This window comes from Trachurus trachurus, assembly GCF_905171665.1.
Source record: "Trachurus trachurus genome assembly, chromosome: 21".
NCBI classification, from domain to species: Eukaryota; Metazoa; Chordata; class Actinopteri; order Carangiformes; family Carangidae; genus Trachurus; species Trachurus trachurus.
Window position 1 is genome coordinate 12,638,180 of NC_139899.1, and position 136,351 is coordinate 12,774,530.

Genomic DNA, 136,351 nt, shown 5'->3' on the forward strand with positions numbered 1-136,351 from the left:
TGTATTATCTCTGTGCAGAGATCTGAGTGAGATATGACTCTGAGGAAGAGAACAATTTTTGACTCTATTTCACTCATCTCTCACTCTGAGCCTCCCCTTAAACTTCATCACACCTGCCTGGGGATGCATTCCTCTCAGTTTGACAGCCCATGCACTAAACTAAGATTAATCTGCTGGCTTCACCTTGATCTTATTCCCAACAAGAAAGAGAATCATTTCCCAAAATGTTGAACAATTCCTCTTTGCACATATCTTTGTGAAGACTTGAAGTGCTTCTGCAGTACTTTTATTTTTAATAAAGGATTTTAAAGTCATGATATTGCTCTTTTTCTGTGTCTGTGTGTTTTTGCAGTGTATTTGCCAGCATCTTGCAGTGCCTCAGTGGCCCAGAACACAGCACAGCCAGGGTCTCCACTGAGCCACTGAAAATAAAACTCACACCAACACCTAGATTGTAAGTAAAAAGGGGGAGAAAAAAAAGGGGAGACCTCAGGAGTGGCAGTCGCCTCCAGGGATGGCCGGATTTGCACTAGGAGCCGTGGGTGGGAAAAGGCAGCGAACTGTACATGGACAGATTTAGTAATTGTTGTGTCGCCTCAGCTGCAGCCGCCACAGGCCTTCCATGGGGACAGAAGCCAAAGGCCAGCTTGTAAACATGAAAGTGAAACCTGAGATTTTTGAATGTGTTTGCAGTAGGCGACTGCACACACCATATAACAACATCCTAGATTAACATCTGGTCAGGGACTTTTGTCCATCTTTTTGACTCACAAGTATTTGTGACAAAAAAGACTCAAAAAGACTCAAAAAAGACAAATTACCCAAATAATAATAATCCCACTTTTATTTTTGAAACTATGTAAAAAAAAAAAAAATTGATAATTGAGTGATCAGAAATATATTAGAATAATATAGTAATTTTCTAATAATATATTGTTGTATACAGTATCAGATCTAACATAATTATGAAGGATCTCATCGCTCATGTAATAGAGCAGGGTTAACTAACTCTGAGTTAAAACCTGAACTCTGGATTGACTAACCCTGAGCTGTCCAACTGTCTTTTCGGTTTCAGGACAGGTGATAACAGTTAGTTCAATCAACTCTGAGTTAATTTGACCCTGAGCTAAGCTCACGCACGAGGAGATGAAAAGCCCTCATTAATGGAACAAAGATAATTTGATTCACCATGACAACAAGGGGGAAAAAAAGTCTCACCCCTCCAAAACTTCTCACCAGTGGAGTTGTAGGAGGGGCGAGGCTTTACTGTGGGCTTCAAACAAAAAAATCAATATTAAGCTCTGTACACCTGTTTGAACAGACCATTCCTTGAACTGTAATTGGTCTATTTTTGAGTCAGAATGGGGAAAAACATGACAGTACCTGCATAAATTTCAACTCTCTCCAAAACTTTCCAACAAAATAAATTCCATTTGAAGCAACAACTAAATCACACAGGTCGAGAATTATGGTTTATGCATAGCACCTTTCAGATGAGCTTATATTGTTGAGTTAATGAAATGCATATGTACTGTATGCATTTACTGTATGTGTGAGAGATATGTCTGTATGTAACAGCTGCTGGAAATGTTTTTAATTATGCTTGTTGCTCTTTTTATGAGGATGTAGCCTACACCATGCATGTGTAGGGATGTTGTTATGCAAGTTGTGAGTATCATGTATTCATCTTTTGCAGAGATAAAAGTCCGGGTGTGTGCGTGTGTGCGTGTGTGCGTGTGCACTTGTGTTCATGCTTATGTTCATCCCTACATCGTTTCTCCAAGCTGTCTTCAGGGAGTGGTTGCTTTTCCATTAGTAGATGTAGAAAGAGGAGCAGTGGGAGGGATATTTGCTTGCACCAATTAAGACTGTCATTAACTCGGTGCAACACACACACCGGTACACACTCACAAAGAAAGAAACATACACACACACACAGTATTTAACACTTTTAATTTAACAGTCTGTGAGTCTGCGTGTCTGAAACCTGTTGTTCTCTGAGACAGCACTGTGAGGAGACACTTTCATCTTTCACTCGTTTTCTGTCTCTTACTCCAGGGCTCCAGTGTGTGTGTGTGTGTTTTACTTCCATGGACCTTCACCCACCCCTCTCCTTAACCCTGTAACACTGATTCCTCAGCGCTCACATTCACACTCCCACCTCAAGCTGCACTCAATGAAGGCTGGACCACATGGGTCCCGTTTTCATATAAAATTCTGGCTTTTAGAATTGGATATGAAAATGGGACTGTTTTCAAACCTACTCAGCCCAGGACATTAAATTTTCCCTGTGAGTTTCATTCTGGTCAAGATGAGACAGCATCTGAATCAACAACAAACACCACAGCACATCAGAAGTCAAATCTCCGTTCAAACCCAGGTTAATGAGGGAGGAAAACTGGCATCAAGATTTTCCCATAGGATTCCCATGCAAATGATAAATAATAAGACCCATCTGCTGTATGGGAAGTGTGGGACACAGTAAGAGTAAGTAAACAAGGGCCAAATCTGATGCTTAATAAAGACAATACAGACTTAATGTAGTATTAGTGATCTAGATCCCAGCCCTGAGTTGCTCAAGTTTACCAATATTGATTGAACTGCCCACCTGGCCACAGGGATGGCGGATGTGATTCATGTCTAACGCAGTATTTCCGTCCAAGTCTGCGCTGAAATGCTAATAATGTGTGTTGTTTTGGCTTGAGGGAGTCTGTTACGCTGACTGTATCACATCCTTGTCCATTGGGGAACACACACTTGGGAACGCAGCCTCAGAAAGGAAGGAAGAGGGAGAGAGGCTGCACGCATTCTAAAGTGTGTGTACGTATGAGTGTGTATTGAAGCTCGGACACAGCAGACACGTGTCACCTCAGTTCCAGTGCTGTCAAGCTAAACTGACATAAACAGCCCCAGGCGGCCCTATCAGAGATGGACTTTACATAACGGCTGAGTCACTGACAATCTATTTTTATGGCTTTGAGGTGTGCGTGTGTGTGTGTGTGTGTGTGTGTGTGTGTGTGTGTGTGTGCGTGCGTGTGTGTGTGTGTGTGCGTGCGTGCGTGCGTGCGCGCGCGCTTGTGTGTGTGTCCAGGGCTTCCTTCTCTCCGAGAACCAATTTGAGTTTTAGACTTTCAGAATGAGGACATATTTGTGATGTCAGGTCATCCTGACCAGGCCTCGCTGCTTTAAGGCGCTGTGTGAGGCCCTAGGACTTGGTTTTCAGGTGTAGGTCTGAAATGGGATCAAATTGGAGGGGACTATGTGTATTTTTTTTTCCCGTTTACAATATATTGCTTTTATGAGAGAGTAGTGGCTGTAAAGACCTGATGGGAAGGGAGAGCAGAAGGAAAAGAGGGATGCTGTGCAACAGGGTCTCCCGGGTGGTACAGATGGTACTGTGTGTGTGTGTGTGTGTGTGTGTGTGTGTGTGTGTGTGTGTGTGTGTGTGTGTGTGTGTGTGTGTGTGTGTGTGTGTGTGTGTGTGTGTGTGTGTGTGTGTGTGTACTAAACAGGACATGTTACAAATGAAAAAAAAAAAACATTATATATATTTACATTATTATATTTACATATTTTATATACTGTATGTATATATATCTTAAGCATCTGTACTGACATGTTTCTGATTCTAAATGCAGAAACACTGATTTAGAATCTTAAACTGCACCAGAATGTGCAATATAATGTGTTTTTTTTCTGTTCAGGGTAGTGCAGTAAATTGTGTTTAAATGTAAAATACCAAAATCATGACCTCAAGGTAGTGATCTTACTGAGCAGAGATTAAAACGTGAAACTTTTAATTAGAATCAATTCACTTCATTGGTGATCACAGAGCTATAGGCTTAGGTAAAGGTCTCCAGAAATGAATGCGGTAAACACATAAAAACATAACTTAATATGACGAAATTATAAATGGACCTTCAAATTTGAAATCATTTGCTTAATCAAAACCAAGATATAACTTTTCTTTTTTTAAACACCTCAGTCTAAAATTCATATTGTTGATTGCATCACAGCTAAGATCACATGTTCAGTAGTGAAAACATGCACAGCTTCCTCAGGATTGGAAGTGGATGTGAACCGCAGAGATATGAAATGATAGTAGGCTACCACTCTCCGATAAGGTGAAGTTACAAACTATTTTTAAGGATTCACTGAATTCATTTGATCATTCAAGCAGCTTACAAACTTATATTTATCCATGTGTCCCAGAACTTGTTCTTGAAATTGCCTTATAATAATATGACTATAGCACTTTCCTTCGCCATCAACAAATCTGTTACGAATCATTTATAAACCTTTTAAGTAAGGGATAATAACTGTTCAACATTGTTAAGTTTAAATTTGTTTGTGACTCTAAAGACCTAATTTACACCTTACATAAGTGGAGGAGGGAGGCGGGTCACTGGATGTAGAACAATTTAAAACTGAACAGTGTAATTTCCTCTATGCTTTTAATATGTTCCATCGAGCCACTGGAAGTCTTTATACATTATTCAACTTTTATTATTACTTAATAATTTATTAACTAACTTTGAGTAGTAAACATTAATTAGAGCATTACGGCATAAAGGGGCGGTCCTCTATGTGTGTGCAGCCAAGGGATGTGCGTGAATGTGGTGACGTAGGGACGAGGGCGGGGACTGTTAACTCCATCGGCTGACAGGAAGTTGGCCAAAACGACCGGATTGCTTACTTCTGCTTTAACTGCTTACTAATAGGCTACATTAATTAATGTGTTTCCTAATCCTAAGTAATACATAATAATGATTTTTGATATATCTGTAAACAGTTAATTAATGCTTAAAGCAGAAGTAAGTGATATATTTGTGTTAATATAAGTCTTAAATAGTTATATCTTCGGACAGCAATCACTTACATAGAGTGTTTGGTCTGAAACACGGGTCTGTCAGTCACTCTGCTCTGCTCTGAGCCGAGGAGAAAACTTTTCTCGTATCCTACAGTTTTTATCCAATGAGGAGAGAGAACGGCATGCAGGGCTGTGTGTGCAGCCAAGGGACGCCGTGAATGTGGTGACGAGGACTGTTATGGTGCGTTCAAGGCAAATTTTTTGTCAATAGGAAAAAAACAAAAAAACAATACAATTAGCAGCTATTCTTAGTGTTGCTAGTTTTAATTTAATTACATGAATTTGAAGTAAAGTCATTAATTGTTATAGGTATGTTTGAGTGTTTATTGTAAATGTAAGTGGGGTGTATTATGGTGTGTGTGTTCATCAGACATGGATTATTAACTGATTCCATTGCTAGGAGATGTAGATCGTCATTACGTGCATCAGCTGTATCTGCATTAATTAACAGTATGTGATTTAGTATTAACAGCTGTTCAACATTTAAAGGACAAATGTGAACATTTTTTTTTTAAATGTATTAAATATCCACAGTGTTTATGATACAATATGAATTGTTTCATTCTATCAGTTCTTGATGCTGCCTCTCTGGATCTGCTCTGTGACCTTAAACGCCACATCCCAGCAGCCCCAACAGAAATCCTGACCTTTACTGTCGCATTCAAGGCTTGATGATGGGAAATATCTCTGATAACTTCTGTATTTATGAAGGCACCATATAGAACGGCATGCAGCATTCATCAGCAACGGTGGTTTATGGTTTGGTTTGCCTATCTACTACAATTTATTTGTGAATATGAGTAGCAACACACACACACGCACACACGCACACACACACACACACACACACACACACATTATACTGTAGTTGCACCTTCTGGGGCCAGAATAGGTTAATAAAGCCCCTCTTAACTTCCGCCAGCTTCAATAATTTACTTTTATTCCTACATATTTTATGATTTCAATCTCAATTCAACATGGATTTATAAAGATGTATTAACATTCAAGCGTTCTGAAAGAAAAGACAACCTTCTGTCAATGTCCGCCCGCCTCCCACAGCATCACATGTACAGCAGTTCAACTCTTGTAAATTACTGGGGAAAATTAACTTCATCAAACATGTAAGTTATGAACATAAAGAAACCTCTGGGAAATATCTGAGTTGTGGAAATTAAGGTAAAAATCTATTTGGTGTGAAATATGGGAATTTTTGGAATTGTTAAGCTTTTTAGGTCACACACCATTATAAGTTGTTACTTCTGCCATTGCACAGTTGGTACATTGCAATCTTACAGTCAACTCATGTATGTAAGGAGAAAATATTTTAAATAAACTTCAGTGAATTTTAGTCACAGTCATGTATACATGCCGGTATGTTAACGCACAAGCATACGCATACACACACACACACACCTGTCTGTCATGCTGTGTCCCACTGAGCCTTCCCTGCTCCAATTTTTTTTTTTTTCCTTTTTTTTTATCATCTGTCATTCTGGAGCATGTCAGTGTTTAACCCCCTCCCACGCTGCCTCTCTCCCTCTCGCTGTCTCACACACACACACACAACAAACCGCACAAACGTACACAATTGCACAAACACTGCTTTTTTCCTTCATTCCACCTTTACACACACTCACACTGACAATCCAGGGCACTGGTTTAAACAGACAGACACAAACAGGAGCAGTTCTCACATACCTTTTTGCTCGCTTGCTCGCTCCCTTTTTTACATCATTACATGAGCCCAGAGAGTTGGAACTGTCATTTACAGCCGTGTGCGTGGGTATTTGTGTTTCTGAGTGTTCAGTAGTGACAGAGGCTAGATGCAAATCTAGTTATTTCTGACAGGAATCATTTTGTAGTCCGGTCAAAGAGGGCATCTGCCACCCCACCAGGCTCTCCTTTTCTCTGCAGGGCAGCACACACAACAGTTTTAGAGGCTGCAGGGTTTCTTCCTCGTGGCTGCATCTATTTGGGCTGCTTATGGACTTTTAAATACTAGACTTGCAGCTCAAAATAAGAAGGTTTAAAATTTTTAAGCTTAAATTTGCACTTTCTAGGTGAATTAGGGAAACGACTGGGTTGTCTAAATCCTCTGGGGTGTTTAGGAGGAAAACAGTGATGTGGTGTTTGGTGAAAATATGATACAGTAATAATACAGTTATTATCATTCAGCCCTCACTAATTGGATGAATTTTATAAAGGACTTTTATTTTTTTACAATCACAGAAGCCCATCCTCTGGTTATGTGAAGATGTTTGGTTTTAAAGATTCATAGAACTCTTAAGAAGATATTCTGAAATTAAAAAAGACAAACAGGGGTGTGATATGCACATCCCCTCAATGCATTCTTCTTAAATGTCCTGAAAACCCTTAAAAAGAAACATGTCCTTGTTGTGTCCTTCACATTCTCCACTTTAGAGTGTGCACAGTTTATTTCATTTTCCTGGTTTGGTGTTGCTGGAGATGAAAACAAATTGCTCTGGACCCGTGAAAAATGACAATCATATCTCATATGCTTAATAGCTTTATGGACCATGTGACAACATGTAGGCACCAGCGCCAACGTGCCTGCAATATTGAAAAGTCCTTCATTAAGTGGGGCTAGTGGTGGTCGTATGCTCTCTCTCTCCGTGTGTGTGTGTGTGTGTGTGTGTGTGTGTGTGTGTGTGTGTGTGTGTGTGTGTGTGTGTGTGCGTGCGTGCGTGCGTGCGTGCGTGCGTGCGTGCGTGCGTGCGTGCGTGCGTGCTTGGATGCGCGAAAGTAAATAAAAAAAACATTCGCCTAAACTAAGACTGGACCGAACATGTTGCAACAAGCTCTCAGAATGTCAAGGGGAATATAAATGCGCTATGCGTAAAAGCATTAGCGCGGTGTTCATGATAAGGACTCAAAAAACATGGCACAAAACAGATTAAGAATAAGACGCACAGGAGGCAATGGAGATAATCCTGTTATCTTGTTGGATGTTAAATGCCAATGTGGGAGCATCCTCAGAGACCACGATGAACTGAGCATGAACTAATGCTGCAGATATACGGAAGGAGGAGGAGGAAGAGGAGGATGAAGGGGGGCAAAACAATATTGGCAACCTCGAGTAAACACTGTTGTTCTTGACCTTATGGGACACCCTCGCCGTTTACCGCAATGTGGCCGCCTGTCTATTAATTGAGAGCCCTCACACACGCGCTCTTGCGTCGTCTTCCGTTTGACACCAGTTCGATATCCTTCTGATGACATTGTATCACCTTTGAGAATTCGCTGTCACTAATAACACCGGGTGTGTGTGATGGGCTGCGCGAGCCGGCGCTGACAGATGACCGCTGTTAAGTTACAGAGGAGAATTTGGGGCACTGCTCATTTAGGGGTTTCGGACACCGGTGGAGACGCACGCCGGTCATCACCTTCTAACCGGAGCGCATTTAACATTACGCACAACGGGACTGTGCGCGTGTACACACACACAAACACATGAGAGAGAGAGGAAGAGAGAGGGAGAGACGCACACAGCCACAGATAACCCAGAAACACGCACACACAACAAGAAAGACTAGACAAAAGGAAGACAGGCAGACTTACGGGATGACCCTGGGCTCTGCGGGCTTCTCCGTGCGCCCCATTGTGAAATTCCCGTTATTCCCGTTTTAACGGAGTCCTCAAATGCCGTGGTCGCAGTCCACGTCTCTGCAAATGTACCAGAGGATCACATAGAGAATGAGGAGTATGGCGAAGATGAAAAGCGCTACTAGGATGGCCTTTGTCACCGGAGAGATGAGCGACTGCATGTCAGGAGCAGAGCCGGGCAGAGCGGCGTGGGGCTCCGCGTCCGTCCGTCCTCAGTCTGCTGTCTCTCTCGCTCTGCTCCTCTCCTCTCCTCCGCTCCGGTGGCAACTGTTGAGGACGAAGCCCGGGGCTTTGACGTGCGCGAACTCACACATTTAGAGCCTGACGCACATGCACACGCACTCCGCGCCGCGAATATATGCCGGCGACCCAGGCGCGCCGCGCAACGCGTGGGGGTCTTCCCTTGCTTATAGAAGCGGACGCAAGAGTGGGCTGTCAGTTCCCCGTGTCCACTCTTCCTGACTGTCTGTCGCACATCAGAAGAGACAGAGACGGAGAAGACACGAGCGATGACCACTCACTCTTTCCCTCAAACAAGACTGCTCTACAAAAACAAATTCAGCAGGTGGAGGTTTAGGTGAATTCATACAGAGACGTTTCTAGACACAGAATTGCGCGCCGAGCTGCTGCACTTGTCGGCAAACAGGTTGATTAGTATTCCCCACGCCGGAGAGTGTGCGTGTAGCCTGCGTGTGTGTGTGTGTGTGTGTGTGTGTGTGTGTGTGTGTGTGTGTGTGTGTGTGTGTGTGTGTGTGTGTGTGTGTGTGTGTGTGTGTGTGTGTGTGTGTGTGTGTGTGTGTGTGTGTGTGACAGGCTATCATCTTATCACGACCCTCAGCATCCCTTCTGTGGTAAACCTGTCAGATGAATGGATTAATGGGATAGATAAATCCAGATGGTTATTTCTTTAAACCCGTTTCTACTTGATGCTCCATTTATTGCTGTTTTACATTACTATTAGCCTACAAGGTGCGCATCCTGTGAAGCTTAAAGTCGCCCTAACGTATCTTTAGAAATATTTAATCCTATGGTAGCCTAATCCAATAATAAAGGATGGTCAAAATGACATGGAAAACAGTTAAATCGCGCAGTAGGATATTGACCGTCCTAGACAGCAGACTAGGCTGCTGTAGGCAATATGACAAGGTCATAAATGAAAGAGTTTGAGTCGTCCCTTTTTTGTTATTTGTTTGTCTGGTCTTTATTGGATTAGGAAACTAAAAAATTACCTTTGTTTTTGTAGTTTCACCTTGGCAAGAAAACCCATAAGAAGCTGCAGCCGGAAATACAAACACCCCAGAGCATGACACTATGAAACAGATTTGTCATGGAACCTTTAACACACACACACACACACACACACACACACACACACACACACACACACACACACACACACACACACACACAGGCTTTTAATTTCCGATTGGATTCTATCAGATTATCACAAATCATTGTCTATTTAGGCTAACCACTGTGCTTGCTATTAATAGACATAAACAACGCACTGCCCGGTGAAATCACGGGTGAAATACTTATTTTTAAGTGTCTGTATCAAAAAGGCTAAAATATTATGACAATTTGCCTAATGATGAAAATGTCTTAACACAATCGCTGGGACACTATTGTGCAAGAACATTTATAGAGTGAACATGAGCAGCAACAGGAATCGGGAGCGCACTGTTCACCTCAACAACCATAGGCTACTCCACCACTAGATGGCGACAAATAGAAATCTTCACCCCCTTCACGAAATGTGATGGTGTATTTGATTATTCCGCGCACCATCATTACACTGTAGTCTTGTATAACAATCATGACAGCTAAACTGGCGTAAGACGCGCAGCAGGTAAGAATAAAACGACGCAGCTGTTACAGTTGGCACATCAGTTGCGCGACACCGAGGCGCGCGTTTATTGTTTGACATAGCAGCGAGCTGGCTTGGCTAGTTAGCGGACGTTAGCTCTACTAGCAGGCAGTTGCAGTGTGGGCCTATGGAGCTGTGGCTGAGGAAGCTGGAGGCGCTAGCAATGAAGCGCACCACTAACGCCGCTGACAAGTTTGGTCAAATGTGCAAAATAAAGTTCTGTATTATGTCATGTCTGTCGTTTAACGAGAGTTAGAATTGATTGTCGAATGGTGCATGTGAGTGGACACGTCTGTCGCTGTGAATATGCGGTGTCAACTGATTATTATTACAGCCAAAGACACTGATCAATGTTGGCAGCCACTTGCTAATAGCTCGCTAACTAGCCTCCAATAGGCCGCCGATGTTTGTCAAGCGAGTGCAAGAGAGCAGAACTTCCTGTCGCGGCTTTCAAAGTAAAGTTTTCTGTGGTGTACTAGTGTCAGTTCTTCGGCTCTGTCGTTAGTGTAGTTCTACTGAAATATGAAATTATGTATTAAATGTATTTCTCTTACCATTGTGAGCAATAAGTGCGTAGTATCACACATTTGTGTTTGGACGAGCTTTTACTTTGAAGGCAGACTGCTGTCTCTTCCTACGTCCCTGCAGCAGTTTCGTTTCAAACGTGATGTAGTTCAACGTTAGCAGCTTTGACAACCGCGGCTAGCTAGCTGCTTAGCAGGAGATTTAACCCACTTAACCTAAGTGACACAGTGAGTGTGTTTACATATGGGGCTTAGTGGTTGTTGGTGTGTGTGTTTTAACTGTGACAGATACGTAACCTGCTCTGCTACCTCTCGGGTCACTGTAGTAAGCTACAATACAAACCTGTTCCCAAACGGTCCACAAGTGCTAGGTTAGCTTGCGTTATCGCATAAGATCGAGTGATTGCTAGTTAACTAATTAGGTGTTGCTCAAGTGTAACGCTAAGTAAACGCAGCGCCGTTGTAGTGTTGCAGTATAAAACGCACAGCTGGCTAACTGTTCTTTCGGTTCCTGAAATATGCCGCTGTGTATGTAGACTGACATTTAGCCTTGTTTGTAAGAATATTAAATAATATAAACGGCCTGGCTCATAACAACGTTAACTTGTGCAAATGACTTTAAATATTGTACAACACGGGGCTGTGAAATCAGCACATCGCTTCTGTAAATTGTCAACCCACCGAGTTGCCTCACAGCTGCTTGCTATCACTTGACACACTGTACAGTACATTTTGTAAGGTAAGATCACAGCTGACCCAGTTTAAGTTGACACTGTATCACTGAGAGGAGACATTGTTTGGGAAGCAAACTTGGGACTGAGAGGTAGTAACTACAGGTTTAAGCTACTTCTTCTTCTAATCAAGGAAGTCATATTCTTAATGGCTAATCCTATATGTACAATCAGTCAATAAACCGACGAGACTCAGTGGAAGTGGAAATATGCACCATATTTAAAACAGCAGAGTATATCTTCCAGATTAGGGTCAAACTTGTGCATCCCTGAGCAACACTGGGCATCACACTGTAAGAATAGGCTAGGTGCTACTTGGAATGATTGAGTAATGTCTACAAATCTGAAAAGGAGGGTGAATTGTGGTCTGTGTGGAAATATAAATATTAGCTTAGCCATCCTAGTTACAATTCTGTGTGCAATCTTGGTGAATTTATGGACAAATATATGGGTTAGGTATTGGTTGTAGTAACATAATGTTGTCCACAGTGACTTGTAGTTCACTTCTTTGCCTTTTTTACATCAAGGACTACAATTTAAATATGGTCTTCATTTTGTTTTCATATTTGTTATGCAAGATATTTTTGCAGCTCCCTGTGCATCAATGTCTTCACTCTTAATATCAATTACTGTAAAGCAATATGTATGACATTTAGCCTGCCAACATTGCCTCTGTGTCTCTCTCTTTCTTCTACAGTCTCAAGAACAACTCTATGTAAGATGAACGCTGAGGACAAGCTGGAGGGTATGCTGCTGAAGTGCAGCAGTGGAGGAATAGATGGAGGAGGAAGAGTGCTGCCCGGTGGAGGTGGACTGGTGGTGATGACCCTAGGGGATCGATCATTGGTGAACCACCCCCTCTTGGCTGAGGATGACGACGACGAAGACGACGACGAGGATTTGACTGGGAGCTCGCTGGTTACTCATGACCTGGTCCCTCCGGAGCAGCTGATGATGCAGGAGGAGATGACAAAGAACGGTGGAGGAGGTGAAGAGGAGGGAGGAGGCGAGGTGGGAGTGCATTTCCCCCTAAAACTCACCAACAGGTTGCCCTGCTTGCTTCAAATGCCAGTGAGTTCATGCTGTTTATTGAAGTAGTGGACGTATTGATAAGACTGTTTGTGCTATGGACAGTTTCTATATGTAGGGATTGTCATGCCCCATCTCTGGGCTTTCAAATGTGAACTTCAGAATATGTCTTTCACTGAAAGTGTAAACATTGAGGATAATCTAAGTCAATGAATATTATCAGATTTTAAGCAATATCCAGCAGGATATTTACTTAAAGGTGTTCAGAAATGGCCGTTTGCCCTGTTTGTCGCGCCTCCGTCTACGAGTTTCCACAAGTTGCCGCACGAGTTTAAGGAAAACGAATTTGATTGGTCGTTATCGAGCGGGCAGGATATTCAATGTTTGGGACGAGACCGAGCTCGGTGTGTTTGTGTGTCTCAGACATTTGAGGATGACGGATGACGGATCCAATATCAGTGGCTGATGAATCGTGAGCAAAGTGACACATAATTCGTGCACCTGCATTATCCAATGCGAAAAAAACGTCCCCACTTTCATCCCGGATTTACACGAAAATATAATTTTGCACAAAATTTGGGCTACATCGTCTGATAGATGAGTTATTACACTAATGTTAAGACCCACCCCCATGGCTCAAATTCAATTTTCTTTTCTGAACACCTTTAAATCTTGGACAGTGGCAACATTTTTTAAACGGGGGGAGTCTGCAGTTACTCTCAGACGGACTGCCAGATGTAATCTCTTAGCATGTCCTTGGTCTTTTAGGGCCAGAGGTTTCCCTCTATTCTGCTGTGCCTTCCACAGGAGGGTCATCCTTAGATTTTTAAATTGTGGAGGAGCAGCTGGTAAATGGTTGGCTCACATGGGTTGATTATCATCTGCTTGCCCTATTGCACCTCCCTGTCCTGGATAAACTGTTGGATAAGTGGACAGGCTTTAAACTAGGTCATGTCATGTTAAATATCTTGCTTATCTATGGTCCTGCTTTCACAGTTGAGCATCAAGCAGGAACTGAAGCTGTCTGATCCAGCAGTCCAGATAAAGAAGGACAAGAAAGCAGTGAAGGACCTGATGGTGTGTCCCAAGAAGAAGAAAAGGAAACAGCGCTCACCAGCAAAGGTGCAAGTCAGGACACTTTTGAAAGAAATTTAATGTGGATTACCTGTCACCTTTATCAAAGCAAAGATTTGTGTGTGTGATTGAGAATGCTGAGGATTTCATTACAAGTCTGATACATTTCAATTGAGACAACTGGTAGAGTGAAATGAATACTAATATCTGTCTTTATTCCTGTTGTAGATTCTCAGCATCAATGACGACGGATCACTGGGCATGCAAAATCCTAAGTGTCACGTCTGTGTCCACTGTAATGCAGCATTCAGAACCAACTACCATTTGCAGAGGCATGTCTTCATTCACACAGGTATGGATCACTCACTCAGTCATGTTGTCATTTGGCTGTAGATTGGTTATTTTACAAGGTGAGAAGTCCAGCTGAAAAACTGCAATGATAAATCTTATCTGAGATACAGTATCTTTACATATACTATGTGTATATTTTTCAAACTTCAGGTGAGAAGCCGTTTCAGTGCAGCCAGTGCGACATGCGCTTCATCCAGAAATATCTTCTACAAAGACACGAGAAGATCCATACTGGTGAGTAACGAATGCAATCAGGATTTGGCATGACTTTATGAATTATATTAGTCACAATAGAATCATCCTTGGCTCTTCCTTTTTTTTTTTTGTCTCTGTTCAGGTGAAAAGCCTTTTCGCTGTGATGAGTGTGGAATGAGGTTCATTCAGAAGTATCACATGGAGAGACACAAGAGAACTCACAGTGGAGAGAAGCCCTACCAATGTGACTTCTGTCACCAGGTATGTTGAGTAATGTTGATAAATCAGGTCTTATGAACAGCATAAGATATAAGGTGGTCATATTAGTGGTTCTTTGTATTAGTCAAAATGAATAACAAAATATAGACCCATCAGTACTCTCAGGAAGATAAAGTTTTATCAGATAATAGTTAAAAGATTTTCTGTGATGACAATGATTGAATTGAAAGTGCGTGAGTGTTTTCTTAATTTGTTTTAATTGCCTGAGCAAATATTTATTCCTACAATATTTAAAAGATGTGTTGTCTCTTTGATCCGCAGTACTTCTCCAGAACAGACCGGGTTTTAAAGCACAGACGAATGTGTCACGAGAACAGGGAAAGAAAGACCAATAAGGCTGCTGGTAAAGTTGGACCTTTGCGTGAAGCAGATTCCTTAGGCCTCCCCTTTCTTGCCAAAGAGTGTTCACTGCCTAAGAAAAAGCGCCAGAAGTGTGCAGACAAGAGTTCGGGCGCTGCCACTGCCCCCCAAAAAGAAGGGCACATTGTCACTGTCGCTGTCGAGAACGAGATGGACGAGAAGGGGGAGCAGAGACGGAATAAAATTGAAAGTCTACCTCTCTACGCTGTGTCCTCCAAAGTCAAACACGAGTACATCATCACGGACTACTCTGTGGAACTTCCTGAAGAAACACCCAGCCAACACCAAGAAGCAGAAGTGTCGTCGGAAGAGACGACCCCTCCTAAGCTGCTCCTGAAGAAGGTCACCAAACGCGGTGTTAAACAATCCAATGAACAAACCCCTCCCTGCCTGTCCACTTTGTCTTCCTTCGAGGAAAACAGTAAGGTTGCACAATATGCCTTTGAAATCGTGGACAAGCAAAGCCTGTTGGAAGTAGAAAGCAACACCGAACTCGAGTCAGTTGAAACTCTTCAAGGAGGACCAACGAAGCCGGCGGCCAGCAGCACGAACTACGACGACGCCATGCAGTTCCTCAAGAAGAAGCGTTACCTTCAGGCTGCTATGGCCAACAACAGTCGGGACTACGGCCTGAACACAAGCAGCATCTCCTCTCAGCCGTCTGTTACGCAAACTGTGGTGGGAACCGTCATCGACGAAACGGTCCCAGCCACCATCCTGGAGCCCCAGCCAATCAACACGGAGATTAAGTCGACTCACGACAAGAATGTGCTGCCAGATGAGGTTCTCCAGACTCTCTTAGATCATTACTCCAACAAAGCTAACGGGCAATCAGACATTTCTTTCAGCGTGGCCGACACAGAGGTGACATCGAGCATATCCATCAATTCTTCTGACGTTTCGGACAGCAGCCCCGTGGAGAGTCTCGGAGCCTCGAGCGCTCAGGGTCAGCCAGCTACTGAGAAAGTGAGCCTCTTACAAGAATACTCCAAGTTTCTCCAGCAAGCACTGGAGAGGACCAGCCAGAACGACAGCTACCTGACCAGCCAGAGCCTCAGCTTGGTCTCTGAAAACCCCACGTTAGCTGGACAGCCTCTGTTCTCCACAGAAAAACAGTTTCCTTCCCCCAGCAGGTTCAAATCAGGAATGAGCTCTCCGCTAAGGTCCACTTTAGAGAAACCTCACTTTGGATTGCTGGTTGGGGACTCTCAGCACTCGTTTTCATTTTCAGGTGATGACACCACCCCTCCCTCCGCGGTGTCTCCAGCTGAGGAAGACTTTCTGGAGCAGGTCTCGCCCTCCAAAAAGACAGACTCTTCACAGGGAATACTGCAGACTTTTCAGATAAGCTCCTTCGATCAGAACTTCAAATCTCATTTCCAGACATCGAGATCTGGGTCGTCGTCACAGTTTACCGTTGCCAACGGACAAGTAAGTCTCCGAGGACACAGCACAGACTTCTCAGAGTTCCCTTTAGTCAGAGTCACTGAGACCAGGTCTCAACTGAACTCCTCCCCTGATGTTTCATCCAGTGAAACATTTGGCTGAAGGGAAGGGGGTCAGAATTCATTTCTGTTAATAATTTCAGCTGCACTTTATCAACTGTTTCCTGTTTTGCCAAAACAAGTTTCATTGCAAGTATGTGCTTTTTCTCAAAGCGTTTTCTTCGACAACATATTCATGTCCTGTTTTTTGTTAAGTCTATAGCTTCACAGAAAGAAAATACTGAATATTGATACAACATAATTAGCATTTCCCCTTTAAAAAATGTAATTTTACAAGGGAATATTTCTTGCTCCAGAATGTACATTAAGAGATTAATGAAATATTCTCATACCATTGAAATGGAGTTTATTTGAATGTTCTTGTCAATCAGTTTGCCTTGCTAAGAAGATGATCAAATCACTCTTGCTGCTTCATGCAATATTTCCACTTATTCAAATGGAGGCCCTATTTATGTATGCCTTTTGCTCTTTCTGTGGCTGCCTCCCCTTGCTGTTTATCTGATAAAAAGTAAGTTTAATCCAGTGCCACTCTATCCCAGCCCTGCAACATACCTATCCCATGGCTAGCGCATTATAGATTCTTCACTATGTGTTGAAGTCACTTTAATCTCACCTAAAATAGGTGTTTCCTAATGAATGCTACAGAAAAGATTTCTCAGATGTCTGATCTGGAATCTAGGTTGTCTGGCTGGGCCTGATTTGCTTGCCAAAAAAGAAATTATAGTCCTTATTCATTAGCTGTTTAGCATTGTGTAGGGTAATGTATTCCCTCCGTGGCTGGATATCTTGGCACTGATTCTACAAATGTGACCCTAGTACAGAATAGTACAGGCTGTGTAACATTAAAAGCTGGGCTGTATTAGATTTAAAAGATTTTCTACCCCCAGAAGAGTTGGGTACCAACCTAACAGCTGCACACATGTAATGTAATGCACACACATGTAATGAGTGCAGGATAATCCCAATTTTCTAAGCAAAAGTGAGTTGTAGTAAAATTACTTAAAAGGATTGTGCTTTTATATTTGCACAACTTGCACATTCTTCACTACAAAGAATGTAGCACTTAATTTCACAGTGGAGGAGTTGCATTATACCTTCACCTAAAAGGCAACTTTTTGTTAAATGCGGTTTTTGACACTGACCACTTTAGATATACGGTAATCATTATGTCCGATTTGCTTACATATGAAATATTATTAAATATTATATTCAGTCACCTCTAGTGATGTAGTTCTATAGCTGCAGTTTGATTGCTGTTCCTCATGGAGGATGCACAGGTTTTTGGGGAACAAAAACAAAACCATGTGATCAGAACTCTTTGTCTTCATTGAAGATTTATCAAGGCTTTATTGTGAAATCAAAAGTACACAATGAAATCTATGCCCATGTTGTTTTAATTCCAGCCATTCCTCTTCTCATTCCTTGTATGTATTTCTTTTTACTCAGCCAATGCTCTAAGGCTACTTATTCAACTTGCACAATAACAGCAAACACATAAGCTATGAAACCTATTCAGTCTGTGATAGGTTGACATCTGGGAGTTTCATCTAATTTTCATATTTTCCCATCATATTATATTATTTTAGATTTAAAGCAAGAAATAGCACCATGTTTAATTCTCAACCTGCTATCTATGATTGGAAGGAGGTTGTGTTTTCATGTACTGTGCTACACAATGTCAGGACACAAACCGATGTTTTAGATACCTGTAGTTTTGATCATGATCACTTGTTTGCTAGAGTTTAGTCATAAGCCACATCTGTCCAGGTCAGTTAAATCAATGTGGATTTCAATGGTTGAGTGAGGTGTCCTCTGTACTTTATCACACTGTTGACTATTTTAGTATGCGTGTTGTCCTAGGTGCTATTGTGTTGAACACTGCGCTACCATTAAATTTCAGTTTGCTCCTCCCAAGCTCCCTCTTGTTACATTTCTACTGACAATCAGGGACAAACAGCACCCACAGTGATCATCAAAAACCTTATTTTTCCTCATTGAACATTCCCTCTAGAATGTATAGACAATATCCTGCTGTAAATACATTGTATATTTTTATGTTCTGAGAAGTACTGTTAGATCTTTGTGTCATTAGAAAGACAAGGCTTGTGCAAGAGACACTTTTTGTCAGTGGAAGGCACATTTATTAGTTTTCCAGCATTTATTAGATTGAACGATGAATCCTTTTCACATGCTGAAAAGATGTGGGTTTCTGAGGTTTGCATAGTATATTGCCACTGTTATCAGAAAAATTTACACTTCTTTTTTTTTTTTTTTTTTACAGTTTTATTGCTGATTGGTTAAAAAATATTTTTTTGTAACTTAATGCAGTTGATTGTGCATTGTGATGGGTTTACTGTAAACACCTGTAATGAAAAGCCTCCGGAAAAAGTTCACCTGAGTTTAATACTGCACCTGAAATCAGTCTTTTTGTTTATTTGTTTTTTCCCCCTTCCTTTCTTGTATCCAGTATTTTACTGTAACAGCTGTAAGCAGCTTGGATCCATGTCAGTTCAAACAGATTTTTGGTGGAATATTACATAAAGATACCGGCTCTGTGGTTGAAATGATCCTCTGTCAATCTGTTTCAATATAAGTGATTCTCAAAAGCACAGTGCAGATGAGTAAGTCTGCTTTGGTAAATTATATGCCATAAACCATTCATGGAGAGTTTTGAATTCAGTTGCGCATTTAAATGCAAAACTGATGGAGATTCATGAATTTTGTGGGCAGTACTTTTTCCTTTGAATTAACTATTGTCAGTAACCTGGCCATAAGTGTCCTTGTATAAGCTAGAGGAAAAAAAGTTTGTTTTGTGTAATAAAAAAAAAAGAAAAGAATAATAAAAAAAAAAAACAGAATTCTGAACTTTTTGATAAAAACTATTTTTGAAACATGTCATTTAAGGCACTGATATGTACAGTATATCATATGCAGTCACTATTGCTACCCTCATTTATCTCTGTGCAAGTCGTTTGTGTCAATATGTTTCAAATATGGATGAGAGGCCTCTTCTCGAGTGTGAACTCTAACTAGCATTTTCATACTTTTAAAGAACTTGATGAAGAAGCCTCACTGCCTCACTGTGGGGGTTGATCTTAAGTTAGACTGTAAGGTTTATTTGCATGGTCTCTAACTTGTTGGGTCGAGTGAACTTGTTTTATGAATTATGTGCAGCTTTAATTGTGATCAATTAATTTCAGTCAAGTAACCCATATGATTAGATTTTTTTGCAATATAATATGATTTGTAAACAATCAGATTAAATTGTTGTTTTGATTGTTGTGTCATGTCCTTATAAATAAAATAATTCACAGTACAGTATGTAACCGTGAATTGTTCTTGACATGTACCGCCATTCAGCTGTTTTTTGCCAGGTATGTGTCTTATCCTTGTATATTGATTTAGTTTTATTTTATTTTTTTATATTGTTGTCTGAGACTTGGTTGAGAAGGATTTGTTTAGAAAAAAAGGGCAAGCTCTGCCTCTTAGACTACACAGTGACATGTGTTTGACAGAACATCATATTTTGTGTGACAGTTGTAAATCCTATATTTATTTTTAGCAGGATGTTAAACAAAAAAAATGCAGCAAAAAGTACTTCTTTATATATATATACACACTAAGTATCTCACAGAAGTGAGTACACCCCTCACATTTTTGCATTTTTGTAAATATTTTATTATATCTTTTCATGGGACAACACTGAAGATATGACACTTTGATTAATTTGCTGTTCCATCAAAATATACAACTTCTCCAGTTCTCCACTACTACTACTACACTACCATTCAATGTTTGTACGTATATAAAAATAAAATCTGTTGAATCCACAAATATACTCAGGATTTGTCAGCAAGTCACTTTCTCTAGCACTGTAGTAGAGTATGGTTGGCTGACAGAAAAAAATGGCCTATAAATATCCTCATGGTTCAACACATCTCCTTTTCCCATAGAAAGTTCAAGGAAAGAATTTCACAATTAAAAAGATAAGGTTGTTGAGTCGTGCATGCATTTTTCAGCTTTAATCATTAGTCAACCTAGAGGGCTTGCCAAGACTAACACAGGATCCTTGTGCAAAGCAGCAACACACCCTGGAAGGTAACCAAACACATTTATGCACGGCTGCCTGCTGACGTTTCACCAAACACGGTGTTAACAGCAGAAGGAGCTGGGAGCTCTGTCTCTCTGTCCATACTGACTGGATTTATCACAATACCAAAGCACAATGGAATAATGAACTGATGTATCATTGGTTTCTAGAGGTGAACTCTGGTGTTTGTGTTTCATCATGGAGTGACATGGTTCTCTGTGCAAGGTAAGGCTGAGGTGAAAAGTTTGGACCGTGTTGTAGCGAGTCCTGCATACATTGTGTCATACAAGCTGTCGTAAAAACAGAGCTAGGCTACCGGTACTTATCAAATTATTTTCACATGGCTGATTAAATCTTGAACCCACTTAACCAGACACTTATTTTGACCTAATCAAGTAACCGAGGTGTGTGCAGTGGAATTAAAACGTGACTCTAAAAAGATTGGAGCAGAAAGGGCAGAACAATTTACTTTTCTACTGTAGGATACTTTAAATTGAATTGTTAGTCAATGAGGTTTTGTTCCGAGTCCGACGGTGTCTGAAGCTGTGTGACCCCCGGTGGGGACACGGGTTGAGATAACACAGCCTATCAGTACGGCGGCTAACTTTTACAAGCACACGGTTAAAAAGAAAGAAGATAAAGCTGTTATTTTATAGCTAAAAGGTGAGATAAAACCTACAATGTGTCAGTATTTAAAGCTAATAATAACCATATTTTGTCATATTATAGGACTGAGGTATTATTTGAACTGTCCTTGAAGTATCCGTCACTCCTCGTTGACGTGTGGGTCAGGAGCACACCCAGCTGTATCCGGGTGTCCTCACCAGGATAGACAGACTAATATTTACCGTCAGTCAGGACCAACTCGGCTGACTTCCTATATACAGTAGCCTATATATAGAACTTCGCCAACAGGGTGAACTAATGTTGCCATTTATTTATATTAATGAATTTAACAGTTGATTATTTTGTTGTTGTTTGTATTAACATATGAACAAGCAGGGCCACCTGAGAGGGGACACCTGCTTTACACCTGGAGGTGACAATATGGACACCCTGCCATTCAGCTGGACTGTGCACACAGGTGACCAGGAGAGAGATGCAGAAGGACTGGTGAAGGAGGACGTCTCCAATGCAGACACACATGTCCATGACCTGTTTCATGAGGATGCGCAGGTGAGGTGATGATGGAAGTTATATGTCGCCTATAAGAATGACTTGTTGCTGGTAAAATGCTCCATTATTAAAAAAACAAAAACAAAACTCCATTGCTGTAACAGTGGTGTTTCCTGTGTCTACAGGGCTTCCAGCAGTCAAGCCAACCGTGGTGGAGGATCAAAGTGTTTGTGTGGGAGCCGGTCTTGTTTGGCACCTGGGATGGAGTTTTCACCACCTGCATGATTAACATTTTTGGAGTGGTTTTATTCTTGCGTACTGGCTACCTGGTGGTGAGTTCATGCTTTTTCTTACTGTATGTGCATGGACATCTCTACTGCCATACCTGGCCAGTCAGAACAAAGTGCACACCTTCTCCATGTTAGTAAAAGTAAGACCAAAACAAAACAATAAATTATCCAGCATCTCCTTGGTTGGATCTTTTTTTCTTGTCTTGGACACCTGACGATTAAGATTCAACATCTTCACCCAATAACTAAAATAAATAACTAATAAAAAAGATAAATAATTTAATAAACATATGAAGTCAACTTCAGTACTCCAAAACACATTATTTGGTAGATGTCCCGTTATATTTCATAGACTGAGTGGTGCATTCAAGCACTGTTGGAAAGGCTACTTAATTGTTGTAATTCTTCCATCATTGTAAACAGTACAGAGTCTCCATGTTCCACATAAAAACAAGAACTCAGTCCAACTTATTGATGATATTGGCTCCAGTGAGGGGGCACTACTGTAGACTGATCCATCCATTCATTGCTGATGAAAGGAGTGGGCCAAGGGAGGAAACAGACAGGACTGGATGTTTTGCACTTTTTTTTTTACTTACATTACATTACTTACATTTTTATAATATCTGGTAACAGTGTGTGCTTTTTCACATCTGTGCTCATCTCTGCTGAAGCTTTAGATTTTTATTTTTAGCTGCAGCCATCATTAAGCATGTGTCACCGTGTCACTCGACCCCGAACACTGTAATGTGCATGTGTCATCACAGGAAAACAGCTACAAAGACTCTCTACTCTTAATTGCTGCATCCGTTTTGAGTAAGTTTGATGGATAAAATATAGTCTTCCATGTGAGAGATAGAGTTTCTTATCCAGATGCTTCTTATCATGACCTACTTGCTTACGAGGAGAGGGAAAGATTGTTGCTCAGCAAAGATGTTTTGCCTGTGCTGATGACCCAGACTTCAGCAGATGCAAATGATAATGTCCTGTCCCTAATTTTTCTTGCTTGTTTATTTATTTATTTACTTTTTGGCACTTCATTCGTTTTGTATAGAGGTATAGAACAAGAACTGAGGAAAGGCGAGACAAAGGTGCATGGGGACACTGTGTACAGTACAGGGGACAATTTACTCCATTAACCTCAGGTTTTACCAAGGCTCAGATGAAGGTATGAGGAAGTGAAAATTAAAGTTGAGCAGTTCCCCTTTGGCAGCTTGGAGTGGTATGAAACCAAACACTATTTTGCTAAAGAACATTGTAGGTTTTAAACACTGAAACGGATTCCATTTTTTTTTAAAGATAAGAATTAAAATATCACTGTTATGTGTGTGTATACTAACATAAGTAGAACATAAAATGAACGAACAATCAGCAGAAATGAAAAAGCCTTAAAGTTAACTAAGATGTAGCAGATTTACATAAAAGCATGTGCATGTGCATGAGTGACAGTATGTGGTGGTTTTGTCTCCTGACGTCATCCAGGGAAACACAGGGGTGCTGCTCGGGATGTTCCTGGTCTCCTTGGTCGTGCTGGTTGCTTTGGTGACAGTGATGTCGGGAATCGGAATTTGTGAGCACTGTGGTGTTGGGAGTGGAGGGATCTACTCCATGATCTCCACCGTCCTTGGTGGCAGGGTTGGGGGCACAATGGGCCTCCTTTATGTTTTTGGGCAGGTGAGTATTTTTGTCCTTGTAATATACTTTAGTACTGTAACTAGTGTTTTATCTCCTTATTTATGCTGCCTCTGACCCTGCAGTGCGTGGCTGGAGCCATGTATATCACAGGCTTCTCTGAGTCGGTGGCCGAGCTACTGGGTCTACAGACACAGTGGGCGGTGCGCGGCATGTCGGTGGCGATACTTCTGGCCCTGCTTGGAATCAACCTGGCTGGTGTCAAGTGGATCGTCAGACTTCAGCTGCTGCTGCTGGCTGTCCTGGCTGTCTCTACACTGGACTTTGTCATCGGCACTTTCACTCACCTTGACCCAGGTAGGGCTTGGGATCATGAATATTGACACTCAGTATTGCTATAATCAGCCAGAATTTAATGTTTACAAATAGTTTTTATGGATATTTTTTTTAGCCAAAACAATCCTCACATTATTCACTGGTAGAATTATATAAATATATAGCCTGAATGTAAAAAAAAATCCATACACCAGATACTCTATCAGGGAAAGGAAAGAAACACAGTTTGAGTCCTACTGCTTGGCCAACATTGTCCTGTCTAAATGTGTAGTAATGATCCAAATATACTGGTTTAAAATGTGCCTGAAGATGATTAGCTATTATCCATCTTTAGCAAATATACTACCCTATAGCTTTTAGCACAGGTGAGACTACTACACAATTATGATTTGGCACATGGTGATCAAACTTAAATTTGAATATAAAAAATTCATGATTGTGTGTCTGTGTGAAAGAGAGAGTTCTTGGGAAGAAGTGGAGGTAGAAAAGATGAGGCTGTGAAGGTTACATCATTCTACTGTACCATGGCGTAGTGCTCAGGATGAAGAAGGGAGAGTTTTTGGGGGTCGCTGATGTAACTGGGATGAAAAACAGTGGAAAAAGTTGAACAGAGCTTTGTGACAACCTGGCTACATTTGGACTTGTCAGACACAGGTGGAACTAATGAGTTGACTTCTGCGCAGCACTGCAGCTGCTGGAATGCAGCGCTCGTTAATGTCATTAGTACCACCTGTGCCTTTTCTGCTCCGACAGCCCGATAACTGGAAGACATGGAAGCACAAGAGCACTGAGATGCTAGCAGGGATATGAACAGGTTGGAAGGATTTGTTCCGAAAATAGAAATGGATAGCACAAGATGGAATCAGGTTTGGGATGAATGGAAAGAAAAACACTAAACATCAGATGCGTTACAGTAAAAATACAAACTAGGAAAACAGTTGTTGCTTTTGAGCTACAGTGTGTTACCAGCTGATTAAATTGTGATAAAAGGGTCAATCTTGGAGGGGGTCTAACAACTCTTGTAGCTTCCAAAGGGCAGCATGGTAGAAGGAGTAGAACTAGACTGTTGAACAGATCTGTGAATGGCTGTGACCAGTGGAGACCAGTAGGTGTAGCTGTGGTACCACTTATTGTAGTCAATCTCAGTCTTGTATTCTATCAAATCAAAATAGTGCTCCTTTTTTTTATGCGACTGTGTACAACAACCTTTTGCTTCATATTTAACCCATTTCTCCCCTGTGTGTTCGTGTTCACCCCCAGTGAGAACTCTTTCCCTCAATGACTAGAAAACTTGGGTGATGTGTTTTTTGTTGTTGTTGTTGTTGTTGTTGTTTTCTGCTGCTGTGGCTTAATCCAAGGTGTGTTTATGGAGATTTTTTTTTCTTTATTTCTTTCGTCTCTTTTTCCATTTTTGTTGCTCTTTCTTTTCATTTCATGAGGAAATGAAGCCTTTTTTGAGTAGCTTGTATTCTTTTGCTGGCTTTCAGGAAGTCCTTCCCACATTTCCTGTTCTCACTGATTATCAACGTCCTGTCCAAGTGTTCCAGAAGTGAAGCCAGTCTTTTTGTGAATAACACATTTCAGACACAAGGACACTCATTGTACTTTAAAATTACTAATAACAGATAAAATCACATGAAATGCAGTGTTCACACAGTAAAAACCATGCATATGGCTCTCAGGCTACCTGTCCTTTGCTGGGCAGTAGTTAATTTTTGCAAGATTTAGTTTTACTACTCTAGGAACTTACTACGTGCTACTTAAACCAGGCTCTCATCCCATTACCCTAACCTGGACTGCTCCACCCCTCCCAGCCTCCAGCCTTCCTCACAGAACTGTGGGAGAACCCAACGTAATGGCTTCTCCAGGTTTTTCCAATTAAGAACTGCTGTGTGTTTTGTGGTGACCTCATGGCTGGCACAGGACCAGCAGCTCCCCTAGCTAGTTGAAACAGCTCAGATTAGCCTCCACTTTTGCTGCAGATCCACATCCTAAAGGAAAAAGAGCCACTGCCAAAATGATGTGGTCATAATTTGATAACATGTCCCCTGCTTACAAAGATCAAGATGTTTTGAACAGTGCAACATTGCCATAACTAAGGCATGTCTTGTGTGTCAAGAGAGGAAATGGCATTTCTGGCTTTTCAGTAGGCTATACTGAATATTGGCATTTTAAAACAAAATTGATGCTTGTCACTTCCTACTGCAAGGATCAGATTTGGAGCTGAACTTTGAGCCAGTCAGCTGGGAATTCATTTAAAAGTAACTGGCAAGCATTTGTTATATTATTGCTTTGAGTATTTTCAAGCATATTTAGTTTTTATAGTTTTCCACCTTGTCAAGTGTTTTGTTTTTTTCTATTTTATGACCAGTAATTGTAACCGAATATCTCTGGGTGTTGGTCTTGTTTTGTTGTTTTATGAATGTGAAACAAATGATCAAGAAAATAATCGGATGAATCACTAATTCTCATTAGTTGTATCCTTTTCTAAAATATTTGAATGCATCATGCACATATTTTTTATTTGATAATTCTAATGTGTTACCATCCTGGGTTTCAGTGATTAAGTGCAGCTTTTATCCTAACAAAAATATTTAAGGGAAAAAGACTAAATCAGTGTGGTTATTGGTGAATTCTATACAGTGAAGATTATTTTTAAATTATCATAAGGTTCAATCCAAAACTTTTAGTTTTGTATTAGTTTCATTTTTCATTTTTCTTCATCATAATTGAAAATGTCTTCTATCTTTAATGTCTACCCCTGATGGGATGCTATTAATCAAAACAAGGATCCACTGGCAAAACAGGAGTAATATCATAAGCAAAAGATTTAGGGATATTATGTTTGTAGGTAGATGAACCCTCGCTTGTGGGTTGACCTGGCTTCCTCATTTCCCCAACCATGAGGATCTGTTAAGTGACTTATCATAACAAGTCCTTCCTGGAGAACTGTGACAGGTGGAGTTTGAATTGAAAAACGACATGGCTGCAACCTGTTAAACATCTCAGAACAGCGCTTTATAATTCCTAGTGGGGATCAGGAGGAGCTTTAATGTCCCATTTAAACTATTGTAAATAGTTACATTTATTTAGTCTGCTCAGTAACACTGCCAGCCTATTGTCAGTGCAACCAAACAATTCAACATAGTGGTGCGCAGATGAATTTCAATCTGACACGCATTACGCTGTCCCCCTTAGTTGAAGCCTTTTCCCCACAGAACAGGAAGCCATAATGTGCTCCTTGGGTTCAGGGTTAAGGGTGTTAACCAGACTCACCCACATTTTTGGAAAATGACAAAGGGAGAAAGCCGGAACTGAGATCTGAGGCCTGCTGCTACTCCAGAGACTGCCACATTTCACCCTGCGATCCTACCATAATATATAATTCTGCGTCATCCCAGTGCGACGTGCCCCACCTCTGTAACATGACAGCGCCTGCCCCGTCCTCCATGCGCAGCGCTTTATACTGGTCAGTGTGGGAGATTTAGAGGTCAGTCAGATGGAGGGGAGCCTCAGACACTCATGTAATCTGACTACACATTCCAGTGTGTATTGGAGGAATGCTCAGCTCAGAAGGGAGCCTATACATTTGACCCTCAGTACACATACTGAAATGTGGACACCATCACCACAGACTGGTCTCAAAACTTTAACTAGGCCCAAAAAGCAAAGTCACGTTCATACAGTAGAGTAGCTTAAGATCATCCTGCAACGCATTACACTGTTTGTGAAAATGAAAGATAAATGTGAGCTGAATCTAGCAAGATACCACCATAATGTCATGAGATGGCTTGCTTTTTGCATAATGGTAATTTTTTTACTGACTAGGACTACATCTTGATGTTGAGGAGCTAAACACCGACTTCAACATCCACAATGCTAGCATGTCAACATTCAGCAGCTGTAATGTTTACCGTATTCACCATCTTGGTTCAGCATGTTGGCACACTTACATTAGCTAATTAGCTGTAAACACAAAGCAGCTGAAGCTCATGGCAATGCCAAACTGAAAGTATGGAGTGATGAAGTTGGGGGGGGCTGAGGAATTACAACTAATCCAGAGTCTTATCCAATTCATCCTATGTTCCTTTGGTCTTTTTGCAAATAATGAACCTGCTATGAAGTCCACTGTATGTAATATACTTGGAGGTAAGAGCTCACATCGTCAATCATGCACATGTGAGAGCTAGCTGTTGGAGGTGTGAGTTTGCAGAGAAAATGGAGAAGATATACAAAATTTTCTCAAAGACATATTTGTTTGTAGTTTTATCCCCGGTACTAGAGCTCACTGAGAGTAAACACACTGAGTTTGTGTTTATAGAGACAGTTTTCCTTATAAATATGTGAACGCCCTCAATTGAATACTCAGAGAATTAGGCATGGTTGGATGTTGGAGTATGATGTTGTAATATGGGTGGGGAGCCCATGGTGCAGACATGGACACTGACTGTCCTGGATTTGTTAGATTCTGGTTGTTTGGACAGAGGGCGGTCTTTCCAGGTCACACAGTGAACAAGAGTTTGGGTTCTTTGTCCCGTTTGATGTCAGGTTTTACAGCCTCCTTAAATCCCTATCCTGCTGAATATGTGCACTTGGAATAGTCGTATATCCAGCCTTTTTTTGGTTTTGGCTTTTGTCTAAAAACAAAAAAAGAGCATGTTCCTTCTCTCTTTTCTCTCACTCTCTGTCTCCCTCTCTCGCTCACTCTCATTCTTTCTCTCAAACTTGGAAGCTGCTGAGCTTCTGAAAGGGGTGGTGACTTCCTTTTGGATAAACATGTCATTAATCTGACAGAACACATTCTTTCCCATCGCAAGATAACCAAGGGGGAAATGTCCGGTGTTGTAACATAGGCGGGCTGTCCAGACTGTACGGTTTAAATGGCCACCATCAATACAGAACAATCTCCCCGCGCACATTCAACAAACTGACCTAGACTCAACAAACCTGTCTTCAGACTATGTTTTTAAAGTGCACTGATGCTTACTATTGTCATGTATTTAGTCGGAATATACAATCTCAAATTATCAACATGAGATTCCCCTGGAATGTTAGTGTGTGTGTGTCTTGTAACTTGTTTGTAATTGAGTAGTGTTTTTATATCGTTGACAATGGACAATGGGCAATGGAATGAAAAATTGAGAACATAATTTCAGGAACCAGCATCCAACCAGTGATTTACTGAAAGTCTTGTCACAGGAGGAAAAGTTGCCTCTATGCAGATATGATGCGACCTACTGTATAGTGCATGCATTATTTTAAACTGGTGTCTGATGCTATAGGTCTTTGGAAAATCTCCTGCTGCATACATGATGTGTTTACATTTCTTGATGCCTCTTAACTTCTCTCGGACATGCAGTGCACAATCTGACCACCAGTAATAAGCATCTAGGACTAAAGCTGATAATGAAATGCAAAGAAAATGACACCACAACACAACACACCAAAAGCACTTGAAGCTGATTGCATTACGTCACACTCTAGCTGCAGGAAGCAATGGAGTAACCAGGTTATAGTCCATCACTTCTATACAATGTATGAGGTTCAGATCTCAATATATTTTAAAAACTTAAGAAAAGAGCTGCTTGTTTTGGTTTAAAGAGCACTCAAAGAGAATGTGAGAGAGCTGTAGCTTATTTTATTTCATAGTTTCAGCACATGTGACACTGTTGTCACTGAATTGTTGACGTCGCAAGTTATTTAACATACTGTTATGCAAAACAGAGTGCTTTTTTCACTACATTCGTGTTGTCATTTAACAGTTTTGTGTTCAACTTGAGGTAATCCCAATATGAAGTTCGATGCTTTTTCTTTGTCTGTTTCAGAGCATGGTTTCATTGGTTATTCAGCTGATCTGCTCAGCAGTAACACAAAGCCAGATTATACCCCAGGAGAAACCTTCTTCACAGTATTTGGGGTCTTCTTCCCTGCTGCTACAGGTAAGTTTGTCCTTTTTGTTGTTGTACTGCATAAAAAATGTATAACTTAAAATTCTCAGAATAGCACATGTGCTCTGAATGCTCAAGCTCTGCTCTGCTTGCAGCTACATATGGAGGTTAAAAATACATTATGCATTGTATTGTATGTTGTGTACATTTTTGTGGTTTGTCTGTGTGCATGTGTGTAGGGGTAATGGCAGGCTTCAACATGAGCTCAGATCTTCAGCGGCCTGAACACAACATCCCTGTGGGAACTCTGGCGGCTGTCTTCACCTCGTATGACAACAGCCCAAGCGCACACATTCGCACTAATATTGAACAACACAAAAACACCACAACACTACTCAATGAAATACACATGACAACAACCACAGTGAAGGTGCACAGACTGACCTAGATAGAGTAAAAGTAGTTGCGCAATAAGAAAGGTATGATTCATCCGAAAGGGAATTTTTCAGATGTTTAGATTTCACTCTTGTCATGCTCTCGGATCTCTTAGTGGAAGCTTATTGTTAAAATGGAAACCATTTCCAATCCCATTAGGGAGAACAAGCAAACCCAAATTTCCAGCATGACTCTATTACTCTCTTGTTGAGTGGTGATGACACCATTTTCCTATTAATAGTGAGAAAGGAGCATTTGTTAATAACTGTGCACTATGTACTGTTGGTGACCCACAGGTGGTTCCTGTATCTGGTCTTTGTCTTCCTCCTGGGGGCCATCTGCACCAGAGAAGCTCTGCGCTATGACTTCTTGATAGCAGAAAAGGTAAACTGCTCTCTCTGTTTCCATTCCACCCTGTCAGGGAGAGAAGGGTTGAGGTGAGGGGATTGCCCACGACTCCTCACTCTGTTGATGTGGTGTGGTTAGACCAGGCACTGACTGTATGTACTTTTTAAATGGTTTACATGTAAAACCCTCAGCTTTTTATTCTGTTTTTTCAAATTACATTATATGGAAAAAAATGTCTCACATGTATTTGTAAGTGACTGTCATGAACTGGCTCAAAGGGTCACAACAAAAAGGGAGACAACACCATGTAAATGTTCAAACAAATGCCTTATTAAACCAAATTAAGCCATCCAAGAAAATGTTTACATTGTGGAGTGTGGAGGATCAGTGGAATCAGTGGTGTAAGGTGTGCATGAGTGAAGAGTGCATGTATGCAGGTGTTGATCATGTGAAACAGGAGCAAAAAGGAGAACTTAAGGCAGTATAACCAAACCAAACCAACACATGGTGTGCCTGTGGAGGGAAGCAGAGAGAGAGAGAGGAGGGGGAGGCAGCAAGAGAGAAAGCAACTGAGAGTGAGTGTAGTAAAGTAATTAATAGAGTAATTAATTGAGTAAAACAGAAAAAAACACTTGAACTATGTACTGACTAAAGTAATTTAAGCATTAATAGACAGTGTCAGCCTGATACTGTACCGCAGCAGCCTGTATATTGTATTCAGATTTGTCACTTATGAATTTGATGACTTTCACTGATTTCTGTCCTCTTGAATTATAACTCATCAGCTAGTTTGTTGCAGTGCTCATGAAGGGCTTTCAGAAATGTATTAACATGCAAAGAGTGGGAGTAAGACTTCACAAGCACCATATGCTCAAAAGACTAGCCTCAATGTATCATTTATATTCTGTTACATTTTTTTTTTTAATATGACCTGTGAAGTTTAAAGCAGATATCAGTGGAATGTTTTTGTTAATATAAGTCCTAAATAGTCCTATTTTCCGTCAGCAATCACTTATATGAAGTATTTCAGCCTAAACACGAGTCTCTCCGTCACTCTGCTCTGCTGTAACCCGAGGAGAAAATTTTCCTTGTGGGATACAAGTGTTATCCAATGAGGAGAGAGAACGGCATGAAGGGCTGTGTGTGCAGCCAAGGGATGCGCGTGAATGTGGTGACGTAGCACGAGGACCAATTGATGCCTGACAAGGGCGGGGGCTGCTAACTCATGGTGCGTTCAAAGAAACTCGTACTTTGTGTTTTTCCTTCCTGTGAAGTCATACCAGTTCGATCTGGTACGAGTTCACGGGTCGGAAGTTACGAGTGGCCGTTATAGGGAACTTTCACAGACAACAGGATGGTAAAAACACGAGCTACGGGTTACCTGGAACGCTACCAAGTCGTAGTTGTGACTTGAAGCTGTAACTTACGGTTTCAAAAGCCTGCCTTGAACGCAGCATTAGCCGAAACGGCCGTGAAGCTGATATCTGCTTTAATACCTGAGTCTCAAAGCATCGTACAGAAAAGAAAGACATTAATGCTATTCAGATACAGTCTGTGTGTGGAATGGAGGTTTCATGTGTGACCCATGAATTCTCAACAACGTCTGAGCATGTGTCAGGCTCCCTATGGACAGCTGATGTGAGGAGGGCCTGGTGTGACCGGCTAAATTTACAAAGAGTTGGGCTAAAGTTAGGAATATGAATATACAAAGTATTTATAAAGTACTAATCTGGTTGTAGCTTTTTTTTTCCATAAAAAGTAATTGTGATTGAAAGGTGGTGAACAGCTTTTTAATGAGACGTCGTAGGCTACTCTGCAGTTGCCACTTACTTTAAAAAGATTAGATTCCACTTCAAACAGTCATTGAGTCACTTAAAAGTCTTTGACTTCTCCATCAGTGGTTAGTCCTCATTGTTTTCAAAAGGAGCTGGCTGCAGCGGAACTGAACTGGGTGTTGCTGTTGTGAGCGCTGAACCCCACCCTATCCTCTTCCACCCTCTGTTTGTTTTCCTTCTTCCTCCAGGTCTCCTTGGTGGGTTTCCTCTTTCTGCTGGGCCTCTACATCTCCTCTCTGGCTTCCTGCATGGGCGGCCTGTATGGAGCACCCAGGATCCTTCAGTGCATCGCCCAGGAGAGGGTCTTACCTGCTCTGGCCTTTTTGGGAAGAGGGGTGGGTGTACACATTTTTTGGACAGATCCATGAAGGGGGGGGGGGGATTTCTTTCATTACACTGACATCATGATGAAAAGAATACCTAGAATCACCATAACATTAATGGGTGTCTTCACAGTAACATGCACAGGAGTTACTCTTCAATGCATACATTTTTGGACCTTTTTTCCACAATAGATGCAAAAAAATTGTTTCTCCTCTGTGCAGGGCTCTGAATATCCTGCAGTGGCAGGCATTGTCTAGTTATTCAGATAATTATTATAGTTGGGGATAAAGTTACAATTATAAAGTCAAGTTAAAGTTACCTACTTTGCAAGTACTTTATGGATGCCTGTTTAATGTGTGTCTGAGAACTTAACCTACTGAGATTACCCCAATTTAGCTCAATTTAGTTGAGATTTGTCTTTGGTCTAAAGTTCAAGCAAAATTACTGCCCTACGTAGTATTTGCAATTCTTTTGCATTTACACAATAAGGTTAAAAATGTCATCAAAATTAAATGTATTGATTTGTTTTTCATACAGCAACCCCAACTCAAGTTCCACTCAGTGGCAACTTTCGAAGCTTTCAACAGTATTGCATCAGGCTTTGATAATTCATTTTTATGGATGAGAAGTCTAAAAAGTGCTATGAATGAAATCCTGCCAGCTGCTTAGCTTGCATGTCAGCAGATCTCCATGACAACTGATCAAACGCCATCCATTCAGGAGCTTGTGAAATCATTGGAGGCCATGAACATATAAATGAAATATTATTTCAAAAACTTAGCTTGTTTACACGTGGAGACATAACAGACAAAACATTTATTTTTTAATAAATAAAAAAACAGCATAAAAACACACAGTTAAAAGCAAGAGCAAAGAAGAATGTAACAGAAAATAGAAAAAGTTTAAACTTCTTAAAAAGAGCTCAGCTATAAGCACATGAAAAGAGAAATGTTTTGAACCTGGATTTAAAAGTGCTCACAGGTGGGGCAGATTTCAGTTCTGCTGGTAGTTTGTTCCAGCTAAATGCTGCTTCACCGTGTCTGGTTTGAGCTCTGTGCTCCACTATCTGACCTGAGTCAGTAGATCTCAGACCTCTACTGGGTTTATACTCTACTAACATGTCATGTATTCTGGACCTAAACCATTCAGTGATTTGAAAACCAGTAGCAGAACTTTATTTGGGAGCCAATGTAAAGACTTAAGAACTGGTGTGATCTGATCTGATCTCTTTGTTCTGGTTAGTAGTAGTAGTAGTAGTAGTAGTCGTCAGAAAAGAAGCAGAAATAACTATAACTAACTTCTTAAGAAATTAACAAATTTTCTACCGAGTGTGTTATAATGTAAATTATATAGCTAGACTCATAAAGTTTGTAATAGCAATATTGTCTCTGATTAGCAGCAGTGTGGTGTAAAGTAATAAATGTGCCAAGGCTGAATGCATAGGGGTTGTGGCTGGACTCAATAGGAAGCAGTGACAAGACTGGCTAAATATAGTGTGTTCCATAGAAGTGAGAGGACTGACTGGTAATCACAAAGAGTTACAACTCACTGCTGCCACACACACACACACACACACGCACACTGTCACGTTGACGTCCTGACCCTGTCCACCCCGGTTTTCCTCAGACTTCCCTGGATGGCAGCAGTGTCTGACCTCTCTCAGCGGGCTGGAATGAGGCCCTAGACATCTTGGCCCAAATCAAAGCATCAGAACAAACGCAGGAAGGGCGACGGGCTGGGCCCTGCTTCGCTGTGTGCTCTGGAGGGCCGCCAGGCACACAGCAGTGCTCCTTAAACTGTGTGATAGGACCTGGGAAGTGAAAGCCAACTGGTTACCAAACCACATGTTAAAACGATGTTTCCCTTTTAAGAAAGGGATTATTGTTGAGCCATTGTTTTTGTTCTCCTGTTTAGAACTGGTGTTCCATCCAAATATAAAGACTTCAGATCATTAGAGTCTTTGTCTACCTGACACGTACATAACACATTAACAAAGCTTTTAACTCTTTGTTGTGATGTAGAACCAAAGAAAATAACATGAAATAAATACTATGAAGGCAGAGACTTCTGAGGGAGAAAATAGCATCGATATGAAAATGGGGCCTTCTAAAGATGAAGTGAGGCATGGTGTGGTTAAAACGTGAGATGTTTTTATCATTAACAAGACCACAAGACAGCCAAAGTTAGGTTACTAGCATACCATAGTGTGAGTAGTTGCATATTGCGACATCACTGAAAGGAAGCAAACAATCTTTAGATGCAGACTCAACTTTTGCTGGGTTCATTTGATCAAAATGTAACTTTAGGTGCAGGTTCATGAAAACATTTCACAAAGCTGGGTGTTTTCAGTCAGTTTTCTTTGGGAACGACATTAAAAAATCTTCTTTATCTCTCACAGACAGGCCCCAACAGGACCCCAGTGGCTGCAATCTGTCTGACCAGCCTGCTGACCATGGCCTTTGTATTCATCGGCCAGGTCAATGTCCTGGCTCCTATTGTCACCATCAACTTCATGCTCACCTACAGCTTCATTGACTACTCCTACTTCAGCGTGGCCATGACCTACCAGCTTCAGAGTAATGACAAGAGGGACACAGTCATGTTGGCCAGAAGAAGCCAGCGCCGGTCTATCAGGCAGAGCTCCACACCTCTTATTGAAGCACCTCTCCCCAACTATGGGACTGGAGGAGAGAGTCCACAGAGTAAAGGCACTTTACTGGAGTTCGCCAAGGACATGGATCAGATCTTTCCACCCGTCTCAAGTGTTGATGCCAGGGTTGAGAAGACTTCCTCGGTGGTAGAGCTGAGGAGCCGAGGCAAGAGCAGAAAGGCCACTGCTAAGCAGAAGCTGATGGACAGCTTTGGTTTGGACTTAAACAGCAACGTGTCTTCAGACGAGAGGGGTGAGGACATAAGTTCAGCTCCACCATACGAGGAAACTGAGGTGCAGTGTGGCAGTGAGGAGCTCAGAGCTGGAGAAGAGCCTGAAGTTCAATGCTGTCCAAAAATAAGTCATGTTGAACAGGATTCATCAGCTGACCCTCCCAGTCACAGCACAGGTGATGAGCTTTGCACATCAAACATTAGATCAAAGTGGATAGAAATGAGATCATAGACGTTTTAGTGGCCTGAGATTTTATTACATTTTTCAGGTGCTGAAGAGAAAGCAGATCACCAGAGCTTTGAAATCAAATCCATGCAGGATTCATGCTACGCAAAGTTCTGTAACCACTGGGTCGCTCTGATCGGGGTAGGTTACACAACTCATGCACATCTTTTCTTTTTGTTCTATGTCTCTATTCAGCTTGTATGAAGAGAACTTCATGAGTAATGTGAACTTTTTTTTTTCAGGCGTTGAGCTCCATACTGATCATGTTTGTTATCCAGTGGGTTTATGCCTTAGCAAACATAGTCATGGCCTTACTGCTCTTCTTCTACATTGGGAGAACAAGTCCTGGACTACCTATAGGTCAGTGATGTCCTAACTGCTGGTTTTTCCTCTTTGATGTTGTTGATGGGTTGTTTTCAGTGTCAATAGAATTTTATTTCCAGAGTATGATCTTAGATATTGGCCGCTTTACAGATATTAACAAATTGTACTGTAAGAACAGTTCGGCTCACACCTTGACTGCAAAGAGGACTCGTCTGTAGTTGCAAGGGGCTTAGTAAGGTGATATATTTGGTATTATTTTCTGTTCAGTTGTCCCCAAATACACTTTCAGATTTCATTGTACATATTTTGTTTTTTTATATTTTCTTCATCTGTTCATTCTCTGGGGTGTTATTTTTGTTGCATGTTCACAAGGTGATTATGTAAATGTGTATATCTTTGGCTGTTAATAGCCGGTAAAATACATTGAATAACCTGAAACTAGTTTTTGCGTTTCATTGTTAAATAACTAACTATACTAACTATTCCAGTATGTTTGGGAAAAAAATACATTTACGTGATTTTTTTTTTTTTTTTTTTTAAGCCTACATTTGGCTCATGAATAGTGTGAAGATGAGCTGGCAACATCCTCAGACATGTTGCTGGGAGTTTCACTTGCAGCCGCTTTGCCTGGCAGCTGTTGGGGCTTAGGATTTCTAGAATAGCTGGATGGGACACCCTACATCTGCATTAATCTCACCACATTACAACGTGCCTGAACAGCCTGACTCATGAAATGTCTGAGCATAAGAGCTGCAAGTGTTAAACACCTGTTCCACAGGTGGCCAACAAGATGCTGTGTGTGTTCACTTACTTTATATCCTACATTAGCAATATTTACACAACAAAGATTTTCATAGAAAATTTGAACTTATTACCATCACTGTGACCGTGAATTATTAAGTTTTTCTGCAGCTAGTATTTAGACTTGGACTTTATAATTGTCATTACACAAGTACAAAGTACAGCGAAATTGTAAACACATACAGTAGCCTATACAACATGCATAAATGATGTAACTTACTGAGTGACTGATTTTTTCACAGGCATTGCAGCTCGATTCAGCTTTTTCACGTGGCTCAAATCGACAGCGAAAAACATTTGCAGGTATTGTATGGTTATATTACAAAATGGGCAGTCAGGATTCAATTCATAAGTGATAAATAAATGAAAGATTTATATAGACATATCAGTCTACTCTAAATGATTGTTAATTTACAGAGTGGGAATAAAGTAACTGTCATTATCTGTTGCTTAGTAATTGTTGTATAGTAATTTCCTTTGTCACACCTGTTTCTCCAGCGGGAAAGGATCTCCCCAAGATCAGATTGTAGTGACACCCTCTCTGTCTGGGGTGGGGCTGAAGACCAGGCAGCTGACAGAGGAAAACGCTGACTTTGCCTCTCGTCACCGCTATCACCAGTCCTCATTCATCAGAGCTGACAAGATGGTACAGCCACCACTCCACTGATTTAAACACCAGCACAATTACACGTTGTACCTGACAGCATTTTGTGCCTCAAGCTGTCACATCTCACTCCGTGGTCCACATTCTGCACACATGTTCGTTTCAACAGAGACATTCATCAACTCATCATGGTGCTTGGACGAAATCCGAACATTTTTTAGAGTTGCACAAAGTGTGTGATTGTGTGAGAGAATGAGAGAGATGTCTGTGGACTGATTGGAATCGGAGTTGGTCATTTTCCTTACTGTCCTCCATAAAGTAAACTTGATAAAAGTAAAAAAATATATAATTTATTTTGACTTATTTTAATTTCAGGCTTTAACTTTGACTGAACTTTCAGAATCTGTGAGACTCCACTTCTCACATACTCTACAGCTGGGTCACTTCCCAGTGGTCCAGTCAGTGTGGTGCTCATTAGTACCCTGTTTACATGTGACACAAAGTTTCATTAAAATACATATACTCACTTCTATATGTCTGCAGTTTATTAATGGTTGAACAATTTTGTTCAGGTTGTTATTTTTCAGAGGTGAGTCTTCGTACAAACTCAGAATAATTCAGAAATAACTAACAATGTCCAAACTATCATTGCCATTTGTTATTCAAAAACTATTTTCAAAATAAAATGTAGGTGGAAGAGCATTCTCTTGAAAGACACCTTTAGCAAAAATCAGAAAAGATGTCCTACTTCAAAGTGTTTAATGATAACTAAAATGTTCTGAGAACAAACTTTTCTCAGAACAGGCTCTGGGTTTCTTCTACTTAGAAAAAAAGTGATACACCAAGCTTATTGCAACGTTGTTAGGATGAACTCTGTTTTACTGTTCATGCCGGTTAAGGCTGTGAAAACCACTTCCTCTTTGCATTTTGTTCTGTCAGAAGTAACCTAACAACAGACACAACAATTTTAAGACATTGGTACCTTTTCATTTTCCTCCTCGGCTGGTCTCTAGATCTCAGTCTAGCATGAGAAATTGGTATTCTCATTTCTGCAGCATTTCACACATTCCATGGAGAAAACAACTTTATAAAACCTATAAAACTTCACTTCAGGTGTGATTGCTTGAAGTGCACAAGTGCATGCCCACATCTTCCTGGCTGCAGCTAAATTATTAGTTTATTCTGTTTTCAAATCTCCTCCCAATGCAGATCCATGCCCACCAGAAAAATTAAGATTTTTAATTTTGCCAACATAAGGATTTAAACTTTAATATACAGGACCTCTTCTCACCTGTAATAACTTTGAGAGAAAATACAGAACATGAAAAAGTTAAGGATTGTGGAACTGGACCTCACTTTGCTTGAATTAACCTGGAATTTGGGGATCCATGACTAATTTTAAAAGAAGTAGCCTAAGTCTATATTATGGCTGCTTCATTTCCCTCAGATGTTTTACTAATAATGGTACCACCATATGATCCAGAGTTCAGGGAGTGAGCCCTGAAAGGAAGGCTATTGTTTAATTGGTCTGTCAGCTCCTGGTCTCCAGAGCCATCAGCTTCTCACGGGGGAATGTTCCCACTTTTTAACGACAACACCTGAAGGCAGCAAAGGAAGCTACTGAGTTGAATAACTGCGCGCGCGCGTGTGTGTGTGCGCGTGTGTTTACGCGCGCGCAGGAGGACGGGGGGGGAGGAGCTGCTGCTCCTCCGCCGTGATAACAGGCTGCTCCCTCTCCTCTGTTATCTTCCGTTCCCCGCCGTCCGAGCAGCGGTTCTCCTCCGGACCTCTACCAGGATTTATTTATTTCTTATCAAACTCCACTAAAAGCTGCAGCGCTACTCCCATGGTGTCCCCGGGAGACCTCCCCGGCATTCACTCGACTTTACGGAAACTATCGGCGACCGTTTTGGGGTCTTGAGAATCATGGAAACGTGGTTTTTGAATCATGCCCTCGGGCTGTCTCTGTCGGTCCTCCTGTTGGGTCTGCCGGGGGGCCTCGGGGCAGGGACCCCCAGTAACACCAGCTCAGACCCCAGCACGGCAGGATTTCATTATTCAACCGCCTCAGATGAACTCAGCAGTGTGGAAAACAATGCAACTGCAACTTCATACTCCAGCGAGAGTTTATCACCATCACAGAGGAACCTCCTGCTCACACACTCTGCTGAGACGCACACTACTGCTGCTGCTGCTGCTGCTGCTGCTGCTGCTGCTTCTCCTTCTCCTTCTGCCGGGAACTTCGGTAAGATCACTGTCACTGAGCCTGCGGGGCAAGTGTAACCTACAGACAATATGGATTTACTGTGTGAGATTGCATTTCCAATTTAAACAATTGGAAATTGGAAATAAGGTACTAGAGCTGCACGCACGTGAACCTGTTGAAAGAGTTGGAACCTGGTAATACACCATAATATAACAGTAGAGCTCATTAATGATCATTTGTTATTCATTTGATATTATGTCTTAACTTTTAGTGTGCGATAAGCATCAGCTCTTAGTTACAGGTTAACAACACATCCTGTTGTGGACTGCACGTCAAAATGAATTCAGATCATGTGCATCCATAGACAGGGTGTCATGAAACAAGTGCATTTGTCTCTTTTAAATACTGTCATGATTTTCTAAATCACTTTGCTTGATACATTGTGGGTAAGAGGAGAAAATGCACATATTATATTATATTATATTATACTGTATTCAGATGGTTTCGTTTCAACCTTCAAACCTGAAAAAGAGAACTCAGGAAGGAGCAGAAAAATTTGTGTCTGACAAATTTTCCAACAAGAAAGGACTTTCAGGTTGATCATGTGTGTTGAGATATAGGGGAAAAAACCTGCCTAAGGAGAGTTTACTTAGATTTTCCCACCATTTCAAACTGATGAAAGACAATACCATTTTAACATGGTGCTCATCAGTTCTTCAGCTTAGAACCATTCACGTAGTTTGATGAAATGAATAATCACTCAGAGACCCACCCATGACTGTAACCCTAAATATCAAATCTCACCTCTCTTTAGTTGTTTCCTGCTCAAACGAGATAACCACTGTTCTCACAGATAGTTGTGATGTTTGTTTAGCAGCTTGTGCAGGTGTTGAAAAAAGTTTGCGGAGCCCCAGCAGTGTTACTACATGTGCAGCACATGGGACAGTAGAGTGAACTCTAATAATCTCTAATATAATAATATAAAAAAAAAAAAATAATAACATAATAAATAACTCATGGCAGTGTAAAAACATGAAGCATCCACAATAAAATAATTAACAATAAAAAGTGACTGTAGTGTTCATCATAGAGTGCTGTTAGGACCCCGGCCCGGGAGGTCTTTTTTACAGGTGGGGGGGCAGTTTCACACACCTGAGCACCTGTGGATAATGATTTTTGCCTGGTTAAATAAAGGTTAAATAATAAAAAAAAGAAAAAGAAACTGTTCCTGCCATGATGCTTTTTTTGATAATGATACCAGTCATAAACATGAAGTTGTGCATGAAGAGAAGCAGACATGTCAGAGACACTCGAGTTAATAGATGCTGCTACACACACACACACACACAAACCTGCAGCTGAACTATTTTAGTGCATTTAGTGCACAGGAACGAGGGAAACCACATCTGAACCTCACACACATTTTCCCCTCACGGCTCCTTGGCTTTAGATTGAAGAGTTTTTAAGGCCCAGCTCCCTGTGCACAATGTCCAATATCAACCATCAAACTGCAGCTGGCAAGCTTTTCACTTGTTTAAAGTCAAAGCCATATTCACAGATACCGCCTCACAGTGGTTTCAGGCAAACGTCTCTCATTATGTCCCAACACCACAGCGGTATGAGTTTTAACCAATTAAAAGAAAGCCTTAGAGGAATAGAAGGATTTAACTGATGTACCTTTTAGGAGAGTTATTGAGATCATGCACTCAGTGACTCTGTCTCGATATTTTAGAACTTTTGAGTTTTTCAAGACAGTTTTATGACTCTTGTTAATGTACCATCACTGTTATTACTATTCACAAGCTACTGTTCAACTAATGGTCAGCATGATACCATTGACTTGCAATAAATACTACAAAAATGGTGTGAAAAAGTTACTAAATATGGAGAATTTAAAATGTCCCCGACTTAGCAACACTAATTCATTAAAGTGATCATGTAAATTACACTTCCTGGTCTTGTTTGGCCTCTCTTTCGTAAAAGCACACCTTACCCTTGAACTACAGTCTAATTATAGAAGTCAAACAGGAGTGTAAATGAGCACTTTTATTCTTTTGGGCAGGTTTCTGGGCATTGGGCTTGACTAGTTTTCTGTCATTTCCTTCAACACCCTGTTTAATTCATACAGTTAACGCACAGTCACTCTGGGAGCTGCCCAACCACAAGTCCACTGAAACAATGTGAGGCCCCAGCGTTCTGCTTAAAGGCATAGATGCTGCTGCAGAGGAGCGATATAGGAAAATGATTCACTTTCCTCACCCTGATATCACAGTGATTCAGCTTTCCTGTCCCCATCCAGCTATTCAGGTCGCAGTCTGGTGAAAGACCAACAAACCGAACAGCGGATCTCAATCCCAGTATAGCATTTGGTAGCCGACTATGATAAAAGTCCTTTAGGAACAAATGACCTATTTGGCCTGTCAACTGTAAAATATCAACCCCATCTATTCACAACACTGCTGCGTCATGCCGTTGCTCATTATTATGCTGAGCATGCTGCATAGACCCAAATCAATATGCAAGCCACAGTGTTTCTCACGTACAACAGATGTGGAGACCCGCAGTGACAACTGTGTTAACAGTTGAGAGCAGAGCGATAAACAGCACAGAATCTGGGAGTGTCCTTCAACTTGTTGCCAACACCACGTTCCAGTCTGAGTTTTTTGCTGCCCGGACTGGATCCAGAGAGAGAAAATGAAATAATGAGAGAGACACATGCAGAGGAAGTGAGAGAGAAAAATCTTTGTCTGGTGGCCCAGTTCTCCCCATAGACTCCCCAGTGGATGTGCTGTTATGCACTTGAACTCTTCCCTCTATTGGGTTTTTTTGGACGGTGGCCGCTGGTCGCTGTGTGTTGGCCGTCAGGATGCTGTCCAGTGCCGACGCTCGTCCACAGAGTGGTGTTGTTGTTCTAGTCCTCTCCTGCTGGACACTGGCCAGTTAGCAGGCTGTCAGACAGGGAAAAAAAACCTTTAGGTTGGAAAAAGAATATAATAACTCACACAAGCAGACTTGACTTGACAGACCAGACTGTTGTACTTACTTAATCTTAATGTCAGCTATGTATTTGACTTCAAATGAAATGCTTGTAGTGAGGAATCTGCCGATACTGTAACTGTCATCAAACTAATAATTCTTTATTCTGCAGCTCCCTCAGCTCCAAAGAGTTTCAGCTCATTGTTTTGGTTTTTACAGCCACACCTTTGCTACTGCTGCTACACAGTCCAACATGTAGCAACAAAAAAGTCTGATATTTTACTAAAGATTTGGTGGAGACCAATACAGAGACATAAAAAAAAAGTGTGAATGCTGGACCTAAATTGGCTAATGCTACATATTCTGGAAGTGTATACAGGCAACAATCCTCAAAGACATTTAACATAATCAATTACAACAGTTATTTAATATCAGTGTTGCCTTTACAATATGTTCCTCTCCTCCTAAGTGAGCAAAAAAGAACCAATGCAGTTCAACATAATGTGTTAAAAATAATTAAACCCAAGGCTAAAGATTTAGGTTAATGAGCAACGACAAAGACAAAGTACCCCTAACATTTTTAAAGCAACAGTCTTCTGTCGTCATTAGTTAACTTAATATGACAACGATTTTGAGCCAGACTAAAAAAAAACTCTACAAACAATGAACGTGAATACACGCCTAGATCCATGGTGACAGTTTTCTGCCAGTGCCTTGTGCTCACTCAGCTTTAGGAAGGAAATGGGCTGATTCCCAGCGGAGGCCGTCACCACCATATTTAGGACTTCAAGCCTTTGTTAGAGTAGACCGGCGGCCCGGCTGCCAGTTGTTCTCCACCCAAAATTATTGCCCCTGCTGCAAGCTGCTGCACTTCTTCCAGCATCTTCACAGTTTTCTGCAGGCTGAACAACAGGCCGCTCAGTCTGGTGTCAGCCCCCTCTGGTGGCCACAGCATGGTGGAGCTGAAGTACAATTAATGTTGTACAGTTTTGTGATTTGGAACAAGCATGCCTTTAAGCAGCATGATTCATTCAACCATCAAACCATCACCACCATTTGAGAATCTGAGGCCAAATATACCAATATACAGTCTTTAAATGATGGTGTGTCAACAAATTGTCTCATTTCTGGCCTCACAGTTGTTCGAGCTTTTAGTAACTAATCATATTATTTGTTATCTTCTTTTTCCACAGACACTGAGCAGACACAAACCTCCACACAAACGAGCAGTGGATCACTAGAGACCAGCAGTCTGTCAACTGAGCCGCTCATCTCCACACTTGTTGTAGCCACCACTGAGGCCAGTACCAGTACCACTACCAGTACCAGCAGTAGTACTGATAGCAGTACTAGTGCCGGTATTGGCAGCAGCAGCAGTAGCAGTAGCGGCAGTACTAATAGTAGTATTACAAGAAGTAGTACTAATGCCAGTACAAGCAGCAGCAGCAGCAGCAGCAGCAGCAGTAGTAGTAGTAGTAGTAGCAGCAGGAGTAGTAGTAGTACCGATAGTAGAACTAGTGCCAGTACTAGCAGCAGCAGCAGTAGCGGCAGTAGTAATAGTAGTAGTAGTAGTAGTTCTGATAGCAGTACTAGTGCCAGTAATGGCGGCAGCAGCAGCAGCAGTACTAATAGTAATAGTACCAGAAGCAGTACTAATGCCAGTACAAGCAGCAGCAGCAGCAGTAGTAGTAGTACTGATAGCAGTACTAGTGCCAGTACTGGCAGCAGCAGCAGCAGTATCGGCAGTAGTACCAGTGCCAGTACTAGTAGCAGTACTAGTAGCAGTACCAGTAGCAGCAGCAGGAAGTGGGAGGGGTCTGGCAGCACAGATCAGGCGCCAGACATGTCCCAGTCCGTCTCCTGGGAGACCAGGTCGTGGACGTTGACGGAGGACGGCCGGATGCCCCAGGACAGCCCAGACACCACTCTGTGGCAGGGAGACACCACAGCCTTGGCGTCGCAGACAGACGTTCACACCGACAGCACCTACACCTCCACCACCATCAGCCGAGCGGGGGAGAGGACCCTGCTGTCCGTCACCTCCTCCTCCTCCTCCTCCTCCTCCTCCTCCTCCTCCTCCTCCTCCAGCAACAGCACCTCCTCCGCCTTCACAGAGGAGTCCAACTCCCACCAGCCTCCCTCTACCCGGGGCGTCCCCGCTAGCGCTCCAGGGACCGAGGACTACACCCACACCGCTCCATCCACAAGGACCGACAGCAGGGAGACGACAGACCAGCACATGACCCACTCCTTTAAAGGGATGTTTCCAGAGACTGGGAGTCCAGGGGAAAAGTCCAGAGAAACCCAGAGTTCAACCGGACCACCGAACGGCACCCAGCATCAACATACCTCAGAGTCCGAGGAGACGTCCGACTCCACGCCGCCTCTCAGAGTGACGGAACTCAGCACCGACCGATCCGAAGCGACGGTTTCTTCAACGCCTCCTGTCACTTCGGCCGCAGGAGGTCCTACCGACGTCTCAGGCACAGATGTGGAGACGGATTCTAGTGTGGGAACCTCCACCGAGGCCTCCTCTGCAGGCCACAGCTCCAGCACTCAGAACCAGAAGGGCACAGAGGGATTGTCGACCCAGACCGGAGGACAGAGCACAGGGTTCGGTCTGACTGCAGCGCCCCCTACGGTCAGCAGCAATACATCTGAAATGGACGAGCCTCTGACGGACACTCCTTTGCTGGTTACTGAGCTGTTCCTCACCACCACCCCTGTTCCTGCAACAGACAGGTATGTTGGATTTTTTTTTTGCACATACATATCATTTAAAACAGCATGGACAATCATCATGAGCAAAGAGGTATGAAACCCAAAAGGGCTTACATAAAAACATCACCCACATATTCAAAAGGTTAAAAACAAGAACATAGGAAATAATTAAACAATGATGAAAAATAAGTAGAAAACTAAGTGATTAAACAGTAAATATAAAGAAGGAAAATACATACTACATGAATGAATAATACAAAACAATAATAATGAATGAGATGATGAGAAAAAGATTATTATTTAAACTCTGCATTTGATTAATTATTAAATTGATGGTTCAGTGTAAGATTGAGAGATGGATTTGTCGATACCGTAGAAAATGTCCTTTTGACAAAGAAGCTCAGCTCTATGAAAGCTTTAAGAAATGCACGTCTATAAGCTTCCATCAGTGCTATCAGTGAGCTGGGTGATCAATAAAGTTGTCATATCAGTCCTGAGATGAACTGATCAGTGTTGTAGAGATGAAGACTAGGGGTGTGCCAAAAATCGATTCACATAAGAATCGCAATTCTCATTTAATACAATTCAGAATCGATATAAAATAAAAATGAAACAAATCTGCTGGCTGTCGGCCTCCATTTCCTTAGAATTTAAAAGGCAGCATGTTTAACTGCACTATTCTTTTTAATAAAGAGGCACTTTTAATTTTGTTACTTAAGCAATATGTGATATTGCCTTTATGCAACAGTTTCAACAATTCCATCTAAGCATGGATAAATGTTTAAAACTCAATAAATGTGAAAAAGACCCTTCAGTCATTCTGTCTTGCCAAGCAGACTGGAGTAGATCATGAGGACCCTTTGCACACCGATAGACTGAAGCAGAAATCATTATGAATCAAATTGTTTTGAATCGAAAATCGATTTTGAATCGAATCGTAGCCCCAAAAATCAGAATCGAATCGAATCAAATCGAATCGTGAGATAGTCAAAGAGTCCCACCCCTTAATTAATGAAGACCCTTCTTACATACTCCTCTCAGTTCTTCAAAGGCTTGACTGATTTACTTCCTCTTCAGCAGATCACAGATGACAGAGGAAGACACTTTCAAATCCTCCACCTCCACCACCACAACAACCCCTCCTCCTCCACCTGTAACCTCAGCCCCTCGCTTCAGCAGCACCACCAGCAGCTTCACTTCAGAGTTACACACCGAGCCCACCGTCCCCTACACTGCACCTCCCACCACCACGGCCTCCACTCCGGCCCTGCAGACGTCCGCGGCGCGCCCGACCCACCGTGCAGCATCAGACCGAACCCAGGGGTCCTCGACTCATATCGCAACCCCCACAAAGGTCACCACCATGCAGATAGAAACAACAGGCACTCTGGGGGCGGACAGCCATGACGTCACCACCACCTACACCCCCAGCACCCCGACCAGGAGTACAGAGATTCTCCACACGACTGGGAAACAGACAGAAAGGGGAACTACAGAGCTGGTGGTGACAACATCACCCACTGACATCCAGCCCACTATGGCTCCGACACCGCTACCACGTGAGTTTTCACTTTTGTTTCAATGCACATTAAACTTTCCGACGTGTGAATTTCAAAACAAGAATGTGTCTCGTACCTTCCTTTATCTGTTAGAGGTAAATGTAGTTTAATATGTTCATGTGCTGTGACTTTATAGAATTTATTTTACTGACAGAGACCGACAGTACAAGACAGAGGGTGTTTACTAGAGCAAAACTAAAGAGTTGTCATTTCTATACACATCCAAAATCATAAAAAAAAAATTCTCCACAATTTTTATTGAGAATTTTTCCTTTACACAGATGTAACAACTCAATTAATAATAATAATAATAATAATAATAATAATAATAATAATAATAATAATAATAATAATAATAATAATAATAATAATATTTCATTTTCTTTTACTCAATCAAGTTTTTTGTTTTGTCGCTGTTCAGTCAAAACCATACAACATTTTAATGATGTGTGTGAAATTTTGTCATAACTGCAATGTGTTTTGACTAATGGCTAAAAAGTGTTTTCTGAGCTCACTTTGACTTTGACCACTGACAACCAAAGTTTAATCAGTTCATCCTGAAGTCCAAGTTAATTGTTGTGCTAAAGTTGAAGGAATTTCCTTGAGGAGTTTTGGAGATAGGGCGTTCACAAGACCTAAATTATGTTGAATTATGTTTTAAACCATGAGGTCGCCATGGCCTTGACCTTTAAATTTAACCAGTTGGGTTCAGATGAACATTTGACCTTGACCTTTGACCTCCAAATGTAATCAGTCCTTTTAGTTCTGTATTTGTAGAAATTCCTTCAAGGTTTTACTGCGATATCGTGCTCACGAGAACGGGGACATACCAGAAATCAATATGACAGAAATTAAAACACTAAAATTTGATCAGATTTGCATATTGACCTAATGAAACTTTACATCAGGAGATTGAGAAGATATGATGAATGCTAGTGAGAAACCACTTACCTTTATTCAAGGTTTTATGGTAAAATGCATGCTCTGTCCTGTCTCAGCTCCAGGAAACCCCTGTGTGTCCAACCCTTGTATGAACGGTGGGATGTGTAACAGCTCTGAGGGGCCTGAGTACGACTGTCACTGTCAGCAGGCATGGACAGGGCCCAACTGCAACCAGGGTGAGATTGTGTTTGATAACAGCACTGTCAACATGCTCCTCAGCCTCAAGTCTTTCAATGGATGAAAGCATCAACATTTCCAAAAAAAATACATCTTATTTAATTGAGGGATTTTGTAATAACTTTATTTACTGTGTGTCCAGATCTGGATGAGTGTGAGAGGGACCCCTGCCCACAAGGCTCCAGGTGCGTCAACACCCATGGCTCCTTCAGCTGTGAATGTCCACTGGGCTTCGACCTTGAGGACGGACGCACCTGCACAAGAGGTTAGATTCCTGTACATGTATACAGTATATATGCAGTGCCGTGAAAACGTATTTGTCCCCTTCCTGATTTCTTACTTTTTTGCATATGTGTCACACTTAAATGCTCTCACTGTGGTTTGCTGGAGTCCCAAAGCTTTAGAAATGGCTTTGTAACACTTTCCAGACTGATAGATGTCAGTGATTTTGTTTTTTCATCTTTTCTTGAATTTCTTGAGATCACAGCGTGATGTGTTGTTTTTTGAGGTCTCTCAGCCTACTTCACTTTGTCAGACAGCTGCTATTGAAGTGGTTTCTTGTTTGGCCAGGTCTGGCAGTGTTCACGCCTGGGTGTGGATGCTGAATTGAACTCAGCTTTCCAAAGAATTTGGTTTATCACAGTTAGTTCATGATTTAACAATCATTATTACTTTTTCCACACAGGGCCAGCTAGGTTTGGACAGCTTTTTTCTCCTTAATAAACAAAATCATCATTTAAAAACTGCATTTTATATTTACTTTGTGTAATTATAAAATTTGTTTGATGATCTTAAACATTAAAGCAGTACTAAAGAACTTTCAGTTTTGGTTGAGTTTGGCGGCGCCTGTGGACCAAAGCGGTAGTGTTTTGCCTGAAGGAAGACTCCATTTCCCATGAACACTAGCGTGAAATATCCTGCATTAAAATTAACAAAAGACATCAAAACTAAGTTTCTGTTTCCAGTGGATCATTTCAAAGTGAAAACACAAACATAATCCATTGCTAAAGTGCTGTTTTGCCTGTTCCCTCCTTGTTGTGACTCGCAAAAGTGAAAGTGAAGGAAGACTCCATTTCCCATGAACACTAGCGTGAGAGCAGGGTTCCTACCATGCTCCTCAAAGCTGCTTAGTGCCAGAGAAAGAGATACAGACCCCCTCAGGCCATGACAGAGGTGTCATTCAACTTGTTGTAAGTCGATGTATCATCACAAAAGTTATGAAAATATTTTATGAAGGTTGAAAAGTTCCTTAGTGTTGGTTTAAAGTGTGACAAATATGCAAAAAAAAGTAAGTAATCAGGAAGGGGGCACACACTTTTTCACGGCACTGTATATGTATATAGGGATATGTGTTAATTCTCTTTCGTCTTTGTGAAGTCTTTGTCCTTTAAGGTTTTACTGAGATATCGTGCTCACGAGAATTAAAACTAATTCTCAACTAATAACTAACAACTAATTCTCTAGTTGAGTTTTCCCATTGGCCTCATTTTGATTTTTTTTTCCTCCACAGCAAAGACGTTTCTGGGAACGTTCAGTGTGAAAAGGCCGCCGAATGACTCTGTTATCTTCAAGAGTGCCATCATGCATGAGATCCAGAGAGAGATCATTCAGCTGGTGAGTGTGTGAGGCCCACATCACACCGTCTACTCTGCCCACGTCTGAGGAAATATTTCGTGAGCTTACAGTATACACATAATATCTGATCCACACTCTCTTCCTGTCTTCTCTGCAGCTCAACGCCTCCTTGTCTGTCTATCAAGGTTACAGCCACTCTACTCTGAGTAAGAAGTACGTTCTTGCAATCACTAAACTATTCCAGTTTCTGTACTCTCCCACGATTTAGTTGAGGCATTTTCAAAATCACAAAAGCAAAACATGGTTATATGAAAAAAATATGGATCGGGATGGTGATATGTTTAAGATTAAGTTTTGCAACATGGATCTACTGACAGCGTACTGACACTCTGAACTCCTCCCCCACAGAGAGGAGAACGGGTTTCATATCTTAGCCATCAGCATGTTTTCTATCTCCACCGATGTGACGAGTGCAGAAGTCAACAACAGCATCCAGATGTTCCTCAGGAACTGCAGCTCCCACTGCCGAATGGCCCTGCGCTATCAGCTCACTTATCACGGTAAATACATTTGCCTTAGCTGCAAAGTAATCAACATACTGGTGCTCATTTCTTTTTCTACATGTTTACAGCCACTTGAAGGCAGGTTTTAGATACATGATACATTTGTCAAAGTATTATAAAAATCATTACGAATGAAACATTAAAAATATTACACTGCTTAAGCTGCAAAACTTCAAAACGCTTCAAAGGACAACTGCAACACCATGAAATACTACAATAAGCAATATTCAGAATCAGAAATAGTTTTTTAATCCCCCATTCGAAATGATATAGCAGTACTCGAATTACTCGAATATAAAAATACTAATAACCCCCATACAGTATTGAAGGAAACAAGACCCCTTCAATAATAAACAATATAGTTAATATTTACATGTTTACAGTAGATTGATTGATTGTGCTTTTTGTGATTAGATCTAATGTTGAATTAACTAATGTTTAGTATTTCCATTTTTTCTAAGCACTTAATTTATTTATAGCCTTTTTCAGGTTACAGAACAATGAACATATGTACTCGTACTATATTACTATGCATACTCGTAGCAATATGTGGATGCACTCATATACTCATATGCACATACGATTTCCTTGTCACTTGTCAGTGTTGTTCACTTGTCAGTGTTAGGCTCAGTTTCCCTTCATTGTGCTTAACTGTGTCCACACACTGTGTTCCAGTGGAGAGTCTGTGTGTGGCTCAGAAGACTCAGTGTGATACGGAGCGCTCCACCTGCACAGACACCAACGGCACAGCTTACTGCCAGTGTCTTCAAGGATACTACAAACACAATCCTGATGATTTGTCCTGCCTAGGTAAGCTCTGTCTTTGCTTCTGCTGAGACACTTAGGTATCAAACAATCCAACTGCAGAAATAATTCAAAGGGAACAATATAATAAAACAGATGTATTTGACGGAATAAATAACGAAAAAAAAGCGCCTAAAGTTTTCTAACTACTTTCTTTCTATTGTTTCAGAATGTGGGGATGGCTACAAGCTGGAAAATGGCACCTGTGTCCCGTAAGTTCATCATCATTCTGTTGTTGTTTTTTTAATCAGTTACCACTGAAAGACTTGAGTTCCCAGTCTCATTGCAGGTTCTTTTTCTTCTTTTCAGGTGCATGTTTGGATTTGGTGGATTCAACTGTGGAAATTGTAAGTGACTGGAAAAATCATAATCAGTCATTATTAAGGAGTATTAATTATCTTTCATGTTCTTCAGATGTGTTTTCTAAATCAAATTCTTATATGTTTTGATGTTGTAGTTTACAAGCTGATTGCAGTGGTGGTGTCACCTGCAGGGGGCGCCCTGCTCCTCATCCTCATCATTGCTCTCATCGTCACCTGCTGCAAGTAAGACAGCTGATACTCTGAGTGTAAACAGTATTACTAACAGCCATTTAAGTGCTATCACACTATAAAACAATAATTTTCTAATAATGCGTGGTTTAATGAAGTACGTTTTTTTGGTTAACCGTGGCAAAATGTTAACTTTGTTTAAATTCTTGCTCTCTCAGGAAAGATAAGAATGACATCAACAAGATAATCTTCAAAAGTGGAGACCTGCAGATGTCCCCTTATGCAGACTTCCCCAAAAACAACCGCATATCCATGGAGTGGGGCAGAGAGACCATAGAGATGCAAGAGAACGGCAGCACCAAGAACCTGCTGCAGATGACTGATATTTACTACTCTGTAAGGAGACATACAGTAGAATGCACCTCTCATATAACTGTCACGCCCAAGTCTGGGTTTAGTTTTTGTGTGGTTAAACACAACTGATAAATCACTACATGATAAAATGTATTCATTTAACATGAATTATTTTTCTCTTTCTCTGCCTTCTCCCTCAGCCTGCTTTGCGTAACTCCGACCTGGAGAGAAACGGCCTGTACCCGTTCACAGGTCTGCCGGGCTCTCGTCACTCGTGCATCTACCCTGCCCAGTGGAATCCCTCTTTCACAAGTGATGATTCACGAAGAAGAGACTACTTCTAACTGCCCACCTCGAACACATACAGAGTATGTTGGCGTGCACACCATAATCCGAGTGAAGGTCCATATCCTGGTTCAGGTGATATTCTGAACAAGGTGTTTATATGCACAGCAGCTGCAGGAATATTCCTGTTTACAAGTTCAATCAGCATATTCTGAAAAAGCATAGCAATACCACTAGAAGTGGTTGAAGCAACGCAACATCCGACATTATGACGCAGACGCATTTGTTGTCCCTACTGCAGTGTATCTGCCCATTCAATCACTTGATAATATAAATTTTTCGAAAACATTAAGCATAGCTAATGTTTCTCCCTAAAAAATGACACCTCTTCTTTGAGAATGACATGTTTCTATTAGTTTGCACCCACTAGTAAACCAGAGCATGCTTCATCAAGATGTTGGCATCTGCCAAAAAATGCTGTGAAAGTTCCAGAAGGAACATTTAGTACAATTGAGGTGTATACATGTCTCAGTAATGCGACAAAAATTGGAATACACCACAGTACGCTTATTGCTTACTCCAAATCTGACCTTATTCCAACAACAAAGTGTGAAGTGATCAGAAACTGCTATTTCCATGGCAATGTCTTATTCAAAGACTGATCTTGTTCTGCTCCAGAGTATTGCTGTGCATGTAAATGTAGTCACACATACACGCACATATACAAACTTTCCATCTTATGCTGACAATTGGGATGTGTCATGATGGTCACAGTGTTAATGCTGATGGCCCATTTGACCGTCTGCATTCAGGGCTTCACATTAATGCACATGTAAATGTTAGTGTGTTCCTGTGTGCGTGTGTCTGTGTGGGCTGGCACATTTCGGAAGTACGCATTTTTGCAAGTAAAATGTGTTTCTTTTGTGGCTGTTTCAGTACTTTTGCATGATATACTCAATTTACAACAACAACTCGCATGTACTTTACATTGCCAGTGTGGTGTTGCGTGTTTCTCTCTCCTTCCAGGCAGCCGCTGATTCTCATTAGCTCCACTGTTGCTGATTAACAACCATTTGCAGGCACTTGAACCTTATGCTTAAGGTTGATCATTCATTATAGTAAACAGCATGCCTGATGCATTGCAGATTAGCTTGAAAAACAAACTGCAGTGCATTAAGGGACAACGATAGATGAGAGCAGAAAAGATCCAGTTCACCCTCGGTATTTGCAGACATGAAATGATATACCAGCTGCCTTGAATGTGGAGAAACATTTAAATACAAAGAAAACAACAGTAATGTAAACTGCATGTGAGGTGTGACTATGCAAAAACCTTGATACTGTATGGTCCGTGAAGTGCTGGAACCTGGATATGTGCGTGCCACTGCTGTGATTTGGAAATTTGACCATAACAAACCACTGAAGGTTGCACAAAGGTCAATTTTAAACCGGCAGAAACAGAGGGACAACTTTGTAATCTCACACCAATGTTTATTTATTCCCTGTATGTCTAAATCTTTGACATGTAGCATCATGAATATCTCACTCATACACACTGACAGACTTTAGAGGGATAAACCTGTGGCTTTAAGTGGGTATGTGCGTGAGCCTGCGTGTGTGTGTGTGTGTGTGTGTGTGTGTGTGTGTGTGTGTGTGTGTGTGTGTGTGTGTGTGTGTGTGTGTGTGTGTGTGTGTGTGTGTGTGTGTGTGTGTGTGTGTGTGTGTGTGTGTGTGTGTGTGTGTGTGTGTGTGTGTGTAAGCGAGAGAGTGAGTGAGCAGGTGTGTGTATGTTGAGTACTGGTGTTTGTGAGGTGTGAGGAATAATTATCTACACCAGATTGATGTTTGAATGTAAAGATGTACCATAATTAGCTATTTCTGACACGGAGTATTATTTTTATGAGTATTTTCTATGTGTTTATATGAACTGTTGATTCTGGCGTTTTAGTCAGATGTGCTTATTTAAATAAAAAAAATATTGCACAGCTTTTTGTTGTGGACCCTTTTTTTCTTCTTCTTTTTACATTTTTTTTAATCTGTTGTCAACACTGTATTGTTAGACTGTGAAATATCCAATCAATACTGTGTAGAAAAAGTGTTACAGTACATGTTGCAGAAATTGCATTTCCCATGATAATGTTTTTTTGGTAAAGTAGTTTTTACAATTTACGATTAACACAAATTTATAGACACAACAGAGGGATTATTATTTTAATGTACATTCTTGACCAACAACACAGTAGTTTCACAAAGAGCATGAATAAATCCCCAAGGAGACTTTACTCTGTTGTCATAGAGATAATTCAGTCTTATAAAATGATGGTATGTGAAGTTATCATTTAAGATATCCTATTTGTTAGGATTTACTGAAGAAGCTTATTTGTTGCTCTTGAGTCAAGATACAATTGTGTCAAACTGTATTTTGAAATGACATGAAGCTGGACTGAATTTATGAACATGGTAGGACAGATTCATCTTCAGTAGGTATTGTTCACATTTTATTTTAACGTATCTTTTTACTATTAAATCCAAAATAACAGCCAATACATACTGTAGAGCTTGACATTATGGTACTGGAGGATGTGTTGAATAATTCTTAGGTTGCTATTACCTCACGACTCTAGTTGTTACAGTGTGGTTTTAAGAGGATTTGCTTAAAATATTAATTCATCCAGTCTTTTGTGTCTCTTCTGCAGCGCTCAGGTGTTTTCTGGCTGTTTACCAAATACAAGAAATGAAGAGAAGGCATGTGTGCAAAAACAAAACATGTTCTCTGAGCAAGTTTCCTCCTTTGTGGATGAAGTTTTTTTACATGAACTGTAGACCACTGAAGTTGGTTTCCTGTAGGCTGATGTATAACCATTGCATAAGTAACACTTGGCTCACCACTGCATTTGAATACTTTGGATACTATGGAAAAGCTGACAGAGAGAAAACGTAAACACATGTCTATACTACCCTACCTATCTGATGCCTCTTAAACATTACTGACAGTATGGCTATATTGATGTTTATTTATGATTTTTAGTGCCGTGTGTAGTGATCAAAAAGAAGATAGAGTAAATAGCACAAGAGGAATCAAATTTGTAAAACATGAAATACAGTCACAAGAAGCTAAGCTGATGTTTAAATGAGAGAAGTTGATTTTATAGTTGTACAGTATCAACAGACACCTTTACACACAGCTGGAGAGTGTTCAAGAGAAAAACACTAATCCATTCTCCATCTTCAAATTTGACACAGATGTTCACCGGGACCCAAAATAGATAGGATTTAAGTGGGCAAAGGGAAAGGGTCAAAGTCGCAGTGACCTCACAAAAGACATTTGTAGCAGTAACCAGCATACAGACCTCACACAACTATCAGCCAACAGCATTAAACTACATTACATATGACATGCAGGCTGTGTTACCATCTCGTGTTCTGTATGTAGCTAGCTGTTACCATGCCAGAACTGTGAGGCATAACCTTTTTTTTTTTATTATTTTTGACCAATTATTTCATCATCAGAGTAGGCAAATTTTGGGACTGACAGTTCTTTATGAAAATACATGTGGTTTTAGTTCAGAAACAATTACAAATATATATATTTTTACAGACATGACACAGGTATGTTTCAGTAAAGTAAGTACCAGCATAGTGTTGAACAACAACACAGTAGGGATATGGATTAAACTAAGAAGATACAACGTGCTGTGAGCTTTAAAGAGACCGGTGGACAGAGAGGTTATGTTGGCAGGTAGATCAAACAAATTTTAGTGTGTCTCTTTTTTTACTCGTGAGGATGTGTTCTTTACATGCTTCAGTGATTCTTTCCTTTGTGGGTACAGTTGTTTACATAATGTATATACAACAGTTCTGGTCCATTTACCCTGGTTTCCTGTATATATATTATAAGACTCATGTGAAGAAGAGACAAAGAGGCATAACGACACAGATTTTTTTTTCTATTATATCTTTTTTAAATTGTAAACCACCAATGGAACATCAATCCCTTAATCTTGATGAGAAGTGTTTTCTATGGATCAACGGTGCTCTTGTCTTCCTCAGCCTCGCTGCAAACATCTTCTATGCATGTTGCCTGATCTTCCCATTGCAACAAAGACTCAAGCAGCCTTTGAAGACACTTCTGGAATATCTTGTCTGGTGCTCTATTATGTATTGTGTTAGTTTGCCTTTATCGTATTTTCTGCCGCCTGAAGCAGACACCTCTCAAATGCTATCGTGGCTGTTTGTGCTGTTCTTTACGTATTGTAGCATGACGAGTTCAAGTTGGCTGAACTTCTTCTACTGCATGCAGATTGTCCCTCAAAAGCAAGTTGTTTTAATCTGGTTGAAGAAGAACATCAGGCCTTTCATCTATGTGGCTTTAGTTTTTGATGTGATGCTTGTTTTGTTGGATAGCATCATGAATATTGTATTCACAGCCACAGACTTTACTTACATTAACGGTACTGAAGATGCCTTTCATGACCTGTATATTTCAAGTCTAGTTGCTTTAGTCATCACCAAAGTGCATATTTTGGTGTGTCTGTGTGTCATGACAGTTTCTAGCTTTTGCACAGTCCGCTACCTGTTCAGACACATGAGGAACATGACGCAGAGTGGCAGAAGCTTCCACACACCGAGGATTAAAAGTCACAGAAGAGTCACCTTCGCTGGGATCTCACAAGGAGTGCTCTACTTCCTTTACGGCGCCTTCTATTTCACAGATACATTCACCTACCTACTTTCGCCGGACTTTTTCTTTACACATAGAGTGCACTTTACTGTCACCTCAGTGTACATATTTGGCACCACAGTCAACCTGGGCATCGGCCAGGCTTTGTTCAGAAAAAGAGCAGCTGATGTTTGGATGGCTCTTAAAACACTGGGTGTTGAAGCCACGGTGACAAATGATATGAAACTGCACTCCAACCAGATGACGTCAGATGAAATAGTTACTGTTACTGGTAACATGACGTTGTGATTATTTGGTGTTTGCCTCTATCAAACGTTATGGTTATGGCAGATTTAGAAAAATACAATTCCCTCTTTCGTCCAGCGGCAAAACACTGGCAGAGCAGGTTAACTTCATAATGGGTCATAACAGATTGTGTGCATGCATGTTGGCAATGATGACAGACAACTAAAGAAATTAGAAAATGTAACTACTTTGTATTGCACAATGCAAGTTAACTATCTCTGTGTCTAAAACCGAGATAGACCCTGATAACGTCATCAGAGTTTATCTCAGCTTCAACATATTGACTAGTCTGGATGACATGTGAAGTGAACATTCTTGTTGTATCGTAGGATGTGATGAAGACTTAAACGTTTTTGGAAGGTGATGAAATGACTATCTCATCCTCTACAGCATCAATCCATTTCCTCTGACTTCTCTAATTCTATAAAAGTGCAAATTTAAATCACTGGCGTGCCTCTGAAAGCAAATGTGTATTTTGTTAACTCAGTAAAATCAAAAACATTCATAATGTACAAATAGTGGCTACACAGAATACAAATGTGGAGCAACAAGTTACGAGTGTATAATTTCTATGTGATTTCGCACTGATAAGATTTATTTTCATATTTTGATTTGCATGTAAAGCAAATGCCTTGACTTGAACCTGACAGGTTCTCTCTCCTTGTCAAGAGATCAATAGGGAGAGGGAACTCTGGAACTGACACAAACAAAATGAAGCTGGATAAAAAATGGATTTTCAGCACATCTTCTAGAAACATACAGCTGAATCAGGCCCTTCTCAGATCATCAGCAGCAGACTTCAGTGGGGGAAAAGAATGGGAGCGACACTGCGCTTAATCTGCAGTCTTTAAAAGTGCAAACAGACCAACATTTCAGCACTACTGTGTCTTCTTCAAAATGAAAAAATGAGAATGGACTTAACCTTGTTGAGAAAATTGTTGTGTTCTTTGTTTGATGTTGCTGTCATGGTTTAGATTGTCTTACTTTAACTTTTTAAAGGTTTCAGTCACAATGCATAATGACATGATATATTACATATTGCATGGTTTTGTGACTAAATTCAAAATGTTTTGTTCTACCGGATGTTAGCTCATAATATGTATTCATTGAAGAAGTTGTAGTTGTTGACAAATACTTTGTGCACATAAACACTATTCTGATGAATCCTTTTATTTGACAATTTGGGCATTAAAAGGTTCTTATATTATATATATATACATGTGCGTGTGTGCTTATTTGTTACCTTCATGATCTGTCTTCTGCTCATTATTTGTTTGTTCTACGTAGCCTACTCAATAGAACTAAACACTATAAAACCCCCTCCTTTGTCTACAGTTTTTATATTACATTCCTATTCCTATTCATATGTAGACTGCACACTCAGGCACCAAACGTATCATTTAATTCACTTGATGTTGGCTCTTTAACCTCACATGGTCCTGGTTGGGTTTGACCAGAGCGATAGATATAACAACATGTTATAACTATTGCATGGGTTTGACTTTTCAGTCACTGTTTTCAATGCTGCAACTTTCTGTCTAACTGTAAAGTTTTCTGCTTAGAAACTGAATTTTGCAATCACTGGAAATTCTGCAAAAGAAAATGAATGGATGGATGGAGAAAAAAGTGGACAGTAATATGATTTATTATCATATTATAATTTGCATATTACGCAACTACCTCATATTTGTTTCACTGCACGAGTTAAAGTGCCTCACTTGCACTGCCGCCACAAGGACAGAAGATACGAGAATGGAAACAACAAGCCAAATGGTGATGGACACTTACACATGTGTCCTGATTAATTGGCTTCCCCTTTTTCTCAACCTCGTGATGAATTTATTTTACATCTTCTGCATTTCCCGTCCACTTCATGCGGAAAGGATCAAGCAACCCCTGATGTTCCTCCTGTGGTCCTTGATCAGCAGTATAATTACTTTCTCGGTGTCAATCCTGGTGAGCTTCTTTTTTGAACACCAACCTTTAAACTCTAAGAAAGACCAGGTCTTATTATGGGTGTCAAACTGCAATTTATACCTTTGTATGACCTCCTCTGTCTGGCTGAGCTTCTTTTACTACACCCAGATTGTGCCTGCACAGCAAGCACTCTTTGTCTGGATTAAGAGGAATATCAAACCCATCATCTACTGCATTTGCCTTCTTGAGAGAATATTCAGCTTGTTCCAGTTTATCTTCATTTTCTTAAATGATATTTTTCTCAGTGACATTGAATTTAGCAACAATGTCACAATGGATCATGCCATTGTCATGCATGCGGGGCGGACGTGGCTAAGTGAGATCGAGATTGTCTTGATGGATGTGTACTTCTTTATCTGTCTTGGTGTTAAGGTGATGTCCAATGGTTCTACTATAGTTTACCTGTCAAGACACATGGGGCGCATGGCAGCACATGGACATCCCCTCTCCTGTCCCCAGTTCAGGGGTCAGATAAGAGTTGCTGTCATAGGCATCCTGCAGGGAGTCCTCTATGTGTTCTGTGCAGCGTTTGTCTTTTTTTATACACGGTTTCCCTCCTTGCTCGGCGATCCGAATATCCATTTTACTGCAGTCAACTTTTACATGTTAGGCATAACACTTAGTATGGGAGCAGGTCTGACTGTATTCAGGCAAAGAGGAGCAGACATCTGGACCAGAGTAACTCAGTGGTGCAAAAATGGCACGAAGGGCAACAAGGAGGATGAAGTTCATACCTCAGCACCTGGAGTTTGATGGGATAAAATCTACATTAATCCTGCATGTTGACCTGGTTAAATGTCAAATCATTAAATTTCTGGATTTATTTACCAAATTTACTGTACATTTCTATGTTTTTGTGACTACTTTATGTTATACACATGCCCTCTAAAAAAAAAACCTTCCACTTTGCTACATTTCAGAGGGTAATATGTGATGTTATTGTAAAAAGACATACAAAACGTATGGCATAAAATATGATATAAACTGAAAGACTTGTTTTTTTTCATGTTTTGACACTACACCTCTTAACACCTCTTTCTGTATGAGGTGTTACTCATTTTAATAATATTTAGTGCATTTTGCTGATAATATTTTCACTTAGGCTACTGTACATTTCCAATTCTGGACTTGCAGACAATGCAGAGCTGCTTCCTTTGAGAAAAGTGAATTATTTACAAATGTAAATAAGTGTTGCTTTTTCATAGGCAAAAATTCATCACACACACACACACACACACACACACACACACACAACTCGTTTTAGGAATAGCTACATTTTGTTTTGTTTAATTTCTTCCCTGTCACACCAGACTACCCTTCTGTCAGAGCCACTGGAACTAAAATTCAAGTAGCCTAATGACCTTATCTAAGAAATATCATGTATGAGTAGCCTAATTAGCCTACTTAATCTATTTTCAAGATAGATGTGGAACTCATAAGAATGGCTGGCATAGCTACTGGTGTAATTGCAAAACGTGTATAAAAAATATCATAGTAATGGGCACTGCGTAGCCTAATTGGTTTAGAAACCTATCAATTATGATGTGGTAGAAAAATAAATGAAGACACAGCTGTAATTAAGATGTTGTAATTACAAGGATGCTCGAATTAATCACATACAGTAGATTAATTAGCCTATTACTGTAAAAAAAAAAAAAAAAAAAAAGAATTTTAGTAGCCTACGAGATGATGTCTTCTTGATTACTTACTGTAAAAAACATTTCAAAGAGTCATCATTTTCCTAGGCTAAAGTAGGCTATTTTTTTATCGGGGAAAATAAACTGATTATGTTACAGTAGCCTAATTGTGAATTATTTTTGTTTTTGATGGTTAAAGATAATAAAATCCGGTCCTAATTTGAATGTAAAAACAGAAAATTTGATTTTGGGTTAGAAAGGGTGTTTTTTGTGTGTTTTTTTGTACTCTGAGTACTCCCAAGTCTGAGCCTCTGCAGAGGTCTTGAAGGCACCATGAGCGTGGTCCAGCCCTCCTCGCTCTGCTCAGATGGGCTCGCTTCTCTCTCCCTCTCACTTGGTGCTGGCGAGCGGCGGAGGAGACGGAGGAGGAGGAGGCGGAGGACGGTGTCGTTTGTGGCTGAGGAAAGCTATCGATATCCCGGGCTAAAAAAACAAGTGTCCCCGTCGGGCTGCCTCACAAAACAGACAGATTTGATGCCACGAATCGGTCAAGACCAGACCAGCAAACGAAATGAGAAAATTTGTCATATTGAGACGCAAATCTTGCTGGAACAGGCGATGTCAAATCAACGGTTTACCTCCCGGTCAGGTGAGTGTAACGTACACCCTCTTCTTTAAACACACCACAGAGCTCAGGGACGTTAACGGCCGTTGTGGGGCTTCGCTAGCTACTGCACCGACACTGAAATAAGTGGGAAAGCCACATCCCTGTTAAATTTACACAACTGCAGCTTGACCTGTGGTGAACGGGCACCAGTCAGTGCGGAGAAAAACATGTTGCTGGTACCTGGTGGTTCTCTGCGTATGAATTTAACGGTGTTGTTCTCGTGCTTTAACGTTATAACGTCGCTCTCTTTCGAAGCTGTTTAACTAATCAAGAACAGCAGCGGTCGGTTAGTTTGGTAACCGTTAACTTATACAGTTGTAAAAGTGAAGTGGAAACAAGAGGGGTTAACTAAAAAAAAAAAAAAAAACTAAGTTAGCGGGAAAACGATTAGGGTAATAAATGACATGACGTTGATGATTCGTTAACTTGCTTGATAACTACTCCTCATGACAACGCCATTAAATATACCCTCAGTTAACCTTCATTACGCCAGTGCGAACTACTTAATGGTCCAGTGTTTTGATTTCAGCGAATATGACTGATTTCCTATTGAAAATCATTGGTCTTTTTTAAGGAATCAGTAATCCTATAGTAAGGTTATTTCTTTTCTCTGTGCACATCTGTTTTTGGGAAAATGTGGTAGAAGTACAGTTGTGTTTTGGGGGCTTGTTGTGCATAACAAGAGGAATTTACCTGTGTGTGTTTTCCTTATTGTCAGATCATTTAAGGCGCAGTTTGTGACGTCCACCACCTTGGATATCGTGACCATCCGTTGTTCAAAAGTAAGGGGGTATGGCCCCAGCCCTGACCAAAGTCCTGAAGGATGGCCATGGCATCCACCTGTCCTCACCTCCTTCCTCTGTCCGAGTGGACTCCAACGGGAGAGCCGTGTGCAGCGCAGAGCCGGAGCCTCACGTGAAACCCATGGGAGATGGCGACCCCCAGAAGATGTGGTTGAACCTCTCCTTGTATCCCTCGCTGGACTCCTGCTGCCTGCCCGTGAGCCCCCTGGATGTGCCCGCCGCCAACCCTCTGCTCTCCCCGTGTCTGCAGGCGACATCTGCCAGCCAGTGTGAGGCGGTACCCCTCCCCAGCCCCGCCTCCCTCCTCAGCTTCCTGTCCTTCAACAAAAGCCTGAACGATTCTCATCAGGTGGTCCCCGTCTTACCAGGTGTACCAGACATGTTTTTAGGCCCTGTCCCTGAGCACAATAGCCAAGAGGCTTGTCTGCTGCATGGCTGCAGTGCTGCTCCTGAATGTGGGCCAGATGGTGGTGATGTGCATCGCTCCCCTTTTACCCTTACCAGTGTTTCTCCTTCAGATTCCCTTGGGAAGATAAAGTTCCAGGGCCCTGCTGCCTTCTTAGCAGCCCCACCAGCTACACTGATACAGGAAAAAATAGATGGTGTCGGCTGTTCTCTTCCAGCTTCAGCGCAGTCTTGCGGCGGCAGGGCGATCTTTGACCGGCAGGCGTCTCGAGCCGCGCTGGAGGAGGCCGTGAAGGAGCAGCTCTCCAGGCAGGCAGCGCTTCACGGCCGGGCCTGGACGCTCCAGAAGAGGCTGCAAGCCCTGCTAGGAGAGCATGCTGTGTTACACTGCGACCAGCAACTGGAGGGGCTGAAAAGGCACTGTCCACTCGGAGATGTGTCTCATGACAGCCTGGACTTTATATATCCAGGTATGCTACCTCCACCAAAACCTTTTTTTGAGTCGTCCACGGCTTCATCCTCGTTCACAGAGCTCAGACAGTTTAGTGAGTGCAGCCAGGAGGTGTTGAGAGGCCTGCAGGAGGTCCTGGACTCTGAGGCCACGGCCAGCAGCAGCTCTGACGACGAGTTAGAGGAGGAGGAGAAGAGTCATGGAAAAACCAAGACTTCACGTGTGTGAGTATCCAGCAAGTAGAAGCAGTTTGTTTATCCTTTTGTCTGTACACATTTCCACAATGGTCATGAAGACTAAATCACTAATTGTGGCTTTTAAAGTTTTAAAGTTTTTTCATTCAACATTGTTTATTAAATCTGACTGATGAGATATCATGTCATATCATTTGTTTGATGACTAATATATATAAAAACAAACAACTTTTTAAACTCATTTGGCATTCTCATCACAGTATGAAGTCAGATATGAAGGGACGTATTGTTTGTGCTAGCAGCTCTCCACACATGGTTTCTTTTGTTGGTTGAAATTGAACTGTGGTTCTTACATTTACCTATGTGTATTCTTAAGAACCACAGTGTGTTTACGGCTGTCAGAGCTGTTTATTACAGCTAAATAAACTGAACTGGAGAGGAGAGACTTCAGAAATCCCCTGAACCATGGATTTTACGTATCACGTTTAAGTGAATCAAGTCATTCCACATATGTGGAAATATAAAGGCCGATTGCTCACGCCAGAGTGAAAGTACTAACACAAGCTCAGAGGCATTTGTACAGTTCACTTTTAAATGATTTGTTATTCTGTTTCTGGATTGGATTTTCAGATCCAGCTGAGGTTCACGCCAGAGACATTGGCCTTGTTTCAACTCTGACAAATGTAGACCTTTCAATTTGGGACAATTAATGCATCACAAACAACCCCAAAAATTATTTTGTGAGAATCGTCAGTTACATCTGTTTGACATTATCATCATTGAAATCAGTCGCACTCGCGTCATGTGTCATTATTCTACACAGATGTGAAAGGGAGACGCAACAACACTTATTTCAGGATGACGGAATACATTTCGGAAAGTCAGCTGCTGCAGTGAATGGTCCACTGTGCCTCCCTCCACACTGTTAGACGCATATTTTTCTTGGCCCTTGGCGAACGTTTACAGTGTGGTTGTCATAAGTACAAGTTTTGTCCTCCCAGCTCCGGAGAGTGTTATGACACTTTTTAGCCATGCTCACGCACACATACCTTTCTCTCTCCATGCTGCAGTCATAACAGATTTAACAGACTAGCCAGCTCGCTTTACCCACAGGGTAGGAAATAAACACAGACATGCCAGCAAGCGCGCAACATGCCAGCCATTCTGTGCCCTCAGCTCCTGCTCTTTCTAGTGAAAAATACTTTAGAGGTTTGTGTGTGTGCTTGGTTGGGCGGTGCAGCTGTACTTGTGTCTTTGCCCAAGTGGAGTTGTATTTGCTACCAATGAAGGAAAAGGAAAAAAGAGCAGAATCTCATAGCAGTGACAGCTTCGTATTTAAAGTGACATGCTTGTGTGCTGTCTCTCAGTTCTATCTGTGCTGTATCTAACTACAGAAGAAACAGCACATATTCCACCCAAAAACCTTATATAACTAGACCTTTACACCATGTACAGTATTGCATTGGTTAAGGTTCTTTGCTTTGGTTATTACTGTGGCAGATTTGCAAAAAAAATGGATATCTTCAATAGCAACACTGCCAAAGAGGGTAGGAGAACAGTTGGGCAAAAGCTCATGTCATGTGAAAACATTTTGTATCTTTCCTAAGTACAACCAAAAGGACACAGTGGGGACAACAACTTTATTTGGAAAGAACAAGACATTCTCATGAGAGACATTTTTGCAATTTTTTGACCAGATGGTCTGTTACATTTGTGTCAGTGTATTACCGAGTTAATACAATTCCTAAGTCCAGAATGTGGGGGCAACAGTGTGTCCAGCAGCCCATTAATTTAATTAATTTAGTAGGGCACCTTTCATTCAGGGCTCAAGCTAGGTCTAGTCTAGCAGCAGTGTCTCTAATTTACTCACTAAGATAGAGTTATTCAAGGCTTCTGTTCTTTTTCTTTAATCAGTACAGTTAACAAGCGAAACCTGAAAAAAATGTTTTTCATTTGGTCTTGAAGTGGAATGAATAAGGGGTGCAAAATCGTTTTTTTTTTTTTTTCACTCTGGAAGTGTCAGCTCGCCATTTGTCTGAGTCTATTCTCCTCCACTGTGGAACAATGAGCTGTGCTTCATCAGTAAACCTCCCCTGAGGAGTTTTTATGGCAGGTTCCTCCTTGACCAGGATATCCCCGCGCTAGAGACGGGACGGGTCGTTGCCCTCGCTCAGAGAATGTGGAAACAGTTGACCTTTTAACATTCAAAGTTTGTACTGGTGAAGAAAGACATGGTTTGACTTCAATTTGAAGTCCCGTGTCCACTTTGCTCACTTTCTGCCCTGACAGCAGTCCATCACAACTGTGTTCAGTCATTTTTAGTTTTCAGCAGGTTTAAATATCCCGTATGGAAGTCTTTTTAAAGGCTAAATGTTGGAAAGTTTAACTGCAGGACACACCCAGAAACCCTAATTCCTCTACAAGAGCCAAGAAACACTGTTCAAAGAGGGGAATTCGTCAGCCCAGCACTACTTGCTTGGGCTGGTCTTTGTATCAAACAGGATTTGGCTAAGAAAACCCACTTTCTCTCTGTGGAGGGTAGCCAATGAGTTGCTACACTCCACATTTTATTCATTAATGTCAATATTTTCATAATAAATAGTTTGTGAACTTGCACACTAACAGGTAGGCTATAAAGCAGACTTTCCTGGTCCTCTCCTCTCCAGTCCTCTCCTTCTGACTTGCTTAATGCTTGGCAAATATTCCTGGAATTTTCTCATTATACAGTTGGAAAGAGCTGCAGGGCAGCCAGGTCTGGTCATTGTCTATGGGGGAAAGACAGAGCCTACTCCTTGGCAAACAGATATCAGCTTAGTGTTGAGTGAAACTCGGTTTAAAGGCAGCCATTAACCAATTATAGGCATCACTTTTAATCAGCAGTACCACAAACTCAGTGTTTTTGTGGTTGGGCAAAACAAAAATATATTGGATATTTGATGTAACAGACCAGCATTAATTAGCCACCTCATAATAACAGACCTTATGGTAAAATCTGTGTGCAGCTGCTTGCTGACTGGACTAACCTTTCTCTGTCCTGTATCAGTGTTTGAAGTCCCTCCCTGTCCTAGCCAAGGTCCAAGAGCACTGCCATAGCAACTATTGCCCTGCTGAAGTCAGCCAACCACACACACACAGAGAGAGAGAGAAAGAGAGAGAGAGAGAGGGGGGGGGGGGGGGGACATAAATGCTAACTGAACAGGCTAGCACCATGGAAACATACTATAGACACACACCACACAACTCAACTGTCCATTCTGTGGCCTAGATAAGCTTTTGTGCTTAAAAATTCAGCTCCCCCCTCTTTACTAAACAGTTTACACGCTATTTGCGACATGGCTGTATGAAATAGGTCATACTGTATGTTGACAGGGCTACAGTACAAGTGTGTAAACTCACTAATGCTTTCCTGCCCTGAGATTTTGCAGTTTCCATGACCAAGTTCTAAAGGACCTGGAATTGTCTTGTGATTTTGGACTGGAATGTAATGGCTTTGACAAAAACAATTAAGATGTATCATAATAGCATTACATAGATAACTGTCCTTCTCTCATCTGCCACGCTACCCCTCCTGGCAGCAGCAGCAGCAGCAGCAGCAGCAGCAGCTGTGAGACTCGATGGCTAGAAGAGAGAGCGGAGCTGGGCAGCAGATGGAGCTGGTTGCAGCTGCGTCTGGCCGAGCTGGAGGGGAGGACACAACAACTGGTGGAGCTCCACAAGCACATCCGTTCTTCCAAAGTAACACAATACTCTTCTGTATCCACCTCAGTAAGGGGCAGTTGACATAATGAACCAACTGGCACACATAAAGGGCAGTTGCATAGTTTTCCTGTCATGTATGAATATACATTAGTTCTGTTTAGTGTCTTGGGAAGAAATGTCTTTTAGAAAGGTTAACTTAGGCCTAGTCCACACGAACACGGGTATTTTTGAAACCGAACTTTTCTGGACCCCGGTTAAAAAAAAATTCGCGTCCACACCACCGGTGTGATAAAAAAATAACTCCGTCCACATGAAACCGCAAATCCGTCTTCATGTGCATTCCAAAGCAGTAGGTGGTGATATCACTCCTAACAGGAAAGCAGCTGTAACTTGTACAGAGAGAGTGGAGGCTCAAACAGCTCAAACTGACCGGCACCGCGAGTCCGCGCTACTAACACACCCCACCCGTAATCTCTTGTTTATGACAGATACGAAAATACACAAATACACACATCGTAACGATAATCCATCGATCCACTGATTGATTCTGAAAGGCTTCATTTAAAACAAATGTACAGGACGGAAGGAAGCAAAACATTGGGGAAGTGACCGCAATTTACAATTTGATAAAAGCCTATTTTAGCCATATCAGCATGGTGGGGTCCGCCCGCTATTCCGACATGTCTCTATTTAGACATCCCGCTATTAGACGACATCCCTCTATCTAGACATGCCGGTAGTCCGACACTTTTTGATACCGCTATTCCGATTTTTTTTTTTTTTTTTTTTTTTTTTTTTTTACAGCTGCGATACCCAGGCGCGTCTCTCTCTCTTTTCTTTTCAGCATGCCTGTCACCGGTTTGATGAGGGAGTGATGTTCTTAATTTCAACAACTCAACTATCAAGTCGCAAACAAAACTAACACACATGATAAACAAACAGAACTATGCTGCAGCTTGTTTGTCAAGTTAACCTGTCACCTTCAGCACCACGGACAGCTGCATCTGTGAGCGTCTGGGCTCTGGGCTTAGGGCCTGGGGCCTCATTTATCAAAACTGTAAGTAAGCAGTGTAAAACTGCTGCTACTAAATGTTTTGCTTAGGCCTACGGAGAAAAGACACCCAAAATATTTACACCTTTTTCAGATCTATCAAACTGTGCATGCACAACTCTCCGCAATTTCTCTTGGATAAATCAAACTGGACACAACCATATATGGTCAGCACGTGCATATTAATTAGCCATGTGCGCTCTGTGGAGCAGCAACAAAGTTATTCTCTCTTCAGCGACTTCAGTGACAGAATAATAACAGTCTCAGTAGCTGCAGATCAGGGGTGCTGCTGCCGGTGTGTTTTTAAACTTGGAGGGTTTGTTTTTTCTTCTCTCTTATAGGCCTATGTATTTGTGTATGAGAAACAGTGTCTCAGATGAAGAAAAAAAATCAGGACAGGTCTGACTATAACGTAGCCTAATCAATCAATGTCGGAAAAGCGGAATGTTTGAAAAATAGTAAAGTGCCCCTACTCCGACAATGAAAAAAAGAATCTAGGAATAGTGGGACGCTTGAAAAATAAAATTAGAAGTCAATGTCGAAATAGCGGCATGTCGGAATAGCAGCATGTAACCACATATGGTGACCACGCGGTTTTGTATTGTCCGCATGTATAGTGATTATTGATATTCACAGGAGCGTCTGAGTGGTCAGCGCATGGTCAGCGTCGAGAACTTGACGTGCTAGCAACAGTAACTAGGGAGGGCAGGGATTTCTGAAAAATGTCCGGTTTTCCTGTCCACACGTGAAGCTGAAACCGGAGTTTTCAAAAAAGTTCACCCTGGACTCCGGTTACAAAAAACTCCGGTTTCAGGAGCCCAGTTCTGCGGTTACGTGTGGACGAAAGGCCAAACCGTGTAGAGAAACACACGGTTTCAAAAATACCCGGGTTCGTATGGACGGGGCCTTAGAGTGATATTTGAAAACTGTATCCATTCATGGACTACTACCACAGTGGTCATTTTCAATAAGAATGATCTGTTGATGGTTGATTATAATGATGATTAAGATACACTCCATGACAAGAAATAATCCACTGTTTTCAATTAAAGCAGACCACTTCCCAGAGTTGCTGAGTTTTGAAGTTTTGACGCTAGTAATCTCTGTGTGTTTTTGTGTGTCTTTAAGGGGGGAGTGGTGCTTGCAGAGTCCCAGCCACTGACAGACAGGCAGATTCAGCAGACCCTGCTGAGGGAAATGGCCGGGCTTTCTTGCACAGCCTCCGATGCTGACACTGAACCCTGCAGCCCCACACACCTTCTGTACAGCATAGAGAGACAGGTAGGAGGGAGGAGCTTATTTTAACCTTTATCGACATGTGAGTTAGAAAGATCGGACAAATTATTCAATCTACCGTACACATACTGTTTGACCTGTATGTTAATGTGTTAAATTTGAGTTCAGAGAGAACGATCTTATTCATCCTCATAGCTGTATGGACTTTTTTTTAATGGTATTGTAATTCTTCACTGAGGTGTCAGTCTGTCACTGAAATGTATTATCTGGGGTCATGTCTTCATTACAGAGTGCCCAGCTTAGCCAGATTGTCAACAGTCTGATGCCTCCTCTTTTTTCTCCGCTCTCAAAACAAGCACAAAACTGTAAAGCCAAGAGAACCTTCAAAAGGTAGAGGACACACACACGCAATGGGAGTACCTTAAACATGTGAACATAATCACTGACTTTCATGAGTTGTGAATTAAGGGTACAATCTCAAGAGGTTCCGAAACATTCAGTTTCTACTGTAATTTCAAATAATTAGACATTAAATTCGTGAACTCATATTTCATTTATAGGGCAATCAAGTAATAGCTTTTTTGCAATAAAATACAAAAATGCATCTACAAAGACGTTCATTGTCCCATTTAAGCTCAGGCTATAAAGTAAGCTATAAAGGCTGAGACCTCGCTCCCTGTTTGTAGTATAAACCAATGTCTTTTAACTCTGTGTGGCTGCCTGTAGAGATAAAAGCCAGGTACTAAATAAAAGACATTCTGCTTGTTTATGCATGTACAGCAACAAGCAGTTACAAGTAGGTGTTATTTGTCTCTGGTGGTTGCTATTCCTTAATAGGATCTAATTAGGGCTGTCAAAATTGCTCCAAAATGACGTTCGAATATTCGTTCTAAAAATAACACATAATTCGAATATATTCAAATATCTATTTGCGTATTATGCCAACAGGAGGACAAACTAATACAAGACATAACTATTTGTATAGGTTTTTTTTTTTTTTTTTTTTTTTTTTCAATTTTAACATCTTTGACAATGCCCAGGACATTACAAAATGAACTCGCTCGCGGCTCTCCCGCCCTCCCCGTCCCCCCTAACTTGTGTGAGCAATTAAAGGTCCCGACTCTTGTCCGTATAGACAGGCTTCATTCAGTGATTGAAGCGGCGCCGATTCCGTGGGCGCTCCGGTGCACGAGCAGTCGAGCACCCACTGACTAGGTTGAGCACCCACTGGGGGGGGACACGCCACCAGATGCGCATTTCTCCGTGCCGCGCCTCGGCCCCTCAGCTGTGTGTCTGTGGGTAGCTCGTGTGTGCGTAGCCTGTGTGAATCGCGTGCTCACCCCAGCCCCGTTTCTCATCCAACCTGCCCGTAAACTTTCAGTCAGAAATCACAGAAATTAAACATCATAACAACAACATTACTGCGGGGTCGCTACAATATTGTCAGTTGTGCAGTCGGCTATTATTAATAATGAGCGATGAGCCCGGCCGTCATACAGTGCGCCGGCTGTTTTATTTATTTATTTTTTTCGTTTTTTTTCCCACTCAGTTTTTTTCCCCACTGTTTATTGTAATATTCGAATATTAATTTTCACATTCGAATCTCAGGTTTTTTTTAATATTCGAATATATATTCGAATTTAGAATATTCGTTGACAGCCCTAGATCTAATGGACCAAGACCTTCCAAATGTTGGCTTTTCAGTGCCTGTGATCTTTGCATGAATCATGTCTGTCACATTTACACGACCTCATCTGATCCGATCTTGTCCCCACAGCGGTCAGAGAGGAGACGGTGTCTTTATGCCCGGGAGTTCTAAGAGGAGACTGGCGACCACGAGCCTCTTCAAGGCTGATGTGTCATGTGTTTGTGCCCGAACTCGACCTTTAGTCACCTACCGAAAGCCCAGACTGTTCACTTTCAACACCAACAACCCCAGCAGTCCTCCGGTAGGTCACATGCATTTGTCTCCATTCCCCGGTCTGTGTATCTGACTATATACACCCAGTATATCTGCCATAGCATACACATGCACCTCCTCAATAAGTGGAATAGCCAGAGGACACATGTGCACATCCACTTTGCCAATAAAGGCCTGCCCCTGAGGATGTAGAAAATCCAGTTAGCGTTGTTACTTATTGAATCTCTTTTTATTGGGTAGCCTTAATAAGATAGAATTATTGTAATAATGCATAAAACCCACCCATGGCTGCCCATGTTTTTAGTTTTGTTCAGCAGTTCAGTTTTTTGAAGTGGGGTTGTATGAGGTACTAATGGTTCCACTCTGCCTATCATATGCACTGGTAAGGCTAACTGGGGAGAGCAGAGAGCTGTCTACTGCAGATATTATATTAAGGGGCCATTTGTACCACAACCGCACTTAAAAAAAAACGGAACCATCCCTTTAAATGCAAATTAGATAGATAAATAAAAAGAAAACAAAGTCTTTGATAGCCACATAATTTAGTCAATAGAGCTAGAATGTTAGGGTTTACCTTCATGATATTCAGTTAATTGAAGAAAGAAGTCAAAAACAAAGCAAACAATGCAAAAAATGCTACATTTTGGGTATAGACATGACGATTCAATCCAATATTTCCACCTCGGGCTTAAGACCAGAATTTATGATAATGATTGATTTCCCTCAGAGGACATACAGCTCACTCCATACAACTGAACATGATATTTTTCATTGCACTTTACAGAAATTCTCCCAAACCTATTTAACTTCCTCTCTCATTTTATGGCCAATTTCAGAATGGATGCATTATTAGCCCTAGAGAAGCCTGTCCCCTAATCCTCACACATTGTTTCTATATTGTTGTTATAATCATTTTAATCCTACTCTGTGCCTCTGGTGGTATAAATCTACTGTTATTTTATAAATGCATACATATTCCTGCAGTGTTAGTTTGTGTAAAGCAATTACATTTTCCCCTTTCTCTATTTGGAAGATGAGTACAGTACCATGTGACAGTAATGACGATTCAGTCAACACTATGCCTTATTACTGTTATTTCCAGCCAGATCTACGGTACGTTTACAATGTACCTCTTGTAGATAATATATTTTGGATTCCATAATGAAGGTTGAGAAGCTGATAAAAGCAGCACACTATGTGAAACGTATTCATAGATTTATTTAATTAAAATTGCTCACTTGTTCTAGACAAATGAGTCTTCAGAGTAGTCACTCTTTGTCACGCTTCAGTGGTGGAATGCCATATCACTTAAGTAGTTCCCCAAATTAAATTGGAATTAATGTTGAAAACCCCACACCTGCTTTTAATTAAGCAATATTATCTCTTGGATTTGCTTCAAATAAAGAAATCAAATGCCTGGGATTACTTCAAAGCTCCAGCCTTTATTTAGCCATGGGACATTTTTCAGTGCTCCTCACTGCCAATAAACACACTATATGGTTCTGTTTATTTTTTGGCTATCTCTATTGTAAGCTGCGCTAACAGATATTTAAGATAAACAGTGGGCTATTTAACCGTTGGTTAAACTCAAGTAATAAAACTGGTAACTAATGTGTAATCCAAAAACCTCACATCCAACTGTCCAGCTGCAGCAGGCAACTGTCTGGTGCCTTACAGGTAGCAAACAGTCAGTTTATTAGAGGATTTTTTTCACAGCCACATACAGCTGGTGAGTGTAATGTTTGAGTATTTGGCAGCTAAAACAGAGTTAAGGAAGGTGGTGGCCAAAAGAACCACTACAACTGAAAGGTTTTGTTGCTCTGTGCCTGTTGGATGTGGAATGCTTGACTGATTCCTAACATGGTTTGTTGTGTTTACACAACCTCCAGGTGGCCACAAAAGTCATGAGTGCAGCTTTCTATTCTATTCTATTCTATTCTATTCTATTCTATTCTATTCTATTCTATTCTTGTGCAGCATTCAGATTGTGCTGTTTATCTGTATTGAACATGTTAGTACTGTCACTGGGTCTGTCTGTGGCACAACAGACAACACAAATCTATTTCTGTATGGAAACATAAGGTATCCTGATTTTCAGTGTCAAAGTGATCACTATTCTTCTGGATGGCATAAAACCCACAGCAATAAGAAGCAGTGCCAAGCCATCACATTATTGCCAGATGGCAAAGAAAGTCTTTAATAACTTAATTGCTTTAATCAGAGTTTTCAAATGGAGAACAGCTTCCTTTCAACCTCATGACTCATACACCAACAAAAAAAGAAAAAGAGCCAACTTAATACTGTAGTTGGTGTAACTGTTCTGAATACGCTCTTTTTACCTTTTAGCATGTCGTAAATAATTTTCTCTCTTCTCTCTTGTGTTACAGGACTCAGGGAAATCCACATCGACACTCACCTCTTCTGTCTTGTCATCTTCCTGTTCATGTTGCTCCTCTTGTGGCTGCAGCTCTACTTCGGGCCCATCCACCAGGAAGCACAGTTCCACACGTCACACTGTGTTGTCTCCTTCATTTGGTAGGAGAATCATTAGTGTTTCATCATGAGTGTGTTTTTTGTGTTCTTTTGTGAAAGAAACATGAAATAGATTAATTTAGCTAGATAAAAAGATTAATTTAATCAAGTTCAAGTTCAAGATATCTTTATTGTCCCCAGAGGGCAATACGTCTTGGCTTTCTCTTTGACATGGTAGACCACACACCAAGTTGCCTTTTCATATACAGCTTTTCTGGAGAGCTGATACACAGGTGTCTGGGAGAGAACAGTTGTGCATTGTGATGTATGTTTTGGCATGGATTCAGATGATACCAGTGTGTGGGTTTACATACAGACTGTAGAAAACAATGGATGTGGGTGCTTTAACTAGCGTTGGATATCACTCTTTACATTTTGCCGAGTACATGACATCTTAATATTTCTTTCCGAAGAGCGTTGTATCATTTTGATCAACTAAACATTGTGTCTTTTCCACCCAGACACTCCTCGTTCCCACTACTCAGAGAGAGGCCCTGCCAGAGAGGAATGGTCCCAAAGGCCCTTAGTGATCAACGCCCAGTCACCCACCCCATCGCGCTGCAACAGACGCAGCTCCACACCACTGCACAACAGTAAGATCCCGTCCTTTATCAGCAGGGATTTCATAGCCTCTCTTTATTTTGCTCAGCCATGTGAAGCTTGTCAAGCTGATAGCTAGTATCCCTCTTCATTTTGACTGACACTTATTGATCCGATATGTTTACATGCTGCTGGGGAGCAGGGTCAGAAACATGACCATAACCTGCTGTGTTGACGTCATGGTCAACGGATGAGCTATTTAACAGGAGGATTACTAGACTTGAAGGCTACGCCTGCATTTTTGTTGCCATGACTCACCTAACAGACAGCTGCCTTGCTGACTTTTAAGTTGCCAAACTACAGTATGCTTTAGTGAGGTCTTGTGTCTGAAGTCAGGAACAGTGTTTACAGCACCTCCGCAGTTAAAACCTGTGGCAGTGGCAATATATTATGTATTACTGTAGCTACTGTGTATTAGCCATGATAATTGCCATTATATTATATTATATGTCATATTATTATATCACTATCTATCACTAAATGTACAATTTCTTGATTTAAAAAAACAAATTGACAAATTATCATAATAAGTCATCAATTTTTGACAAGTTTAGACAATTATCCCTTCTGGTTGTATGTGATGAATAGAACCAATATCACTGTAGGGGAAATGGCTGCTTCAAAGCCTACTGCTGTGTGTGCTTGTTATCTCCCTGTGGACCGACGTAATTGGTTGCTAGCATGTCGGATTTCCCACTGGGTCTGTATGAGGCTTCCAACTGAGCAGTAGATGGAAATTAAATCATTTGGCATTTCAACAATGTCAATATGTGCCTCTGTATGTATTTGCCCGGCACTAACATTCATCATTCGCCTCTGCAGCTGCACACCTATGGTTTAAGTGGTCTTTGCCCACGTGAATATCCACAATCTAGATTGATTCAGAATTTCCCTGTTCATCAAAGCAGTCTTGAAAAAGTTTTTGCATGATTTTTTTTTTCTTCCTATGTTAAATACCAGGTAAAGTTGAAAATGAGACAAGACATTTTGTAGCAAGACGAGGGAGGGAGGAGACACAAAGGAGGCCGATTGAAATGGATGAACACATCACTCACCCACCACTCTGTTGATTTCCTGTCAGCATGAATGATCTTTTTCTCCTTTGGCAAGAGCAGGGGAAAAGACTGTCAAGTAAACATCACCTAAAATAATAGCCTGGCACCTAGCAACAAAACTGTTATCACATTTGGTCACAGCAAAAATAGAATTAGATTTCATGAACGATCAAAGCAGGCAGCAGATATGGGCAAATGACATGAGGGATTGTGAATGATGAAGTTAATTAATACTGCTTTAGAGGGTGCAGGCCCCAATATTAATCATATACTTGTATTATCAGCACGAAAGGTAGCTTTTAGGCCTTAGTTCATTTATCTTTCTGTTCTTCTATCAATCTCATTTTCTCCTGATGAAATCTGTCTGCGTTTGTTTATCTGTAGCTCACAGTATTGACAAGCAGGATGTTTGTGAGTTAAGACTAAACAAAGGACGAGTTACCGGTATTTGTTCAATGCATAAGAACATAAGTCTCTTCAGTACAGTAAATTTCAGATGTTTTCAACTATTGAAGGCAGAAAGAAAGAAGAAAGAGGTTCTTCTTAAATTTTACACTAACAGTGAAGTTAGTTTTAAGTTGGATATTTGACAGGCATTCTGAAGCCACTCCAACATTTCACGTGCACCTGTATTGCAGACTTTACAGTAAACGCATAGCGAAGACGGCTACAGCGTGTATTGACTTCCTGTTTTACAAATAAAAATGTGGGATATTTAAAGCAGATACTGCGTTTAAAGCTATTGAGAAGCTATTGAGATAAAATGCTGCACGTGCACAATGAAATGTTGGAGTGGCGCTTGCAAATGTCTGTCGAATATCCAACTTAAAACTAACTTCAATGAAGTACTACACTACTACTGTTTGATACCTTGACAGTCTCAGGTTTACACAGGCCCACTATGATTTCTGTAAATTAAGCCGGTGGTGATCGGAAAACTAAGAGGCAACCACTTGCCAAAATAATAAGACTAAGCTTAGCTTTGGTACACTTCAGTCAGTCTCTGAAGAACTGACGGGTTGGTAGGAATAACAGGAAATTCCTGTAGTGTATTAACTCAGTGTGTGTGTGTGTGTGTGTGTTTGTCTGTCTTTGTCATTATAGGTCAGAAATACAAGCAGCATTCAAGGCATCGTAAAAGCAGAGTAATGGGTCTGTCACCTATCAGGAGGTCAGGTCCTGCCCGGAGTCAACACAGAAGAGCCAATCAGAGGAAAAGAAAGAGAAGATGCATCCACAGGCTAGTAGAGGGTGAGTGTATATCAGTAATATGCACTACTACTAGAGGTTAGTAGTAGGCTGAACTGATGATTATGTATTATGTATGTGCAGATGAGGCAGGTGACCTGTGCCTGGAGGAAAGTTCCGATGAAGTGCTGGAGGAGAGCTACACGCAGGTGTCACGCAAGCAGGCCTCTCTGGTAACAAACACAAATACACAACACGCCTTTTTACTTGTATTTTTGCTAATGGACTGCTTGTAATAAATATCCTTTGTTTGTGTACATATGGTCTGCAGCTTTTCCCACAGTGCTCCACTGCAAATATTTCCATTGCCAAGTGCTTTGTGACAAATGACTCAACAAGCTTTCTCCGTGTTTGCTGTCACCTGTTGCTTCTGCCATAGCTGGCTCTCCCACAGCAGCCTGCTGGCAGCTGTCCTCCTCATCCCTCCATCTCTCTCGTCGTTAGCTACAGCTATCCCCCGGCGATCCTCTTCAGTTGACACAGCAGCACTGGTTTAAGGCCGCAAATATTCAGAGCAAATTAATTGGTTAGCTAATCACACTGGGTCGACTGTTCAGCTTTCCCACATGCATTTTGTTACATTTCTCGGCGGCCACGTTCGCTTATATCTCTGGATCCACACTGGTTTTGGGCTTCCTTACAGGATGAGACATTTCGAGTTTGTTAAAATATTCAATGCCCATCTGGGTTGACTGAGCAAACATTTTACACTTAAATTTAAGTGTTGACACTACTCACTTACACGAGCAGTTGATACTGACTAGCAGCTTTGCCAGCCGTCTTCCCTGCAGGGAAAAGACAACAACAATCTTTCTGCGCATGATCATGTTTTGATTCAGAGTGTGGATGGAGAGGAGGGGCTGTTCACAGCCAGGTCTGTTGTCATTGTGTTTGTGAGGGAGTGAGAGCTAGAGAGTGACAGTGGGACATTATTTTGCAACACTCCTTACATATCTGTTATAAATGTGACATATGGCGTGAACGGTCACATTTTGGAGTAGCACTGTCTGCTATAGTAATCCAAATGTAAAATATCTTGCATATAGCAGTGGAGGAGTTATACATCTTATTTGGGATCACAACATTTAGTGTAGGAAATTATACATGTTCTTCAAATTAAACACACTCTCACAACATAGATCCACATGTCATGCATCACTTGAAATGTGTTCATGTTAAACGTGAACAAGCCGGTCAGTCTATTGTCTATCCTTTATCATGGCAACCTGATGATGGAGAATGACTTTGAATGTGTGAACATCTCTAAATCATTGGTGTGAACTGTCACATTACTCTGACTTTAACATGGCCTTGTTTCCATTTAGGGCTCTGTTCGCAAACGCCAGGGTGAGAGTGTGTACAACATCAACAACATTGTCATCCCTGTGTCTCTGGCTAAAGTGGAAAAGCTGCAGTACAAAGACATCCTCACTCCCAGGTATGGAACAAAACTGCCACTATAGGTGTTACAGTATACAATAAAAAAGTGAGTGCTATACTATGTAAATAAAAGTAAAATCTTCTTTTACCCTAAAGTAAAATAAGACAGTCACTCACTATTCATTATCATTGTTTACCTCAAAAAAAAAACCCAACAACTTCTTTTTTGCAGGTGGCGGTTGTTGTCCACACAGTCTCCGATGGACAGCGAGGCAGAAAAGGAGGAAGACAACGACGAGGGCCAGGTAACGTCTCATTCTTTAGCAAATGAGCATCAATTTTCATTTCAGAAACTCATATCATCTCTGTGTGGTGTGCAGGTTGAGGATCTCAATGAGGAAACCTTTGCTCAGAGACACTTGGCTTTGGAGCATAAAGAGAAATTACGCTGGCCATCCTGGGGAAAGAGGGCATGCGTCAGGCGTCCTACACGGTGGACACACACACACACACACACACACACACACACACACACACACACACACACACACACACACACACACACACACACACACACACACACACACATTCACACAGTCTCACAAATACAGCTTTGAAAAGTGGTTCATTTAAATGCTATTCTGTCATGTGTGGGAGAAAAATGAGGCTGGCTAGGGAGTGGGGGAAGTGACATGTAGTGTTTCACATTTCACGCTTTCTTCAAGATGACGACAGAGATACATTTGGCAATTGGATTAAATCCTGAACTCGAAAAGAATGTGCTGAGTGTGCAGTGCAGCTGTTGCAGATCGGCTTTGTTCATCTCTGCGCATGTAAATACAAACCGTGTGAAAGTGGAATGTTGAGAAACTTCTCAGCGAACTTGCATGGGGTATGCTTGTTGTTTCACTTCAGATCTGGCAGCAGGCTGTCAGGCGGCGGGGGCGGGATGTGCACATCAGGAGAGGAGAGCTCCGTGGACTGGAGTGGTGCTCAGCTGGATACTGATGAACAGCCAAGCTCAGAGGAGTGGCTGGTAAGATCAAAAGCAACACAGCTGAAACCCCAAATCCCCCAAACAAACTTTGAATATTTAGAAGCTGTGATTCAGGTGTCATAGGAAGGAGCCCAACAAATACGTTATATACAGTATATATTTTTTAATTTCACACGAACAATGAAAGAGGTCATGTGCCTTTCCTTTCCTTATAGCCAATATAAAGAAGAGCTTGAGAAGCATATTGCCTATATTCTGTACAGGCATTTCTCATGTTATCCTCTAAACATTGAGGGCTACAGAGTATTTTCTGTAACATTCAAGTCCAAGATAAAATTGTGTTAGCAGAGAGAGGAAGAGAATAGAGTGGCCAAAATGTGTTTCAGACTATTCAATAAGCTTTGCCATTACTATTGTGTGAGCTATGAAGTCTGGATGGATTCTTGAGAGCCTACACAGATACTCATCTCCACACTTTCTTCAGTGGAGGATGCTCTGATTGCAGTGCTCTTTACCCTTTCACTTTGATTGGAGAAGCAGTGAGTTTCTACTAAAGCAGACCATCCTAATCAACCTCCTCAAAGCCACAAATTTCCCCTACTTCACGGCTTTGCTCTTCTTATGCACTCACGCACTGCAGCACCCATACAAATGCTGATTAAAGCACAACCTTTGATTCTTTTTTAAACAGGCGTTTGAGCTGTGCACAGCTATGATACAGCCTTCAAAGTCTAAATTCAATGAGGGGACTACTAATGGGAGGAACGATTATCAGGATTCAGAATAGTACATCACAATTTAACATGGGCAGCCCAGTCTATATGAGCCTTTTGCATTTTAAACAAATACTGCAGTTATCATGTAAGTAATTCATCTTATAACTGTGTCACATTCTCATTACTGTGCCCTTATAAAGCCTATCTTCATCTTAAATTAATCTTTGTAGTGAGAAACATCCTGTCACCTCACTCTGTAACATTATGTGTCCACTCTGTTCTCCTGCAGCCTCAGACACCCTGGGAGCCTCGTGTGTTTCCTTTGGGTGAGGTTGACGAAGACGCCCTGCTCTGTGATATGTTAGAGGACCTTCCCTCGGAGTGGTTAGAGTCTGGTGTCGCCTCCTCCTCATTAAAGAACTCAAGCTCCCATCTCTCCCCACCTCACTCCTCTGGTGCTACACTGCCCTCTGGTGCACACAGCAGGACCACTTCACCCAACAGCAGCTGATGTATGTTGGAAAATATTGTCAATTCAGTGTTCAGTGTTTATTATGTTACTCGGCTATCCAATTAGTCATTTTTAGCAGAATCTTTTAATTATGTTATTTTTAAAACACACATTTGTGATTGATTTACATACATAGCCAATAATAAAAGCTTAATCCATTCAGAATAATTAGTAATATGAGAAGCCAAGTCGGTATAAAAGAACTGAAAGATATTCGTTCATATGGTTAATTAGTTTTTCTCAATCAACCAGTGCCAGCAAATTGTTTTTGACAATTGCTTTTATGGCCTACATGTTATATTTATTAATTAAATGATTCATTTCATTATTTTCCTTCCAGATCTCCTCACATCTGGGACTTTGAGGAACCTGGGAAATCTTAATTGGGATACTTAATACGTTCCAGTGATTGATGTTATTATTGTAATACTTTGAAGCGAAACTGTTTTATTTTGTGAGTATTGTAACTTGTAGTTTTAACTGACTACTGTAGCTCCTGCTACACTTTCAGGTTTTAATGTATAAGAGGTACTGTATGTTAAGAATATATACCAGCACAAATCCTCTGTAGTCTCAGGTTTGTATACCATTTGTAGTTGTCGCTTGTTATTTATTTTCACAGTTGTCTTAAAATACTGTATAGAAAGTCTTTAGTAAATACATATGTAAACTTTTACCTGATTTACATGTGCTCTTTTATTTTCCCTTTCTTTAAGTTGTGCTTTTGATATATATTTTCTATAAAGAAGAAAGGAAAAACCTATTAGTAAATGTAAACATAAGTAAACATAGTTGATGTTATACTTGGCCCTCTGGTGCATTATTTTTAGTTCTACACAGGCTGATTCACACAGGCACAGGCAGAGTCGTACAGTGGTTAGCACTGATTCCTACTAGGTATGAGGCCTTTCTGGGTAAGGATTGGGGTTTGTAGATGTTCTCCCTGTGCCCACATGGACTCTCTCCAGGTTCTGCAGCTTTTATATTTCCCATAGATATAAATACCAGTGTATGAGGTTGTCTGGTATGTCAGCCCTGTAAGGCACATATCAGCCCTAGGGACCTGTCCAGGGTGTATCTTGCTGTGTCATCTGGGATTGGCTCCAGCCGCCCATGGCCCTGCATCCCTGTATGGATAAGTGGTATAGACAATGGATCGATGATTCATGACAGACAGTGCAGAAACACACACTGCCTGCATAAAGGTAGAAAAACACCTTTATTTTTCAGAGAGGGAAGCTGGTGAGGGATCACATCCTTTTTGCTGTGCAAGTGACTCCCAGTGGTGGAGTTAAGCCCATCATTGAGAGAGTGTGATCTGAAAGATTGCATGCATCTCATCATTACACTCACCTAGTAAAATTAAACAGTGTACTGGGGGAGAACTTACTACAACATGTAGAAAAGAACTTCGACTTACAGGTTCCCCACAGCTTTTGCTGGTGAGTGTAGCATGTATGTCAAAGGACTAAAATGACAGATTGCATACATTAAGTTATTAAAGGTTATATTTGAAAACGGCATATTATTTACTTGTCAAATAGTTGTATGCACTTCAGTCCCTCGCAAGTCTAAAAATAGACATGATGAAAAGCATCTGATCAATCAGAAGCTCTGGTTTTTATTTCACCAACGTGAAATATGTCCACAAATTCAGCCAAGTGTAATTAAGTAAAATGTCATTAATTCAGGCTAATGTGAGGCAATTTCACTGATTTCAGTGATTAACTACAGCTATAACCTCCATAACTGTGTATTTATGGAGGTCATAGCTTTCTGAAGTCATAGTCTCAGTGAAATAGCTCACACTTTGATCCCATATGCAAACCTCCTCTGATGATATCCTTCACAGCTACAGTACCAGCAGGCCTAATGGGCAGATGGTGGTCAAGGTCATACCTCTCATCTGTATGTGTGTCAGTGACTTCATACCAGGGATGAGAGGCTGGGTTCCCAGAGTTAGAAACCCAATCACATATAATTAATTCACAGATTCTAATTATCTAATTCCAGGCTGAGTAGGAGTGAAAAGGATTCCCACTTAAACAGGATCCCTTTCTTGGTCATATATCAAACGTATTTCCCAGGTTACTGGGAAAGAGCACATTTATTCTAAAAAATCGACATGTGGTCAGGTACTTGAAATAATATAACATTTTTGCTTGATAAACCAGCATATACAGTATGAATAGGTGGATTCTTGCCCTTCCCTCTCTTCCAAGACTGAAGTACCAAAAACTGCAGACCAACAATGTCGCTTCCACTTTGGCTAGTTGCTCCTCTCCTCAGGTGTTCAAGTGAACAAGAGGCACCCCTGTCTGTGAATGAGAGTCAACAGTATCCCCTCTGCAGAAGGAGGTCCACCTAAAATCTGCCCAGCCACTTCTAGGCTGTGTGATGCTCCAGACTTGTACTGTCTGATACTGATGGCTGGCAGGCAGAATTAACCTCTGGTGGCCACATGGGGGCATGTTGCTCCTTTAAAAGTCAGCTTCAGCCAACATTAATCACTTCAGTAACATTTAACTGGAATTAACAGAATAAAATAGGGGGATGTGAATTGCTGTTCCTTCACATTAGCACAGTAAACAATATATGTATGGAAAAAGTTGTGAAGCGTAGTACTGTACATTGTTATATTGAACATGGTTGTAACTAGAGTGGTTATACTCTGGGGGGAGCACTAACACCTCCAAGAACATCTCTGCAACCCAGCATTGCATACTATTTCATTGCCACAGTGAAAACAATACTGGAATGTAATAGTTCTTACCATGTTAAATATAAGGCTATGTCCCCAATGTTCCCTTTTACACCATGGACAATTATTTTGATTGACAGCAGCTTTGAAAATTTGGAATATTATATATATAGCCTATGTTGTGTTTTACAGATTTTAAACAAACACACTTGGTATTAACTTCCTATTATCCCCATTTGGCATATAATATATTTAATAATTTGTATTAAAAAAACAAATTTAGGGGGCGGTGTTTAGCTCAATTGGTAGAGCACCCGCCCCATGTGTAGAGGCTACAGTCCTCACTGCAGGCGGCCCCGGTTCGTATCCCGCGTCGAGCGGCCCTATCCTTGCGTGTGACCCCCCCCATTTCCTGTTACTCTCTGAACTGTCCTATCCATGATTAAAAGCATAAAAAAAGCCCCCAAAATATAGGCCTACTTTAAAAAACAAAAACAAACTTAGATTGCAAGACATTGAGAAAGAATGTTTTAAAAATGGTCTGTGTGGTGTAAAGTAAGCCGAGCCAAGCACCTGCATAAGGAACAGGCTATTCATGTTTTTAGCTAATTAACAACACCTGTGGTTTCTGTCCAACTGAAAAGCATCTGACATCCCTCCACAATGATCCTCTGTGGCCCTGCGATTAGCAGGTTTGAGACAGAATGTGTTCAGATCTATGGTTCAGATCCTAGTGCAGCATTGAACAGTTCAAAATGTAGACGAGATATTTGTTATGAAATTGCAGTTTCAGGAAGACATCTGTATCAAATCCAGCAGGAGGGTGAAGTGGAGAAGACTTTGGAGCTGTGTTGGGGTAGAGAACAGAGTGAGATTATTTCATACCAAGCTGAATTCATTATTACATTTTATTGGAAAACATCCATCTGCAAAATGTGAGAAACTGCAATCAAAAGGAGACTGGTATGTGTTTTATACCCTAAAATACGGAAAGAGGAACATAGACTCCTTCACAATGTATTTGTGAGCATTTCCCCCCTTAAAAGTTCTGGAAATGTTAATGAAACATTTGTTCCCTTAAAAATAAAATCGTTATAAAAACTCAACAGTAGGTGGCGATAAAGCTCCCTGTGGTTGCAATTTGCCCTGACAATGAAAACGTATTATTAGTAGGTTGAAAAACGGGCGCGCGCTGAAAATTTAAAATTTCAAGACAGGACAGGGTGAAGCTAGCTTCTTGCTAACATTTGCAGGCTACAATGCCCCTAGCCAACCGCAACAGGTCTGTACCAGACAAGTTTTATTATCAAACATGCAAGGACTACAGGTACGGCGTGTTGAATCGTGTGTTAATATCACCTGTTGCCTCCTGTGATTAGCAAGACACTGAACAGGGCTAACGTTAGCTAGCAGGTTACAGTATTTCATTGTCTTGAGGACCGTCAGACTGCAGAGGCTACAAGATTGGCACTGCTGCCTTGCCAAGCAACAAATAAGGTGAGTTACATGTACTCTGACGTATGTGTGGTTGAATTTATGTCACATTTTAGTTAATTTTGTATCTGGCCATTTCTAGCAAATGGGAGGAGGACCAGACTACCGTAATTACCAGCAGAAAGCGCAGCTAACGTTACACTATGGCGGCGCGTCTAGTGCGGTCATTACGGTAACTGTAAGCTGCGGAGCCTCTCCGTGTCCGACAGAGCAGGAGTTGCGCTGGAAGACACTGCGCCGGACAGGTAAAAAATAAATATATGACACTTCTTTATTTCTGTAACAGCGTTGCAATACAACCAAATGTTTGAAAGTGGCAGTGACTGAAAACAGCATGTGGTATTGGCGATGAGAGAGTCTTAAGAGCCGGCAGTGAATGGACAGTTGAGGAAGCATTGGAGCTGAAATGATGAGGTGCCCCTCTCTGTGTGGCGTGGATTGAGAAAGGACGCATTGTTCGTCTACAGGAGAACTGGGTCTGGGTTCTTGTTAGTCTGTGTCTGCTGTCTCGTTTGTGTTGTCAGCCAGGTTAAAACGAGCAGTGTTGCGGAATGAGTCTGACGAAATCACAGCTGATCAACAGATCCAGAAACCAGATCTCTGAGATAGGTAAGCCCTAGGTTATTGATTGATCTAATTAGCGCGTCCGTAATTCTACCAATTACTCCGTGAAATGCTTGTGTAGTTGATGGGTTGAAGGGATAATGTCTGCATTGTGCAACATAAAGGCTTCACCTACTGCGGTCACTGCGGGAACTTGGCTTGCTGCGGTGGCAGTGCGCGGATGTATGGCTATAGTAATGCTGTACCACACTGTAGGGAGCTATAACATAAGGTCACGGTGATGAAAACATAATTGGAAAAAGGTCCCTTTAGTGATATAACAGTCGTATATATTCGCCCTAATAGGTGAGAAAAAGAGGGGTGTGCAAAAACAGGTGCTGAGTCATATTGGCTAGCCCCCCTCTGATTGATTACACAGATTTAAGCCCAATATGTGCATGTTTATTATTCCCATCATGACAATGACGTTTTATGTGAAAATGATCAATTTTAAACTCTTGCATTTATGCTATTGGGTTGATTTAATCAGATGTTAAAACCAAGGGTGGCTACATTGAGACCTGATCTCATTTATTGAATCCCAGCTCCATCATATTTCTAACACAGCAAATGCAACCGAGGGAGTCTGGATCACTGTTGCACCTCAGACATCCTTTACTTCATATTAAATAGATATTAAATATTGAGCTTGTGCATGAGCGAAGTCTTAATCAGCACATGTAGGCTTCAGTCAGATCTCATTTACATACAGGGGCTGGGTATCGATTCCCCTCTGTCAAGACCACTTGCTACAGTGTGTGCAGATACACTTAAATGTCTGATGCATTCAAGATGAGGCTGGGATGCATTGAGTCATGAAAGAACGGTCAGGCAGCAAGCTGTGAGCTCCTCCTCGCTGAGGGAGTGGGCTCCTGTTTCTGGTGGCCTAGTCTTGGTTTCTATTCCTCTCAAAGCTTTGGTGATGACATGCTTCTAGACTGTAAGGGTTGGGAGCATGCAACTGTATCATCTGCTTTGTCTTTTCCACACATAGTCTTATATTTCCAATCCTCCTTTTCATTTATGAAATATTATTTGGCTATTATTTGCATATTGTGTTTGCAACTTTGAACGTATGTACGTCTCTACTCCTTTTACGTGCTGAATGCTAGATATAGATGTTTTAAAACCCAAAGTCTTTAGTAATATGCTTGAATTAAAGCAGCAAGTCATTTTTTTCAGAAGCGCTTAGAAACTCATCTTCAAACTCCTATGATCTGCATAGTAGAAATGACTGATCGATTTAAAGAACTAATTTGATTCTAGGTGAATATTCATTAGGTGAGCAGTATCTGAGATAATTAATCACCTGCCTGTGTTGTTTGAGGTTGATGCAGCAGACCGGATAGGACAGACTGTCCAGCATGCGGTCAGTATATGAACCAGAGCAGTGGTTCTTTGATAAACAATGGTCTTCTTTAGAATTGCCCTCTTGTTCTTTGTGTTTCTATCAGTCCCAATGCTATTATACACTAGTGGTGTGGATGACAACTGAGATACATGGTGAGTTTTATGTGAATGAATTAAACATGAGGTGTCTGTCTGGCATAGCCTGGGGTTTTAGTTGAAGCGAGAGAGCGATGTGCCTGAAGATAAAGTTGAGGAAGCTACGGTTAAACTTTTGTTATGGAAGTTTGAATTTACACATATTAAACACATTTAAATTAACACTCTTTTAGCAAAAAAGAAAATAGTTGACTCACAACAGGTGAGAGACTGAAAAATATAGTCTTGAAGCTAAAACTCTACAGTACCTTTTGTCTTAAAGCAGATATCAGTGGAATGTTTTTGTTAATATAAGTCCTAAATAGTCCTATTTTCCGTCAGCAATCACTTACATGAAGTATTTCAGCCTAAACACGAGTCTCTCCGTCACTCTGCTCTGCTGTAACCCGAGGAGAAAATTTTCCTTGTGGGATACAAGTGTTATCCAATGAGGAGAGAGAACGGCATGAAGGGCTGTGTGTGCAGCCAAGGGATGCGCGTGAATGTGGTGACGTAGCACGAGGACCAATTGATGCCTGACAAGGGCGGGGGCTGCTAACTCATGGTGCGTTCAAAGAAACTCGTACTTTGTGTTTTTCCTTCCTGTGAAGTCATACCAGTTCGATCTGGTACGAGTTCACGGGTCGGAAGTTACGAGTGGCCGTTATAGGGAACTTTCACAGACAACAGGATGGTAAAAACACGAGCTACGGGTTACCTGGAACGCTACCAAGTCGTAGTTGTGACTTGAAGCTGTAACTTACGGTTTCAAAAGCCTGCCTTGAACGCAGCATTAGCCGAAACGGCCGTGAAGCTGATATCTGCTTTAACAGGCAAGACGGAGGCAACCTGAAAATACAATAGTGTCAGAGAAGCTCCAAAAGGGAAAGTGTCATAACATTCATATGTTAAAAAAAACAATACCTTAAAACCAATAGTTATCTGACTGTTAACCCATTTATCCATTTCTGTCCCTTTTTTACCTTGTATTAATTACCCATAAACTGCATTGCTGAGATGTGGAAAACCGTATCAAAGGAAGACATAACATTAAGTAGTGTTGAGCAAGCAAAGGTGAACACCTGCATTGTCTGTTACAGTTGTCTACTGCATTAAAGATCCCATGAACATAGACGGTGAACATCTGTTTTCAGGTCACGGTAAGATTGTTTAGCTAATTAGGTTAAAATGGGGATTTGTTGTCGGGCCATGTGTTGCTTGGCCTAATGGACTACTGCAGAGTAATGCTGCGTCACTACATTCCTGTCTCAATATGTTTATTTGGCAAATGTTCAAACACTGAAAAATAAAAAGAAGTTCAGATTGGATGTAAACGATTGAAAAAGTGAACCTCGTGCTGGAAAAAGACATTCCCTTAAGACGACCCAAAGCCGCTGACATCTGGGACGGTAACACTGAAGTGATTCATTTCATTGTCTTAGGTGCAGTCGGCCTTCACAGTGAACAGTCCAGGCAGAGGTGTCATCTGTGTTCGGCAGCACTGCAGCAGATCAAACTCATGTGGCAGCACATACTGTAGGTCAGCTTTACATAAGCTCAGTGTGTCAGTGAGGCAACCTAATCCTGATTCCTACAAAGATACTTAGTCAGCTGGTCATTCACACACACACACACACACACATAGATGCACACAAAGGCACAAACAGGCAGTCCTCACTTGTCACATTCAAAGATGATGTAATGTGCTCCGTGTGTGTTTGTGTGTGTGTGAGCCAGAAATTGGGAAAGGCTCTTTGTATGAAAGAGGAGAGACACTCGATGGTAGCTTTGGCAGTAGCACCCACACACCCAACAGCCGTGTCTGCCAACTAGCCGCCAATCTCTCGCCTTTCTCTGCCTCTCTGGCTGAGTGAAGCACCCCAGGTTTCTGGAAGATTAGTCCATTGGTAAACATGCTCAGGAGGAAGTGAAAAGATACTTTGCCTTTTGCTTTAAAAAAAAGAGTGACTTTTTTATTGTGGGGTTATGACTTTTTTTTTTTTTTTAATCGAACACAGTATTGAATGTCACTTCTAAAACGTTAGCAACTGACAACTGGTTAAAGTTATTGATTGCTCAGCATCAACTAGTGGCTGTGAACTGCCTCGATGCAGTCTCTTATCTCTGTACTGTACACAAAGTTGACCTCTCTTCTTTTGAAAGATGAGGAGTAAAAAACATAAAACAAGCTGGAATACAGGCTCCATAAACTACTAGCATGTCACTGATAAACAGCTTGGCTTTGTACATTAGCTGGCTGCTTATATCCAGTTTTATAGTTTGAGGGCACAGGGCCAAGGATGCCGACATAGCAACAATTTAATGCCTCCACCACATATCAGGTCAGGCTTTACGGTGGGTATTTGTTTAATGTGTTGTGAAGATTGTATCTGAAATGCCTGTGTCGTAGTACACTGGTATTGACACATGTAGGGAGATTGTTCTTGTCGGATCAGGGTCGGGTACAGAAGAGAAAGCTGCAGCTGGTGGAGTCAGTGCCTTGCTCCAGGGTACTGGAGCATGGAGAAGTTTTCAGGGGTTTGGCGCTTTGATTGAATGTTTCACTGAACAATGGCCTTCCTACTCAACATAAAGTAAAACAACCTGCAGCACTTGGAGTTTAGACTGTTGCAGCAGTGGGGTCTGTGATGTGTGGGCCGTTTGTTATAACTCAACCTTTATACTTTCCAATAGGGCAGTCATAATCATGAAATTTTAGTTGACGATTAATTTCCATACAAATAATTGCAATTAACAATTTAATTGTCTTTTTCTGCCACTATTATAATGTAAGCCTAAAATATATGTTACACCTTATGAAGAAGAAGGGGGCAGCAGTGGCTCAGTGGTCCAATAATCAGAGGGTTGGCGGTTCGAATCCCAGTCTCTGTCGTAGTGTCCTTGGGCAACCACCTTACCCACCTTACCGAATGAATGTGTGTGAATGATCATGGTGGTGGCCGGAGGGGCTGTTTGGTGCACATTGGCAGGGCTTCCGTCAGTCTGCCCCAGGGCAGCTGTGGCTACACATGTAGCTTACCACCACTGGTGTGAATGTGGTATGAATGAATGATGGTTTCTGTACGAGCTTTGGGTATCGGGTATCAATAGTAAAGCGCTATAGGCCTATATAGGGCTGACCCGATTATCATATTTTGATAATCGAAGCTTCGTGGACATAAAATCTATTTTAATCGAAGCTTCGGCGGGGTGCGCGACCGTAACGTCTGTCTAATTTTTTGGGTCAGCCCTAGCTATATAAATGTAAACCATTATTATTATTATTATTATTATTATTATTATTATTATTATTATTATTATTATTATTATTAAGTAGAGCCATTTATTGGCATTAAAGATGGGAACATATGAATAAAACTGCATTTCAGTTTGCCTTTAGTCTTTCCAACTAAATCCATGATGCTTATGTCAACAGATGCTCATCGAAATGCGGTCGTCAAGTATAAGAAATTAAGCAGCAGAAGAAGGGGGCGCAACGTGATGATGTCATTAGAAGAGGACCATTCAAACCTCAAGCAGCAGAATTAGATGAGGAATGATAATATGACACTTCTGTTAGTTTCATCCAGCTGTTTCTTTTAAACAGATGAATGGAAACAATTTGAAAGATTATGCAAAATAATTGTGGTCAGCTCAAACAACTGGGATCAGGCAGTTATGTATTGAGACAGGCCTACCTACCAAACTGGCTAATATAACTTATTATGTTAGCCTTAGCCAGGCTGATGCATTGCTTGCAACGTAACATCACATGAACTTTTTGAGGACACAATTGCTGATGTGATTTTACTTACAGAAACTCACACCCTGAATACAGGACCTGGATGTCTGTCTGTATGCTGCTGAGATAAGGTCAAGGTCTTTCCTCTTTTCATTTGAAATGACATGTGGCAACATTTGCATACTCGTATTTGGTTGTCTAGAACTTTACCTTGCTAATTTGCGTCTAATACAAATAGTCGCTACTCATGAGTCATGACGTGTTTGTTATACCTACAGTTGCATTGTTATTCCATGTATTTTTTTTATTAGTTTGCTGCTGGACCAGATAACTTGTAGGGTTATTCTAGCGTACTTATCGATGGTTAGGTATAATGGGCTAAAGAAAAAAGAAGTTTATCAGGAAACTCCTCTGAATTGAAGTGCTTAGAAGTTAATCTCCATTGAGCAGGCTATGTCAGATCTCATGTTTTACCCATGAGAATTAAGCTTTAGCCCCTTTACATTCATCTCATTTCCATAAAATGAAGATCTCAGCGATTGTTCCATCATCAAAGAAAATAAAAAGTGCAAGTCCTAATCCTGGATCAGCCTCAAATCGCTGATGGACTGCAGAATGCTGACTTGAGTTGTTGTGCTCCTGACAGTGCTGTCAGGGAACGGCCACTGACAACTCTAAGATCAGTAATTTCCATTTTTGGCAGTGGTCCAAGGGTGGGTTGCCTGACCTCACCTGACTTACAGTGAATGCACATCCAATATGTCCACTGACAGATTTCTGCCTTCTACACACCACAGTGATATAGTTTTTAAGCGTCTTGTTGAGCTTCTGTTTTTCGCTAAGGGACATTTGGGGTCAGGCTAGCTGACCTTAAGCGTGAGGGGAGGCTGAGCTCAGTCAAGAGAGTCCCACTAGAGGCTGTCCCAACACTCTACTATATCTGTCTTCCTGACAACCCTGAATTCAGGTAGGATTTGGGTCCAGACTTTTGTACTAGACAGCATTAGTTTTAGCTTCACATGATAAACTGAGAACCGAGTATTTAGGTATGCAAGAATGTTGTGCTTTTGACAACACCCTGTACACTCAAGTGGGAGCTCTGGCTTAACACAAAGCATCAAATGGGACTGGGTCTGTGTTTATGCAGATTTGCTTACGGAAAATATTCCTACTAGAGAAATTCATAGACCGAAAGGAAATGGAACAGTAGGCCTGCACGATATCGGCAGAATGTCAGATGTGTGATGACACTGTTCAATGTTGCGATGACTATGTGACTTGGGATTGATATGCAAATATTTTGCTGTGCATCTTGTGTCTTTCTGCTTTAATAGATGTCTTGCTAATAGGTACCCTTAAAAATTGAATAGCCCTGTGCCAACTGAAGAAATATATATTTTGAGCATACTTTTATTAAACAAATTGCACATAAATAACCAATCAATTAGGAAGAACATTAATTCAACCCTCTCCTGTCTCCCAACAGTAGCCCACAGTTGTTACGTTACGTCTAGCAGTGTGGCTCAGGTTACAGGTTTGTGAGGTGAGTGTGAAGGGATGAGGCCTTTAAATAAAACTTACTTATCACATTTAAGGCAACCTTTTGTGATGTGTTTATTGCACAAGTCCATATTGCGAGGGAGCAGGGTGACAGATTTCAACAGGCCAGCCGCCAAAGCTTTATGTTTTGGCTCGGCAATGTCTTCCAAAGGACAAAAAGGCCGATTTGAAATGTGAATTTTGAAATATGACTTGTTATGAGTACGACCATTATGTATGTATATGTCTGACACATAAAGATACGAAGCGAATAAATTGATAAATAAAAGGTGCAGCTCGAGTTTTGAATGGGAATTTATTTCGGGACCAGACTGATGTCAGGAGTCTATAGGATGTGACTATTTCTAGTGAACCGTATTCTCTTCACCCAGCAGTGCGTGACAGACAGATAGAGATCTGATAAGAAGTACATGTGTGGGCTGAAACATAAGGCTGACTCACAGCACACCTAATGTCTCTCCTCTGCTCTCCTCTAGGAAAGTATACGTGCATGTTTCTTGAGTCTGTGCGCGCTCAGTGTGTGTTGGCGTGTGCGCACAAGTGTTTATCCCCGCAGTCTTTGTGTGGGAGTGAATGCTTGTGTGTAGAGGTATAATTTACAGTTTTATATGATAGAGTTAAGAGAAAAAAAATCTTTGAAGTCTCAGATGTGATGTTGAGTGCATCCCTGGCTTTACTTCATGACATAATGCTGTAATTTAGTTTTTTTCAGTCTCTTTTGACCAATTCAGTCATCACTCTATTTTCCTGCATTTTTCAGAACGCCTTATAACAAGCTCCACAGAGAAGTGTGTGGGCATAGATACACAGCTTAATGGACAGCTGGTTAGAAAAAGGGTACAACCTCTAGTTTGTGATTGTTATGCTGCAATTAGGCCTTCTCTTTCTCAGATATTGCAATAATATAACCAGCAAGACAGTCTTACAGTAATAACATGCTGCAAGAAACCTAGTAAATATACATTCGTTTTAGGTGTAGTTTGATGCTCAACAAATCAAAATTTTAGATTCACCTAAGGGCTTCTTGGTGATAGCTTCATAACATTTATGGGCCTGATGCAATGTTTTAACAAACTAATTAAATATACTGGCCAAACCCTCCATGGTACCATTGACCGTTAAATGAGCAGTGCATCGACTCATCCGGCTCATTATCGACCTAAAGAAGATCCATCCAACTACCTGGTGTTACTTTCATGTTCACAACAGTTTCATGTTTTCCTCTTTATTTCTTTTTTTTTTTGATCATGAAATATTTGCAGGCCTCATCGTCTGAAGAGGAATAGCAGAGGATAGTTGCCCTTGTAGATCCTGTCAGTCAAAGTGCAATAACCTATGACAGAGATAAATAGACTGGAGATTCCCAAAGGTTCCTGATGGGGCTTCAGGTGGCCCGCAGCAGGATTTAATGGAGATGTACTTCGCCTAGGCTCAAATATACTTTTACGGCCAGCACTTTATGTTGTGTTTTCATATCACTATCTTTGCATAATTTAACAAAACATTGTGTTGACTATCATTATTCTTCATCAAACCCCTTCCTGACAGTCCAACACACTGTAAATGCTGATATTGTCGGCCAGCGTGAGCTTACATAAATCGCTCGTGTTCCTGCCACACTGTCTGGATAATTGCATCTCACCTTGCTTTACTGAAATGCGTTAATACTGCCCTGTCTTCTACCCCGCTCCTCTTAATGGCTTTTTCTTGACGGAGCACAGGGGTTGATGGCGACGCGCCCCCAAGGTCTGCAGCACAGACCAGTTACAGGAGTGTGCAGAACGACAGCCCTGCTGAGGAATAAAATCTTCGTTTTTCTTTCTCAACCAAATGAGAAAACAGACAAAGAGCACTCAAGTGAATAACACATTATGACCTTCTTTCCACCTGCATTAACACCCTTCTTGGATAATGGCACTGTATTCAGAAAAATGCAACCCCCCCCCCCCCTGCAATTTAAGGCCTAAATCCACCTAAGATATGTTAAAAGCCCATTTATTACACAGCAGGGTGAGTCAGTGATGTATTTAATCACATGAAAAACAACATTGTTAATGAAATGTCAATAGCTCCAGATTAACAAGGAATATCAGGCGTAATGTAACTGAATTTTTTTACACAGTAACGTACAATTTTATATGAGGAGGATGTGTGTAGTTGCCAAGGAAAGAAAAAATAAATAAACATACTGTTGCAATGGATTGTAATGACTTATCAAGTGAAATCCATTCATTACGAGTTGGAGACACAGTCAGGATACAAAATCTATAAAATTGACAAAATGCTGATTCACCAGTTGGAGGCAGCTAATGTCTGATTTTTGTTTTCCATCGCCTAGCATGCTGGCTTCTTCTGTTTCACACCATATTGCCGGAAGTGTCACCAGACGTTTTGTCAAGCGTGTGTGTGATCTGTGGTTTTGAACTTGTTGGAGATCTCTGGGAATTCGGGGGCATGAAAGCTTACAAGTTAGACATGAGAAAAGAGCATGAATTATTCCCTCATTGTTTTGAAGTGTTGCATTTCATCTTTTCCAGCACTCGTCTTCGGGGAAGCAAAGTCGTCCCTCTGTCAGTTATGTAACAAACACCCATGCCTACAGTACATGTGTGCGGTCCCACTCACAGACACACACATAGACACATTAGCACACGCGGTAAGTGCAAAATACACAAAGCATCCCTCGGTAGGTGATTAGTATAGATGAGTGGATGATGCCCGCTGGTTCCCCAACCATTCTGAACGCTTGCTGTCATTGTGTGAGTCTCTGTTCGTGACAGGCCAATCTTATCCCATAACTTTGTCACCAGCACCTACTGTGCAGCGGGATTCACACAACCCCAATCACAGAGCTTTCCTCTTGTGACATCTACTGTCAAAGCTGCGCTATTAAGGATTATCACAGATCCGTGTGTGCGCGCGCTTCCCTCTCTAAAACAACCTGTGGGTTGATTCTTCAGGGGGTGGGGAAGCAGCTCCCTACTTCCAGGCTTTAATCTTGGACCATCTGTTCCAGCCAAACCCTATTTTGATCACGCTTACCTCACAACACACTGTACCTCACTGTACTTAATGCTGAAGTAGCTGTTCAGGTCATGTATGCAGGTCAAAAGAGGCTTGTTGCTTAAAAACAACATCATGAAAGCGAGTTTTTTTTGGGGGGGGGGGGAAGTAATTACATGAATCATCACCTCTAAAACATCACATTATGAACTAGAGAGCAACCTTCCTCATAATACATAATACCAATGTGGCAATAAATGAAAAGCAAAATAATGATAAAAGAAAGCCGGAATGGAGGTGTTTCTGCAAATAGAAATCCCATTGTTCTGTAAGAAAAGCGGCAGCATTACCACCCCCAACAACCCATGGCAGAGATCACAGAGCCTGTGCACATTACAACCTGACAGTGAATTGTAGCTGATGGTTTAAACTACTAAGTGCCCCTCAGCCAACAAAAGAACGTGAAACCAGTGACAGGAGGTCGCTGGTGTCCTGCTGTGCCAAAAACGATAAGTGCCCCACTGAAGCTTTTGGCACCGTCCCACCATCCTGCATGAGAAAATGGATGAAATTAAAGGCAGCTGGAGCTAATCTCTTACAGACACGTTACTGTTTCTCATGTTTGTCGTTCGGTATTGTGAGATTGATGCGCGTGTCAGAATTGTTTCTTTTATATGTAGATAATGCAGTGTACCAGTTTAAAATAAGCCCTTGAGGAAAAAGTGCTAAATGATGTGTTGAATTCATTTTGGTGAAAGTCACTTAATGTGTGTAAATTAAATTAAACCTTAGAACGGGGTACAACTTAATTAGTAGTATAAATCCTATTTCTCCATAAATCTCCATTTGCGTATTTAAGTATGTATTTGAAAAGTTCCTTCCCTTTGAGACTACAGTAATTCAAAATGTGCACAGTTAATGTATCATTGAATGACAGTTACTGTAAGCGGCTGGTTCGAGGGGAATTCCACAACAGGCCTAATGGAATTTTGTTCAGCTGAAATATATCTAACCCATCTATTATTGTCTGCATATGCCTGTGTGGACTTTGAACTTTGTGTTACCTGCCTCAACATAATAACATACAATACAAACCACAGAGACCTCAAGGAAAAGCACACAAAACAACCTGCACACAGAGCAGCACAAACAATACAGCGGTTATTAGATTACCAGGATTAGAGGCCAGTTTATATATGATTAAGTGAGAGTGGGAATCTTCCTACTGCAGGAAATTACAGGATTACACCAGAGAGAGACACAATGGGATTACTTTACAGGTCGACCACATGCACACACGCACACATTCACACGTGCGCGCACACGCACACACACAGAGGAATGGCCTACTGTAGGAACCGTGCGTCCCAGAGGAAATTTGGTGAGTGGAAAGATGGAAAATAAAAGAAGAGGTGAAAGTGTCAGATTAAAAGTCCTTTCCTTTAGTTTGGTCAGAATTGTCAAACCCGAAGGCTTAGAACTGCCCACAAGGTTATCCTCAGTGGAGGCAAGATGCCCCGTCAGTGGAAGCAAAATAAATGTCATACAGCGACTTGAATCAAGGCAGATAACACTGTGAACCATAAACAAGTCTTTAAAGCAGAAGTAAGCGATCCGGTCGTTTTGTCTAATGCTGCGTTCCAGGCAGGCTTTTGAAACCGTAAAGTACAGCTTCAAGTCACAACTTACGATTTTGTAGCGTTCCAGGCAACCCACTCGTGTTTTTCCGACCTGTTTTACCTGTGAAAGTCACTATAACGGCCACTCGTAACTTCCGACCCGTGAACTCGTACCAGATCGAACTGGTACGACTTCACAGGTCGGAAAAACACGAGTTACGAGTTTCCTTGAACGCACCATAACAGTCCTCGTCCCTACGTCACCACATTCACGGCGTCCCTTGGCTGCACACACAGCCCTGCATGCCGTTCTCTCTCCTCATTGGATAAAAACTGTAGGATACGATAAATGTTTTCTCCTCGGCTCAGAGCAGAGCAGAGGGACTGAGAGACCCGTGTTTCAGTCCAAACACTCTATGTAAGTGATTGCTGTCGGAAGATATAACTATTTAAGACTTATATTAACACAAATATATCACTTACTTCTGCTTTAACTTCATATTCAGCCTAGCAATAGCATTTGTTCTGGTAAAGGTTGTCCGTCTAGGATTTGGCCAATTAAAGACATTATAATGCAGATGAAAGAAACAGCATAATCCTTCGTTGTAGGAAAGGGGGAAAAAAACAACAACAAACTGATGAATTTCAGCCCTTGGTGGAACGCTTGATAAGGTTTTCCCAGACTTAGTGTAATCACAGGCTCAGTTATATGAAAACATGATATCCAACACTTCTAACCCATATTTACCTCATTTAGTTCCATCTAGCTCCAGATACCCCCGAGTGTCCAGACTAACACCCCACAAGCTCAGTCTGACAGTTGCCAGACCTTCTCTATGTATTTAACCCCAACTCTGTGTGACTGGTCCCTAATTAACACCTAGTCGTCAGGCCAACACCATCAGGTGAGCGCTAGCTGCTGAAATCGCACATCGAGCCATGTTGCTTTTTCTCAGTGGACGCCATTAAGTCAAACCACCCACTGTCCACACACACACACGCAGGGTGAAGCTTGCTGCTCTTTCACTGGCTTCAATCCATGTGCCTCTTGTCAGCAGGCAGGCCCTCTATTTGATTTGCTCATTGCAGTGTTCTGCCGTGTTGCAGCACACAGGTTTATGTGCCTTTCTCTTGTTTTCAGCAGCATGGGCTCCAGGGATGAGGGGACGGATGGAGGAATTCTGTAAAAGGAAGCCAGCTCTTTTCTTGTATTCGGGTTGTATAGGTATATATATATACATACCGTCATCATTGCCTCTAGGGGACTGACTTGAAAATGAAAGGCTGGATCAGCATAATCACTCTTCTCTCTTTCCCTTCTCTCCCTTTGTTTTCCTGCTCTGTGTATATTTCATTTATGCCAAGTTTGCTCAGCTGTTGCGTCAAACGCCCCATTTGTTTCCATGGTAACCTGGAGCTAGCAATCCAATTGTGTTGTGGAGATATCATTAATAATTATTGCTCACTATTGGATGTTTTGCAAAAACACAGAATGAACTGAATTGGAAAACCCACGATGCCTGACAAGCACTTGAATCAGATTTTTTTTTTTTTTTTAAGTATATTTTTTGGCTTTTTGCCTTTTATTTGATAGCACAGTAGGCTATAGATAGACAGGAAAGGGGGAGGCAGAGAGAGGGGGAATGACATGCAGGAAAGGTCTCCCCGACGCGGGACTCGAACCGGGGACGCCTGCGTTGAGGACTGTAGCCTCAACATGGGGTGGCCGCTTTAACCACTGCGCCACGCACCGCCCCTTGAATCATATTTATTAAAGTTCAGACAGCGTAAAGTAGATTGCATGGCTCCACTTGAAAACAAGATGGATACCCAATTAACTAATATAATATGTAATATGAAGATCATGCTGTGGCTGGAGACCCTGGCTGGATCCACAGCAGCTCACCGACTCTGAGTGCAATTTCTCAGGGTGTCTTATCAGGATTTTTCAGTTTAGATTTATTTCTCCAATTTTCCTGGTTGCCCACTCCATTGGATCCTGTGGAACTGACCATTTAACCCCTAATCTTTTTTTTTAACTTCTCCTTGTTGTGCAAGAAGCTGGCCAGTTTGTGACACGGGAATCCATTGTAGGGTTGTCACGATACCAGAATTTCAGTAGTCATATCAATATCTGTGAATTTCCACGATTCTTGATACTAATTCGATACCACGTTTAAAAAAAAAAAAAAAATCAGAACCCATGTACTTTTCAATTCACTACTTGAAAACTGTTTCAAACTGTCAAGCATTTAACATCACTGTGCTTCCACATCTTTTTGCACAGAATTTAATAGGGCTGCCCCCAAATAGCATGGATATAAGAAGATAATATAATACATCCATGCCAAATAGTCATACAAAATCATTAGCCGACCAAAATTTCATTGGTCGATTGGTCGCAGGAAAAAAAAAAAACATTTGGAGCCGTGTCTTGTCAAAATTAAGTCAAAATCAATATAACTGAATATGAAAGGCTATAGGGCTTTTAATTTGAAGGGCCAGATACAGGAAGTCATGACACTCACTCGCTGTCAGTTTTTTGTTGTTGTTGTGGGTATCGAAGTATCGGTTCGTGTGACAACCCTAATCCTTTGTCCCCGTTTCCTATTAATTTTGGAGTCTTATGGTGGGCAGAGTAAGGAAGTGTAAATTTACTGTCAGTAACTCTGCATGTCCTCACTTTCAAGCCCTTTAATGGCTTGGGACTGATGCCAGCTCCAGTATGAATACTACAATTACTTTTATCCCTCTCCTGATTGCTATTTATCAGCAATTAGACTTGACAGTTTCTTTGGCATCTATTTGTGGATTATGGCTCTTACAACTGAATGCAGCAACAAACATTCAAGAAAAAACATTTTCCACATCCCCATCTCCATTTATCATCAGCTGCCTTTTTTGGGAGATGGAAAAAAAATCCAGTTGCCTCCATTTGATATGAACCTTCACTTTGGCTGAATCAGCTAATGCTGTTATCAGTTGCCATGGAGACTGACGGAGTTAAGGTGTTGCTGTGGAAACCAAACGGCTGCTCATTACCACCCACAGCAACCATCCCCACTCCCCCGAGCCAACCAGCAACCACACAAACAATCATAAATGCAAACATGGACACACATGAAAACTGCGTTGAATGTGTTTTAAAGACATGAATGTGGTAGATATAATGTGTTACACAGAGGGTCTATCTACTCTTTTACACATGTGCAACAATCTGCTTTGGCGGTATCGTTCATGTAACAGTGAGGCCTAAATTCAATTGAGACAGCGAGGCGGATGATTCATTGGTCAACATAACTGGGTGTATTGTTCCTTTCATCCCAAATGTCACAAAGCTCAGCAGCAACAGCTTGGAAGTTGTCTGTTTAGCCATATTTTGATGAATAGTTTGGTTACTGCTTGAATCCAGTGTTATGTAGCCTATTGTAACTTGTGTACATTAATTTCAATTTGAATTGGAGTATTTAACGAGAAACTCAACTGCCTTTCACATAATCCAGACCTTTAAGGATTAATGTACCACTCATGTGTCTCACACAGAAGCCAATCACTAATCTGCACACTCATTATCAGTCCAATTAGCAGCAGGGAGCTTCCAGGTGTGATCAGTCTGCTGAGGTTTGCTCCCCATAGGCTTCTTACACATCTCAAATGTTAATCTGTCATAGCAGGGAAGGCATATTAGCCATAATGCTAACAATGGCTCTATTCACAGTGTCCCAGTAAACCATGGCAGTGTGACAGTGAGCCAGCACACACACAGTGCCAGAACCAGGACCCTGAATGTGCCCATAAGTCATCATTCATTTCATTATCAACATGAAAGGTCTGCCATGAAAACAGCAATGATGCATTTGTTTTAATTTACAAATTGATCCTGACTTGTTCACCTACAGTATAAGCTGAGTTGAGTCTAGAAATGTCTGAATTGTTAGACCAGTTTCTGGGAATTGATGAGATTGATCCCTCACTGAAGAAAATATTGATTGTGTATGCTTCTTGATATAACTTAAAGGAAAATGCAGCTTCTTAAGTGGATGATAATAATAAATTGATAATAAATGGTTTAATTTTGTGGGATCTGTTAGGCAGACACTAAACTATAGTAGCCTAACAAAAATTAAGTTTAGTGATTAGTAAAATAACAGTGTAAAGACATTCTTGAAATACAATTAACATAATTTCCAGACTATTGAGCGCACCTGAATATAGACCCTTTCAGAGAGTATAAACAAAGACAGGTGTGGCTCATTAGAAAACGCTCTGGTACACTAAATAGAATGGAGCCTTAATTAGTATCCTTGGTAACACCTGTCTTTGTTTATACTCTCTGAAAGGGTCTATAAGCCGCTCCACCTAAATTTTAAAAGAAAATAAATTTTGTACACAGTATATAGGCAGCACTTGAATATAAGCCGCAGGTTTTCATGTTGTAACATGAGATATTTACACAGAAAGACAGTACATGGAAGATTTGTGGAACTATGCAAGTCCGCTCGCTTTTCCGCTGTTTTTGTTAAGCTCCTCCCACCCATGTGCATTTGTTTACAATGAAGCTGGCGAAAAATCAATAAATGGAGCGGTGGATAACATTATATAATTATCTTACGGCGTCGGTGTGTGTGTTTGTGTAGTCAATTACTCTGGAGTTTTTTAATTAAGATAAAAATGTAGCATAGCCACGGGAGAAATCCTGCGTAGTTCCTCTTTAAGACATGTTTTCTTTCAAACTGTGCCTGAAAATTGGCAGTACGGCACCAACGCGGCATCAACACAGCACCAACACGACAGTAACATGCCTATAGTTAGAAAATAAAACACTGCACCAAGCTCAAAACTAGTGTCTTCTTCTGTGCATAATCTTTCCCCACATGTCTGTCTCCCTTTTGTGCTTCCAGCTAGAGTGCCCCCCGGAGGCCAACCGTTAGCCAGTAAAAATCTATAAATTAGCCGCATGGTTGTATAGGCCGCAGGGTTCAAAGCGCGTGAAAAAAGTAGTGGCTTATAGTCCGGAAATTACAGTAATTTGAATTACTCAGTTGTCATAGTTGCAGCATATTGACATATGGTAAAAGTCTGTTTTTGTTGTTTTAACATGAATATGGCCCACACAGCTGAGCAGGGCTTCCTGACCACAGTTGTTTATTAATTCAACAGTGGTTGTGTTGCCTGCTGCGGCTTAGTTTCACTGCTCCCCTGTTAGTTGTCTCTGTGATACTCACACACACACACACACACACACACACACACACACACACACACACACACACACACACACACACACACACACACACACACACACACTGCCTAACCCTTCCTCAGAGATCCATACAATATTAGGCTATGTTTAGTGTAGAGTACCCTACATTATACCATACATACATACAAGCTTAAGCTTAATATATTACTTATGATGTTGTTTTGTCTTGTTTTACTGTCAATATTAGTATATGGACTGTATGCATCTTAGCATGATATAAACACAGCAGGTTTTCTGTTTAAGAATGCATCACAGTTATATGGCATAAAAATGACTGAAAATCTCATGTCTTGGCAGGCAGTTTTTCCTCATCTTATATTATTTGACATGAATAATTATAATTAATATAATAATAATAATAATTATAATGTCTTAACAAGTTGTTTGGCTTTAGAAACCTCAATAATCAGCATTTACAGAAAAACAACCCACAAACCAACTTAGCTCGACCCTAGATTCAACAGAAGTGAGAAACTTGTATTCTTTAGATAGGAATGCAGTAAAAGAGAAAAAGGTGCAAACCATGATGAATATATGAATGAATAATAGTGAACAGCATCTAATCTAATTGTGTTATTGTTGTCTTATATGTCCTAACGAGGAATAATGTACCTGGGCTGGGCATATTGTGACAGCAGCACAGCAGAAGCAGGCACTGAGGAAATGATATATTACACAATAAATCACTGATTGAAATTAAACAAATGCAATACAAGCTCAGTTGAATGAATAGTAGTGATTCTCATGGACATGGTTTCCGAAATGTAAGCCTCTTGTAGGAATATTCATTCAACACGTACCGACTTAATCATGGTGGAGGGTAACTACCATCAATTCAGTGAATGTGGGTTTGTTGTACATTCTCCACACTCATGCATTTGACAATTGTAGCACACTTTCTGCACTGAAACACAACAGGAGGGTTTTCATTTTACATCCAGATTAAACCATCTTGTCTTTGTGTTGAACAGACCATGGAAACTCACGTGGCGGCTCCTCTTGCAAAAACCTACGAAGACTGATCGCAAGATTGTTTTTGCCACATATTTAAAGTGGAGTCTACACTGGCAGTGAAAGCTGCATCCTCCTACGCTGCAACAACAGTGAGGGATCACAACCATAAGCTGCCCATATGTGTCTGCTAGTGAGTCTTTGTGCATATGTGTGCATGCACTGTGGGTTCGTGTGCGGCCGTGTGTGTGTGTGTGTGTTTCCGTGAGCTAACAGACTAAGGAGTGTTCATCAGCTTGCTTGTACTGTAATATAACTGAGTGGTGGTGGTGTTTACATTGCAGCCCACGTAAACCAATGAAGAATCTGTGAAAACGCTCGCTCTGTTGCAAAGAGCACCACCATCTGAAGCCTCACAACGTCTGACAACAAGAGGGCAGACATTTTATTTGATGGCACATATGTTACCTTCTTTTCACACTGTGGCTGCTGAGAAGCACAGAGAGTGAATACAAACAGGCCAAATGAGGTGGAGAAGCAGGGGTGACAGAGGCAAATAGCAGAAAAATAGAGAAGAAATCTAATTTTAGCCAGGTCATTTATTCTTAAATGTGTGTGCAACCTTTGTTATTACGTTTACTCTTTTTCTCTTTTTTTTTTTAGCACAGAAAAGAATTGAAATGCATTGAACAGGAAAAGAACAGGGAGAAGAAATTCACTCCCATAATTTGGAGTTTAAAAAAAAAAAGGTTATTCAGGACCTTACTCTCTTTCTCCTTTCTCATCCCACAGTCAATTTCTTTTTTCTCTGTTTTCATTTGCGAAGGAAAATTAGGGGTTATTTCGGTCGACTACAGAGGAAACACTTGTCTGAAAGAGCCACAGTTGTTCAGGAGGATGTTTTATCATCCACAGAGTCACTGTTTCTCTACCACGCAGCAAAGTCCAGGGGAGGACTACCGTAGTGTTGTTTTGAAACCAATTCAATCAGCTGATGGCCTTTTCACTGAATCTTTAACCATTCTTTACATCATTCTTCTTGCTTTTTATCCTTTATCCTGTCAGCTGTGACTTGGCATCAAAACTACACCAGTGTCGTGTCACAACACCATTCAGAAATGGCAGTTATTAATTAAAAATTTAGCACGAGAAGACAAATTGTTGAACTAGGGCAGCAGATGCTAAATTTAGGGTTTTACTATCACAAGGAGGTTAACTGGAGACAATAGGTTTGATGTGATAATAAACAACTGGCTTGATAATGAGACCTAGATACGAGAACTGAGACATGAGGTATTGTGTTTTTATTTTTAAAAATGAAAGACAGTGCAAACTAATTTCTTCACTTAATAATGAATATGCTTCAATGAACTAAATGGTTTTGTTTATGTATTGTCTTAACTGGTTAGATCATGTCACTTTTTAGCCATTTAAGCCTCCCAGGAACAATGACAACCATGTGTGGTAACCTGATACAGTAACAGTTATATACACTCCTCTTTATCACCGCTCTCTATTCCTGCGCATGTGTTTCACACAAATAACATGTAAGCTCATTACCTTTGACAGAGTGGTTTAACCCAATCATTCCAGCAATTATGTAAGTGTTGTCTTTCAAACACTCAAGCAACAAGTTAGTGGGTCACTTCTACCAATATTGTTAAATAATTTTTACGCTAGTCTTGCTTAGAATTTATTTATATTATATAATCAGTGTATAATTTATTATTGACATAATAAGTTGCTATAATTAGTAATTGATTGGTGAAGTTAGTTTGGCTTGAAATCTTGAGGGTCAATACTGTCATTCATGATTTCCAGTGACAGCCACTATATTTATGCCAATATTTACTAATCATGTAACTGAAAATGGGTGGAAAATAAAGCACAGTTTTTTTTTATTGTGAGAGAAATGGGAGTAATAAGCTTGTTGCCGTAATCATTGTGAAGTCAGACTTGGACCACACTGACGGGTAAAGATTTAGCTCTATTTTCCGAGCTATTAAATTGGAATTAACAGCAACTGTCCCATCTAACCGAAACAAATTAACAAATGCCCTTCTTGTTCAAGCAACATCATCACCCTGATGGTTAGCAGTCATTTTTAATGTGGGCCGTGTGTGTGTGTGCTTCAGTGGAGGAAAGACGGCATCTTCCAAACCCCACCCAGCAGAAGAGCGACTGATGTTGGTTCAGAAAACACCACCGTGGCCTGGGAGGATCCAGCCAGCTGGCTGCCCGTGCTTCACTTTTTCCAACAGCAGTCCCATAGAAACACATGCTGCAAAACTGCAAAAGTACAACCATCCAAATCACGCTGAGTTAACGCTGCAGTGGTAATGACTGAAATTATGATGACTTCTTTTCATAAAGTTATAGTTTTAAAAGTCGTTTGGAGTCTAATATTTGTAATTGGACTCAGCACCTAGTGAGTTGTTAATAATACAGGACATTGTTACCAGTCACCATTCAGTTAGAGATTGAATTCACTGGTTGTTTGGCTGTCATGGAGGAGGCTGTCTGTCTTTTGAGTGTTGCCACTTAAACAATCTGTCCTCCTTTATTTGTGTCCTGATCTGAAACTGGTCCTGTGGAGACGTTGTTTACACCTGGATAGTTCCCTGTCCTCTTGACGGACAGATGGAGAGAGAAAACACAGGATACCTCATTTAGCTGTGTCAGTTGATGCCATACCTCAGTCTAGATACTCAAAGCATTTTTAAACCTTTGAAGATCAGAAAGGCTTCCTCTGGTTCCGAATTTTATAGGCAAATACGTAATAGAAGAAGGTGCAAATTTATTTCCATTATCAACTCATCTAATGCTTATCATTTTGATGCCAGTTGGCTTTCGATAAATCAATGGGCTGATTTATTTTCTTCATAAATCAGTGGGACAGTAGTAAAACATACTGTGCCACATTGTTAGGATGTTACAGTATCTATTTCTTATCTCTATTTCTGCATGGCAGGGAGAGTTAGACTAATACTAAATGTTACTTTAGAGGAATAAAAGACTCTTATGAGGAGAGTTCTTTTGATATTCTGTACGTATTTGTGTAATTTGTTCTCTTGTTTTCCATTTCTCTATTTCTCCTGACCTGTTTCTCACCCCAATTACTTGCCTGTTTTCTTTGTCCTGCTGCCTCCTGGTGTGTGTATCCTGTTGGCGTAAGGCACGTGTGCTCTTTTCCTACGAGGGCAGACTGTGTTCTGTAGTGTTCTGTCTCTGTTTTGCCAAAACACAGGTAGGGTCAGGATGACTCTTTGAGAATTCTCTTGTGGAAACTTTGCTAGGTGGATTGAGGAAAAAGATGTCTAAAATTCTATATACAAATGTGTATGCACATTGCACAATCCCTTATACACCGGAAACATACCTGTCCTTTTGCCTTTTTGTGGCTGCTACATACAAGTAAAATGTGCTGCTGCTGCCTGGAAATACTGTATATCCATGGATGAAAGAGGATAATTCTATTTCTGTATCGCATTTCAGAGATTTTGCAGACACAACCATAAACTGCATCGCCTGCAACATCTTTACACAAAATACAACCTGATGCTTGGTAGTTTCACTGACTGACTTTTAGTCCTTGAGACAACTTCAGATTTCCTTGGTCAGACTGTCTGATTGGGCGTTATTGGCGGAATATGTAGCATCAACAACATACCTTTTAATTGAATGCTGTGGACTGAATTAAGGGCATATTGCCCACAAGATCTACAGTAATAAATTCTTGCACTGCTGGGGTTACATACACGTTCACAGATAATCTCACTCAGTTCGAATAATTGGACACCTCATTCCTATTTTGAATTTTTTGCTGTCATGACAACCCTGCCTGAAGTGGCCAAACTAAAATGGAGAGACAAAGTTAATAAAGAATAATGTATTATTAGACTCTAATAATAATAGAGTAAAAAAGAGAACTGCATACCAATATCATCCCAGTTTAGCGGTATTTTACAAAGGTATTTCCAAAACATCCAAGTAAATCTACTACAGAATGTACCCCAACAAAAGAGAGATGATGTTGCGGAATGAGTTAAGAGTTGTTCACATCCCAGACATCCTAAGAATATGAATAGATGGTTCATATTCCTCCTCAACATTGTTTAGGTCTGATCATCAGCATCTACTGGAGGAGCTTGTTGGAGGTTACTACTGCCAAAGGAGGTTGGATCATTTATTAAATCCAATGTTCACCTACTTTTTTCCATCAGCACTGTAAATATGTATGACACAGAATATTATAATGTGTTGTTTATCTGCACCTCTGACTCAGATGGAGATCACATTTTATCACCATTTAATGTAGAAAACCAGGTCATTCATAGTTCAGCCTCTAGTTGACTGAGAGCTGGTGTCATCACAGCATGACTACAGGGCCAGTGTCACCTGCTTGTATGTGTTCACCTGTTGGACACACTGCTGCTGACAAACTTAAACTTTTCATCTAGTTCATGTAATTTTTCTGACACCTTGACCAGAATTAGGTTTTAATCACGAGGTGCGTCATTGTGTGAAATCCAGCTTCTTTGTCAAACACGATTTGATCAGATTAAGAATAGTTCATGTGGATAACAAGAAGGGCAGGGAGGAAGCTGAGCAGGACAGCCTGCTGAGGTCTCTGTTGAAGTTTGAACTTCCTATTCATCAGGAGGGAACTGTAAAGGGCAATGTAGGTAACCAAAGCTATGCATTGCCATACATATCCTGTCTGTTATTTGTATGGGTGTTCAGTGAAGGTGCTATGATTGTTTGTATTATGAATTATCTCAGTGCATTGACAAGATTACTCACCAATTATTTGTCAAAGGAAATTCCAAAACAATTTCATTAATGAGAAAATCGTTGGAGCCCTTTCTCATCGAGGGTAAAAAAGTTAACTGATGCAAGTTCCTCTGAGTGTCTGCATTCACAACCTCTTAAATGATGATGGGAATTCAGACAGACAATAGTGCAAAGCCCCAGGAACCATTTTGTTCCTGAATAGCTGTCTGTTGAGCGTTCATTTTGATCCGATGCAGAGTGACATCAGTTTGATGAAACCATGAAATAAGCAGAGACGCTAAATGAAAGACTGTCTTCCTGTTTGATTGGCAGAATAGCTTACTAGTTGACTGAGCATGTAATTCACATTACAAATACAGGTAAAATAATCAAATTCAATACCATGAACATCAGAAGTATTTCTGACCACATCTTTCTATTTCAAGAGTCAAATGTTTACACCTGCACTGTGATGGCTCTGTGCTTTATGTGTATGGTTGTGACAGAAGGTTTCTTTTTGGTTTTGTTAATTGCACCCCCTGCTTGTCCTGTACAGTATGTGACATCTTCTAATTCCATTGTCCTTTCTCTTCAGTGGTACCTGGTTCAGCCTAATTGGACTACTAGACAACATGTTGGCCACAGACTAAAAATAGCAGCGTGTTTGAAAGAAAAATGATGCTCTACCAACTGAGCTAAACACCGCCCCATAATTATGACTTTTTAATTCCATATTTTATATAGCTACTTTTATCTCATATTTTTTAATTTCAGTTTTGTTGTCTTTAGGCTTGTTTATTTTTTACATCTTATCATTTTTGACCCGTTATCAAGTAATTATGAATTTTCTCTATTGATTATAACTTATGTGAATATTTTTCATCACGTTCTGTTTATTCCTATGTGTTTATGTCCAAAAGGAGGGGTGCTCTTGCGCTTCAGCCGGTAAATCAGTGCTCTCAGACAGGACCGGTAATAGAAAGGTGCAATTGGGTCACTTCAACGAGGACTAAACCCAAAAGAAACAACTGGAGCATTCGATATAATGCAGAGGTTTAATAAAGGTGCACAACACAACAACTTTTTTTTCTTTCTTTCTTTCTTTCTTTTTTTCTTTCTTTCATTCTTTTTTTCTTACGGAGTTGGGCTTACACATTTATGATTTGAATCTTGCGCATAGAGACACTTTTGGAGTAGATGAGACTGTGATCCAGCAGCACTGTTTATTAAAACTGTTGCTGTGTGTCAGAGTTGTGCTAGTGTGCACAATGGCACTCAGATGACAGGCTGCACCAAAATATAATATTCTCCCGTTGTTTGTAAGAGAACATACTGATTTGATCCAGACCCTTAAGGTAAAATGATGTCGTGATCATTTTATGTTTTATATCTTGGTGAAAATTAAATACAAAATGCTAAAAACTCCAATTGCAAAATAATTAAAATACATAATAAAAATAATGACAATTTGGTTTTCCTTCCTTTTAGCATGGCGCTCAGCCCTGCAGCAGCAATGTCCTCCTCAGTCCTGATGCTTGCTAGTTGAATGATACAATCTCCTACACTTAACACAATACAAAGAATTCTAGCTGGAATTTAATCTTCAAATGTCATGAGTCTCTGGGTGTTGTTGGTCTGCGCTGTTTCTTTGCACTGTTGATGTTAGTTTAGCGACTATGACTTTTCTCCTGGAGCCTTCAGCAACCACAACTGTCAAGAACACATCAAGTGGTCTGATTTAAACGAATGAGCTCTCGTCATGGTTTCTTTTTTTCTTTTCTTTTTTCCTGTGTCTTACTTTCTTTTCTTCTCCTAACAGTGGGTGGGAAGGGATAATGGGTAAACTATGGTTCATTCATAGAAGCCATTCTGGCTTAGTTTAAGTTTGTAAGACAAACTTCCTACTACCTTTCAACAAGATTATCTGGATACATTGTAATGTGCCAAGTATTGCTGTAATGTGAACGAAAAATCTAATAAAAACAAGAAATTTAAAAAGAAATAAAAAAAAGAATGAGCCCTGAATGAAATGTGAGTGTAGTCATGTTGTTGTTTCATGCTACTACTGCCGTTCACGGCACGTTGTTGCACTCCAGCAACAAGGGAAGAATAATCTTCATAATCATCACACTCTCAGTAGCTCCAAAAGCAAAATACCAGAGCACTCACTTTAATTAGACAAGGGACTGAGTTATTCACTTACTGTATTATACTGTTGCTCTCTGTATGTACATACAGGCTAATAAGTGTGCCTAGGTGTTTTGGGGAAGGGCTGTTTGAGTATGGGGCTGGCCCTGGGTGCACTGGGTACAATAAATGTGTGGTTATTGGACCTCACAGAAAATAGTTCATTGAAACCTTGATATTCAGGGAATGGTGAGAGCCACCCATTATTCTTGGACCCTTAGATACAACAGATTTTATCAGCTACTGTTATCTGTAAAGAAAACACTGAGTTGAATTTCCTATACCCTTTTATGTTTTAATGAGATTATTTCACCTTTGTACCTATTGCTTCTAACACTCAGCAGTGTGCAGCAGCCAACCAGGGACACATGAACCAAGGTGCTAAGGTTCAGCTACCGGTAGCCTTCAGCTTGGGACTGCGACAGATTGTTGAGGCTTTAGGAGACAAATACAGATTCTGCAGTCAATGGGGAAAACAGGCTTTTCACCCTCTCTGAGATAACCGGTGCTTCATTCAGGAATTTTCTTCGACGTGCTTCGTTTAACAGCTGAGGCTTTCTTCATGAAGGTGCAGAAATACAACGTCCCAGGCTCAATTCAGAAAGCTGTTCAGCCGTTTAGTTCATGAGCACTGAACACCAAACACTGATCTTGTTGGAGCTCTGTCTCACATCCACAGGCTTTTAGACTGATGCATTATGCTGCCCCTTTTCTGCTCCGTTGTACTCATGAACAAAACCATCATGGCCTTGCCGTTGTTGGAGAGTATCCAGTTTAGGTATCTCCACCAACTGCAGGTCATGCCATCCTTCTGTATTTATTATACACAGAACCTTGAACCACAGAGACCACTGTGGATCAACTATTTCATGTCTGAGGTCATGGTAGAAACACATCATTTGGGATAACCTTCAGCTTGTTGCTGTGTGTTTAATGGCCGTAATAAGGACAGGACTGTGTGTCTGTTGTGGCGGATGGTCGTTACTGCTCGGGAGGGATTGATGGGTTCTCTGAAAGGACCTTGATAGGGCTCTATCTGACAAGGTATATTCCAAGTTTGTGGCAAATATCAAACTTGGGATGGTATAGGGTTTTTAATAGATAAGAAAATATCTATGGATACTTGAGGATTCAACTCACGCTGACAGTATCATTTGACTCGGGTGAAGGAATAACAACAGTCTCGATACAGATCAGCTGGCGCTGTTGCCGCTGTGTTTTTGAAATTTCCGGGTTTGATTCTCATGTCGGACGTAGTGCTCACGCTGCTCGTCCAGCGACGACGCTCTGTCCAATCAGTGGAAGGCAGTCGGCTGATGTCACGTTTTAGTATCGCTCCAGCTCGCTTGGAACCAGGGCCGAGGAGGTACTAAAAATGGTACCTGGTACCAGGTAGCCTACTAGGGCTAGTGGAAAAGCAAAATAAGCGGGCCGTGCCGCGCCAGTGGAAAAGCGCCATTAGAGTATCTATCCATAGCAGTTAAGATTTGGTAAGGAAGCTGTGAAAACTACTTGTTTGGAGGATTCTGATATATGAATAGGTAAATGATATTAGCATGAAGGATATGGGAAGTTATATAACTGTTTATCCTGGCCCAGCAGTGAGAAAATGTAAATTTCCGTTTTGAAATGATCAGAGAAATGCATTGAATATTGATTGATAAATGTCTGCTGCGCTGCGGTGTGTTTTAACATTGCCGATTCCTGTCGTCTACAGCTTCTTCAGCGTCACTCTCACATTGATATGAACTCATTGGCCTCTCGCCGCAATGCCCGCCGCCGTGGCCTAGAGCGTCCACATGTATCAGTATGTTCAGACTGTGGCTGTTGGACTAAAGCCACTTAGTATGTGTCAGTGTGTCTGGTGTGTGACTTTGTATCTGATAAATGGAGCTGCATCCTCGTGTTTACCCTTTCATGCGGCTCTCTCCACTGTGTGTGAGTGTATGTGTGCTGGAGAGGAAGAGAGAGAGAGGAGGAGGAGAAGAACGGCAGAGATACGTCTGAGTCTTTGTGGCTGTTGTCAAATGAACAGTGCACATGCAACGTTAAAGGAAACACACACACAAACATGCACGCTCGCTCCCTTCCTTGGTTTCTATCTCTCTGCCTCTCTCTCTCCGTCTCTTGTGTCCTCTTGCTATCCCCAGCTGTGTGATAGCGCAGGGCTTCCTTTAGATCCGCAATTGATTGGAAACCAATATCAGTCGTACTCTCCCACTTCAGCCATTTCTTACTACTTTATCACCTCTCCCCCTTGTTTTCCATCTGCTGGAAAGATATACCGATGGTGTGTGTGAGTGTGAGTGTGTGTGTGTGTGTGTGTGTGTGTGTGTGTGTGTGTGTGTGTGTGTGTGTGTGTGTGTGTGTGTGTGTGTGTGTGTGTGAGTTAACTGAGGTGCCACCTGCCACTGCACTCCCAATGCACAAGCAGCCAAATCTAATCTCTCTCTCTTTCTCTCTCTCTCTCCCCCCCTCTCTCTCTCGCTCCCCCTCACTACTGTTCCTTCCCCTTATCCTCCCTCTCCCTCTCAGGTCTCGGATGTTATCCTTTCTTCTGAGCCACAGACAACTTCCCATCTAGCCAGGTGAGTCTCTTCCTCTCACTCTCTCTCTCTCTCTCTGTTTTATCACCCCACCCCTCCCCTGCTCTTTGTGTCTTTCTCTCTCTCTCTCTCTCTTCGCTGCATATGGCTTTGGGTGCTCCTGCAAAGATGCTGCGTCACTGTGCTGGTTGCATATAGACACTATTGTAATTTCACTGTAGGGTGGAAGTAGCAGAAAAAAAGACAGTGGCAGAAAAAACCAGATGTATTTCTCCTTTGTCCCACCTGTTTGTCTGTATCTCTGTCTGACTGTGTCCCCGTCTGAATTCATCTGTGTGTTTTGTGAGCCCAATCATATAGAATAATGTGCATGTATCTCCTCCAGTAGTTGTGTCATTCATGTTGAGTGTGTGTGCATATCTTAATGCTGTGTGTGTGTTTGTGTGTGTGTGTGTGGGGACATGTCTAGACACTCCCAGACAGTCGCTCTGTCGGCCAGTTTCACACTCGTGTGCTTCAGGTAAAGAGTGAAAAGGCACATTATTGCCACATAGTAGATTCACTCAGTCTATCCACATTCATTTCTGGTGTCAGGACCGGTCACCATCTCTCCCTATAGTATCTGGAAGTGACAAATCAAAAGGGTGAAGCACAAATAGTCGAGCATCCCATCCAAAGAAAGATGGCCTCACCAATCTTAGGTATTTTTTGCCTCGTCATCCCTTTGTAAAAAAGCAGCACAAACTTATAATGGATGTGTGCAGTTTACTGACTTAACCTCAGGCGTTTGAACCTGATGGATGCAGTCTGTGCCCAAAACTGTGCTCCTGTTCTTTGAAGTCAGCACCAACACATCCACGCCAAACATGAATCTTTTGAATCAAATAAATGAGTGGTATCAGCTTCTATTATCCTTTGATAAATAACATCTATAATCATTAGGTCATTTATTTAAACTTAATTTGAAAGCTATTTGTAAAAGCCCTGTTATGGAATACATTCACAAAACAGAATCAAATGGCTGCCTGTATTGAGAGAAGGCAGCTGGTAAAGCCCGTCAAATGAAACTGTGCAACCATCAACCTTTTATGTTTTTTTTCGGTTTGGTCCTTATGGTTGACTGGCTATGGATGTCACCAAATGCCCCCTTTATAAAACAACTGGCCTCTGCTTCCAGGTCATAAGCTCACACAAGTTAATTGCTTCTATCTGCCCAGCATGAAATGGTGCAGAGACAAAATGCTAATGCTCGGCTGTTTGAAGCCAGAGAGAGATTAGCATTTCTCACAGGAGTTGGTCAAACCAGAGTTGAGAGGTGTGTTGGTTGGTTTCTGCTGGGAGTGTAGCTGAGACAATGCATTAATTAGATATAGTAGACTATCTGCTGCAAATAGTGTTTATTCCTATTAAAGCTACAGTATTTTTTCAGATTTTTTTTTGTATATTTTTTGGGGCTTTTTTGGCCTTTATTTGATAGTACAGTTGAGAGAGACAGGAAATGGGGAGGCAGAGAGAGGGGGAATTACATGCAGCAAAGGGCCACCGTATGCAGGATTCGAACAGGGGCTGACAGCAGTGAGGACTGCAGCCTCTGCATATGGGGTGCCTGCTCAAGCCTGCGCCACATGATGGCCCTTGTCTGATCTTTGTTTATTTGAGTATGTTCACAGTGGTACACAGCAAGAGAGCTCTGGATTCAAACTCTGGGCTTGGGGCCGTTCTTTGTGGAGCAAAAAGTGGGAGGAGGTCCACAGGTGTGAACTAGTCTCCATATATCAGCCCTGTGATGGACTGGCGACCTGTGAGTGGTGTACCCCGCCTTCACCAAATGTCAGCTGGGATTGGTTCTAGCTCCCCCATGACCCTGCACAGATAAGCGGTGTTGCTGATGGATGGATGAAATATGCTCCAAAACACATCTTCATGTTGAGAGATGCTGTCAAAGGACGTCTGTGACCCAGACTCACTGAGCAGCCTGACAGCCTGACATTCATATTCCCATACGTTTTTGAGCGAGCCTCGCCGTTCTAACCAATCAGAGAAGGCCGACATCAGGGAGATCACAGCTGTCAATAAGTCAACATGCCTCTGGTCTACTACTCCTCTCACACTGGGCTTTCAAGCTTGTGTTAGCTGCCAGTGGCGTGCACAGACTTTTTGAAGGGCAGGGGCGAAAAGAAAAAAAAAGTCCTCTCCACTGAAGAGGGCATTTTAGCTCATGTTTTGGCTCCCAAGAGGGCATTTTAGCATGTGTTTTTCTAAAATTGGGCCTATTGGGTTTATACAATACAATCACCAGCCACTCAGCATAGGAGTTGACACGAGCCAGGTGCTCCCATATGACTTGATGGGAATTGATAGCAAAGATGGTACTGCATCTGACCCTTACAATAATGGTTACGTTCCAGATTCGAAGCTGACTGTTTTTTTTGTTGTTTTTTTTTAAGTATATTTTTGGGCTGTTGTGCCTTTATTGGATAGTATAGTTGAGAGAGACAGGAAATGGGGAGGCAGAGAGAGGGGGAATGACATGCAGTAAAGGGCTGCCTGATGCGGGACAGTGTAGCCTATACATATGGGGCGCCTGCTCAACCTACTGCGCCAACCTACTGCGCCACTACTGTAGATGCCCCAGCTGACTGTTTTTAAAGGTTCATGATGATGATGATAATGATAATGAAGAAGACAAGCGGCAAAGCAGTTGACAATCACCAACTTCAGTATTAAGTAGTGGAGTCAAGGACCAAAAAGTTATGCGAGATAAAAAATGATTCAGTTATTAACAAGAGTTGGATTATATCACTGTCCTATCATCAAAATATTTTATGTGAGACTGCTCAAATGGTCCTGCGTGTCCTGTAACCAAAATTACATTTTACTTTGTGTTCCTTTTTGTCAATTTCAAAATTCACCCAACTGTGCTTTTTTTTTTTTTTTTTTTTTAGTATATTTTTTGGCTTTTCATGCCTTTATTCCATAGGACAGTCGAGAGAGACAGGAAATGGGGAGGCAGAGAGAGGGGGAATGACATGCAGGATAGGGCCGCTCGACGCAGGATTCGAACCAGGGCCAACTGTGCTTTTTTACTTTTTATAAATGAAGTCAGCACTGATTACACAATTTCATACGCAATTTGTACAGTCATCATTCTATTCTACGTGGAGTAATTATCTTTTCTGTCTGCAGCCTCTTTGATCATCACTTCCTGTCAACAAAGAGATGGTGATTGTGAACTGAGGGATGTCATCAGTGCACAAGTCACCCACTTTTCAATCTACACTGAACAAAAATATAAACGCAACACTTTTGTTTTTGCTCCCATTTTTCATGAGCTGAACTCAAAGATCTAAAATATTTTCTATGTACACAAAATAACTACTTCTCTAAATGTGCAGTTTTATCACACAGCACAATGCCACAGATGTTGCAAGTTTTGAGGGAGCGTGCAATTGGCATGCTGACTGCAGGAATGTCCACCAGAGCTGTTGCCCGTGAATTGAATGTTCATTTCTCTACCACAAGCCGTCTCCAAAAGCGTTTCAGAGAATTTGGCAGTACATCTAACCGGCCTCACAACCGCAGACCACATGTAACCACACCAGCCCAGGACCTCCACATCCAGCATGTTCACCTCCCAGATCGTCTGAGACCAGCCAGCCGGACAGCTGCTGCAACAATCAGTTTGCATCACCAAAGAATTTCTGCACAAACTGTCAGAAACTGTGTCAGGGAAGTTCATCTGCATGCTCGTCGTCCTCGTCGGGGTCTCTACCTGACTGCAGTTCGTCGTCGTAACCGACTTGAGTGGGCAAATGCTCACATTCGATGGCGTCTGGCACTTTTGGAGAGGTGTTTTCTTAACGGATGAATCCCGGTTTTCACTGTTCAGGGCAGATGGTAGACAGCGTGTGGGTGAGTGGTTTGCTGATGTCAACATTGTGGATCAAGTGGCCCATGGTGGCGGTGGGTGGTTATGGTATGGGCAGGCGTAACCGTAACGTCTGACCGGGGGGGGCGGGGGTCGTAGAGGAAATAATGAAAGTAATGGCAAGCAAACACTGCATGTCTCCAAAATCAGGCAGGTTTTCAGGATGCCAAGTCGCCTACTCATTTTAATGTAACAATTGTCTGACAACCGGTGTCAAAAAGGAAGAAAAAAAAAACAATCGATCACGGACTTCATGATCGATTACCATGGCAGCGAACGAAGCTTTGAAGCTTCGATTTTTTGGGGTCAGCCCTAATGATAATGCATGTTGCAAGGATCAGTAAACTATTCCTGGAAGCTGAAAACATTCCAGTTCTTGCGTGGCCAGCAGCATACTCACCGGACATGTCACCCACTGAGCATCTTTGGGATGCTCTGGATCAGCATATACAACAGCGTGTTCCAGTTCCTGCCAATACCCAGCAACTTTGCACAGCCATTGTAGAGAAGTGGACCAACACTCCACAGGCCAGCAAACCAACAACCTTATCAACTCTATGCGAAGGAGAGTCGGACCTCCCAATACAGCTAAACTGCACATTTTAGACCGGCCTTTTATTGTGACAGCCTAATGCACACCTGTGCAATAATCATGCTGTCTAATCAGCATCTTGATATGCCACACCTGTGAGGTGGATAGTGTTAGTGAACACTATCCACCTCACAGGTGTGGCATATCAAGATGCTGATTAGACACAGATTTAGACAGATTTGTGAACAATATTTGAGAGAAATAGTTCTTTTGTGTACATAGAAAATATTTTAGATCTTTGAGTTCAGCTCATGAAAATGGGAGCAAAAACAAAGTGTTGCGTTTATATTTGTGTTCGGTGAATGTGTGATGTGTTTCTGTTAGTGTTGCAATATGCAACTCACATAAATTTAAAGAAAACAAATACATACTGAGATATTTAAAGCTTTCCCACATGACCTATGTGTTTTAATAATATACCAACACTGGACGTCTATTGCTAAGGTTTCTTCATCCACCCTCTCTGGCCATTCTATAACAAACTGGCTAACCCTAAAATTTGTCCTCAGTGCAAAAAAGGATAGGATCCTTGCTTTAAACAGCCTTCTCCTCACTGGCAGTACACCAATGAGTCTGTTCATGTTTAATTTACGTTTTAGATGGTCCTACAAGTGATGGGATTTACTGGCAGTTTTTCATACAGCTATTGCTCAAATATTCATAACTCAACACTCAATATTGATCATCCAGCTCCTGTGTATGCTTTGGGTCCCCTCAGTCCCACAAGTCTTTTGCAACTACACCCTCGCTCTCTGACACACACACACACACACACACACACACACACACACACACAGGCGTTCACAGTATTGCCTGGCAGGGCGCTGTTTGCCAGTTTCCAACATCGTGTACATTCGATAACAATGAAAGTATCTGATGTGAAAACATGCAGGCCTTCTCTCCATCTCACTCCCCTGCTGTCTCTGTGAGGGAAAACATTAGTGGCATTTCCCAGCAGGTCTGTTTGACCTTCTCCTGTTTTGTTTGGCCTCTCCTCCTCACCCCTGCATCACACAAGCTGATGGCTGAACCAGGAAGGCAGGCGATCCTGACCTGGGCACATTTCACTTTGTTTACATTTTAGCTGTTAATCCATGTAATAGTCATTATACCTATCACAAATTACAAGCCACTACAGAGACAACGCAGTCCACTTCAAGATTTAACCTACCAATACTGATAATTTTCTTAAAGTATGTTGTAACTTAAGTAACTTGCCTCAACAGTAAAAAAAAAACATAGACATAGACATAATGACTATGGCATTATTTTATGCCACTGCAAAAAGTCTTATGGAGGAGTTCTGGGCGGATGATTGCATTCACAAAGCATGAAACTTGTCCTGCCTCCTATCAGTCAGTAATCATAATCAACAATGTGACTATGAGATTAGAACCGTATCACATTTTTGCATCTTTCAAATCACTAAAATGTAAATTTTTATGACCAGTCAAAGACACAAGTAAAAAGACTTCCATGAAGAGGCTAAATTAGGTATTGATTATCATATTTATGCATCAAGAAACCATTGGGTGATGTTATAACATTCCACAGGGAGGTCTTAAAGATGAGCACTGCTATCAGCAAGCACTGAATTTGCAAAAATAAACTAAAATCCAGACATATTTTTCAGGTACTTTGTAATTTCAAAACTTATATAACATTCTTTTATTATTCCTTTGAGGACTTTCAGCATAGCTCGACTTTATATCTTTTCATTCTGTTATGAAATGTCTTATGTTAGAATGATATTTGAAGTATTCCTACAGTATAGTACAGTAATAAGGGAAACTTCTGGAACAGTAATTATGATATATCTTGTTGTATGAGGTCTTACTCGAGTTTCATCCCCTATGACTTCCGTCCACTCTGTGGTTTGAATGTTAAATTAAAAATTTAAATAGCTTGTAACTAGTATTTCTGAATAAAAGCCTCAATGATGAAGAAAGAGAGAGAGAGTTCATCAGCCACTGCAGCAGTGATGTAATGGCCCAGACTCCCCCCACTCCTCAGGCTAGACTTTCATTTTCTTTTCTTCTGAATCTCTCTCTCTCTCTTTCTCTTTGCTTGACCACTCTCTCCCTCTTGCCCAGCGTTTCATATTCATTTCACCTAAGCAGCTACCCAACTGCCATTTCTGTCCTTTACTCTCTTTGGCTATCATCAACAATTGTCATGAAAACACTTGCATAACATGATAATTCTGCATAGTGTTTGAATATACATAGCTTTCTAATCAGGTCCTTTCTATATGGTCACCAGAAACTGCACTGTCAATGTAGGTTACAAATTACAGTAAATAATAGGGTGAGATATGATTTTCATACGTGAAAGACAGAGAGTTACTCTGCTAAAACATCCTGCTCTAATATTTCTGAGCAGATTTGTTCAGGAACAAAGTCCATATTTACTGACTGTGATGCTGTTCTAATAAAGGATGCAGGTTTTGATAAGTTATGGGCGAGTTCTTCAGATACTAGTGTTACCTCTATGAGGGCTGGAATAAGAGGAACTGAACTTCTGTCATTGTCATCTAATACTGACTTTTCGTCACATGGGATTACCTGATTAAGGTCTGAGCACCGAAATGTCAGTTACCTATTGCAAGTGTAGACAGTGTGTAGGAATATTTTCAACATTTTCACTTTGTTGGCCGTTGGTCTTCTCCTTTGCACTTGACCATTTTTAAAGGTGGGCATTCGTTTTTCTAGTTTCACATGGGGTTCAAAACAGAAATCCTAATCAGAAAATCAGCAACTTTGGATGAAGACTAAACTTAATTTGTTAGTTTGAAATTGTCTGTACTTGTTGTCGTTTTGCTGGGGCGACCAGCTGGGATGGCTTCAAGCTTTGTGTGATTTAATCAGAGGAAGTTGTCTGACAAACAATATTTTATTTTAGTAAGAGACTTGTGCAAGGTTGCTGTGCTTGACTGGTGTCTGGGTCTGGTTGGAAGGTGGAGCTGTGTGCAGCATAACAGTGAAATTGGACATTATATTTGTGGATGATGTCACAGAGATGGAGCACGTCAAGTGCAGAATAAAATGGAGCCCAGGATTGAACCCTGGGGAACACAACAGAGTGAGTCTGTGGGTAATGAAACTGAGCCAGCCGTCAACACAGAAAAAACATTTACTAGATAGATGGGACCTGAACCAGTTTAAGGCCACATCAGTGATTCCTGCCCACTTCTCCAGACTGTTGATTAATATTTTATGATCCACTGTGTCAAAAACAGTGCTGAAGTCTGAAAGAAGTAAGATGGAGTGCATATCCGGTCACTGAAAGGTCATTGCCTCCTCAGTGCTGTGAGGAAGTCAGAAGCCAGACTGGAATAAAATTTTATTGTATATTTATTGTATTAATGATTATTATTTGTCAAATCTACAGATAACTGTTTGAATACTATTGAATACAATATCATTGTAGGATTTTCGACTAAACTTGACGCTAAGAGAGACAGGCCTGTAGTTCTCGAGGTGGCAGGAACAAATGTTGGATTTTTAAGGAGAGGTTCAATGAGAGCACTTACAAATAGGCAGGCAGGACCAGAGCCAGAGGTCAAAGAGCTATTTACAATGGATACAATGGAAGGATCAGTGACCTCTCATCTCCTTTAGTAGTCTTGCAGGTATCATTTTCCAAATGAGGCCCTTATTAGTCTCAATTTGAGGGAATAGAGAAACTGGTGTAAATGAGCAGGAAACAAAGTGGTCTGTGAGTTAATGACTCAGGGACAGGCATATGATGAGGATGATTGCTGTCCGTCTACAATCTGATGTTTTTTTCCTTCTTTTTTTTTAAAATTCCATAAGAAAATATTTTTAAACTGTTTACAACGGTCAGGAGAAGGGGCACCATCAATCTGGTCAAGAGGCCAAGTGTTAGGCTAAATCTTTCCCAATCACAAATGCGTAGATTCTGAAAACTTGCCAAAAAAATTCATTGCATGTGAAAATGTTTAAAATTAGAGGATCAGTGGATAATCTACTGAATAAAAACTGAAAAGATCTGTGGTAATCCTGCTTTTCATTTCAATGAATACACTTCAGCTAAACTCGGTTTTCAGAAGGAGGAATTATCCATTTACTTTTCCTCTCATGCCACTCGTGCGTCTTAAGAACTGGGTAATTAACATTAGTGCAAATTACAATGAAAACAATGTATTCATTTGAAAATGCATTAAATTGAAGATTTTTACCACTGATGGATGGCCAATTTTTTTTTGACATGTCCTCTGAAATGTCTCCTGTTGGATTGGATTGTCCAAGTTTGATGGACTAAATGAATGAAACTAAAACTGAATAACGCTTTACTAAGTCTCAGTAGGGATATGCCCTGAGATAAAGACACAGCAGGTCATGTCTACAATGAACTCATTGTCCTCTTAAATTGGATAACCGTTTTTCATCTATTTCATTAACCACACAGGATTTTAACCAGAAACCATGAAGTGTAAGACTTGGAGGAGTGTGTTCTGACTTCCCTCAATACATTTCAGACAAAAATGCCACTGGTGTGAATGAGGAGATCAATAGATGTGAGGGTGGGATGGATCCCGCTGTCAGTGTGACCAGTGCTACACAAACAGAAGCACAGAATTGACCGAAGAACTACTTTTTTTTAGTAAATCAGTGTTGCCCTCACAACAATGAATGCAATGTTTTCACCATCTTTATATTTTGCTGCAATGAGTACATTATGTGCCCTCACACAAACACACAGAGAAATGCATGGTAGGTTACAGCACCCAGTAATTCTAGGAGAGAGCAGGTTAATGGAGAGTGGGAAGATCGATGAGAGGTGAAGAGAGAAGAAGAATAACTTCGTCCTGTTTAAACTTCCATTGAATTGCCCAGATTTTTCATTTTGGGTATCGTTTAATTCGGCTTTTTGCATATGGTGAACATCAGTTTGAAATAAATGGGGGAATGACTTTGTGTTGAACCTACTGTCGTGAAGTTGCACTCATACAGTAATTACTTGTGGGCAAATCTCATCTTTTTGCTCCGACTCAATATCTCCTCTCTTGTTATTGCTTTTTTCATCCTCAAAGAACTTTAAGGTTCTCACTGCTTGAGAAAATGACTGAGCGTTTGGGTTTTTGTATCGTCATGATCTACCATCTACCATTAGCCCATACCTACAGTGGGAGAGTCATATTGCAGCATCATACAGGCAGAGGTAAAGTCCTGAACTTGCAGAGCGTGCACTCATTAAAAATTTAAGCTTTACATAACCATATGATTTCAGATTCAAACCTTCTAGGAAACCATTTTACGGTATTGCTGAATAATCCCAAAGCTTTCAAGTTTGTTTGTTTTTTTTGAAAGAACCTGAGTAATCAGCACATATGTTTGAACTCCCCAAATTGATCCAGTCACATTGTTAATACATGAGTTCTTTGCATTTTGAAAGCAGTAAGAAGCTGTGTCACTTGAAACACACATGCATAGTCATAGGCGCGCGCACACACACACACACTGCCCCTTGCTGCATTAAATATGGCTTGACAGGTGGCTGCTAGATGTGCAGTCCCAAGAGACAGAACAAAGCTCTTTCAGTGTGTGTGCGTGTGCATGGCTGTGCGTGTTTGTTTCAAGTAAGGTACAGGTTAATAAATGCAGAGAAAAGACCTTCACACTGCGGAAGAAGAGGAGAGCTTGCAGTGATGTCTCCAAAAATCTCTCACGCTTTTCTCTTGCACGTGTTTGTGTGTTCTGACTGGGGTCTGGGTTATCCCCATACTCTAAGTTGTATATTACTGTATTTGTTTAAATATCTCACTGTGGTGTGCTGAAAACAACTGCAGTGCAGATGATTACTGACGTGGAAGAGACAAGTAAAGAAGACTGAGGTACGGGTATATTGTTAAATTAAGTCCCCCCCCCCCCCCCCCCCCCCCAACGTAAAGCATTATTTGGGATTCGATGGTGTGATTACTCCCTCCAATGGAATGGACATGAAGTGGACTTTCTCAGATTGTCATAAATTGAATAACAATTGAATGTACTGATCAGTATGCATACCTTTGTACAGTGAATTCATCATCATTTCCACAATTTGACAATAAAATAAAGGCTGCAATTAATTTCATTTGATAAGATCTCTAGTGACTGCTTATTCTTGATTGGTTTGGTTACAGACTGTAGACTACAGTCATTTTGTAATGACTATAAGACCCTGTGGCCTAAATTTTCTGCTGATACTGATATGTAATCATCATTAAAACGTGGTCAGCAGAGTTATGAATGAAAACAATTCTCTGTTAGAAATTTCAAATATGCATAGCTCATCTTTTTTTTTTTCCTGATCCCAGGGCAGGAAAAATATTTGTATGGTAGTAAAGGGCAGAATTATGTGAGTAGGAAGGAATTGTTAAAGAAAGAAAAGTGTTTATTTTCAGAATGGTAAGCATAAAAAGATGACAATATGGCCAGATGGAAAAAAAAAAAAAAGGTCCATAGACTTTAATGAAACACAGATTGCAGATGTCATTGTATGTCAGTTGTTATGATGTTGTTGTAGCTGTTGCTGTGTGGGATAAGAAAGTGAAGGCTGTTTCTCATGATATAGGGGAAAGAATAGGAATGACTTTTTGAATGAGTCATTCAGGTCGAGGTTGCATCACAACACCTGCTGTTAGAGCACGAGCTATACAGGCGTTCACTGAGAATGAGGAGTTGCTGCATTCAGCATTCAGGTTTGTTATATCCAGAGGATTTTTCCTCTCGTAGTGTTTTTTGTCAGAAGTTTCACTTCGCTGTTACAAAGCAGCCGACAGCTTTATCATCAGCAGCGAAGGCGCGTGGCTCGTTATGTTTTCACTTTGTAAGTCTGTGTGTGTGTGTGTGTGTGTGTATCATGACACCTATGGTAGTGAGAACTACCACAGAGGCAGTTTTGAGTACTGTTGCTGTTCAGTCGTTGCAACTATTAAACATTGGGCACCACCGACACGGGTCTTTTAGGGAATACACAAGACCACGATTTAGCAGTAAATTAGGATTTATTTATAGCTAAATAAGTAAATGAATAAATTAGATTTTAATAAGAAACAAGTAACAACGTGCTCATAATTAAACAGATGAATAAACTTAGTCTTTACTGACAAAATCAGCCTTTTTGGATTTGAGAAAGGTCATTTTTTGTTTGGCCAATGTTAATTCTGACACTTTAATGGGCGGTTTGAAGGGCATTTACCAGACACTATTAATTGAAACCAGAAAGGTGTTGTCCCCATTACAAAATGTAAGAATACAAAATATCTTTTGATAAATAGACCTTAATACTGTTTTTCATATTTAACATGTATTGAATGAAAGTGAAAACTGAGAATCCCTGTACTGTTGGACTTGTCTGTAATCACTTAGACAAATCAAGCAACAATAAAGGGTGTCTGTCTCTTTCTTTCAGTGGTTGGTCCCCTGGAGGTTCCTCATTCTAGGTTCTAGGCAGCTACAGATCTACTCTAGATAGTGTACTGTAGGTGTAAAAATGGAAAGGACAACCCTGGTGGTCTAAACACGTTACAATTTAGATCTATGATGCTTTACAAAGGCTGTAATAATACACTCAACAAATTGGTGAGTGTGGCTGCCAGAGGCCGGCGATGGCTCCAGAGCTTCACTAGATTTGTGTCTGGTTTCTGTCTGCTGTCTGTCTCTGTGTCTCCACAGATCCACTAAAGGCATCCACCGTTAATGTTTTTAGCTTGTTGAGTCATTTCGCTTCAAAGCTTTCATTGGCATTTTTATTGGGAAGTCCTGAACATACATAATTGAAGTTACATGGGTTGAACTTATAGGGCAGTGCAATATATCTCACAATGATGGCTATACACTAATTTCTTTCTTTCTTTCTTTCTTTCTTTCTTTCTTTCTTTCTTTCTTTCTTTCTTTCTTTCTTTCTTTCTTTCTTTCTTTCTATACAAATACCAAAGACAGTGCCAGCACCACTGAGTGCCATAGGGTGCTACACTGTAACAATACCTTACCCTGAAGTGAGTTGTCTCCTGGTGTACAATGTGTTGTCTATAAACCAACCTGCATATTTACTGAAAGCATGCAATGCTTTTCCAAGGCCTTGAGGCCTTGTCTGATGTATGACTCACTTTGACCCTCAGCTGCTGGTTAGGTGAAGCAAACGTTGTTGGCTTCAATGCTATTAGCTAAAGGCTGCATATATACAGTTTTGTCCAGACCTTCTGCTCTTTCTGTTCTCTGTAATAAATGCAGCACCAAAATAGACAGTTATGAGAGGTTTTCATAATAGGAAAATGTTAAATAACATTCTCACATTGCGACACTGTCAAAAATTCACAAAAGAAGAAGAGAAGAGTAATAAGAAGTGGCCTTATGTGTCTTTACTGTAAATATAAATATATATATTACATTTATTTGTGGCTATGTTTAGTTCCAACAATTGGAAAAGGTAAGATTCTGTGTACTGTGGTCTAGGAAGCATTATAAATAAGCTGAATCAATTGTGTGCAGTACAACCAAGGAGTAATATCCCAAACATATCCCAATATGATGTTTATCTGCAAAGCATGAAAACTGAACGCCTCATCAAACTGCAAATGTCAGTGTCCAGATACCACCGCCCTACCATACAGATACTTATTCTCAAACCAAAATTCAATGGGCTGTTTGTCATTTGGCAATGTTTAAAAAAATAATTAAGGTAATTTGTAGGGATTCAATTTCTCTGAGCCCCAAGCTTTGCTTTTTCTTTCCCCTTTTTTGTGTTTTTTTTGACGGCAAATAAACTACTTTAATTACATTTAGCATTATTACTAGACACACTGGACAAAAGATCAGGAGAGAGAGTCCATCAGCTACTGACTAGCATATAAATATAACAGAAATACCAACTGAAAATGAACCAATAGTCTTACCACAGCATGTATGAAATAACAGGTCTTTTTCCACTGGCGTGCTAGAGAGCTTTTAATTTGAAATGCTTTTAGGAAGTGCTGACTTTTTAATCAAGTAACGCAGTCTAACAGGGCAAATGGGAGCAAATTAAAACAAGGTTTCATACTGAAATACCACTGTGATATTCTAAATATCATCAGAGGGAGTTAGAAATGAAGATTCTCCTGTAATGAAACTAAAGTCTGTTTCATTCTGCCGTGGCGGTAAATAAAGACCGCGGGCACTTGGAGGCAATACAGTCATTGAAAACTGTTAAAGATCCCAGAGGCTGTTTGTGTGTGAGAGACAACACAAGAAAAAACCTTCTGTCTCTCCTCCTCCTCCATCTTTCTCTTTGAGGTAAATAGAAGTGAAATCACAGTCTTTATCTTTAACAAACTTTGTGGTTGGGCGATTTTTGACACCCTAGTTATAAAATCAGGATTTGACCAGAGGCGATCGCCGATCCAGGCGTATACTGTAGGTCAGTGGCCAAGTTTTGTCCCGAACTCAGAACAATGAGCTTTAGATCTATTGATGCACAGTTTTTAAAAACCTAGCCGTCTTCCTCTGCTTCCATCCCCTATGCTGAACTAAACCAATCTACTACTGAATTAATAGCTTCATGCTATATGGAGTCATAAGAGTGGTATTGATCCTCTCATCTAACTCTCCGCAACAGCAAAAAAATGTAATTAGTAAGATATATATTTTTGGCAACATCATTGAATTTGCTTTGATAAATGATTTTACATGGACTGTTTGTTATCACAATTTATTGATCACTGTTTGTCTTGTTTTACACAGACAAGATCTTCTTTTAATGTAGGCTCTGCAATCTCGATTTAAACCTTCTGTCCATGCATTAGCTGATTACATTGGACACGGCAAAGTGCTAATTACAAGAGCAGTTTCAATATGCATATGGAGTCTTACGGCAATTATTCAAATAAAATACTTTAACTTTATTAAATTACAGGCAGAGTAAGAGATAAAAAAGAGACTCTTTAGACACAACTTATAAACAAAACCTTACAGTGTTTGCATACTTGTGTAAAGAAATGACATTTTCACCTATTATGCCATCAGATGATTTCTGTTTGAAAAGGGTGTTCTGATTCGTTCGCAGCCACCAGTGTTGCTTGAGGGGAAAATATCTGCTGAACAGAGCTGTGCATGGCTCTGGCCCCTCAGCAGGTTTTAACATAAGTAACAGAAACAGAACAATCGTTCACCTCCAGATATTCACGCATCCTGTACCTGCAGGTGCTCCTGATAATAACGGCGTTCATCTGAGCTCAGCAGTCGTAAAATACCCATTCAAACATTCAAATGTGTTTTTGTGTGACACATTGAATTAGGGATTCCTTCATCAAAAGTAGATTATCAGTGGCTGCTGTATGGATGTGAGGAAATACAGAGTAAGCTTGATATTAATATTAAGTCTAAAATTGATTCAACTCCACCTTTTGAAGCTTTTAAGATCCTAAAGTGTGTCACTGAGAGCCTGACACTGGTTTTATCTAAGCTGTTCATTTTGGTTGAGTCTGTGTTACTGTCTTTTTTTTTTTTTTTTTTTGATGAACTCTTCCTCCACATCACTGTGTGTCCATCTGCGGTCAGTGTACAAACAACAAATGACTGTATGAAACTGTAGGAGTTTATGTGCAAATGTTCAATACAACAGATGATGGGTGATTATATCATTTATACTCAGTTGCCAGTTTATTGTATACACCTTACTGCAATTAAAATGGTTCAATAAAACAGCTCTGAAACAATGAAAATATGCCATGTTTACTTTTTATTTGATTATACTCTCACTGTGGATATTATTTTTTATTTAATGGCATCCTTTTATGGTCGTTAAAACTTGGGACAGAGATGTTTTGGGAATGCTTCATCTCACCAGCCTCATATTTGTGGAATAGCTCATACAAATGCAACTACAATTCATTAAATCTCTTCCTCTCCTCTTTCTCTGCCTTCCTCATCCTCTTTTCTGAGATTTTCAAATAATTTCAAAGACAATGCAATGTTCTGCTGCCTCTCCTCCCATAAGAGAACAAGCTATTTGCTAATGACCAGGTCATTGTAGACACAGTTAAGAGTTAATATTGAAATGTGTTTTTCATTATTGCAGGTGCAACTTCAAGGCTGCCCCCCTCTCCCTTGGCTTTTAGTGTTCCTCTGACAATTTTGACGTCAACCCTGCGAGATTTGAAGAAAGGACTGATTTTTTTGCGTGCAGCTTGACTCATCATCTTAAGCTCCAGACCAACTGACCAGGTGAGTGTTGCAAAATGTGCCACATCTATTAGCTAAAATGTATGTACAAACATTTTTTTGACATAGTTGGTGATGCATTCCATCTACCATCTACAACTGACATATTAAACACTACAAACTTTTTTTAAAAACTAATATTCCCTGTATCTCACAAAAGAAGCGCATACACAGAACATTTTCAGATTATTTAATGCTCCTGTTGTTCGGCCATAACCTGGCTACAACCTTAAACACCTGCAGCTACATACACCAAACCTACACATCTCTGAATATGAAGCGATCCTCTGAGCTTAAAAGCTGCACAGGTGGGAAAGACATGAATATGGCTCTGACCAGGTCTCTGTTTTTCACCATAAGAACATCAAAATCATTGTCGCAGACGATGACGGGGGTAAAGCATTATTGTGCACCAGAATAAATGTTTCTGCTCACAATGCATGAATGAATTACACCAAAATTAGCCAAAGCCTTGTACAACATGAGCAACTACTAACCCTGTTGGGAGCCACGTTCATTTAACCTAAACATATGAGACATGGTGAATACCTGTCAGGAAGAGAAAAAAGAAACATTTACAACAAGAGACAGCGAGAGACTGAAAGTACCTCCACAGATGAAATGGCTGTGTGGGTGGATGTACATGTGAGTGCAGGCTGCTAGGAGCTGTGAGTGGGAAGTGGGTATTGAGTGGGAAGAGAAGAGCTGCTTTAGTCAGACAATCAGCACCAAGGCCCGCTGAAAGGCAGTAACGCTTTCATGGCTTCTCTTTGTTTTCTGCACTGTGGCACAAAGAGTTCCAGGTAGTGCGGTTGGTTATGGACGGTGGAGGAGAGTTTTTTTCATGTGTTTGCCTCCTGTTTCCACAGGAAATCATGATGTATGTGGTTAAAATACAAAAAGAAACAGGATAGAAGTGAGTGAATAGGCTGGACAGCACATTCTGGTCAAGACATGTGAAACAGAAACGGGTCACTGGGCAGCCTTACAACTGAATCTCATGCAAGTTGTACTGAGGAAGAAGCTGTTTGTTTGTCAGATGCTCTAGTTTGTGCCGCAATCTAATTTACATATATTTTGTGTAAATCAAACAAAAACATCCTCCAGTATTTGCTGAGTGAGACCAGAAATGAGATACAAGAATTACACATGCAACATTAAACTATATTTATCCAGATTCACAATCTGTATGTAATGGACAGTATGTTTGAGAGGAGAACAGCAGGTAGGAAAAATTAAATGATATGTAGGGATAATCAAACAAAAGACTAATCAAGTCTAATTCAAAAAACTTCCAGCGCACACTAGAGCATAGGATAGACAAAATGTATTATCAAAAGTAGTAACAGAAGGGGCGAACAACGCGTTTCACATGTTGCTTCATCGGATACGCTCTTGATTGTCATCACGTGACGTGTGTGCTTAAATAGACAAGGTGAATGGCATCCTGATCCTGACAATCAATCAATCAATGAGATACAAGTAATTTACTAGCTCATCTATAAAAGGCAAGTACATACAAATACCATAAATAGCATGAGAAAGATAAAGAGTAATACAAATTCCATCATCTGACAAGTGTGAACATAATAGGAGACAATATAGATGAAAAAATAATGTAGATTATAATAATTAGGACCCATTACAATAATGAGATACAAATGCATTATCTACTGTAAATGTACTGTACCCGTTCATTCATGAGTGTATACAGCATAAATAATACAAAATATACAAAATATAAAAAGAAATATACACAAAATATAGAACTAATGAAATCTGTCAGTACAACAATGATGAAAAGATCAAGAAAGTGTCACTGAGCATAATAGTTTCTGGTTTAAAGTGGCCGAGGATCTTGATTGGTTGTCTGTTTTTATAATTACATCATTACTTTTAACTCTGTTATTGAGAAATGTTAATTGTGTTTGTCAGGACATTCCTATCTAGTTGACAGTGTCAGTGTGTTTCTTTTAATCTCATCCATAAAACTATGTCACCTGATGCATGACGTCATCACTTCACACCAACAACAAGGTGAAACAACTGTACAGTCCAACGAGTGTCTCCTGAAATAACAGTGGCACATGCACCGAGGTTGTGCAGTGTTATAACACACAACACTACTCAAGTCTAAATGTAAAAATTGTTTTGGCAAATGAGCAGTGTTTTTGATGAGGACTGAGTGGTGAAGCAGCTTCTTTACTCTTCCATCTCCTTCCCTTCTTATCAGTGCTTGGTCATAAGTTTTTATGGTACTAATAACATTATATCTAGATCGACGCTCCGAAGAGGCAGTATTTTATGCATTTTGTGCAATTCAACATCTTTTTGCCATCAGGCCGAAAAATCATAAGTGGGCAACTTTCTTAGATGAAAAAGCCTTTGAAGCCACATTTACAGAAGACCTTCGCTGCAGCTCTCCAGTTAAAGCTGCTATAATAAGGTCTTTTTGTAAAGAACATCTTTAAGCAGGCGTGAGGTGAATTTCATTTAAGGTTTTATGAAAGGACACAAGAATTACTCACAAAGAGTGTATGTGATGTGTGCCATTTTCATAAAGTATGATTAGCACCTGTTTAGCCCTGTTTAGTGAGGAACTTGTGGATAAAATTACCACAACGCTGGTCTCCATGGCCTAGTTTGGCTCTCACGCAGGCTAAACTCCACTTTCCTCTGCTCTAGTAAAATCACCCTTGAGACCAACATTCAATATAACATCAAATTTGCCGTAAATGATTAAAGGAAATGATTGGAACATATATTGTGTACTTTCTTGGCCAGAGTTAGATGAGAAGATTAATACCACTTTTGTGGTAAGATAAAACAATATGAACCTGGAGCCAGCAGCGAGTCCGTTAGCTTTAGCATAGCATCAACGCTGGAAACTGCAAGCCTGGTTTTGTCCAGTGGTAACAGATCTATTAACCAGAACCTTGACAGGTTGTAGGTCACTTGTTTAATTGATACAAATGACAATGGCAAATTTTATAGGATTATGTGCCAGATCATATCTTGGCTAAGATCAGTTTCCAGGCAACCAGCTGAGACTCCAGGAGGTTACTGGTTCTGGCCAAGAAATAGTTTGGCACCAAGTCACTTAAGATGGCAAATTGTTTGTCTTCATGCGTTTGTTTTTTGTACATTTCCGGTCTTCAATATAAGCAAAGTTAGCAAGTTGCTGTCTCCACCTACATACAGTATGACTGTACATGAGAGTGGCAGCAATCCTCATTCAACTCATGGCAAAAAAAAAGCATTAGCAAATATGATTTCCCACATCATTTTACACACATAATACACAGAATAGTATATGTCTCCACTTTCAAGTGTCTGCATGGCTACATACATGTGCAAATGGAGCACATATGTAACACACACACGCACACACAAGGAACTAACCTAGATCTTGCATCCCTAAGCTCCACTCCTGCTCTCTGGCTCCTGCAGTGAGACGGCCCTGAAAGGAGAGCCCTGCAATGCAGCATCTGTGTGACTCACACACACACACGCACACACACACACACACACACCCATACTGTGAAATTGTGGGATGTGAAGGCGCTTAGATCGTAGGAGGGAGATGAGGAGAGAGAGAGAGAGAGAGAGAGAGCATAGTGAGGGGAAGGATGAAGCCTGTTGAGAGGATGAGGAGGAGGAGTGAGTAGGAGGAGGAATAGTGACAAGAGGAGGTGGAGGAAGGTGAAGAGGGAAGAAGGAATAACAGGTGGGAGGAAGACTTATAGGTGAAAGGATGCAAAGAAATCAGACAAAAGACTATGAAGAAGCCATGGAAATGACAAATGGACTATCTAATTAGCTTGATGATTTCCTTGTCTGAGCAGGATTTTCATGGCTGTTGCGTTCACAGGCAGTTTATTAGTCTTGCTGCATCTTTTTAAGTTTGATACACTTGTGATGTTTTCTGGAACAGACAAGGCGAAGACAGTCTTGAAACAGATTTAAAAAAACATCATCACTTGCCACAGCTTGCAAGTTGATCTTCAGAAAACCTTTGATTGCTGTTTGATATTGTCATGTCTAATTTTGATTTGGTACAGCGAGGAGATGTGGGGAAAACCATTTCAATCAGCCCTCAATCTGGTGACATCAGCAAGCTCTGGTTTAGTTATTTGTTGATCTGAAATAATTCATGTTAATCTATGAAAACTCTTTTGATACAAAACAGTGCAGTCATTTACTAAACTAACTCAACACTTAAAGAGTTTGCTTTTGGTTATAAAAGAGTCTCATATACTAGTGTGGATGAATCTACATTACCCACACTTGTTAAAGGGACAACGAGTTTTGGAAAAGCGAAGCGTTTTCACACTACATTTATGAGCCTCCGCGCGCACCGTAAAATTCTTTGACCGGTGCAAGACGGACTCATGTTTTCATTCATCAGTAATTAAAGTCAGAGGTTCAAAGAGGTTCACATATCGTTGTAGTTCAGACCATAAACGGCGATTCAGCTGCGTTATTCTCATGACTCGCCATGAAACTGAAGGTAAGGAAACGCTGGTCGGCTCGACCAGCATTTCCGCCACCACTAATAATAACAAAATAACGATAGAGACAGAACGATATATTTATCGAAAATGGGCCCATTAACAAGTGTGGGTAGCGGAGATTCATCCACATTAACGCAAGACTTTTTTATAACCGAATAGAAACTCCTCGTTGTCCCTTTAATGGGTCCATTTTCGATTAATATATCGTTTCATCTTTATAGTTATTTTGATATTATTATTTAGTGGTCGACTCGCCCAGCATTTCCTGGGTTCCTGATTTCCCGGACGCTGCCCGGCGGGTCATGGGAATAATGCCGCCGGATCGCCAGTTGGCATCGTTTATGGTCAGAACTACGACGGTGTCTGAGCGGAGGCTCATGGGAAATGTAGTGTGAAAACACTTCGCTTTCCGAAACTCCTCGTAGTCCCTTTAAGCCACTGTGTCAAACAATGACCAATTAGTGCTGAAAAAATCCCACAGTAATGAAAACTTCTGGCTTCAAAGGTTAGAGGAATTTTAATCTTAAAATCTTTATTTCCACCTTGCCTAGTGCCAAAGTTTCAGATAGGCCCGACTAAAAGAATTGTGAAGAATAGATATTTCCAGCCTCTGAAAAACATACATTTCCACTTCTCCAAGCTGTTCTTGCTATGTGATGAGTGACAAATGCATTTAAGTACAAAATGAAAATTTCATTTTACAGTCTCTGTCCAAATGGACACTATTTATGTTATGTAGCCCACCTGCTATTCTGAGCCCATTAGAATCTCCATGTGAAAGTGTGTGTGTATGCATATGTGTGTGTGTGTGTGTGTGTCCTTGTCAGTATATGTCTGTATTGTATGAAATAATCATGTATACCGTAAATATGTAACATTACGACACATGAAGCAAATACTCAGAACTACTTGCGCTTTTGAAATCGCTCCGCCCAGCAGCTGTGTCTGGAATGTAGTGTCAGCTATGCATTTGCCTCGAAAACAACTGTGTCTCATAATGTTACATTATTATTTCATAGCATGATGAATGTGCAGGTCACAACTGGTCCATGAGAGTGTTTTGGAGTTGTTGGATTGTGTATTTGATGAGTTTTGAGGGAAAGGGTGTACCATTCACCTCCATTGTGTAAACTGAGCTCACGTTTCTGCCACGCGGATCAAAACAACATGCACCAATATTTAAAGGTAATGAATGTACCCCTATGATTATAGAGATTATGACAATAGGCACATTTTCCAAAATGTTGAACTATCCCTTTAATGCACTACCTTGGTGTGTTCATCTGTATTTTTTTTCTAAAATAACCTATTTCCTGAGCCTGAGTTTTTAGTCTGTCAGAATGGAGGGGGGAGAAGAAGCCTGAGTGGTGGCACAGTGAGGAAAAGTGCCCCCTACAGCATCTGTAGAATGACTCTCAGGTTTTGTGGAAACAACACAAGTAATGCTGCTGGCCTAAAACTTGCACAAGACCAAAAACAAATGCAACAGTATTGTTTCACATAAACTGTGTGTTTGGAAATACAGCTCTACTGATCCATCCCTGTTAAAATGCCAGTGTGCTGGTGTGAAGCACAGTCACTGGAAGTAGCAGAGAAGATTGATATTGAACCTTAACAGAAGACTTTCTGTGCAGTCCCAACACTTTCAGGATGCAATGGTTTCCAAGTGCAGTACACTGGACGTACTGTACTGTAGTAATACTTAAAGGTAGTCTGTAGGATTTTCCTAGAAAACATAATTTAACAAAAGAAATAATTTAACAAAAGAAATCCTGCTTAATCATCACCTTTGGGCTTCAACTCATGTGTGGTGGTGACTGTCTTGATGCTGTCCAGTAGCTATCTTGGTGGTAGTAACAAATATTAAAATGAGAATTTTGAAGGCCGTAGTGGAGAAGAGCAGCTGAACACGGGTCAGTCCTGACAACTGCTGTACGGGGCCCAATTTGGATCTAATGTGTTTACACACTGTAACAAACCTACAGACTCTAGCTTTAAGTGAAAATTGAGTGTAAATAGAGACAACCAAAAATAGTTTCATGTGCTACGAACATCATCTGTTACCATCATCCATTTACACTTTTACCTGTAGCCTCTAAGTATCAACAACACAAATTATACCTACAGTATTTTGATGTTTTAATGACATTATGTACTTGTCTCCCCTCTTTTGGATCTCTGATTTTTAACCTTTATATTTAAAATCCACAGTGAATTCAGAACATGCCTTTAAAAGCAGGTTAGGAAAATTAAGTGATGGGGCTTTGGATTGAAGTGATTCTTCTTACCAACATAAGCCTCTCTGTGAATGCATTCAGAGTCTGTTTAATATTAATATATACTATGATACCAATATGCTTTTATTCTGTGCATTATCTATCTATTGGTTTGAAGTACTGTAGGAGCAGGTAGATATTCACAAAAGTTAGCGTTTGATATACACACAGCAAGCACTTTATTAGGACAACGCTGGGTAAGGCCTCCCTTTGCTTCTCAAAACAGCCTCAGTTCTTCAAGGCATAGATTCCACAAGATGTTGGAAACTTTCCTTTGAGATGTATTCTCCATGTTAACATGATTATATCACATAATTTCACACTGCCCTCTCCAGCTCAACCACAGATCCTCTGCCCAGTATTTCAAAACTTGTAATCTGGATCATTGCTGGAAATAGCCATTAGAAGATGGTGCATTGTTGCCATAAGGTAAATCACATGGTTAGTAACAGTACTCGAGACAGGCTGAGGCTTTGAAAGCTTGATTGATTGGTATTAAGGGGCCCAAATTGTGCCAAGAAAGCATTCCCACCACTTTTATACAACCAACCACCAGCCATTGACTGTAGGTTCAAGTCAAGTTGGGTCCATGGATGCATCCTGTTGAATTTTGACCTTACCATCTGCTGCCTCAGTGGAAATCCAGGTTAATAAGACGAACCTGTGCCCATTACTGGCATGAGTTGAACCTAACGCCTCAAGTTTTCTTAAGAATGGTTATCCGAGTCACTGAGGCCTTTCTGTCAGTTCAAAAAGACCTCTCTCATCAGCAAGCTACTTCCATCCACAGATTGGCTCACTGGATTTTTCTGAGGACACTGGAAGAGACTGTGTGTGAAATACCAGGAGATCAGAAGTTCCAGAAATACTCAAACAGGCCCATCTGCTACCAACAACCATGCCACGGTCAAAGTCACTAAAATCTAATTTTTTAAACATTCCTATCATGTGTGATGTGAACAACAACTGAAGCTCCAGACTGGCATCTGTCAGATTTCATGCACTGCACTGCTATCACATGGACTGACTGGATAAGTCCATGAGTAAGCAGGTGTGCAGATCTTCTTAAACAAAGTCTTGAGAGTATAACAAAGTTGCCATTACAATCAAATACTAATAGAAACAACATCTAAAAAAGTTTTTGAAAAAGTAAATTTAAATTTTGACCCTCCAATGTGCAAGATTCAACATCATAAATCATAAATGTTGAACAGCAGCAGCGTCCAGCTCTGCCTGTATGCTCACTATGCAGTTCTGTTCTTTGCAAGCAAAAAGAGAGAGAGAGAGCGAGAGAGTATCGGCATCAACCATCGCTCTGGCAAAGTGCCACAGGCTTTTTGCCAAGTGCAACAGACCTGCTGTCTACTGAGATGCCTGACGTCTGACTCTATCATATCACCATCTCATACAGTCCCATTCTCACTGGACAGAGTGCCTGGAGGACACTATATTATCTGGACCATATACTGTACTGTCTCATCTTGACAAGATTGTTCCTTTGACTTCCCTCCACTGCTCCATCTGATTAACGCTCTACACTTTTCTTCTTGCCACTTACATGCTCATCATATTGGGAGTTCCACATCATAATCTTATACAGCAGGATATTGCTCCGACAAATAGAGCAGTCGTAATTAATGACATCCAAATAAGCAGAGATGAGACCCTGC

At 40.9% G+C, this 136,351-nt stretch overlaps 4 protein-coding genes across 10 annotated transcripts; all 4 read left to right on the forward strand.

Annotated features, from left to right (window-relative positions):
• The first annotated feature begins 10,244 nt into the window (after positions 1-10,244).
• Positions 10,245-19,613, forward strand: znf148 (zinc finger protein 148). 2 transcript variants are annotated; one of them, XM_083996249.1, is made up of 7 exons: positions 10,245-10,343; positions 12,314-12,687; positions 13,642-13,767; positions 13,948-14,071; positions 14,221-14,304; positions 14,408-14,526; positions 14,806-19,613. In XM_083996249.1, exons 2-7 carry the CDS (start codon positions 12,337-12,339, stop codon positions 16,450-16,452), a joined length of 2,451 nt encoding a protein of 816 aa, XP_083852375.1. In that variant the 5' UTR covers positions 10,245-10,343; positions 12,314-12,336; the 3' UTR covers positions 16,453-19,613. The 2 variants fall into 2 exon arrangements, with proteins under 2 accessions (XP_083852375.1, XP_083852376.1); XM_083996250.1 differs by lacking the exon at positions 10,245-10,343 and adding an exon at positions 10,904-11,113.
• Positions 19,614-20,534: 921 nt separating this feature from the next.
• Positions 20,535-38,073, forward strand: slc12a8 (solute carrier family 12 member 8). Its single transcript, XM_083997200.1, has 14 exons — positions 20,535-20,724; positions 21,499-21,675; positions 21,801-21,947; positions 23,388-23,579; positions 23,663-23,894; positions 29,699-29,812; positions 30,001-30,088; positions 30,493-30,580; positions 32,568-32,714; positions 35,102-35,762; positions 35,856-35,953; positions 36,055-36,172; positions 37,180-37,240; positions 37,436-38,073. The coding sequence occupies exons 2-14, from the start codon at positions 21,547-21,549 to the stop codon at positions 37,602-37,604; spliced, it is 2,244 nt and encodes a 747-aa protein (XP_083853326.1). The 5' UTR covers positions 20,535-20,724; positions 21,499-21,546; the 3' UTR covers positions 37,605-38,073.
• Positions 38,074-39,252: 1,179 nt separating this feature from the next.
• Positions 39,253-54,174, forward strand: heg1 (heart development protein with EGF-like domains 1). 2 transcript variants are annotated; one of them, XM_083997197.1, is made up of 14 exons: positions 39,253-39,786; positions 43,917-45,465; positions 46,522-47,003; positions 48,002-48,121; positions 48,265-48,387; positions 49,633-49,736; positions 49,855-49,910; positions 50,106-50,257; positions 50,936-51,070; positions 51,234-51,276; positions 51,374-51,411; positions 51,522-51,609; positions 51,774-51,951; positions 52,110-54,174. In XM_083997197.1, exons 1-14 carry the CDS (start codon positions 39,468-39,470, stop codon positions 52,251-52,253), a joined length of 3,531 nt encoding a protein of 1,176 aa, XP_083853323.1. In that variant the 5' UTR covers positions 39,253-39,467; the 3' UTR covers positions 52,254-54,174. The 2 variants fall into 2 exon arrangements, with proteins under 2 accessions (XP_083853323.1, XP_083853324.1); XM_083997198.1 differs by having other exon boundaries at positions 46,525-47,003.
• A 7,001-nt stretch (positions 54,175-61,175) lies between these two features.
• On the forward strand, positions 61,176-80,854 carry kansl1l (KAT8 regulatory NSL complex subunit 1-like). Of its 5 annotated transcripts, none has more exons than XM_083996152.1 (16): positions 61,176-61,423; positions 62,160-63,324; positions 66,870-67,029; positions 69,173-69,325; positions 69,570-69,670; positions 71,058-71,229; positions 73,589-73,736; positions 74,195-74,326; positions 76,493-76,639; positions 76,721-76,809; positions 77,962-78,074; positions 78,249-78,321; positions 78,397-78,509; positions 78,932-79,052; positions 80,019-80,241; positions 80,581-80,854. In XM_083996152.1, the coding sequence occupies exons 2-15, from the start codon at positions 62,234-62,236 to the stop codon at positions 80,238-80,240; spliced, it is 2,835 nt and encodes a 944-aa protein (XP_083852278.1). In that variant the 5' UTR covers positions 61,176-61,423; positions 62,160-62,233; the 3' UTR covers position 80,241; positions 80,581-80,854. The 5 variants fall into 5 exon arrangements, with proteins under 5 accessions (XP_083852278.1, XP_083852279.1, XP_083852280.1 ...); XM_083996153.1 differs by having other exon boundaries at positions 66,873-67,029; XM_083996154.1 differs by having other exon boundaries at positions 66,876-67,029.
• The last annotated feature ends 55,497 nt before the right edge of the window (positions 80,855-136,351 follow it).

Bases quoted from the DNA above. Each gene is read 5' to 3' on its own strand.
- slc12a8 (XM_083997200.1), top strand. From the start codon at position 21,547: ATGGACACCCTGCCATTCAGCTGGACTGTGCACACAGGTGACCAGGAG. The intron at 21,676-21,800 runs GTGAGGTGATGA...CTGTGTCTACAG, and splicing joins TGTTTCATGAGGATGCGCAG to GGCTTCCAGCAGTCAAGCCA. The intron at 35,763-35,855 runs GTGATGAGCTTT...TACATTTTTCAG, and splicing joins CCCTCCCAGTCACAGCACAG to GTGCTGAAGAGAAAGCAGAT.
- kansl1l (XM_083996152.1), top strand. From the start codon at position 62,234: ATGGCCCCAGCCCTGACCAAAGTCCTGAAGGATGGCCATGGCATCCAC. The intron at 63,325-66,869 runs GTGAGTATCCAG...CCCTCCTGGCAG, and splicing joins AAAACCAAGACTTCACGTGT to CAGCAGCAGCAGCAGCAGCA. The intron at 78,510-78,931 runs GTGGACACACAC...GTTTCACTTCAG, and splicing joins TGCGTCAGGCGTCCTACACG to ATCTGGCAGCAGGCTGTCAG.
- heg1 (XM_083997197.1), top strand. From the start codon at position 39,468: ATGGAAACGTGGTTTTTGAATCATGCCCTCGGGCTGTCTCTGTCGGTC. The intron at 50,258-50,935 runs GTAAATACATTT...ACTGTGTTCCAG, and splicing joins CTATCAGCTCACTTATCACG to TGGAGAGTCTGTGTGTGGCT. The intron at 51,071-51,233 runs GTAAGCTCTGTC...CTATTGTTTCAG, and splicing joins TGATGATTTGTCCTGCCTAG to AATGTGGGGATGGCTACAAG.
- znf148 (XM_083996249.1), top strand. From the start codon at position 12,337: ATGAACGCTGAGGACAAGCTGGAGGGTATGCTGCTGAAGTGCAGCAGT. The intron at 14,072-14,220 runs GTATGGATCACT...TTCAAACTTCAG, and splicing joins GCATGTCTTCATTCACACAG to GTGAGAAGCCGTTTCAGTGC. The intron at 14,305-14,407 runs GTGAGTAACGAA...GTCTCTGTTCAG, and splicing joins ACACGAGAAGATCCATACTG to GTGAAAAGCCTTTTCGCTGT.